Source organism: Trachemys scripta, chromosome 7 (genome assembly GCF_013100865.1).
Source record: "Trachemys scripta elegans isolate TJP31775 chromosome 7, CAS_Tse_1.0, whole genome shotgun sequence".
Taxonomy (NCBI): Eukaryota; Metazoa; Chordata; order Testudines; family Emydidae; genus Trachemys; species Trachemys scripta.
The window spans coordinates 117,597,172-117,728,044 of NC_048304.1; the positions used below are offsets into that span (position 1 = coordinate 117,597,172).

A 130,873-nucleotide genomic window follows, 5' to 3' on the forward strand; every position below is an offset into this window, starting at 1 on the left:
CCGTCACCTCTCCATCCATTCCAACACACAAATCTCGTTCCTCAGCTCACATTTCCTTCCTCCACTGATATGACTGGAGAAAATCCAAGGAGTTTACAATCTAAAGAGGCAAAAAAGTAGGAGAGGGATGGGACATGTGAAGTCAGGTCACCCACTGTTGGTTCAATATTTTTGGCTCTCCCCCCCAGTCCATGTAATTATCACTGCATGGACAGAAAGGGAATGGGAAAACAGGCCTTGGAGAAGTGTGATCTGAAGCAGGAGAAAATGGAGGCAAAGAACAGGACCAGAAACCATATGGGAATAGCTTTCAACTAGAGCTGTGCAGAGAAGGTAATGCCATGTTGTGGAAGATTTTGATATGTTGATGTCTGGTTCCATTCCAATTTGGAATGAAACGCCAACATTTCAGAATTCTCCATGAAAGGGAACAGAGCCTCAACCCACCTGGCAGGCTACCCCAGGGCCACAGACCCAGAAAACCATGGGGTCTTGTCTCCAATGCAGTCCACTTGGAGGGCTGCCCCACAGCTCCGGACGCAGGAAGCCCAGGAAGTCTCAGAGCTTGAGAGCTACAGCTTCCAGGGGAGCTTTTATATTAATTTTGATAGATTACATGGGCCCAAAGAGTCAAAGGCATTAACATGATCCTGAAACTGTTGAATAAACAGTTTTAAAGAAGGTTCAGGGCTTAGCATACAAAGACCTCAGACTGTTTAGTACCATGGCAAATCTGTTAAACATCTTTAGTGTTTTATTAAAGGCAGAGAAAAAAGGGGAAAGGGTTAAAGCATTTGAAACGTAAAGCTTTCATTTTAACATCATCCCTTGGTCCCTTTCCCCGGAGAGGTTTTTAGATGGAATTCTCCCCTTACCACCTCTTGGATGCTATTATCGATGGTAATAGCTGCTCTTTTGCAAAAAAAAGAAGTTGGTTGAGATGGGCCGGTGGTGTCAGTGTTTCTGTGATTGTTAAAGTACGATTCCCTTTCCTAGGGGACAAAACAAAACAATTACACACAAAAGGTGAAAGCAAAGAACAGCAAAGACAGAAACTGCATTTTCTAGCTCTGGTGTTGACTCTCACTGGCAACCTCACTGCTGAAAAACCAAAAGGCACAGCACTCAGTCTTAGCCACTTTGAGACTTGCCAAACTTGTACCAGAGTCAGGCTGTTTAGGGAGGGTGGGTAATGCTTTTAACTGCCTCTTTCTGGTCACAGCAATGTTGTAAAATATACAGTCTTGGCAAACTGAGCCAGACTCTTATTAAACAGAAGACAAAAGGAGGATAGGATAGAGAAGAAAATAGGCGGGGAAAGAAAAAGGACACACAAAGTAGGTGAGGACAAAAAGTGTCAGATCTCAGCTGATTGTGAGAATTTAGCTGGAGCTGGTGGAGGTGGCAGTGATCTTCAATCTGTCACTTTTTTGCATCTCTTTCCCTCAGCATTTGTTGTTATAGGTTATTGTGACATTTTATTAACTTTCACTCACTTTTCACAGTTGAGCTCACAATTAGGGTACATTTGTAGGCCCAATTATCACAGACACCCAGGCTTTGTGGCAGCCTGCCAGGTGAGCGGAAGAGACACTTAGGAGGATAATTAACATCACGGTGCAGGGTGCCGGGCTGGTCTCACAAACTGTTATTATACTCTTATTCCAAACCATCATCACTGTACACTGCCAATCTAATTACCTCCTCCTCTCAAGATTTTCTCTTCCTGCAGAAGTTGACTAAGATGACTGGTTTAGCTTTGGTGCCATCTGATTTGCTTGACCCATGGGTATAAGTCCAGCTATGGTTAGGAGACTCTTTTTTCCCCCTTGATGCTCTCTACTCCTGGTGACAGACAGTGGTCAGCTGTCCATGGTTTTATTTCTAGATCTGCAATCTTTGATACTGGTGACCATGTCCTGCCCGACTATGGTGCAGCGGAAGAGACTCCTTATTCAGTGGTTCTACTCTTTCCTACTTGATGTGTTCGAAAGAGTAGCAGTGGTGTATTTCTCATGCTCACCAAGCTCTCTCTTGGGTGTTGCTGTGCAATTTTCCATTCTGTTGCCCCTTTTATTTTATTGTCTACCCACCAACAACATGCCTTGTCTTGTACAATTTTTTTAAAAATCCCATTAGGCACCTATTGACATTTTTAGTTGCCTAAATACATTTAAATATCTGGCTCAGGGTCACTTAAGACCTCGATTGGGTAATGAACCCTGTATGAATACAGGGTCCTAGATAATCCTCTCACCCCACATTCCTTCCTAGCATTTGGGATCACCAAAAGGAACTCATTTAAGAGATCCAAACTTCAGACTTGCAGGCCAATGATATAGTGTTTATGATGGAGGATACCAGAAACTGGAACTTTATTCATTTTTCACACCAGGCAATTTCTTGAAATTCAGGACCGGGCACAATGCCCATCAGTTCACTTTCCCCAAAAATTATTTGAAGCAGCAGCAGATCACGATTGGTTGGGGATACTGCTTCTGAGTTTCATTAAGTCTCCGTGGTTACTGAGGATAGTCTAGCAGATGCCAATTATCATCAGTTTGTTACTAATTCCAGTGGTGGTTGTTTTCAAGGGGGCATGTCTTAAATACAAAATTTTTCTGAGAGGGATCCAGTAATTAAGGAAAATGTAAAACTAAAGTGATGTCCTGTGAGAAACCACCCCCACAGAAAAGGAAAGCAAGAGCATTTCAAGAAAAAGAACACAACAAAAGTGGAGATTTATAAATGGTTTCAGAAAATTCTGAACATTAAAAGCATAAGAAAGGCCAATTAAAATATTAATAGCTCTCCTGTCAAGCAATGTTAAAGCCATATCTTCCAGCACCGTGGATTTCTCCAATAGCATGAAAAAGTGCTTCTACTACTAGTATAGATATTTCCTCTCATTGTGTTTAATCAATGAACTCTTTTAATAAGCTGAAGTTGTTTAAAATGAGGGCAATTTCTATTTGTCTCAAAATTAACTGCAGGAGATAGTGTGATTCTTGCTATTATGGCTAATTCAATAAAGCATAGCAACTGCTGAAGTAGTTTCTATATAACAGATTTAACCCAAAATTGATCAATTTTGTAATGGGATCATTTTCCATGAATATAATACTTGACGTTTATCTTCAGAGCCCATTACGTGCTTTAACTAATTCATTTTCATGAAATTCCTCTATGATCCCTATTTTGCAGATGGGGAAGTTGACACACTAAGAGGTGAAGTGACCTGCCAAAGGCCACCATGGATGGGAAAGAGGATCAGAGCTGGGATTAGAACACAGGAGTCCCTGGCTCAGGTTGCTAAATCACTCAAAGTATAAAGACTGACATACAAGTGAAAGATGTAATACGATAATTATCAGACACTTTGGCCAGGTCCTCAGCTGGTGTAAACTGGCATAGCTCCATTGACTTCAGTGCAGCAGGGCTCAAATACTACAGTGATGAGTGGCAGAGATACCTTTATGCTAGTTGAGAATCTGGCTCACTATTTTAAAAATATGATACTATGATATATACTATATATACTATGATAAGCATTTTGATGAGGGGGGAGGGCTTGGCAGGGAGCGGCAGGGGTTGCATCAAAGTTGAACCCTTAAGATGTTCTCATTTCAAACAAGTATTAAGCACTCTCTTTTTGGTTTGCAGAACACGATGTAAATATTTACTACTTGAAACACCGAATATGTATCATATGAGCTACACATACTTGCAACATAACTTTCAAAGCTACATAAAATCACTTTGAAAATGTTTTCTTTTATTAAATCAAATATTAAATCCAGGTGATTTCTTGTCTCTTAAGAACTATAGTTCCACATCTGTTTTCATGTATGTGGTTATTTGGAACTCATTTTGCACTAAAATCCATAGTCATGGTTTCTTTTTCCCTCTAAAGAGAACGATCCTATATTGTTTTCTTTGCGCCTTACTATACAATAATATAACATGAAAGTAAAAGGTTTTACCAACATTTGCTTTATAAAGGTGTGCAATTTACATTTTTATGTTTAGAGCAGTTACTGTCATGCAATTTTTGAAGTATAAGTTTCCTGAAATCAGTATACATTAAACTTCATATTTTAATTGGAAAAACATCTTCAAAAGAGTGAAGAGGTATATAATGAAAATGCAGTTCTCAATCATTTTTGTGACACTGCGAAAGTATGATTTACATCCAGGTTAAGTTAGATTTTAACACTAGAAAACTTTCAAAAGACTCAGTGGCAGCTCATTTACAAATATACTATTTATAATGAATGCATTGATACAGAATGACACTTATAAAAAAGCAAGGCAATCTTTTATATTATAGACATAACAATCAACATTACAATAATTCAGATTAAAAGTACATTTTTTGTAGACCGTTTACACTTTTGTTTAGCTTTTGACCACAAATTCATGTGGGCAGGTATTTTTCCACAGCAAAAATCCTGTGCGGACCTGTTTAAGACCTAAACATCAGAATAATAAACATAGTCTTCTGATCGCTAGAATAAAAACAAAAACCGTTAGATACTGTTTGTAGACACTATCATTTGTTTGTAATTGTCCTAACTGTGCCTTTTAAGTTTGTGTGTTGTGCAAATTACTGCCAACAGTACGTCTAATTAAAAGCAAGTTCTGGCATGCCGATTAAAGATACAATTGAGGTGCAATATTGACTATACAAAAATACTCTGCTGCATTCAGATTCCTTAATAATACAAAAGACATGTCCCTCCCTTGATATGTTATGATTTTGTATTGATCCTTAAGAGAGAAACAAGGAAAGGAAGAAACGTCTGATAAAAGGTTTTCCATTAAAAACGGTATTCTGCACACTTTCAGGATTACAGATGGTGCTTGAAGTTTTTGCTTTTTAGGCTCTGCAATTACTAACCAGCTGGACAACGTTTCTAAGTCCTGTTTTTTAAAACCATTTAAGTGAACAAACTTTATTGTTCTTTCAAGAAGCTTGAGCACATGATTTCTTACACAACGTTAAAACTGCACAAAAAAACCTAAAACCAAAAGAGGCACTGAAGCATTAAATATTCTACAAGACTAAGTTGTTTTAAAATAAAGTAAGATGGATTTAAGAGTTTCCAATAGCATCGGGCAAGTTAAAGGAGGTCAGGTGCGCAACCATATGACCAAACTGCACGGGGTGTATTCAGCTAGATGTTTTTGTTTAGGAAATTAAATGTGAGGTGGCCAGAGAGGGAACATTATTATTTTTATAGTGTTTATGAAAACCCAGCATTTTCAAAGCCAAGAGTTAGCAGCCAAATTTCTATTTAGTCAATTTAAACACAATATAATTTGTTTCAAAACTAAAAGTCATATTGCCAGTTATTCTTCCTTTACATTTAATCAGTGTTTTAAGAAAGACAACCCTTATGATCAGTTTTATACTTATCAGAGTACCATAATACTATACTCTGTAGCATGGTATTTTGCTTGTGTTAATCAAGGCATAGTTCATGATAGTGTCCTATAAATACAAGTGCTGATACTTGCATAGGCAGGCAACAGAGGTCATGATTTGATTTGCACCCAGATTTCTAAAGATTGTCACACTTTTTATAATCTCTTCTTATTTATTTCAGAGATAGCACTACCCAGAACAGTATCGCAAGGGACAAACGTTTTAACAGAAATCTGGCTCACCCCCCTTTGACCATCCTAGTCTTAAAAAGTACCCACAGAACTTTTTTACTCCATCTTGCTCATGCTTCAATACCATATATTTGTCTGGACTGAGTTATTTCTTCTCATTTTTAATTTAATCCGCATGATCCAAAATTCTTAAACATATATACAAATGAACACAAATCCCACTGAATGGCATTGGGCATTAGAGACAACCTAAAAACTGTACTTAGTTAACAGATGCAAAATGCAACATCCTGGAAAATTAAAAAAAGTTGTCAGGTTATAGAATTGTTATGAATGATCAAGGTGTTAGATAAATAGCTGAGGGACTAATAACATTTATACATTAAAGCTTATTCCAAGCAGTGATACTCACCCATTTAACACCAAAATTAAATAACTCATTTCATAAGGAAACGTCTTTGAATTCTTTGCACCAGAACTTAATATCTCACGTTGTTTTACTCACACTCCCTCTAGACACTGCAAGAAGGATTCACTTCAAAAAGTACAAAATTAAATTCCCAAACAAGACTCAGGAGTATTTGGCATTGAAGTTACTATTTTAGCACAAGGATACATTGAAAAATATCCTGTTGTGAACACAGCTATGTTTTAATTCATTACTTTACTCTTACAAGTGTAATGGAGACTTTTTTTTTTTTTTTTTTAAAGAGTGTAAAAAGTATTTTTGGTAAACCAACTTCTCATCCAACCAAGTTTTTGGAAGAGGGGGTCAGCTCCAATTGTACAGTCATTAACCATGTACCTCAACAAGATGAATAAACCAGATTAAAATATTTACATACTAAACAATCTTAATTCCGTAAATGCAGCCCAACAGCACCTATACCTGACTGTCTAACAGTGGCAATGGAAACGTTTCAGGAGGAGGCAGCCTGCTATTAGATGCCCTATTTGAAACTTTTAAGAAGCATCTAAAATGACTCCTCTTGGGCTAGTTTCCTACTGTAATACACACCTAAAATCTTGCTCTATTGTAACAGATTGAGACATGAGTTGTCTTATAAGTTAAAGGGCAAATTCTCTCATCAAAAATGGGATTGGGGTGCAAATGGGGAACACAACTGATATGCTTTGAGACACAGGGGCAGCCACCTTTGTTTTAAGGAATCGTATTAATCAAAAACTGTTTTCCCAAGTGAACTGAGGGAGCAAGAAGTAGGTTTCAGCAGTAAATTCAGAAGTTAGATTACAGTCTTCAAAGCTACACATTTCAGCATTCATATTTTAACACTTTACTGATGAAAAAGATTATCTCCAGGCAGAGCTGTAATAACTAGTTTCTTTTATAAACTAAAATCTAAACTGAAAAGCTACAGTAGATGTAAAAAATAAGGGAAGGGAACGGACATTACTTGGTAAAATCCAGTGACATCTACAATAGTTTTACAGCACGTTTGAGCCCTCTACGGTTTTATATCTCCACCTGCCTTCCATTTAAAAGTTGTTCCTTGTTAATGAAAAAACATCAGACAAAACAGAATGCAAGTTACTGTTAATGCTGGAAAAACTAGACCAAAGGCAGTACATAAAATTAAGCTTGTCTAAAAGCCAAAAATTATACTCCCCCAAACTTCTGCATGTGAAATAGATTTTTTCTGACATCAATTGATTTAATTTTGTTAAAAGATACAGTCATCTCTAAAGCACAATAATCCAGCAGCAATTCCATTATAATGAGTATAAATTGGACAGTTTAGCCAACATCTGAAATGTAACTGCCTTTAGAGTTTCCATCTTCTTAAAGAAAAGGTCATCTTAAACTGGCAATGCAAGTGGAGTGACAGTATCTCTTTCACTGCAGCATCTTTAGCTTTCTAAGCAGCCACGCAAATTCAAATAAAATCGCATGTGAACCACTTACAGTATTTCTACTGAGCTATCAACATCTGTGCACAAATGAAAAGGTGCCTCTTTTTACCAGAACGTTCTTTAATACTGAAATTGACAGGATGAGATTAAAAAAAATAGATGTGGCACTGAACTGAATATTTTGAAGCAAGTGCCCCAGCTGTGGGGAAAAGTGCATTTAGTTCAGCAGCAAAACAGCACAGTGTGAAGCAATTGTGCTTGGACAGAGAAGTTCCATAATGGAAGGAGGTACAAGGCAAGTCAAGATATAAAACCATAGTACGTTGTTAACCAACCTTAAAACTTACATATATTGCAGTGTTTAAAAGTAAGACATTCATTTATTGTACAAGGACTATGAGGAATCCTTAAAATTGCCTGTTGTCGTTTATGACCCAACACTATAACAAAAAAAAGATAATATATATATTATTTCCTTGCCATTCAACTATACTGTTAGACCTTATGAATCTGTAACTTCACAAAACAAAAACTGCTCTTCACTGAGACTATTCAATATTTTTACCAATCTGAAAAGGTTACTTGTGCTAGAAAAGACCAACAACAAAAGGCTCAGTTCAGATATGTTATGCCCACAACTGATAACTCAGGGAAGCAAGACTTACAAGAATTCAAGCTTTTTTGACTGCATCTTTTCCACCTACCAGTTGTTTTGATGAGTAAGTATTTTTAGTATACAAACCAGCTGATAAAAATTCTTCAACAGAAGCATATAAATTCTAGATTGATTAAAACAGAGCAAATCAAAACAAAACAAAATCCAGTGATTTACTCTGACTGTAAACAATATAAAAACACCGCTTGTTTCAAATCTCAAAATAAATTAAAGAAAATCCCACCAACTTCAGGATGTGTGACCCTACCAGGTTTTGACACACAGGAGAGAGAGGAAAACAGAAAAGAAAAGTTCACCATAAAAGATTGCGCATTTTTTGCTAACTGAAAGTAGATCTAAGTAAAAACTACTCTTGTCCCTTAAATTTAACAACTTTTGAATTCGCTGGCAATTGCTTTAAGTGAACTGGCATTTCCAGATTACTCAGACAAACATCCACCAAATTCAGCAAAGAAAACTTACACAAGCATTTTTACAGAATAAAAAAAATCTAAATGGCTATGATTCCTCTATTAGCAGAAACACATAATGCAGTCTTAAATTTGCCTTTTTATATTATTTATATATTTTTATATATAATATAATATATGTATATATTATATTATATTATATATAATGACAACATTAATGCAGTTTGTATTTTGTACAGTGTATGGGACAATCCAATTTACATCAGACCATGGCACGATATGGTCCCTGCATTTTTAGGAACTGAATGATGAACGAGGGTCCCCCAGCAACGATCTGAGGTGGAAGGTGGCTGAGAGGGCAGTTCTCAATACTCATTATTGACAGTTTGCTGCAGAGCGCCAGCTCAAAGGGAAGGCTGTGCAGATTGGGGTTGTCATTCAAATACAGTTCTTCCAGATTCTCCAGTGTACCTGGTTAAAATAAAACATTCATAAATATAAAAGTAAATATCCCTTTTGTTTCACATGGCTTATAACATGTGAGTAGAAGCTTTCAAACTCACAAGGGAAATTCAATTGGAAATTCTCTACCAGGGAAACAACCCATGTCCACTTCTATTTTTAAGCATACCAACCCCCTTGCCCACAGGTGTCTAAGTAAGAGTCATTCAGCTCAATTCTCTGTAGTGATGGTCACTGCAAGGTTTCCACTCAAAGTGTGATTGCTACATAAATCAACCAATATGATGTGTAGACAGCAGAGTAACATTCTCTTTCTTGCCAATGCTTACCTATCTTGAACGCCAAACAGCCAAACTAGATAACTGTATATCCCTATATATAGATTGTATTCCCTACAGATCATGTATCAAAGGGGTAGCTGTGTTAGTCTGGATCTATAAAAGCAGCAAAGAGTCCTGTGGCACCTTACAGACTAACAGACGTATAGGAGCATGAGCTTTCATGGGTGAATACCCACTTCTTCGGATGCAGAAGTGGGTATTCACCCACGAAAGTGCATGCTCCTATACCTCTGTTAGTCTATAAGGTGCCACAGGACTCTCTGCTGCTCCTACAGATCAGGTATACCATAAGCACTGCTCCTGTTCTGAGGGCCCGCTCCACTTTCAATTAATGAAAATGGTTAAAAAAAAAGTTCATTATGGCAGGATAGTATTGCACTATTGGTTTGTCAAAGCTTCCAAGTCATGTTGAATTGGGGACATTGGCGGGAGCATTAACTGAGCAAAGACAGGTTTACACAGAGTAATTCTTTAAGGGAGCAAGTGACGTGTGGAAAATGATGTACTTGGACACATACCGCAAAATACTGATAAGAGTTTCAATGCTAATTGGAAGTAGGTATTGTTAGAATTCTTTTACTATTATTTGTATTACTGTAGTTATGATTAGCAGAATTTTTTCTATCATGTAACAGTTCACAGTCGCAGAGTCAGTAATGAGAATATGTAAATCTCTACTGAATACTCCTGTTGCCTTACAACACTCACCTCTTGGTGAAACATCAACGACCTAGAGGAGAAGCAGAGAGGGTAACAGGAGTATTAGAGGGTTAAAGAGCGTGTTGAGGAAGGAAAGGTTTCAGGACCACTGGTGGACTGGGAGAGTATGCGAAAGGTTCAGAGTACAAGCGAGGAACCACATGTAGAATCGGAGGAAGATTGGGGAGCCAGGGTGAGAGACTGCAAAGCAGAAAGGGCAGAGTTGGGCAGAACTTGAGCACTATCTGATGATTCTACATGAGGCAATCAAATTTGAAAACTTTAATAACCAGTCTCTACACTTCACTAGAGTGCTTTAAACATAGTAATTTATTTTAACTCTATAGATTAGAGCATAAGGCACCTGAGCGCGACTAATTTATGATCTAGAATGCATAGGGCCAGATTTAGCTGAGATTTGGCCCTTCTGACTCCAACACATGTGCAAGATTTGCACTGGCTGTGATGGTGTTTCACTGGAGGTGCTGAGACAGCTGAAGCATCTCTGTTTCCCTCTTCTCTAGCTGTGTGGCACTGTATTTCTCACTTGTTTTCATGGTGTTTAGGTCTGTTTTTTTATTCTCTTTCCTCTCCTTTCCCTGTATTTCCTTCTCCCCTTCTCTTGTCTCAGCAAGGCAAGCAGCAGTGTGATGATATGCAAATAGCAAGATTTGTAGAAGGAAAGTGCCTCTCCTAGATTCCCTCTGCAGCCCCTTCCCTCACACAAAATTTTACTTCTGCAGCATGGCCAGAAAGAAAAGTCATAGGATTAGTCTGATTCCTTTCCTACTGAGTCTTTACAAGGAAATGGTTGGAAAGGAAAGTTGACTAACACTGACTGGCATTGCACAATCCTATAAATTTCTCTTTAGTACAGTCAGTGAAGAGTTTGATAGAGAAGGAAACTACTTAATCCAAGTCAGTTTCCCTCTACAAGTTCTTCACACACAAGGTAATTAATCAGAAAAAGCTAAGGTATTTCTCTCACGAAAACAGAGAAAGCATGTAATATTGTAGTGCTGGCAGAAATTTCAAGCAGGGTTGCATACCTCCTCACAATAAAAGTTTCTCCTTGAATTTTGTGGCCTGTTTCTGAATACAATAAATTCCTATCATTTTGTGTCTCCCAGAGGTATTTGGAGGTTATTGTTTAACCATACCGTATATTTATATTTATCAGAAATAGCACCTTACCAATTTCTTCAGGAAGGTGTGTGAGAAGATTCTCTCCTAGCCCAAGATGTGTTAGATTGATGAGGTGACCAATTCCTCTTGGAAGGGTGGTCAACTGATTATTAGTCAAGACCAATTTCTGGTGGAGAAATGAATTCTTAAAATTACTAACAGTGCCTTCAAACAGTTGAGTAACATCAGAAAATGTAGCTATTGAATTGACAGATTGTATTTCTAGCATAAGGAGGGAAATCTCTAGTTCTCTATGGCATTCAAATTCTCTCTTAAATATTATTAAACTTAATAAACAACATGCACTTTTAACCAAGGATATAAAAGGCACTTCACAAGCTTTACTGAAACCTCAGGACAATTCTGCAAAGTCTATTATTTTATTCATTTTATACATGGTCAAATTGGGGCAGAGAAGAGAAGTTACTAACTGTAACTGGAGGTTCTTTGAGATGTGTGGTCCCTATCTGTATTCCACACATAGGCACACATGTACCTGAGTCTGGAAGTTTTTCCAAGCAGTGTCTGTTGATCTGCACACACACAATATCTCCACTCGTGCTCCTGACCTAGGGTATGAAGGGTCAATGCCACTCTATTTCCTCTTGTTACTGCAATGTAATCAAGTCCAAAGCAGAGGAGATGGAGGGCGGGTAGTGGAATACAGATAGGGACCACACATCTTGAAGAACCTCCAGTTACAGTAAGTAACCTCGTCTTTTTCCTGTGCAGCTCCCCATGTGTATTCCACACATGAGTGACTTGCAAGCAGTGATCAACGTGGAAGTGGGTGCAAGGAGGCTGGCAGCAGAGCTGTTTGTAAGATGGTCCTTCCTACTGCCACATCCATGGTTGTCTCGAGTTGGGGAATAGTGTGCCGTAAATGTGCGGCCAGATTGCCAAGTCACAGCTTTGTAAATGTCCCACAATGGGATGCCAGATAAGAATGCCATGGAGGCTGATTGCAGTCATGTGGAGCGAGCTGTAACACTCCCGAGAGGGGGAAGTTTTGCTATCTTATAGCATTTTAGCATGCATCCCCACTTAGAAATTCTCTGTGAGGATATGGCTTGCCCCTTAATATTTCTACTACGGTGACAAAGTCAATTTTCTAGTGGGCTTGGTTCTTTGCAGGTAGAACGCCAGGGCACGTCTGATATCAAGGGAGTATAGTTTCTTGTCCTCAGGAGATGAGGTTTTGGAAAAATATAGGTAAGTGAATTGATTGGCTGATATGGAATTGGGACACAATTTTGGGGAGGAATTTGGGGTGTAGCCAGAGGGAGACCACCTTCTTGTGGAATATTGTGTAGGGAGGGTCTGCCATCATGGCCCCTAGCTTACTGATCCTTCTGGCCAAAGTGATGGCTACCAAGAATGCCACTTCCATGCAGAGGTGGGTCATGGCACAGGCTGCCATAGGTTCGAAGAGCAGCCCTGTGAGAGCTGACCTTAACCTCATCCTGTCATGATCAAACCTGGGGTGTGGGTTTGATGACTGGTGAGAAGGTTCTGATCAAGCCTTTCATAAACCGCACTGTCGTCGGGTGCGTGAAGATATAGCATCCCTCTACTGGGGGAAGGAAAACGCTAATCGCTGCTAGGTGTGCACGCAGTGAGCTAAGGGCTAAACCTGATGTTTGCAGGGCGAGGAGATAGTTGAGGATAACCTGAATGCCCAAGCAGAGAAGTGGCGCCATTTAACCCAGTAGCACATTCTGGTTGATTCTTTCCTGCTTCGGTTAAGGATCTCCTGGACCGAGGCAGAGCATGAGTGTTCCATGTCTGATGCCCATCCAAACACTGGGCCGTGAAGTGGCGTGAGCGTGGATTGGGGGTGCCTGAGCCTGTTCTGCTAATGAGCAGATCCTGATGGGTGGGTGTATGGACGGCTTTAGGAGATCCGTGAACCAGAACTGTTTGGGTCAACAGAGTGCTAGAAGGATGACGGTGGCTGCGTCTCAGTGAATCTTCTGAAGAACTTGCGGTATGAGGAGAATAGGGGGAAAAATTTATTGGAGGTCGCCCCTGGGAGCAGCAGAATGTCACTCAGAGTCGCTGCTGATGGGCCCCTCTGGAACTGTACATGAGATGCTTTCTGTTAATCTGGGATGCAAAGAGGTCCCATAGGGGATTACCCAACTGTGCAAAGATGATGGTCAAAACTGTGTGGTGTATTTCCCATTCATGGTCTACATGGGGGGAAGGGATGGCTCAATGGTTTGCTCAAAGGGATAGCTAAACTCAAGGTTGTGAGTTCAATCCTTGAGGGGGCCATTTAGGGATCTGGGGCAAAAATCTGTCTGGGGATTGGTCCTGCTTTGAGCAGGGGGTTGGAGTAGATGACCTCCTGAGGTCCCTTCCAACCCTGATATTCAATGATTCTGCTTAGTCTGTCCGTTACAGAGTTCTGAGCGCCTGGGAGATATACGGCCTGTAAGGAAACCTGATTTCTGATATACCAGATCCACAGTCTGACGGCCTCCAGGCAGAGGAGACAAGATCTCACTCCTCACTGTTTGTTAATTAGATAGATAAGATATTGTCCAACAGGATTTGCACGTGGAGGAAGCATGTGAGGGGAAAGAAGGCCTTGCAGGCTCTGCAGACTGCTCTCAGTTCCAGCAAGTCTCAAGGCAGCCTGGCTTCCCATGGCGACCATATACCCTGGGCTGCATGGTAGGCCAGGTGAGCACCCCATCCTGTAAGGGAGGCATCCATCACAATGGTGGCCCTCAGTATGGGAGGATTGCAGGGGGTCTCCACCATGGTCTGAGTCGGGTTGGACCACCAAGCAAGAGAGGCGAGAACTCCTGAGGGAACAATAGCTCTGGAGTTGATGTGGTCCTTGGTCAGCAGGTAGGTTGAGTGGAGCTGGGCAAAAGGTGTCACATAGTTGCATGCAGCCATTTGGCCCAGGAAGTAGAGGCACCAACACAGCATAGTGTGGGATTTGGGGGTGATGTGCATGATTAGGCCGCTCATCGTGTAAAATCTGTCCACTGGAAGGAAAGCTCCTGCCGAGACAGAGTCCAGCCTTGCTCCTATTAAATGTATTGTCTGTGTAGGTAACAAAATGGACCTGTCTTCATTTATTCAGACACCTAGGGAGGCAAGGAGACATTGAAGGCAATCGATTGTGAAGACAACTTCTTGTCAGGAATGTCCCACCAGAAGCTAACTGTGCAAGTATGGGAATACCAAAGTTCCTTGGTGTTGCATCTAGGCTGCTAGTACTGTGAACACGTTCACAAAGACCCCATAAGCTATCACAAGAGGCCAAACTGGTATTGTTGCTGTGTAATCCTGAATCGTAAGAATTTCCTATGTAATAGGTGAATGTCCACATGGAAATATGCATCCTTCATGTCAACAGGTGTGAACTACACCCCCTCCTGGAGGAAGGTGATCATTGATGCCAGTGTAATCATTGTGCATTTCAGCTTCCTGATGAAAATATTGAGCTGTTGAAGGTCCAGGATGGACCTCCACCCTCCACCTTTCTTGGGGATGAGAAAATATGGAGAGCAGAACCCTCTTCCTCGCTATTGAGGTGGGATGATCGGTATTACTCGCCAGTGGAGTAGGAAGTCTGGCTCTTGTTGATGAATCAATGGGTGGGAGGGGTCCCCCAGGGGTGGCCAGGTGGGAGGTTTGTGAGGAGGAAAGGAAAGGAAATCTATGGAGTATCCATGATGGATAATCTCCAGAAATCAACTGTCCATAGTGACCTTGCTCCAAAAGTGGGTGAAGAAGGTAAGGCAGCCTCCAAAGATGATGGGTGGTGAAGTAGGCGTCAACAGTGGTGGTGTGCGAGTCTTGATCTGGATATCCAAAGTAGCCTTTGGCTTGCATTTGGGAGTACATGGACGATGTAGTAGTGGTTGGAGCCAGGAAACAGCCTCTCCGGGATCTCAGTCACTTGCAAGGGGATTCAGGTGGATGATGGTAGTAAGAAAGATAGGAAGAAGGCGGCCAGGGTCTGAAGGGCTGTTTCGAATGTATTCTCGTGGGGACTTGAGCACAGATCCCAGAGATCTCAGGGTGGATCTCGAGTCATTGAGGAACGCAAAGACTCGTCTGCCTTTTCACTGAGAAGATTGGCTTCAGCAAAAGGGAGGTCTTGAATAGTATTTTGGACGTCCCCTGGGAAGCCCGGTGATTGGAGCCCAGAGTTTCTATGCATGACCAGCCCTGTAGCATCCACCGTGACCTGGAAAGCCACCTTTGCCATCAGTCTCCCCTCATCCATCAAGAAATGCAACTGGGCCTGATCTTCCCCAGGGGGTTTGTCTTTGAACTCCGCCAGTGTGGTGTAGGTATTAAAGTTATATTTAGCCAACAATGCCTGGTAATTGGCTATGTGAAACTGAAGGCCTGCGGAGGAGAAGGCCTTGCTGCCCAGGAGATCCAGCCTCTTTGACACTTTCTATGGCAGGGTGGATGTCTGAGGGTGCTGCTGAGCCCCTTCCACAGTCACTTGCACAACTAGTGAATTAGGGGAAGGGTGTGTAAAAAGGAAATCAGACCCTTTGGGAAGCACAAAATAGCATCTCTTTGCTTGCTTCCGGGTGGGGGCGCACAATGCAGGTATGTGCCAAACCGTTCTGGCCAGTTGTAGTATGCCTCGTTTATGAAAAGGGCCACCCTGGATGGCCCCTAGGGCTGTAAGATGTCCAGGAGATGGTGCTGGGGGTCCTGGACCTCCTCCAATGGGATTTACAAGTCAATAGGCACCCTTTAGAGAAGATCTTCATATTGTCAATGGTCACCTGGCAGAGAGGGTGGCAAAAGGGATGAACATGTCATCCAATGACGAGGAAGCTCCGGTCGGAACCGGCATTACTGGCTCAGTGTCTTCCTCCTCGTACACTGACGGAACCAGCTAACGAGAAGGCGACGAGTGGCAGCACTCCTGCAACAGTGCCAATGTCTGCTATAAGGGTGCTCAGTATGGCCAGAAGGAGGGATCTTAGTCATGGTGGGCCCACAGGAAATTATATCAGGCATTCTTTGGGGAGGAGGATAGGACTGCTGCGCTGTGTCGGAGATATCAGTGGGACTATTTCCTCTGGCTCCTCTGAGCCTGAGGACAGTGCTGTTGGAAACAGTGATATTGCTGGTACTGGGAGGCACCTGTATGATAGAAGTAGAGACTGCAGGTAGTGGAGAAAGACCTCATTCAGTGTCAGAAAAGCGTCCATATAGCCTGGAATCCACAGGGTTCCCATCAAGACACCAGAGGGACCTGGTTTCACTGCTGGAGCTGGCCGGTCTCCGTATTGCCAAAGCAGAACCAATGGTACATCTGGACTGGTTCTCGTGGATACAATTGGCCTATCTTTGTCCCTGATACTGTAGTCACTACTGGATCCTTCTTCTTCGCCTTACCCTCCAGCCGAGGGGCCCTCAGTGACAATTCTGTGGGATCTGTACATGACATCTCACCCACCTGGCATGGCTTGGGGAGCAAATATGCTTCTTGTAGGCAGTCCACTGCGAGGAACTGCCGTTATGCCCATGAGAGTGTTTCTTACTGTCACGGGCAGCCCTGTGTTGTTGGGCTTCAGTGCCAGTGGCTCCGCTCCATTGTTCATGTTCAGAGGTGAACTGCTGGACAACTGAGGCTGATGTATAGGGGGATATCCCAGGCCAAGCTCAGATCAGGACCTCATAGCCTCTTCCATCAGATGCTTCCTCAGCCTGAGTTCTTGGGCCTCCCTGGTTCTGGGGTGGGAAGGACTTACAGATGCTGCACTTCACCAAGATAAGCACCTCACCCAGACAAGAGAGACACCACTGATCCTTGTTGATGATGGAAAAGGAGCAAGGGCAGGAAACTCAGTTCTTGAAGTCCAGGACCCTGGACATAGTCCCTGAGATAAAGAGAGTTTCCCTTCGACTAGAGGGGGGAGAAGATTGGGTAATTTTCTTATGCTATCCTGTATATACAACTAAGATTTCTAAACTACAGGGTAACTATTTATAACAAACATATACACACACACTCTTTTAGAGACTAAGAAGAGTGAAGCAGGACAGGATTTCAACTCAGGCCACGTGGCATCAACCTGCACCACCCCTTAAACCCTTGGTCAGGAGCACGAGGGGAGATACTGCGCACATGTGGGACCCACACTGTGGGTCAATGGATGCTGCTTGGAAAAACTGCTGGACTCAGGGGCATGGCACACGTGTATACCCACCTGTGGAACACAAATAAGGACCAACACTTGAAGAAGAATCAAATTATTTTCTCAAGGTCAACCAGGGAATCAATGGCAGAACCCGGAATAAAACTCAAGAATCCTGATTCTTTATACTGTTCGCTAATAGTAAATGCCTTCCGTTAACTTTCCTTAAAGAGGCAGATACCATTAATTTGAGTGGGAAAGATACAAATTAGCCTGTTGAAAGTAAAAGCTTGGTATGTTTATCTCCTCTCATCATTGTTTTACCTGCAGATCCTTAAGGTAAGCGATTTCATTTGGCAAGGATTCCAGTTTGTTCTCCTCTAAATCCAACTCTCTTATTTTCCGTAGGTTTCCAATGCCATGGGGAAGTTTCTTCAGAAGATTATTTGACAAGATAAGAACCTGAAGAAAAAACAGAGAAAATTTTAAGTAATGCAGCAAGCAAGTGCCAACTAAAATAGAATCCCTTTAGACTTCAGAATTAAGTAGCATTCCATAGAATGCAAAATACTGTTTAACAAGTTTTGTAAAACTCCCGTGAAACTGAAGGATAAAGTTAAACTTAACTCAGTAATCAAAACTAACACCACATTACAAAATGGAGCTTAACAGAAGTGAAGTTTAAATTCAGAACAACAGATTTCAGATTAATAGGACTATTTAAAAAATTTATACATTTTTAAAATAAACAAACAGTGGAGAAACAAAGAGCTAAGAGCCCATTTTAACCCAATGACTCAAGAAAAACAGACACACAACTTCCTACTACATAACTTCCCTATCATTTGTATTCTTTCACATGCCCGCCTCAGTGCCATCTGCCTTGCTGTCCCTTATGCTTGACAATCCATCTCTGACCCAATCTGCCAAACTTCCCCACTTCCTCTTACTTTTTATACCACCTTCAAGAAGTTGGTTTTGGGAAGGGACTAATAACAAAATATTTGGCTACTCTACACACATGCATTGGTCTCCTATAATGACCTCCCTCATCAGTCCCCTTTTTTAATTCTTCTGGTGCTTTCAGTTACATTTTAAATTAGGGCTTGCTTACAGGGGGACATGCAGGGAAATTAATCCAAATTAACTGAAGGTGTGAATTTAAAGAGGATTAGTTAAACTGCATTAAATCCCTGTGTGGGCATTCTTATTGAGAATTCAAGTGTCATTAATTCAATTTAGATTAATTCACTTCCAAAGTACATCAAATTAAGCCCACTTTAATTCTGAATAAGTGTATCCACACAGGCATTTTCTCCACTTTAACTAATCCACTTAAAAATTATTTTGATTAACTTTCTTGAGTGTCTCCATGTAGACAAGACCTCAGATTATAAACTCCTCCAAGTAGAAAAAATGTCTTTCCTCTGCTGTAAAGTACCATGCTTATGTTCTTATGCTCATCTATGAAGCCAAGTAATTCATTCAAGAATAGTTTGCAGTAATATATCACCTTTCTCCAGAGCAGCTCAAAGTTGCTTACAAGCAACTCTCAACACCTCAGTGAGGTAGGTAATGGGCAAGATGAGGCACAAATGTGAAGGGCTGCATTTTTAGTGGTGCTGAGTACCCACAAATCCCTGTTAAATCAACAGAGCTGCAGGTGCTTAGATCCTGATAATCCATGCTCTAAAGCAGGGGTGGGCAAACTACAGTCCATGGGCTGCATCCGGCCTGCCAGCTGTTTTAATCCGACCCTTGAGCTCCCACTGGGGAGCAGGGTCTGGGGCTTGCCCCGTTCCGGTACTGCAGCTGGGGAGCAGGGTCGGGGGCCACTCCGCGCAGCTCCCACAAGCAGCGGCATGTGCCCCCTCCAGCTCCTACACATAGGGGCAGCCACGGGGCTCTGCTCCACACAATGTCCCTGCCCCAAATGCCGCCCCTGCAGCTCCCATTGGCCAGGAACACGGCCAATGGGAGCCTCTCGGCCAGGAACCACGGCCAATGGGAGCTGCAGGAGCAGCGCCTGAGGATGGGACAGCACGCAGAGCTGCCTGGCCATGCCTCTGCGTAGGAGCCGGAGGGGGGACATGTTGCTACTTCCAGGAGTTCCTTGAGGTAAGCGCCAGCTGGAGCCTGCACCCCTGAGCCCCCCCCCCCCCCCCCCGCGCCCTAACCCCCTGCCCCAGCCCTGATCCCCCTCCCACCCTCAGAACCCCTCGGTCCCAGTCCAGAGCACCCTCCTACACCCCAAAGCCCTCATCCCCAGCCCCAGCCCCGGCCCAGAGCCCGCACCCCCAGCCAGAGCCCTCACCCCCTCCCACAATTTCATGAGCATTCATGGCCCGCCATACAATTTCTATACCCAGATGTGGCCCTCAGGCCAAAAGGTTTGCTCACCCCTCCTCTAAAGGCTATGTCTACATTGCAGCTGGCAGCGAGCCTCCCAACCCAGGTAGACAGACTGACAGATTCGTGCTAATGGGGCTCCAGCTAGTGCACATTAAAAAGAGCAATGTGGATGCTGCAGCTCCTGTGGAGACTCGGGCAAGTGACCCAATCTCAGACCTGGGGGACTGGGCAGGCTCGAGAGCCCAAGCTGACATCCAAGCCACAACTTCCACACTGCTACTTTTAACGTGCTACCTCAAGACCCGCTGGCACAAGTCTGCCCAACTAGACTGGGAGGCGCGCGCCCTGCTGCAGTGTAGACATACCCTTAGTGACATCACTAAGCTCTGGAGGGGTGTCCGGCTGGCTTTGGATAGTTAAGATCTTCCAGCTAACCCCAATAGGGTCTGGGAATTGATCCTAGCACTATGCTAGAATTGCTAGATATTTCTCCTTTCCAATCCTACCATGTTATTGTTTTGCGATATTAAAACATACACACAAAAGTGAGTAGTTCAACAGTTAATGCAAAATTCTACAACAATGCATCGTTAGGGTTGTATGCAGAATTGTTGGAGCTGTGTCGGTCCTGGATATTAGAGAGACAAGGTGAGGGAGGTAATGTCTTTTATTGGACCAACTTCTGTTGGTGAGAGAGACAAGCTTTCAAGCTTACACAGAACTCTTCAGGTCTGAGAAACTTAACCAGGTTAGGGTTGCACAGTTAAAGTCAGGAAATGCCAAAGTTAAGGTTAGCATGTCAATAATAATGTGGTTTTGTTGCATATCCTGTGTATTTTAAAGCACATACTAAACAATATGAATAGTAACTTATTAAACTACATATCTAAAAGAAAAACCGAACAGAAAATATTACTGTGACACAGGGCCAGAAAGGGTTACACAATTAGCCGGCTAACTGACCCAGATTCAACCTTTAGAGACATATTAAAGGATATGGTAAATGGTAATTAGGGCCATTTCATGTTAAATAGACTAGAGTTTGAAATGCAAACCTGTACGGTTAGAGAATTAGAGGTAATGCTAAGTACTCCTGTTCTAATTGTAAGTGTTTGCTTATATCTTGTTAGGTGTTAGCCATGTAACCAAACAGTTCCTGTGTATTGCTGAATTCTGTTAATTCAGAGATCAAAAGAAAATGTTAACATTTAAATGAACTGTGAATGTACTGATATCACTGTCAATTTCTCTTTGAAGTATGTAGCAAATTACCTGTAAATAAAGGGAGATAGGCATTGCCTTATGTTAATCCAGGTAGCTAATTATCGTTGATGGTTAGGAAATAGGTGGTTTACTTCAAAGATAGGATAATTGCCAACTGTTCACCCAAGTACTGCATGGTGTCAAGAGGCTGCCTGGGAACTGTTTAAAGGGCTCTTGGAACCTGATCCTTTCATCTAAGATGTGCTTAAGCTTCATCAGGGGAAGAAGTTTGAGTCACAAAACTGAGGTCTCCAATCCCATCTGGATCACCCTGATATTGGACATTGGACTAAAACTATGGACTAATTCTGAAAGAACTCTTTGCAACTCTAAAGTTCACCATATCTACTATGAAACTGATCTAAAAACTCTTAGTCTGTATGTATGTATAATGATCTTTTAACGAATACACTCTTCTTTTTTAATAAGCTTTAGATTATTTAATAAGAATTGGCTGTAAGCATGTATTTCGGTAAGATCTGAAATATTCAGTGACCTGGAGGGTAATGTGTCTGATCCTTTGGGATTGGTAGAACTTTTTATATGAACAACAAGATTTTCAGTAATCCTCTTCATATCTGACTTGCCTGTCTGGGAAGAAGTCCAAAGCTGGGTTGCTTTATGGGATCTGTGTTTTTGGCTTCTGGGTAACCAGTAAGGTATTGTGGAAGCTGTTTTGTTGCTGGCTTGGTGAATCTAAGTATTAGAATAACCACCAGTTTTGGGGATTGTCTGCTCCACTCTTTGCAGTTTGCCCTAATTGAGCAATCTCAGCGTGGTACCCCCGTGACCAGTCCACAATTACCTATGTGCAATGTGGCTGAGTTAAAATTGCTGTAAGAACTTTCACTTTTGCATGAACATTGCATAAGCAGTTCTTTCTGTTTAATTCCCTAGTGTTTCTACTTAGTTGTAAAATTACCTAATTTTACAACATAAATATGCCCTTTCCTATTGGCACTCTCTCTAACAACAAAATCTGTTTAATAGGCCAACTTGGTTCTTGGAGTCTATCTATAGAACCTTCTCTTTAATCACTTGGTGGCTGGTTTCGAGGCCCAGTCCAATGCTTTCTAACTGAACTCAGTCCACTTTGTCATTCTTTTGTTGGAATATTTTGGCCCACTTTGTATGCTGGTCCCTCTGGGTGTTCAGCCCAGTTTTAATTCATTTTATTTTCTGCACTGTACATTTTGTGATGTGGGGTTGTCTATAGATTAATAAATGAAATAGGCACACAGGCTTAAGGAACGAAACATTTAAAAAGCTATTAATGAAAGTCAAACTTATGAAACCCTCATATGTTCGGTTAGCACACTTATTATGGGGACATACTTTTTTTTAAGTTCATTTCTGAGGATTTGCTTAGTCAGACGTTCACTGTGTTTCTCTCACCTCAAGGGAAACTAGCCCAGACACATCCTCAGGAATTTTTGTGAGCTGATTAGTGGCTAAATTCAGTTCCACCATGCTGGTCCAAGTCCCAAAGTCCAAGGGGAGCGAGGTTAGCTGATTGTCCTGCAATTTAACAAAGAAAATATGTAGGCTTTGGCATTAAAAACAGCAAGGTAGCTTGGAGATTAAATAAGATGAAACATTTAGATAAATCAAAAATTTGATTGGTTCTCATATAAACCAATAGAAAAAAACTTCGCTAAATGGTTGAATCTTTAAAATGCATTCCCAAAATGTAATGAACACTACCCAATCTAGACATGTGGAGCTGGATTTGTATTACCAATGTGATGGACTGAAATGGAAACAACATATTACAAAGGCAATAACTCATGAAATTTCCAAGGTCTCAATAGTTAATTTTGACTTCTGACGCTTTTCAACATTGCGTACTGTTGGATAGGATGTGAACACTTAAGACATGAATAAAAAAAAAACACAACAAACACCACATCATGTAAAGAACCTAGCAACAATTCTGCAATCCTAAAAATATGGAGGGTGTAAGGCAAACAAAAAAACCCTAATAAAAGGTCAAGTACCATGACAAAACAACTTAAGTGTCAGACATTATTTCAGGATCTGGCCTATGACAGGCAGTTGGAACAGATATCAGCCAGCAGTGCCCACAGGCTCCATGTTTGCTGACATCGGGGTAGTTTTTAAAATAGCAAATACATCCAAATTGCTTATGTAGTAAAAAAAACTGGAATGAAGTCAGACACACTCACTATTTACAGTGCTAGTAATATAATTTGGTCTAGAGTGGACACAGTAAATTCTAAGAAATCAGGCTGTTCAGACTACTGGTACATGTGTGACATTAAAGAGTGATTGGTACCTTTAGAGAATTTTTTTTTCTAATTTAAGGACCCATCTAGATTACAAAAAGGAAGATGTTGCCTCGTTTGTCTGATTTTTCCACATTGCCCTTACACCTGAAAAACTCTTTCCAAATAATGTGCCAGACACTATCCTCTCACCATTCAAATCCTTCCCCGGACTAATTTCTGTTGTGAGGACAACAAAAATTCAGTCATCTAATAATAGATGTATTGGACAACAGTTAAACATAAGTTTTTACAATAAAATAAAAATTTTAACCCCCTTGAAATGACTAAAACATGCACCAGCCACTTTACTTTTATGTTGCGCCCTCTTCATCTGGTTCAGACTGGAAATAAAGCATAAATTTTTAACAGTGTAAGTAATTAACCATTAAAATAATTTACCAAGGGTTGTGGTGGATTCTCCATCAGTGACTATTTTTAAAACAAGATTGGGTGTTTTTCTAAAAGATCTGCTCTATAAATTATTTTGGGGAAATTCTATTGACCTCTGTTAAACATGAGCTCAGACTAGATAATCACAATGGTCCCTTCTGGCCTCGGTATCTATGAATCTATTTTTGTATTTCAGAATACAAGCTTTTCAGGGAAGAGACTATCTTATATAGCTTGAAAGTGCCTTGTACATCGTAGGTGCTGTCACAATTAGTAATTAATAATTATCATTTATTGATAAATACATTTTCTATAATGTAATTATATCAAGACATGGGAGGGGCTATCTGTCGAGTTTCAAAAGAGATTGAAAATCTCTGAATGTGTATTCTGTTACATATTAAACTAAACCCACTGTTACACTATTATCCCTCATGGCTATTTTCTCCACCTGTAATCTGTGATCATATGCTTATATTGTGATCTTTAGGGGATGTAAAGCGTCTCTTTAAAAATATACAATATTTAACACAATGGGACATGAGTTCTTACTGTGGTCTCTGGGCTACCTCAATGCAAAAGTAATAGTAATAACAAGGTCTCGATTTTAGATTTTGCAAAAATAAGCTTTAAAAAGGCAATAGATATTTCTTTCCATGATTCTGTTTTTAATTGAAATAAAATTGTTTTAAAACAAAATATTCCCCTCCGGTGTTTGCAATTCAACCATTCAGATTCCTGGACATGCAAAGTACAAACAGCTTCACTGAATTTCACTGTCCAAATGTGAAGGCAATGTGAAAGAGCTAACAGACTAAATAGTGAAAAATGAAATGGATCAGTAACACAGGTAAAGGATGTGTGTCTGTGATATCTGAGTAAGGTGACAAAGTATCCCTTTCATATGCTACAAGTTTATTCTTTGTATCATTAAATTTGTTACAGTTCACAGAATCTGCTGTGGATGTTACAAACAGTGGAGCGTTGCTGTGGCTCACCTTCATGTTCAGCTTACTTAACACTTTAGCTCTAGAGAAAATTCCAAACGGGATTTTGCTGATGCGGTTGTGTTCCATGTTGAGAGAGTAGATTGTGGAGAACTGTGATGGGCCACCCACTGGATATGACTGGAAGCAGTTCCTGGCCAATGTTAAACTAGTCAGGTTCACAAGACTCGATAAAAGACCCTAGAAAGGGGGAGGGGGGGGGAAGAGAACCTTGAGCTGTGCATTTAAATTTATTTGAACATATATTCTTTCACTGTATTGGGTCTCAATAAAAACTAGCTTCCCCCCAGGGCACCCAACAAGATAAGTAAGAGTTGCAATATATAAACGAGTCTTAACTTCAGAAAAAGCTCTCTCATCCATACATTCTCATCCACAATCACTAGGAGAGAACTGTATTCCTCTCTTCCCACACATACATGGTGCCAGTATATAAAAAGTACCAACATTTAAAATTTAGACTATAAGGTCCTTTAGGCAGGAATCTCAGGTTTGTACCTGTCAATAAAGCACCCAGACACTCTATTGGCACCATAGAAATAAATAATGAGTGCCAAATTAATGCTGAAATTTCATCTTTCGCTCATTACAATGCCAACCTTAATTCAGCCCTATTTGTTTAGGTACTGCAGGGATTAAAGACTCATGCACGATGTTACATACCAGAAATATTAAAGTATCTACAATCACAGACTGAATAGCAGCAAGCTCTCAAAACTTTCAATCAACCTCAAATATCTTTACTTTTCCCGAGTTACAGTTTTAATATTACAATTACAATAAAATTTTTATAGTGTTGTTTCGGGAATGAAAGTTTTTTTTTTTTTTTTTTTTTTAAATTAAGGGCCGCTTCACATTCCTTATATAATAAACCATCAAATTGCAACTTGCTCTGCTTCGTGTCATGGCTCAACAAATTTGCAGGTATTTGAACACAAGAAAAAAAAAGTTTTATCTCAGAAAAATCAGTGCAGCAATTTTTTTTCCTAACTGTAAACAATAAAACGAAGTTGCAGAGATATTAGTCGTATTAAAATCTCATTGTTATTTAGCACAATCTTTTAAGAGGAAATCCTGCCTTTAGTGATTTTATTATTTAGTTGCAATTTTTGGTTCTGCACTTTGCAATAGTACTTTGGGGTTGCCTAACACCTTATTGTTTTAAACTGACCTTGGAATTTGCAGAGGCTGTTTTTTAAGTCTGGGACTATACATAAACATTGATAATAATATGTGTATTAGCTGGTGCATATAATTTTTCTAACAGCTCACAAGTAACTAACAATTAAAATGCTTTGGAGGGGAAGATGCAGAGTTTAGTTACACACAGTCTAAAGAAAACAATGCACTCAATATTTATGGAAGCTGTGGGACTGCTGCCTTTCCCAACTTATCCTTTTAAGATACAATATTTATTAGGCATTGCATCATGAGCTCTAGGCTCATTTTGCATTTCAGCAATTTCTTTGCAAATGAATTTTCTTTTTATTGCAGCCAAGAATGCTTAATTTTAAATGGATTACACTACTACATTAACATCTGAGCTACTTCTTTGTCGCAACATATAACTTATTGTTAGACTAACACATTTAGGTAAGGTCGCACTATTTGGTAAGGGAGTTTTTGATTAGGAGTCAACTTATTTTAGGATAAGCAATCAGTTCTCCAGTCGCTTGCTTTTCTATGTGTAATCACCATTGTAGTTACTTTCATTACATGCCTGGGTGGGGTGATTCGGCTTTGTTCTTAAAAGCAGCTGAGCAACTTTCCCTCAACCGCATTTTTTTAAAGCACAAGCCTACCTCAATATTTAATCATCTTTTGTTTCCAGTCAGTTGTTGCTGAATTTAATAATTCAGACAATTATTAATTATTTATACAATTACTGTACTCGGGTGCTTTCAATGGTCCTCTAATTGATGTTCACATCTTTTTCCTTTTTTCCCCCTGCATACATGTTCTCTCTTTTCTCATTAGGTAGATTTTAATTATATGATATTTGCAATATAATTTTAGATGTAGTTCTTCGGAGAACAGGTTAGGTAGACTGAACAAAATAGTAGCAATGTTTCGATCGCTAACTGAAACAAAGCAGAATAAACTCTGTGCATTTTATCATGAAGCCTAAAACTCTCACAAGTTCTACAGGGTTGAGGAGGGTGGAGTATCCTGTGACTTGGCTGAGGCAGGAGGGAACAGCATAGGACTAGCAAGTGCAATAGCAGAGGCAGGAAGCAAGACAGCTGGCCCCTGCACAGTCATAACTACCACAGGATTCTGCAGATTTTTACCTTTTGTAGCTAGTGGGTGGTGTGCTACCCAACTGAGGGATGCACTGGTGGCGAAATATTGTTGTAAATTGCAAACTCCTACATTACATTATTATGGAAATGTTAACATTAAGCAGCTATCACAAACATAGGGGCTTTTTGTCCACCTGTTTATCAAAACAGAACAGTCCTGTTTCAATTGGAAGTGGACAGAGAGATCCCTCTTAGTTTTCTGTCTCCTTTCCCCCTTAGCATCTGGAACAGGAACCTCACGTCCAGCTAAAATGATGGGCCCCTGGCTTCGTCGTTTGTGTCATAAGAACATTTAGAAAATGGATAAAATGAGTTAGTGTCTTGTTGCCTGACGATTCGTCAATTGAATTACTGTCTAACTGGTTAGATATACATGTCAATGTGGCAGGCTCGTTCCTTAAAGCTTCTCATGTAAAAATCAATCTGCAATATTTTGATGTGCTCACAAAACTAAAAAAATCTATTACGTTTTCCCCCCAAGTGAACACCTTGTGCCCCTCACCTCTGGTAAAGTAGAAATGTTGTTGTTCTCCAAATTCAGTTCATCAAGTTCACTACATTTTGCTAAAGACTTGGGGATTGCCGACAGTCTATTGTACCTTAGGCCAAGACGACTTAGACTGGACAAATTTCCTACAAATGCAAAACAAAGTGTTATTAATATATGTCATTTAGGGTTTAGGGCACAGGACTGAGAGTACGGAATCTTGTTCTATTTCTGATTCTTCCACTGTGTGCGCTTAGTCAAGAAACAACCTCTCTGAGGCTCAAGTTTCCCATCTGTAAAATGGAATTACCACACCCTTCACCAGGACACTGAAAGTATTAGCTGATGTTCACAAAGTACTCTATTTTCAGATCCTTAGATGAAATATGCAATAGAAGCATAATATGCATATGTTTTTCTATAAGTTTCACAACAGAGACACACACTGAGCAATCAACAAGTCAATTTTTTAGATGTTCCTCCATTCTGGTCTTTTCACCAGGAAGTCCAGCTTTTACCCGAAGTTTTCCAGTTTTTCCCAAAATAACTTATCAAAAATTACAGTATTTTTACTATACGCAGTGTTGTAGTCATTTTACTACATTATTATTACAAACTATTACAGTGGTACACAAAACATGATTAAATGGAATGAGATGAAGTTAAGTCAAAGGAAAGGGAGGCTGAACATCAGGGAAAGTATAACCAACAGTGAGATCTGTTAGCTGGGGAATAGTTTCCCCATGGGACATGGTGAAAGTCCCATTGCCTTGAACTTTTGAAACAGACTGGACAAAGTGTATTATAAGGACCCCTCCCTGTATCATTAAGGGGATAGACTGAATGATCTAATAGGTCTTTCCCATCTGTAATCTCTGATTCAGCATAGTTTCTATAGAGACTTTCTGATGAGTGTCTTAATAAGGCAGGAGACACTCAGTGCAGAAGCTCAATATCTGCAGGGCAGATATTTCTAAAGTCCCAAAGAACCAGAGGGCACGTCTGCAATGGATATCTCTGGCATTTTGCCCAAGAGCATGGGAAAGTGTTTAATTTATTGCTGATGAAGACAAAGCAAAAATTAGGGAAATGAAAGGAACAGTGGCTGAGCTGGTGGCACATGTTTATAATTATTACTATTATAACTAAAATTGTTAACTACATGCAAAGTTAGTATGTCCTAACTTCATTTATAACATAAAATATAGGAAACATCTCATTTCATTGTGCCCATATTCACAAAGATCTTCAGGGTGAAACATTCTAGGGATGAGTCAAAACATTCTAACAACACTTCTCAGAAATGAAATAGCATTTAACAATCTAGTCTATAAATGAACAACAGGCAAACATCACACAAAACGTAAAAATCCATCACTTGTTCTTTGCTCTCCGACATGCTTCTTGAATCCTGAGTTATGTCATCAGGCACTATGCAATATGAAGTAGCAGAGTAAAGGATATACATTGCCAACTGTTTAGCAATACAAACGTAGGCTATGTCAATGACAAGATTGTAAACACAAAGTGTACTATGTCTAATCACACCAGCAATTTGGGAAAAAATGGAACCTCAAAGCAGCTGCTGTCAGAGGGTCAGAATTATATACACCTCTATCCCGATATAACGTGACCCGATATAACATGAATTCGGAAATAACACGGTAAAGCAGTGCTCCGGGAGGGTGGGGGGGAGACTGCACACTCCGGCAGATCAAAGCAAGTTCGATATAACGCGGTTTCACTTGTAACGTGGTAAGATTTTTTGGCTCCCGAGGACAGCGTTATATCAGGGTAGAGATGTAGTATTTTCCAGAAAATAAGGTACATTGGAAAATAATTTTTAAATTATCAAAAGTATAAATACCACCTCTCAAACCATCTCCACATCTCATCTTTGTTTCTATCCCTTTCCATTAATCTCTCTCCTCCTAATGAAAGAGGCTTACTAGTGGCTGCAATACATCATACACTAGTACTGAGCCTGCCCTGCACAATATGCCTACTGCATCAGCAGTAAGTGTCAAACCATAAGTGGTTCTTATAGCATTTGCACCAGTCTGCTAAAACTTTTTTCAATCCAAGCAGGTTGATAACAGACCTTAAACATCACATTTTTATTACTATCTTCCCTCCCTCCTCCCTTTCATTTCCATTCCAAAAATTAATTCAGCAGCAGATCGCATGAATGGCTGGAGTTATGGGGCTTGACTTTCAGAGATGTTGAGCATGCAGAGCTCCCATCAACTAAAACTGCAGTTGTGGGTGCTCAGAACCTCTGAAAATAAGGTCCTAATGCTTTGCACACCTATTTTAGCATTTTTACCATGCTCACTGAGACAGTCTCTAAACTCATACTAGAATTGAAGTGGGATTGGGGAGCAACTTGTCCACAAGAGAAATTTCTTCCCAACTCCCCTCAATTAGTGTCTGACTTGTGTTGGGAGTATGAGGGTTTATATCCCTTCTAAAGACAAAAATGGGGGAGTAAGACTGCAGACAGACTAACATCTGACGTGATCACTAACAATAGGCAAACCAAAAACAGCATGTGTCCACTTGATTTGGCATGAGTATGTAAAACGGACAGCAACTATAGAATGATTAGGTTCACATTCAGTTGTATTTTTGTCATTAGAACTATACCTCAACAATTCTTCTAGGCATGACCCTGCCGACGTGCAGGCAGAATGTCTCAAAGGAGAGCAGCATTAGATATTTATGAGCATGTCAGTTTCGCATCAAACTGAAGAGAAGTATTAGATAGGAAAAGCAGCAAGCTAGCAATAAACAAGTAAAGATACCTCCAACTCCTCTCCACGGCAAACGTCTTTTAATGATATTTATACTCCCAATTTTGTGATTCTTTGATACAACTTTTGCTAAGCATGATTTGCAAGCCATGTTAAGCCTCAGCTTATTTTTCTTCTAATGGAAGATGCCGACCCTAACAAAACCCCTGCAAAATTATTTTTCTTAACTTTCTTCATGAAAGATTCAGATTGCCTTGGGGGAAATCAGATTTTAGACATCCACCTTTGTACCAGTTATTTCAGTTCTGTTTTACTAAATGCGAATTTGGTCAATATTAGAGCATTACAGTCTTCTTAGCAGGCTCCACTCCTTTTCAGGAGATGTACCTTTCATGGGGTCCTAGTTTTGCAGCAGCTGAAGCACAGAATTCCCAACCACTTCATTAGGGTGGCTAGAAAACCAGGTACTACATGCTTCACAAAGATAATTTGTACAAAACTGAATTTAAAAACTGCTTGGGAGAACACAGAAAAAATTCCACAAATTATTTCAATTCAATGCATGTTACTATAAACAGAAATCTAAATAGGTTATTATAAAATAAATTCTCTGTTAAGGACATTTTCAGATGCTTAGAGGGGAAAAAAGATTGATTGCTGCTGTCCGCCAATTGCTATGAGGGAAGGACCAAAAAGAACGAAGAAATGCACACATGCAGAAATATTACTGATCTGCAGAAAGACCATTTAAGGGTGGTTTTTCCATTTCTCCCATATTATCAGTTTCTCTTTGAGAGAGGAGAAACCATACCTCTTCTACTCAGAATATTTCAAAATCTGAAGAGACATGGTCTAGCAGACTCAACACAGAACTAGGAACTCCTGAATTTACTTCCAGCTCTACTACTGACTGACTCTAAGGGACTGAGTAAGGTCCCTCTTTACGGCAGCTTCACCATACTCCCCTCTCCCCTACCTTCAGTTATTTTAAGCCCTTTGAGACTCTTCAGTGACGAGTACTACGGAAGTGTAAAGCATTACAACAAAATGGGTAATGATTACTCTGCACTATGTAATTTAATGCATTATAGGTTAGCTTGCGATCCAGCTGGAATTTTTTTTAATGTTATGGAAGCACTCAGACCAGAATAAAATAAAATAAGTTCACCGGAACAAGTGGCTTTCGTATAATTATATTAAAATACAAAGCTTTTTACATTTATAAAACTTGTGCATTAGAAAGTCTTTCCATTATAGTTCTCTCCCCTTTTATGATTTATTTGTTATCAGAGGATTTAAAGCCTTCAGCAGTTTGTAATAGATAATTGCAACAATACATCATAGAGAACATTGAAGTCTATTAAACAAAATTGTTAAGGGGGCACATTACAAATTCTGCAATTTTTATAGACATTTTGCACCAAATGTTGATATCACACTCTAAGTAGTCGTGTTAGAATGTGTACTTGCATTATTATGCATTGTTACCTTGTCCTAGTTCACTCATAGATCATTTTCTACTGAGTGTTTATTGCTATCACATGTATGAAAGGGCAACTGATGCCATCTTTAACATAATAGGGAATTGTGGGCACAGATTAAATCAAACTGCATGGCATTTTTCAGATGTAGTATGAAAAAACTACAAAAAAAATGTAGTATGCTTAATATGACATCTGGACTTAATACAGTGAAAAAAAGGTGAGGTTGCAGCATGGAAGAAAAGGAACACAGGTTCAGTCAATATAAGATGCTACAATTGAATACAAAACCTAAAGCAGACAAGACCTAAGTGTTTCTAAAAAGTTGAGAAATGGTGTTTAGCACCTTCTAGCAGAGGTTGGGTAGTCTTATAGGCAACCGTCAATCCACTTGATCATGGTGAAGTGTAAAGGGTCTAGTCAGGTTTCTGATCAATAAAAAGGTAGCCTAACGCATACGTAGGCTACAGTACTTTGTTTAAAAATGGTTAAGATGTTCCTAGTCAAGGTTAGGCACACTGTGTAGTATAAAAGCTGCCTAAAGCTTACTTACTCTGTAGATATCAGACTTTAGTCTTTGCAGATGTCAATCAGGCACCATCCACAATCACTAAATGTTACTTTAAGGAATACAGCAAAAGGCTATTCTTCCCCATATTTTTAAGCCAATGATATAGACCAAATAATCTTAATTTTGAAATAAGGAAGGAAGAGGCCAAACCCATGAACTGATCACCAGTTTATAACTTTCATTAATGACTGCTACCGTCAAAGTGTGTGCACATGCAGTGGATATCAGCAAGCTGCTCACAAATAATTAAGCACCCCAAAATTGGACTCGCATTTTGTGTTTCATTTTTACAATGTTGGCAGGCATAAAACATTGGGACACACTTCTGGAATGTTTTCTCAACTATGAAAACTAGACTTGATTTGTGGTTCAATCATTCAGGCTTTGAACATAGAATCATAGGACTGGAAGGAACTTGGAGAGGTCATCTAGTCCAGTCCCCTGCACTCATGGCAGGACTAAGTATTAACTAGACCATCCCTGACAGGTTTTTGTCTAACCTGCTCTTAAAAATCTCTAATGATGGAGATTCCTCAACCTCCCTAGGCAATTTATTCCAGTGCTTAACCACCCTGACAGTTAGGAAGTTTTTCCTAATGTCCAACCTAAACCTCCCTTGCTGCAAGGCATCAACATGTATGCAGCCATATCAGACTTGCTTTTCTTCATTGTGTCTTGTTCCTTCAGATCTTTCTTGCTTCATCTGATGCCTCCTCCTTGCATGAATAAAATAATCTATTGTCGGTTTTCTTTATACTGTAAAAAAATACTTTTAAAAATGCTGAGTCACAGCTTAGATTCCTATATCCATAAATACCATCTGATGGTACCTACCACTGACTAAAAAAATAATCCTATCCCAAACCTACCAGGATGAATGAGGGCACATCTACACTACGAAATTAGGTCCATTTAATAGAAGTCTATCTTTACCAACCCATTTTATACAGTTGATCGTGCATGTCACCACTAAGCGCATTAGGTTGGCGGAGTGCGTTCTCAATACCGTGGCTAGCATCGACTCACAGAGTGGTGCACCATGGGTAGCTATCCCACAGTCCCCGCGGCCCACTGGAATCCTGGGTTAAGCTCCCAATACCTGATGGGGCAAAAACATTGCAGGTGGTTTTGGGTACATGTCGTCAGTCTCCCCTCTTCCCTCCCTCCTTGGGAGCAACGGCAAACAATCATTTTGAGCCTTTTTTCCTGGGTTATCCGTGCAGACGCCATAGCACGGCAATCATGGAGGCCGCTCAGCTGTACACTGCTTTTGTGAGCATTACAAACACCTTGTGCATTATCCTGCCGCCAGCACGAGGAAGACTGTGAGGAGGACAAGGACACAGACATTCCTGAAAGCACGGGATGTGGCAATTGAGATATCATGGTGCTATTGGGGCATGTTGCTACAGTGAAATGCCGATTCTGCTCCCGGCAAAGAAGTGCAGACTGGTGGGACCGCATACTGTTGCAGGTATGGGATGATTCTCAATGTCTGCAAACTTTTGCATGCATAAGGCCACTTTCATGCAACTTTGTGAGTTGCTTTTCCCCGCCCTGAAGCGCGGGAATACCAAGTTGAGACCTGCCCTGACAGTTGAGAAGCGAGTGGCAATAGCCCTGTGGAAGCTTGCAACACCTGACTGATATCGGTCAGTCGGGAATCAATTCGGAGTTGGCAAATCTACCGTGGGGACTGCTGTGACCCAAGGACAATCAATACCCTTATGCTAAGAAGGGTAGTGACTCTGCGAAATATGCAGGTCATAGTGGATGGCTTTGCTGCAATGGGGTTCCCTAACTGGGGTGGGGCGATAGATGGAACGCATATCCCTATCTTGGCACTGGACCACCTTGCCAAAGAGTACATAAACCACAAGGGGTACTTCTCAATGGTGTTGCAAGCACTGGTGGATCACAAGGGCCGTTTCACCGACATCAATGTGGGATGGTTAGGAAGGGTACATGATGCTCGCATCTTTCAGAACTCCGGGCTGTTCGGAAAGCTGCAAGAAGGGACTTTCTTCCCAGACCGGAAAATTACCATTAGGGATGGTGAAATGCCAATCGTTATCCTTGGGGACCCAGCCTACCCCTTGCTCCCATGGCTCATGAAGCCATACACAGGCAGCCTGGACAGCAGTAAGGAGCAGTTCAACTATGGCTGAGCAAGTGCAGAATGGTGGTAGAATGTGCCTTTGGGCGCTGGCGCAGTTTGTGGAGTAGATTAGCAAACCTACGAAAGCAATATTCTCATTGTTATTGCTGGTTGCTGTGTGCTCCACAATATTTGTGAGAGTAAGGGGGAAACGTTTATGGTGGGGTGGGATGTTGAGGCAGATCGCCTGGCAGACAATTTTAAACAGCCAGACACCAGAGCAATTGGAAGAGCACACCGAGGTATGCTGTGCATCAGAGAGGCTTTGAAAAACAGTTTCATGACTGACCAGGCTACGGTGTGACAGTTGTGTGCGTTTGTCCTTGACGCAAAACCGTCATCTTTGGTGAATGTACTTCCTTGTAAGCCAATCTTCCTCCCCTCTTCGACCGCAGCTGGCAAAGGAAATAAAGTCCCTATTGTTCTGAATCCATTCATTCTTTATTTATTTAAAAAAACCCTGAGATCACTGGCAATGCTGACTAGTAAAAGGAAGCCCAGGTGTACGAAAGGTTTGATAACAGAGTGGGGGAGGAGAGGAAAGGACAAGACCACATTGCTTATTGTAGCCACACTACAAATCAAAGGTGTTTGAATGACAATCTTCTGTTGCTTCGGCCATCCCCTGGAGTTGAGTGACAGGGTGCCCGGAGCCTCCCCCCACCACGTTCTTGGGCATCTGGGTGAGGAGGATATGGAACTTGGCGAGGAGGGCAGGTGGTTCAACAATGGCTGCAGTGGGGGTCTGTAGTCTAGTTGCCTTTCCTGCAGCTCCACCAGACACCTCATCATGTCCGTTTGATCCCCCATTAGCCTCAGCATCTCCTCCTGCATATTACGATCACGGTCACTGTATGTTTTTCTGGCCTCTGCCACTGAATGCCTCCATGCATTCAGCTGTGCCCTATCAGTGCGGGAGGATTGCATGAGCTCTGAAAACATGTCATTGCGAGTGCATTTTTTTCGCCTTCTAATCTGCGATAACCTCAGGGACGGAGTTGATGCAGGGAGCACAGAAACATTTGTAGCTGCAGGGGAAAAAAAGGGAGAGGTCACTTTACAGAAGATACATTTCTGCGAACAAAAGGGAAACTCTTTCACAGTTAATCAAGCAATTCATAGACAGCACATATGTTTTAGGTACAAGGTCGCATTTTGCCTTTAATATTGAGCGCCTGCCGGTATGGTGACACATCACACATGGCTGGGCAACAGAATTCAGTGTGCACGCAGCCATGGTAAGCAAAAGGGTACGTGGGGTTAGCTTCTTCCGGTTCATAACGTGTGGGAATGGTTTCAAACTGCAGCGCCCTCCTTTCCCATAGCAACCAAAGCTGGTTGTGTTTGCCATTTAAAAGGAGGGGCTGTGTTTAAAAGAAGGGGCTGCAGTTGCCATTTAAAAGGAGGGATTGCGGTTTTGGGGTGCAGCACACCCCCACCCCCCAGCATGGCTATTCTCTGGGATGATCCCTTTTAGCCAAGCGCAAACAGCTCAGCATGCCCAGGGTCTAATGTGTCGGGGATCACCAAACAGAGAGGATTACTGTTCCCTTACAAAACTTGCCCTATTTCAACCAGGTGACCATGAATGATATCACTCTCCTGAGGCTGACACAGAAAGATAAAGACCGAATGTTGCATGAATGTGACCAAAACCCAGGACCATTCATTGTCATGCTTTGGGCTGCAATGATTCCAGACCACTTGCTACTGGCTAGGCGTGATAAAGTGTCCTACCGTGGAGGACGAAATAAGGCAGCCCTCCCCAGAAACCTTCTGCAAAGGCTTTCGGAGTACCTCCAGGAGAGCTTCATGGAGATGTCCCTGGAGGATTCCCGCTCCATCCCCAAATACAAACAGACTTTTCCATTAGCTGTACTGGCCCTGAATGCATCCCAATTGTTCAGGGCAAATCAAACATTAAACACAATTGCTTTTAACCCCTGAAGTGTCGTTACAAATGTGAACTCACCAGAGGTGTCTTCTCTGCCATCAGGGTCTGGGAACAATAGGCCTTGGGAGGGTATTGGCTCAGGGTGAGGAAAAGGTCCTGGCTGCTGGGGAGAACGGATTCTCCGCTTGCCTGCTGCGCATTCTCCTCCTCCTCTTCCTCATCCATAAAATCCTCATCCGTGTTGCGTGAGACTGCCACCTTGCAGGTGTCCACAGAGAATGTTGGGGAACTGGTAGGGTTCCCCCCTAGAATGGCATGCAGCTGATCATAGAAGTGACATGTCTGGAGCTTTGACCAGGAGCAACTGTTTGCCGCCTTCATCTTTTGGTAGGCTTGCCTGAGTGCCTTAATTTTCACGTGGCACTGCTGTGCATCCCTGGTGTAGCCTCTCTCCACCAGACCCTGTGCGATTTTGGCATATATATTAGCATTTCTTCTGCTGGATCTGAGTTCTGCCTGCACAGATTCTTCTCCCATACAGCAATCGGATCCAGGGTCTCCCATTCACTCCATGCTGGAGCTCGTTTGTGATTCTGCTGAACTCGCCACGCTGACCAAACAGGAAATGAAATTCAGAAGTTCCCAGTGCTTTTCCTGTGTACCTGGCTAGTGCATCAGAGTTGAAACTCACATTGGAGCACTCTGGGATAGCTCCCAGAGGCCAATACCATCGAATTGCACAACGCTGCGTCTACATTACCCCAAATTCGACCCAGGAAGGTCGATTTTAGCACTACTCCCCTCGTCAGGGAGGAGTATAGCAGTCGATTTTAAGGGCCCTTTAGGCCGGCGGAACAGGGTTGGTTGTGCAGAGCATTCATTATAAATGACTAACGCGGCTAAATTTGACTTAATCTCGTAGTGCAGACCAGGCCTGAGTGACCAACATGAATAATATGGGAAATAAAGAATGTTAAAAACATATACACACAAAGCAAATGAAATCCAGAGTTAGTATACCACAGTTAAGACACCAGAAGTCAATCTGATATATACAAAAGATCAGTATGCAAGTATTCACTCTATTTAATTTGTTTGCATTGGGAGATTCCTTTTAGATAAAATATGGAAAGTTTAATTTTTCCATTTCAAAGTTGTGGGTGATGGATCCAATAACAAAATGCTTTAGAATATACATGATGGTGTTCTGCAGCAAATTGTAAAACACAAGCCAGGACTTCTTCCTCTTAGCATTTCAAATGAATTAATAATTATTAAAATTTAGTAAAACCTATTTCATACCCCACAGTGAAGTAATTCAATTTTGTTTCTCTGTATTTTTACTTGGTATTCACTCATCCCTCTTATTTAATCAAGGTGCAACAGGGAGTGTTAGAGGTAAAATCTGAGGTTAAAACTTTAACAGCCTGAAGTAACTTCCAGCAGAATTTCAACTATCTCCCATGCTGATGCCTCTTCCTGAAATATTTGGTTTCATGTGAGTTGCCATTTTAGCACTGGGCTCAAATACAATGGAGTAGGGCATGGAGTCTAATTTCAGAACCTCTCTCTTTTTATTCCTGGACCAGCGTTCAGAAATCACACCAGTATCAGAAAATGGAAAATGTGTTCAGCAATGTCTCTTTTGATGCTATTAATTAAAGAATCATTTTGGAGCTACTACTACTACGCTTACAACTCACTATCCTTTTCCTATTAAAATGGCTGTTGCTCTAAATATTCAGAAATATAAGACATATCTGACCATGATCAAACTAAACACATTTTAGAAGAACGTGTACAAAACTGTAGAATGATGACAGTAGGTGAGAAAGCTTGTAGATATAGAAAAATAATTTAAAATGATTTCTTACCTGAATTCTAATGTTACCTGTTGAATTTCTCCCTCAGATAACTTTTTTACCTTTTTTAAAAATAAGAAAACTATTAAATTTACATTTAGGGGATGAAACTATTTAAGTTTGCTGAAGAGAAATTATAATTGTAATGTGGTATTTAGTGAACAATTTAAAAAAAAATCTTTTAATCCGATGGCCAATTAATTTAAACATTTTACTTCTCTCTGTCTCAAATGCCTACTAAATTGTTCTTTACCTCATTTTATGTCTCTTTTGGATGCTTCCCCCAAGTTAACATTAGCTGTACTGCAAGTTGGCATAAGGCATTTAATAACTAAAAGTAGATAAACTGTATATGTCCCAAATATTTCTTCAGCACAAAACATTGGCTCATATTAAAAAAAAAAATCACATTGTATCATAACTATTTTAATTTTGACGCTAGACTCTCTCTCTCTTTTTTGCTTTATGGTACTTGGAAAATGCTAGGCTATTACACAAAGCACATTTTTCTTACAGGAAGTGATCTACATGTAAAGTAATTTACTATTTTCAATCAACAGAAAATACTGATATGACTGCATTAAGCCAATATCTGTAGAACAAGACATTAAGTCATTTCCTGATAACTAATATCTAAATTGCCATTTGTTATAGTACAAAAGTGCACTTAGAAGAAAGCGTTACTTGAAACAAAACTATACACTTATACACAGTGACTAAATTGGCTTTGCTGCCCTTTTAATCTTGGATGTTGCATAGTTCCTTCCCTACCATGCCTCTCACTCTCCATTACAATTATGCCCTTTCGCTAGCAACTCCTCAACATTCCAGTACAGTCCTATTAATCTGTGAGGAAACATTCCTTTAAAGTTTTCTGTTTTTATTAGAAATCTTACAGCACACCCAGAAAGCTGTCTGAGGTAAGACAAGGCTCAGCTAACTAATCAAGCAGTAAATGCTTCTTACCCAAGAAACACCCAGCAAGGAAACACAAAACTTGACAAACCTTCCCTCTTATAAACAAAATCGGATTTCATTAAAAGAGGTTTTGGGGGGGGGGGGGGGGGGGAGAGAAGAGAGACAGGCCTAGCAAACTGGAAAGGCAAAATTAATTGTTACAAGAACAGATTGATTCTAAATTAGTTATTTGTGATTAACAGATGTCTTCGGTTAGGTTTTTTGCACTGACTAAATCAGTGAAATTTCAACTGTGCTTAGACATCAAACATGCTGGAACCTGGCAATGTGTAGATGTTGCAAGAAACACTCATCACACCCAACCACAGGTAAGTGTCACAGTGGGGGGGGGGGGGAAGGGGGGATAACTAAGAAAAAGAGGAGAGATCAAAAAGTTGGAAAGAAAATTCTCCAGCCTAGGGAAAAAAAAAAAAAAAAACATCTGAAACAAAGCAAGCCAGACTTTGGATTCCATAGACGATACACCGCATCTCCATCTCCGTGCTAAAACTCTCTCACTGAACTATTCTAACCACAAAACAAGCTATAATCTAAAAATCAAGCCACAACTTGCTTTAATGTTGTACCAAAACCGTCATGACTAAGAAATAAAGCCACTGTTGCTGAACTGGCTAAGACTGCCTCTTTTGTACTATGCATAAATGTAGGTCGATCATTATCAATCAATGGAGTTTCGTTCCCCCCACCACTACCCCCAGGACTTATGGACTTATTCTGAACTTTATTTTATATAGCAACAAATAATGCATTCTGAAAGACAGATTCATCCTCGATCAGTAATACTTTTTTTGGTGCAAAAATATAATCAGACTAAAATCAACGACAGTTAGCACAGTGCAATGTTATCTTCCACCAGTCAGCATCTGACTTGGCAGATTGTAGAGCTGCAAAGCATTGATGTTCTGTAGAGATAAGCACCATGCAGATACAGCTATATGTTTAGAGAAAGAACATAAGTAACTTTAAAAGGCTACAAAAATGTCTTTAAAAGCGAAAAGTATGCCATTGCAAAACAAACGATCAAGAAAATGTACAGAAAAACCATCTTTGGCAGATGAGGAGTTGATTCACTGACAGCAACATACTAAAGATTACTACAGTATCACTTTTTCAGTAAATCGCATGCCTACAAGAGGCCCAAGCTATTTCAACTGCATTGCCGGTAATTTCCCACTTCTATTAACTTATAAACTGATTATCTAGAAGTTGTGTGATTCTTTCATATCCTCTTAAGACAATCTTCTGTAAGCATGGTCTTTCCACATAGTCTATTCTAAAGTAAGTTCTACACACTGCTTTGAGAAATTTAATGATTGCCTTTCAACAGATCTCTCAATATAGTGTATCAATATTTTGCACAGAAATTAACACTAATGGCCTAGAACAGCTACCTGGCAAGGGAAGGTGTTCACCTATAACACATAGGTATTAGCCCATTTAATTGGAGACATTTCTTTCCATAGTTCTCTAGGTGGTAAGCTGCTAATAACCCTTACAAATAGTTTCCGTCAGGCTGCTAAGGCAGAAAAAAATTTATCTTAAATATAACTCCACTCAGCAACCTAACATACTCTTTATATTTACGAAATCAAAGGCTAAAAAAGAATGAATACATTATTTTATTTTAATTCTTTCTAAAGAATGAACCACATACTTAAGGCTAGAGAATCACAAATACATTAGAAGTACTAAATGACAAGTTTCTATTAGGGTGATGTGAAGAAAGGAACTTTAAGATATCCAAGCTCGTTTTCTGGAATTTATGTCAGTTAAAATTTCTAAGATCTGTGTAGAAATCTTTGAGACATATTTGATGTCAATTAGAAGAGCATTTATTGGTAGAAAGTGCAAAAATAATACAACAAGATAAAGGTAGTCTATTGGGCACACATACATAAAAATGTTAAATCAAACAGCAACAACTGTTTACTGGCCACATACTTAAGGAACAGAGGTGTAGCTACAAAGAAGAGCAACGGAAAGGGGGGGGGGGGGAACTTTTTCCTGAAACATTCATATATTTTTTAAAAAGAAATGGACAGAGCCCTCTCCCACAAAAAAGTCCACCAAACAGGAAAATTATAAATATAATAGTTTTGAGAAACACCAGAAAACCTTGTTAGTAAAAAGAGAATTTCTGTAGTAGTGCAGAAATAATACTTATGCTTACAGAACATGTCTCATTATCTTGAAGTGTTTTACATAGGCAAATATTTTTTTTTCCTTTTACAAAGGAGGAAAGTTAGACACAGAGCACTTATGTGACTTTCCCAAGGTCACATCCAGTCAGTAGCAGAAGCAGGAACAGAATCCAGGTTTCCTGACTCCTATGTGTTTCCACTACAAAAGAGCAGGTTTATGGGAAAAATGCTAAAAATTCAAAGAAACCGTAAATTAGAGAGCATATTAAGTGCTTATCTACACAAGAAAGTTGAACCAGTTTAACTTAAGGTGTGATTTTAAAGCAATTTAGTTAAACTACTTCAAAAGGCTTTATGTACACTTATTTTGGTTTATCTTAAATCAATTAAAAATCAATTTAATAAACTGAAATAAACTCTTATTCTGAAACAAGTGTTTATACAGGGATTTGCACTGTTTTAAAAAACAATTTACGTTAAACGAGTGCACCTTTCTCATGTAGACAAGGCCTAGGTCAGCTCAATCATCCTCTGTTAATGCAGAATAGTTTCATATAGTACATTTTCTAGTGCTCTGTCTAGCCCTAGCTTCACATGTCCTAGGATATGAGGTTTCCACCCTCTCGCTTGGGAGATTATGCCTATAATTCTCATTGTCAGGAATTTTTCCTAATATTCATCCTAATTTTCCTGTCTGAGGCTCTGATCCTGAAAAGCATTAACTTTAAGTACCAATTTAAATGGGATTACTGATGTGTTTAAATTTAAATACCTGCCTATGTGTTTGGTGGATTGAGGCCTTAATTTAATCTGATGCTCTTACCTTAGCTGAGACTGCAAGTCCATATACTCAGTTTAATGGCATTTCTCTGTTTGTAACTCTTTAACTTTTAAACTTTTAACTTAAACTTAAACCTTAAACTTTTAACTAACTTTTTAACTGTTTGTAACTTTTTAATACTGCATCTGATCAATTCCAAAATCAATTACCAGAACCCTACTGATTTTGGGAAAATTCGGAAAACTAAAAAAGGAAAAATGGAGACACATGGCGCCCTGGCCATCTGTTTAATACTGCCACAGCCTCAAGCATCTCTGCAATGGCCTACAGATCAAACAATTGGTGGACAGCACCCATGAATGCCTTCCAGCATAACAATACTCTTATCTTAGCTCAGACCAGATACCCAACAGAGTTTAACACAGTGATTCTCAAACTTTTTTTTTTTTTTTTTTACTAGTGACCCCTTTCACATAGCAAGCCTCTGAGTGCGACCCAACACCCCCATCAATTAAAAATGCTTTTTTATATATTTAACACTATAAATGCTGGCGGCAAAGCAGGGTTTGGGGTGGAGGCTGGCACCTTGTGACTCCCTATGTAAGAACCTTGTGACCCCCTGAGGGGTCCCAACCCCCAGTTTGAGAACCCCTGGTTTAACATGTTGACAGCCTAAGACTGTCTACACTGCACTTTTGTTGTTAAAACTTTTGTCTTGGTGTTTATAATCTTCAGATATTTGTAAACGTGTGTACTCTCTTAGTTTCTTTAGTTAACCAAGCTACTTGTATTGGCAATTTTTAATCTTTGACATAAATCAATCCTTGCAGCCTGAAACATTTTTTTTGTTTTTCTCCAAATTTCCTCCTGTTCTAAATCACTTTGGCAGCACTTTTTTTCTACTCTAGCCCTTAACAATTTTGAAGGCTCAAAGCTTGACCTTTCCAAAATCCTAATTACCTCCCTCATGTAAATTGACAATTTACAAAATCTGATTGACATGAGCAAAGGGCTCTATACCTGCAGACTAAAGTTAAGACAATTTTGTTTTGGTAGTGACATTGCCAATCTTGATAAAAAAAAGAGTTAAAGTTAGAGCTATGCTTACAAATTGTGCATTCGGATGCAAATTCCAGCTGGAAAAATGTCTCCTAGTTTTTAAATATAAAATTAACTGGACATGATGAAATTCAGCAACAGTGTAAGCTCAATTCAGGTAGAGCTCTCTGGGTAAAAAGGCCCAATATCTTCATGGTCAACAATTTGCTACTAAAAATAGTTGGTGTCTTTCTAAATGGTTCTTCACTCTTCTGCCCCTCATCCCCCCATTTATTTCCCCATTTTTTATATATATATATATATATAAAATACTGAAATGCTCTATTCATTATTAGATGTTGCCCAAGTGGTTCAGTTTTGTCTTTTATTTGCCCACTCAACAAGGCTGAAAACTTACAACCATGATGGGCTGTGTTTTTTTAAACAATATGTTTTATTCCACCATTTGTTCAACAGAGATTTAATTAAATAAGTAAAGCCCTCACCTGTGCAGTCCTATATGAGCTTCTGAAGCCAACTAGGGAAGAACCAGTTTATTTCAGTACTCTTACTCCCAATCCCAACATCAAAACCTGTATTTTACCGACTGAGATAGTACGTTTGGGAATTTGGAAGTGGATTTTCAAATTATATTATTAAAAAGTAGAAAATACAAAGAATAAATTAGTACTTGAAATTGATTCTGTAAGTCTTCTCTATTTTTCCTCTACTCAAAGCAAATACTGAAATACAACTCAGAACGTTATCCTTAAACTAATAATTTTTAGCACTTATGTAGCACCATTCATCTATAAATAGATTTTTCACTATGTGGTGGATAAGCAAACAGTATTCCTATTTTATAAATGGGAAATCTAAGACAGAGGTTAAGTGACTTGCCCCCAAGTCACAGAAAACAGTGGTGTCAGAGCCAGGTTTAGAACCCAGGAATTTCTTGTTCTCAGCCTAATGTTTAGACCACTCTTCTCAGGGTTTGTTCCCACTTACAATGCTATAGTAACACAGCTGTAGTGTAGACACTACTTACACCAATGGGAGAACCTCAAGAGGTGCTAGCTAGATCAGTGGAAGAATTCTTTTGTTGACCTAGCGATGTCCAGAAGGGGACTTAGGTTGGCATAAGTCCATCACTCGTGGGTTTTTTCACATCCCTGAGCAACATAGCTGGGTACCTAATTTTCAAGTGTAGACCACCCCTTATAGTAGTTAGAATGAACAGTGTTTGGGTTTGAGAGAGATTACATTTTTAGAAAGTGTATATCCCTTTGAGATCTTGATAGTGAAAATGCCCACAACAAAATTCCTATCCCTTCTATAGTTACAGTCTACGTTTTATTCTTAGATTTTCTATTCTTAGTGTTCAGTGACTTGAACATTTGGAAAGCAGTGATTTCTCTCCCCAACCCCACCTTCACATACCTATGGTTTCTGGTAGGTCCAAAAGCTCATTGTGCTGCAAGTCAAGGTTGGTGATTTGTGTGCAATTTCCAATCTCCTTTGGAAGATGTTCAAGCTGATTGTGCGCTACATCCAGAGTTATGAGGTTACACAACTCACCTGTGAACACACCAAAAAACACTTTTTTAAAAATGTCTAGTTTAAAAAATAAAACTACAACATGGAAGTAAAAATAAATGGTCAGATATACACAGCTACGGTTTTAAAACAAAGTATTGTGTGTACCTTAAAATTATGGCTGCAAAATATTTCTGACGTACCAGGATCACAATCTAGTACAGTCAGATTCAAAACCGCATTGGCATCCTTCGAAAGCATAAAGTATAGATTCCAGCTATCTGAATGAGTCTCAGCGTATTAAAGAAGACCGCGCCAGCTATCCTTGTTTTTGATTTGGTACTGTGAGAAGTATAAGAGCTTGGTTATTCTCATTATTCATCCCTTTCAGCTTAATTGAAGCGAGGAACATCATGGAGGTAAGCAGTTTAATGAATTTTTCAAAATTCAGTACACAGTAAGTTACATATAGAGAAACCACTTCCTAGAATTACTTTCAGGCTGCAAAGAACAAATAGCTTGTGAAACATCAAAACAGAACCAATTATTTTGCTGACAAGCTGGAAAACCAAGAAAACTACTGCTGATTGAGACTTAAAAATGGCACGTTTGTTAAGTTAAACAGGAAACCTATTCCTACAGAATAATGTATTTTAAATACTCAATAATAGCTAAAAATGTAAGGAAGGTTGAAATAAAATTTTATTTGTTAAGTCTTAAAGAAAAAGGGCCTGGATTCTCTTCTGATTTATATCTGTTTTACACCAGCAAAACTTCACACCTGATTTACCCTGATGTATGGGAGGTAAGAATCGAGCACAAATCTCTGCAAGGAGAAAGTTTAATTGACTTCAGTGTCAGCAACAAAAAGATCCAAAATATTTTTAATGCTTTTTTTTGTATGTTTTGATTTCAATGGAGCTGAAATTAACACTGCAGATTTTAATAGCTTCAACTTCTATTCACTGGATAAGTGACAATTTTTGGAACAGTAGTGAATAGATACTGCAGAAATAAAGCCTATTTTAGTAACGTACCCTCTAGTGCTGTTTTATTCACCTCTATCCTTCTAGGGCCTCCTTGCGGACCTTGAGGACTAGCTTGGGGTAAACTCTGATGCCATGAATTATGCTACACAGACTAGAAGGCCATGGATTACATTGTAAGAATGAATGGTAAATTTCATTACAAATTCTAAATACTTATGAATTTTGTTTACCTAACCTCTTCAGATGATAGTATGGTACTTTTTTGAGGTAAAAAAAAAATTCACACCCATTTACCAAAAGGCTTGCAAAGTTAAACGCATGTTGTCTATTCAGTTTTATTATTCTGATTTTCTCAGCTTGTATCACTCTTATGGGCTGCAAAGATCTACACAGCTCAGAGGTACATAGTACAAATAGTATTTTGTCACCAAATCCCACACTATACTGTCTATGTTCATTGCACTTCCCTAAAATACTCTCACATCAAGTGTGAAAGTATTGCTTATGGTCCGGGGTGGCCAACATGTGGCTCCGGAGCCACATGCGGCTCTTCAGAAGTTAATATGCGGATCCTTGTACAGGCACCGACTCCGGGCTGGAGCTACAGGCACCAACTTTCCAATGTGCTGGAGGTGCTCACTGCTCAACCCCTGCCCCTCACTCCACCTCTTCCCACCCCCTCCCCTGAGCCTGCAATGCTCTTGCTCCTCCCCCTCCCCCCCCCCCAGTGCCTCCTGCACGCCATGAAACAACAGATCGGGAGGTGTGGGGATGGAGGGAGGGGGAGGCAAAGATCGTCGGAGCCGTCAGTGGGCAGGAAGTGCTGGGAACAGGAGTCGGCGGGAAAAGCTTATGGGGAGCTGCTGACATATTACTGTGGCTCTTTGGCAATGTATATTGGTAAATTCTGGCTCCTTCTCAGTCTCAGGTTGGCCACCCCTGGCTTATGGTGCTCCTACATGACTGAATATGCATTCAATTTATACATGTAGTATAAGCAATGAGCATTGCAATGGAAACAATCAAGAGAGGAGTGAACCCAGCAATACATGAGCAATGAGCAGCAATCCCACAATACACAGAAGAGAATGAAAGAGCAAGAGGGTAGGCAACAATAATGTCCTACAGTGCCCCAACATTTTGGGAGTCTGTGTCCCTACTAGACTATTGGGACATACAGTTCTTCTTTTTATGACAAAATATAAAGGGGAGGAAGGGAACACTAACCCGTTTTTATACCATATTGCATGTGTTATTAAAGGTAATCTGAGAATTTTGGCAGCATTTTAGGGCACTAGTTCTTAATTTATGATCAGCAAAGCTTAGGTTTGGAACAAGATTCAAGTTCTGTGGCTATAACTGTACTGTTCTGTCTCAATGACAAAGTCAAGTTCATGCTATGGCACAATTCCATTTCATCATATTTAATTCTCATCCTCCATGGCCAGTTGTGGGAGGGAAGGGTCGGGTATATCTGCTGAAGTTGGAGGAACACTGACTTGGGGAGCAACATTCTCTCCACTCCATTCCTTGTACCTACAGAGAATTGTGGCAACAGACACACACATGGTTGCAACAACACATACAGACAGTTCATTTTGTTTGGACATGGCTGCCTTTGATGCTAGGAATATTTGAATCTTGAGTCTTGGGAGAAAACTAAACTAAACCACTGTTAGCCCTTCGGTTTCACATAGCATATCGAGCATGTGGTGAGAAGCTGTCAAACCATGTGATGGTCCAAAATAAAGTGCAACATGATTTTATAGCCTTTTTGGGGGGGAAGGGGTTGCTGAGATGTGAAATTTTTTAATCTTTGTTACATTCTTACTCTTGTCAGTCCATATTGATATACAACTCAGCAGAAAGAGCCTGATGAAGCATCAAAACTAAGGCCTGGTCTACACTGAGAATAGCGTAGCTGAAGTCGACGTATCTTAGATCGACTTAGAATCATTTATTTCGCATCCTTGCGGCGCGGGATCGACAGCCGCCACTCCCCTGTTGACTCTGCTTCCGCCTCTCGCCGTGGTGGAGTTCTGGAGTCGACGGCAGAGCGATCAGGGATCGATTTATCGCGTCTACACTAGACACGATAATCGATCCCTGATAGATCAATCGCTACCTGCCAATCTGTACATATATCAGTATGTACATATGTATTATATACATACACATCTACAGATTAATATTAAATTAGAGGGAGCGGTCATGTCAATATCAAACAGGCTTTGGTATCTCCTGCCAAAATTCACTGGGGAAAATAACCTTGGGCTGTATACACAATTTGCAATATTGCTCCTTTTCCACTGTATTAAATCTTGTGACTGTCCATTCTCTCTCTCCCCATATTTAAGCAGATTGAAATTCTGAAATCCTTTACTACATGATAAATCCTGGACCAGATGACATAGCAACAGAATAAAGAGCTCTTGTTGGACAGTACAAAGAAGAGGACAGTGCTAGTATTAGTGATATCTTTTCATTTTAGCATCAATTAATGTCTTGAAAGCAATACAACTTAATACACTACTTATTAAGTTTATATTTTTTAAAAATGAATCTACATTCACTAGCGCCAGCGACAGATTACAAATATTTTCCATAGCTGTGGTATTTATTAATCCCTCACTAGGTTCACTGACTGTAGAATAAAGCAAAATCATCTAGTCTACCCAGAAAGCTATACGAGATACATTAAAGATAAAAAATGTCCTGACCCTAGAAAGTATTACAAAGTAATTGTATAACTTCAGCACAACATACTACCCCCCCGCCCCCCAACTACTGGATTTGAGTGCATCATTATAGTGGATAGAATGAGCCTTTTACCATTTATTTCTGACCGCCCTAAGGAACAGATAAAAAGTACAAGCTAATGGTTTTGATTAATAAATGTAATTTATGTGGAAAACATACTGAGTAGAAAGAATTTAGCCTTTTAAGTTGAATGGTCACAGTTATAATTGTTTTATCATTTTTCTGCACAATGGTTATAGCATTTGTATAAATGGATTTCATGCATATTTTAAGAGAACTTGAATAATATTTTCTTTGAGTTTAATTTAGGATCTTCCTAACTTACAACATGAATTAATTACAGCACTCAACAAGGAGGAAGGAGGATACACTAAAACCCCAAAATTGTTTCCCCACCTGAAACCTGAGGTAAAAGGAGCTTGTAGGAGTGCGTTGTGTAACAAAAGAAAATCAATTACTTTCAAGTGAAGGTTGAAAAATTCAGGGAAGTTAGGAAATTCTCGGTTAATGTCATCAAACCAATTTCCCAAGGAACATCACACCTTGGTTGCAGTCAGGATTTCTGGAATGGGGTTCCTGTACAGACTTAATACAAACTAAATAAATTCCTCTGTATTGTCAGATCCCCTGAAAGGGGGAAATGAAATGGAAGATAGTACTGGGCAGCCTTTGAACTGAAGTGTCATTGAGTAATGGGACACAGTATTGAGATGGAGCTGGGAGGATGATTGACTACACCAGTGCAGCTGCTACACCCACTGTCTACACTGGTGGAGACTGAACAGGTGCACGCAGAAATTGCGTGTAAGCTAAACACAAAGTGGTGTAAAAACCATAGGATGGTCCCAACATCTTGGTGAATTTTGTGTATGAACAGAAGAGGTATTCCAGGTCTAGAGTAAGCAGTCCCTATGATTCCCAGAACTGCAATCCAAAAATATTTCCCTTGCAGCATAGACCAGACCAGCTTCAGCCTAGCATAAAGATTGCATTCACAGAGAAAACAATATTTGGTCCCCTTAAGGCGAGAAGCCAGGTAACAGCAATTTCAATTGTGTTGAAAATTTACTATTGATCTGTGTACTGAACCAAATAGTAGACATTTTATAAAATGCACCATTTTATCTCTGTAAAGATTAATATCAACATTTTTATGCAAGACCGTTCTATACCAGCAACATGGAAAAATGTAATAAAAATGAGATCAAAGGAATGCACAAGGTTAGACTAAGTAACAGACTTGCAAACTGAAATACTTTCTTGACTTCACCATCCCAAGACTTTTCCTCTGGTTCTTCATACTTCTCATGCACACAATCTGACTATCACTTTTGCATTTTTCGATTCCAATATTCATCACAGTGACCTCAATGGAATGGAGATTTGCTAGATATGGAGACTAAGCTGGAGTCCCACCTTGGAGGCAGATTTCCACAGTTGTCGTTAGAAAGTTTACAGAGCTCAGCATTAGCTATTGGCAGGAATATTTTTTCAGTTGGTCTCTTTCCCAAGGGGGAGGGAACTAATGATTCAACAGCTAGGTGAAAAGAAAAAAAAAAAAAGCTCTCCTTGGTGTCATCCTCCACGGCAATTTTACTGACCTTCATTTCTTTGGTTTCTGAGGCTAGAGCAGAATATAACTAAAAGCAAGATTTCAAGATTTTCACTGAACCAGGGTAAACCCAGCTGCACCATGGATCTTTAATTGCAATGTTGACCTACCCCCGTATCCTACAAAAAAATGGAAATACAACCCTAGTGAGGGATACAGAAAGGAATATAAATTATAGCAAGTAAAATGTAAGATGGAAATTTGAAGTTAAGAGTAAATTTGAAGAGCAAGTATCCAAAAGCCTCCTAATTTTATGTCCTTCATAAAAATAAACAAAGCAATCTTTAAGCCTATGTAGTAGACAACTGCTGAGTCTGCTGGAGTATAGGAAGCAATTAAGAAAGGACAGTTACCTGTTCCGTAACTGGCGTTCTTCGAGATGTGTTGCTCCTGTCTATTCCACAGTAGGTGTGCGTGCTTGACACGTGCACCGGTGCCGGAAGTTTTTCCCTTAGCAGCATCTGTAGTGAGGGAGCACCGCTGCGACCCCTGGAGTGGAGCTGACAGATCGCGCTAGAAAGGGGGCTGTGTGCTCTCCCCACCCTCAGTTCCTTCTTGCCAGACAACTCCGACAGAGGGGAAGGAGGGTGGGATGTGGAATAGACAGGAGCAACTCATCTCGAAGAACGCCAGTTATGGAACAGGTAACTGTCCTTTCTTCTTCGAGTGATTGCTCATGTGTCTTCCACAAGTTACCTACTGAGCTATACCTCACGGAGGTGGGTAGGAGTTCTAAATGATAAAGGTTAAGGGTTACCCGTGCGGAGCACCGCCCGACCAAACCCGGCGTTGTCCCTTGCTTGGGAGACGATTGCATAGTGCGATGCAAAAGTATGGACAGAGGACCATGTAGCAGCCCTGCAGATGTCCTGAATAGGGACATGAGCCACACAGGCCGGAGACGAGGCCTGGGCTCTCGTCGAATGCGCCTTAACAATAGGAGGCGGGGGAACCCCAGCCAGATCATAACATGTGCGAATGCACGAGGTGATCCAGCGGGAAATCCGCTGGGTGGAAACCGGTTGCTCTCTCATGCGCTTGGCCGTAGCAAAGCAAAGCTGAGGGGATGTCCGGAATGGCCTTGTTTGATCTAAGTAAAAGGCCAGCACCCTACGCACATCTAGCATGTGTAGGCATCGTTCCTCATTGGAGGAATGGGGCTTAGGACACAGGACAGGCAGAAATATGTCCTGGTACATGTGAAATGCCGAGACCACCTTCGGTAGGAAGGCCGGATGCGGGTGAAGCTGGACCTTCCCCTTATGAAAGACAGTGTACAGGGGTTCCGAGGTCAGCACCCTAAGCTCCGAAACCCTGCGGGCTGAGGTGATAGCCACCAAAAACGCCACTTTCTCAGATAGGTGGGACCAGTAACAAGTGGCCAATGGCTCAAAGGGAGGTCCCGTGAGGCGTGACAGTACCAGCTTCAGGTCCGAAGGGGGAACCGTGGGCCTAGCATAAGGGAATGCTCTGTCCAAACCCTTTAAAAACCTGGAAGTCATGTGGTGGGAGAACACTGACTGTCCCACAACCGGAGGGTGGAAGGCCAAAATGGCCGCCAGGTGCACCCTCCATCGAGGAGGGAGCTAGCCCTTGGGTCCTAAGGGACAGGAGGTAGTCCAGGACCAGTTGGAGCAGAGCGGACACGGGGGAGGAACCTCTCTCCCTCGCCCATGAGAACCGATACCACTTAGCCAGGTAGGCCCTCTGTGTGGACGGCTTCCTGCTTTCAAGCAGGAACCGTCTAACAGCCTTGGTACACCTCCCCTCCTCTGCATCTAGCCACGGATCAGCCACGCCGTCTGGTGGAGCGGGGCCAGGTTGGGATGGAGGAGACGACCTCGCTCCTGAGAGAGGAGGTCCGGGTGGAGCTGCAGTCTGCGAGGGGGGGCCGCCAAGAGTTGCAGTAAGGTCCCGTACCAATGTTGACGGGCCCAATCCGGGGCTATCAGGATAATGACTTCACCTTCTGTAGGACCCTGCCTATGAGGGGGAAGGGCGGGAAGGCGTACATCAGGGGCTCCGACCAATTGAGCAGGAAGGCATCCGTCATGGCCCCATCGCCTTCTATCATCCTGGAGCAGAACCTGGGACACAGGCGGTTCTGAGAGGTGGCGAATAGGTCCATCTGGGGAGTGCCCCACTGAAAGAAAATCCATTCTGCCACCTCCCTGTGCAGGGACCACTCTTGCTGACGTGAACACCCTGCTCAGGCGATCTGCGAGCGTGTTGCTCTCGCCGGGTAGGTGGAATGCTCGGAGGAGGATGTTGTGGGCTATACAGAACTCCCACAGGAACTGGGCTTCCTGGCATAAAGCCCTGAAGCGCATGCCCCCTTGCCTGTTGATGTAATACATCGCGGTGGTGTTGTCCGTGAGGATTCTGACCACGTTCCCTTGTAAGTGCTGGCGAAAGGCCAGGCATGCCAGTCGCACAGCCCTGAGTTCCCTGACATTTATGTGCAGGGTCAGTTCCTCGGGTGACCACATACCCTGGTTCCTGATGTCCCTCACATGGGCTCCCCAGCCCAGGTCTGAGGCAACTGACACTAGATCTAGTGAGGGAGAGGGGTCTCGGAAGGGGATACCCCGGAGCATGCTGCTCAGGAGGGACCACCATTGGAGGTCTGCAACCACCGTTGGCGGCACCGTGACCACCTTGTCCAGGCTGTCCCTGGCCTGGGAATAGCGGGAGGTCAACCAGAGTTGGAGGGGCCTCATCCGGAGCCTGGCGTGTCACACCACTGTAGTCCATGCTGCCATGTGGCCGAGGATTTGAAGGCATATCCGAGCCGTGGTTACGGGGAAGGTCGTGACCGAGGCAACGAGGCCTTTGAGCGCCTCGAACCTGTTCCTGGGAAGGGAGGCCGTGGCCACCTGGGAATCCAGCAGTGCTCCTATGAATTCTATGCGCTGGACAGGAATTAACGTGGATTTCTCCTCGTTTACCACTAGGCCCAGAGCGGAGCAGGTGCGGAGCAAGAGGGATATTTGCTGCTGCACCTGGGACCGGGACTTGCCCTTGAGCAGCCAATCGTCCAGGTAGGGAAAGACCTGCAGCCCTCTCCTCCTGAGGTGGGCCGCTACCACTGCCATACATTTGGTGAAGACCCTGGGGTCTGTCGAGAGGCCAAAGGGGAGGACCGTAAACTGGTAGTGGTCCTGACCCACCAGGAAACAGAGGTAGCGCCTGTGACCCTCAAAAATGTGGATGTGGAAGTAGGCATCCTGAAGGTCCAGCGCTGCAAACCAATCCCCCGGGTCTAGAGAAGGACTAATAGAGGCTAGGGACACCATGCGGAATTTGTAGCGAACCAAGAACTGGTTGAGCTTCCGCAGCTCGAGGATGGGCCGAAGCCCGCCCTTTGCCTTCGGGATGAGAAAATACCTGGAATAGAATCCCTTGCCCCAGAATTCCCAAGGTACCCTCTCCACGGCTCCCAGGCAGAGGAGGCGCTGTACCTCCTGACCTAGGAGGAGCGCATGTTCCGGGTCCTCCGCCAACTCCCTGGCCAGAGGGCAACTGGGAAGGGGTGAAACAAGCTGCAACCTGTACCCTGTGTGAGGCCTGGGCTTGTCCTTGGCCGGCGGGACATACAGGTCCAGCATCTGCAGGGTAGTACGGGAGTCTTTCATCCCATGCAGACGCATGTCTGTTTGATCTGCCAACAGGGCCCGACCATCGAACGGCAGGTCCTACGTGATTGACTGGGACTCAGCCGATAGGCCAGAGAGTGAAAGCCAGGACGCCCTTCTCATGGAAATCGCCACGGCCATCGAACGAGCAGCCGTGTCCACCACATCAGAGGCCGCCTGGAGCGCCGCTTTAGCCGACGCCACCCCCTCATCAACAAGAGCCCGGAATTCCTTCCTGTCCTTCTCATGGAGGGAGGGCTCAATCTTGGGAAGGGACCCCCACAGGTTAAAATCATATCTGCTCAAGAGTGCCTGGTGGTTGGCCACTCTGAGCTGAAAGCTCGCAGACGAATAAACCTTTCTCCCAAAGGAATCCAGCCTGTGAGCGTTTTTGTCCTTAGGGGTAGGAGCGGGTTGGCCATGTCTCTCTCGGTGGTTCACCGATTCCACCACTAGAGAGTTCGGAGTTGGGCGGGAGTATAAGTACTCGTGCCCCTTTGTGGGCACAAAGTATCTCCGTTCGGCCTTTTTGGAGATCGGACAGAGAGATGCTGGGGTTTGCCAGAGGCCAGTAGTAATATTGACCACCCCCTGATGGAGCGCGAGGGCCACACGCCCTGGTGTCGAAGAGGTCAGGACATTAAACAATGTGTCTGATGGTTCCTCCATCTCCCCGGCCTGGAGCTGGAGGTTTGATGCCACCCTCCTGAGTAGCTTCTGGTGGGCCTTGAAATCCTCCTGAGAGACCGGAGGTGGTGGCGCCACGGAGTCATCTAGAGCCGAGGAGGTCGGTGCCGCAGTGTCGTCTGCACCCGGCTGTACCGAAATCTCGACGTCCTGACCCGGGACCCGAGTCGGTGCCGCAGGGTCGGTGCCCACTGCCTCATCGTGGTGCCGAGGCGGTGACGTTGGCTGGGCCTGGGACACTCCCGCCACGGAGCGGGGTACCGGAGGTACCAGTGCCTGGGGCCACGGTGACCACTGGCACCACTGTCCCTGCCAGGGAATGGCCTGGCCCTGGGACGCGAGGTGGCCCAGAAGGGCCGGCTGGTCTTGCGGCACTGAGCGGCTCGACGAGGGGCGGCTTCATGCCAAAGTCCGGGATGAGCGGACGGTGCCGTACGAACTGCTGGAGCAGTCCTGTACATGTCATCTCTGGCCACTGGAGGGGGACAGGTAGGAGTCAGGAGTGCTGTCCCCGTAGTGCCTCCGGCGCCCAAGACTATGACACCTCGGTGCCCGGGACTCCCGTGATGAGCTCCAAGCGTGGCGCCTTCCAAGGCAGGTGCCGGAGCGGGAACGGCAGTGCCGACAACGACAAGACCTGTCCCTGCGGTCAAGGCTCGAAGAGGAGCGGCGCCGTCTCTTAGTGCCTCCTCTACAGTCTGTCGGAGTGGAGGTGGAAAGCTCACTCGCGGCGTGGAGGCGCGCCGAGGTCCATGGCTCAGCCCTTCAACTCGGGACGGTACCTCGACCTCGGAGACGTCTAGGGAGTGTCGATGGGCACTGAGCAATGGCTTCCCATGGGATTGGGGTCCCGACTGAAGCGGCGCTCCCGGTACCAGAAGCGTCATGATGTCACACGCGGCCTGAGGCGCGTGTGGACAGCACTGGACTACTCCGCTCCACCCAAGTCGGAGGTCTCGGTCCCGATGGGGATCGTGGGCTGCCCAGTGCGGGTCTAGCCTCACCCTGTTCTTTCTCCTAGCGCTGCTGAGTCTTCCCTTGCTTCTTGGAAGGGGAGCGGTGCTGGCTCATTGACGGGGCCTCACTGCGCACCGACGCCGCAGTACCGGGCGCGGAATCAGGACGGCGCGCCTGGGGCGCTTTGATGCACGCCAGGGACGAGGTGCCCAGCGCGGGGTTCGCTCGACGCATCGGTGCCGGGGTCAACGCCGACTCCATTAGGAGAGCTCGGAGTCGGATCTCATGCTCCTTCTTCGTTCGCGACTTGAAGGAGCGGCAGATCTTACATTTCTCACTAATGTGAGCCTCGCCCAGACAGCGAAGACACAGAGTGCGGATTGCTTCTGGGCATAGAATTGCGACAAGAGTCGCACGACTTGAAGCCTGGGCCACGGGGCATGCCCTGAGCCCAGCACTAACAGAGAAAGTTCAACAAGTAACTTCAGGGAAAGCTGTATACCACTAAGGCTAGAAATGCTGCAGCAAAGCTGGAGCACAAGTTCCGACTACCTTCACCGGCGGCAAGAAGGAACTGAGGGTGGGGGGAGCACACAGCCCCCTTTATAGCACGATATGTCGGCCCCACTCCAGGGATCACAGCAGTGCTCCCCCACTATGGATGCTGCTAAGGGAAAAACTTCTGGCACCGGTGCACGTGGCAAGCACGCACACCTACTGTGGAATATACAGGAGCAATCACTCGAAGACAGACAGACAAGGATATTGCAGAGAAACTAAGTTATTTCTTTACATCAGTCCTCAAATACAAGATGTTGGGGAAATATCTATTCAGAATCTACTTTTTCAGGTAATAAAGAAAAAGTACTGCCAGAAACTAAAGAGTTAAGAGGAGATGGTTCTGGAACAAGTTTGAAAGGCAACAGGTCACCAGGACCAGGTGGTATACACCCAGTACTTCTGAATGGACTACAGGGTAGCAAAACTAAGTTTTTAAAAGGTATTAGATGATCCTGGGAAGTACAGAGCAGCAAAACATTAATACAGCAATAGTTAAAGTAACTGAAATGGCCATTACAATAGAACTATTAAACTGCTTACATACAGTAGAGCCTCAGAGTTACAAACACCTTGGGAATGGAGGTTGTTCCTAACGCTGAACAAAACGTTATGGTTGTTCTTTCAAAAGTTTACAACTGAACACTGACTTAACAGCTTTGTACCTTTACTATGCAAAAGAAAAATGCTGCTTTTCCTTTTTTTTTTGTTTTTGTTTTTTAGTAGTCTACCTTTAACACAGTACTATACTGTATTTGCCTTTGGGGCGGGGGGAGATCTGCTGGTGCTGCCCGATTGCATACTTTTGGTTCCAAATGAGGTGTCTGGTTGACTGGTCAGTTCATAACTCTGGTGTTTGTAATTCTGAGGTTTTACTGTACATGTGATACGACAGTGACAAATCAGCATTGTTTCTGTTAAAGAAAATCTTGTCTCTAATCTACTACAATTCTTTGAGTATGTCAAACCGATTGACGTGATTTATTTGTATGCAGTGTGTGTAGCTGTAGCCACGTCGTGATTTATTTAAGACTTTTAAAAAGCCTTCGACAAATACCCTAACAAGACTCCAAGGAAGGGTCACAAGAACTGGTTTGGGGAACATTCTTTTGCGGTAAGAAATTGTGCATTTGCATTTAGGATGGGATTGTGGGGAGGATTTGGGAGAGGGAGAGAGTTGTAGACAGGTGATAATTTTTCACTGGAGAAATTCTCTCACCCTACAGGGAGCATAACAAAAGAACTGCTTCAGAGTATGGGGAGAACGTCACTACCAGAACACAAATGAACCACCACCATTATCAGGGAAGGAGAGAGATGAGGGTGGAGTAAAAAACGAGAGAAGTAGTTAGTGATGAGTACACAAGTGAAAATGTAAATACTGCATTTTTGATGTGGTACTCTAGGCAGGCCAGCAAGGACCTGTCTCATTCTGTCTCTGAGGCACCTAGCATACTTTTGTGTTCTGTGTAAATACGAATTCAACTATATTTACAAAGACCTTTTGCCTCTGAACATGTGATTTGAAAATATTCCAGGAATGATATTTCTTTGGTACTATGAACATTTTATGGTATTGTAAAAGTAAAAAGTGGAGGGAGGTGGGGAAGGGAACAATGGTAACAAACGAAAGAGATGATCAAATTATGAGACATAGCACCTGACTCTGAAAGTGCTCCTGGTTTTGACAATTCATAGCACTGTAAATAGCTAGATACTTGATTTGAGGGTTCAATCAGGTAGTTAGACATTATGTGCTATGAAGTACACCCACAAAAATCACAATTTGCACTGAAACCTATATATAATTAAAACACAGTGCTTTTAGAGAACACAAAGCAGGAAAACCCATTTTAGCATCCTTTGGTACACATTCCAATAAATCCAATAAAACTGTCAAGTTTTGCTGTTACTTTATAGAGAGGACTTCGAAGTGGGATGGCAGTCAAATGCAGCTCAGTAAAACTGGCACATACCAATTCAACATTTCTGCACACTCGGTTTGAATCAGTTTGGCTTACTTTACTTACAAAATCTTCACTTCTATGGGTACAGAGCCTATAAAGCTCTGGAAGAGCAAGAGAGTTTCTGTTCTGCCTTGTACACAGTGAACTAAATAATCACTTAGGTACTGAGGGAAGAACCTTTGTTACTGGTGATAATTTAAAAGGGGAATGGGAAAGAGTTTGATTTTCAGATTGAGTTTGCAGACCTAGCAATTGGAACAAAATCGATTTCTAATGTGGGCACATTTGAAGTACATTTTGATAAATATGCAATCTTAATGTTTTTACACAGTTTATTTTCTGACTAAGTATTCGGATGTTGTAATATGACTACTGTTTAGTATTTTTCTACAAAGAGGTCAGAGTTCACGTTGTCCTGTCTTATTTTCCCTTTTCTAAATTTATATTATTCTTAAAACAAATCTCACCAATTCAGCTAAAATCTTTGCTCTCTAAGTTTAATTCTAAGTAGTACCCCTCTTTCAGAAGGCTTAGATTTCAAGATAATGCACACTGGCAGATCAACACAATTTTAAGAAGGCTTTCAATAACACAATCCTATCACCCATGCAGTTTTGCACACAACACTTTTTTCAAAGCTATATTTACTTTTAATTAGGTGTTTTGTTTTATTAGAAACCTCTTTTACAGACCAACAGTCTCCTGAAGTCTTCTTCATCATGAAGCCATCACAGTTAAGTACTTCAAGGACATCCTCTACTTGACTGAAGAGAAGGCTATGACAATCCCTAGGGCCCCATGACAGTAGACAATGAAATGTCAGTTTCATGACATAATTCTACCCAGCCACCTTTGGTTTTTTAATATCGCCTCTCACTGTAGCATAGTAGCAATATTCCCGCTTTTTATGCAGGAGATTAGGATTCTATTCCCTGTCCAGGCCAACACTCCGAAAAACACACTCATTACCACAGGGACGGAAATCACCACCTTCAACACAGGATTCTACCAATTTAGCTAAATAAATAACTACACCTCTACCCCGATATAACGCGACCCGATATAACATGAATTCGGATATAACAAGGTAAAGTAGCGCTCCGGAGGGGGGCGGGGCTGCGCACTCCGGTGGATCTAAGCAAGTTCGGTATAACGCGGTTTCACCTATAACGCAGTAAGATTTTTTGGCTCCCGAGGACAGCGTTATATCGGGGTAGAGGTGTACTTTAGCTGACAGCTGCAATAGGGTCTTATCCTCCATGGATCAGCCACTAGCACAACATACTTAACCAGCATGTTATGTAAATCTGCTTGCTAATACTTTTACCGCCAGATAGGAGAGTCTTGAACCTTAGAACAATGTAATACTTAAAATGAGAAGAAACTGAATCTGACTTGCTCCATGTGATACTGTTTCATAAAAAGATAATGGCTCATTCTGCCTCCTGCTCGGGAACATAAATCTTGGACTATTTACAAACTGATGTTATACTGCATTTATTATACATGTACTAGACCTCTATATGTGAAAGGAAAAACTTAAAAGAATGTAAAGGGACTTATGTAAAATTTGGCCAAAAATATAGATTTTGAAAAAAATAAGTTCATTTGTAAAAGCTTAAAACCAGTAAGAAATGCTTCAATGACATTTCTGAAAACTATCCAGCGGAAACGAACAAATACATTTTCTGCAATTCAAAGATATGCACACTACAGCTCTGTGCTAGACTAGCTCAGTGAAATTGACTAGAAACTGATTACAAAAGTGAAACTGATTAGTCTTCTCATTGTTTAGGCTGAGAGAAACTGAACATAAGTGAAAATAAGACTTTTTTTCAGTGCCAGGTTCTCAAATTTAGGTGCATACGTCTAATTTATACACACAATCCTATTATTTATTGACTGTAACCTGTTATATATGCATTCTCAGACAGCTGATTTGCATACATCAGGTGAGCAAAAATTTGTGAGAGCCTAACTCTAAAAGCTGAAAATAATTTTTCAACTCTAATTCTTCAAGTTATAAGTAAACTACGTAAATATCTTTAGCTTAAATGTTTAAATGCTGTTAAGCCCGAAAGTGTTCTTTTAAAAAGAAACTTAAAATGGTAAATTCTTTGTGGGCAGGAACTGTCTTTTTTTATACAGCGCTTAGCACAATGGGATCCAGGTCCATAACTGAGTTTTCTAAGCGCTAGAAGAATACAAATAATCAAGATACAAACAACATCTGGATGTGTGGACAAAAAACATGGTGCTCGGGCCAGCATTTGTCCTGTTTGGTAAAATACCAAATACATTCTCAACAAAAATAGTAAATAATAATTATGTAAAAAGTCAGAAGAGGGAGGGGAGGTGCCAGGGGCAAGCCTCCCGGGCCAGGAGCTCGGGGGCCAGGCAGGACGGTCCCGCGGGCCGGATGTGGCCCGCAGGCCGTATTTTGCCCACCTCTGGGATAGAGGATGTTTCAGAAGCACCAGCACAGAGCCAGAGACTGAAATCAGCAGCTGACAGTTCTGAAATACTTGTGCAATGTCCAAATTATCCTGAGGAAGCGGTCTACACCAGATATTAATGGTCAGCTGACCAGCAGTTTGTGGTTTGGAAGTTCACAGTGGGTGCTGCTGTTATGAAGATGTGCAATTCAATACGTTGCAGGAGCGAGTGTGGGGCTAACTTGACAGAGATCATTGAGGGATTTAAACAACTGTATTTCCAGAATTGTACAGAAACCTATGGACCAGTTCTATGGCCCTAATCCAATCAGCCAAGGAGTTTATTAACAGAGAAGAGTTCTAAGTGCCTAAATCACTTCTGAAAATGAAACTTACTCCTGTCAGTGTTGCAAGGCCTAACACCTTTAAAAATCTGGGCCTAAAAAACTGGGACTAAATTAGAAGAAAGATAAAACTTATTTTAAATCTCTTGTGAATGTTTCATGTTTTTAAAATTGCATTTAGTACTTATATTTTTAGAACTGGAGATACACACAAATAAAATAATGTGATAAACTCACATGCCCACACACTTCAATCGTGTGTGTAAGTACTATAAGGTATCGCTTAAAATGGTTTTCTAAATACAGATGCTTTCCTGAATCAAGGCCTGTTAAAAAGTGGTTCAGGAATTCCTGACTATCACTACATCAATCACTGCTTGAAATGACTAAACTACATTAACTGATACCCCATTTACTTTAAAGTTTGAAAGATAAGACGGTATAATAGATTTAGAATAGTTATTTATGAGTTATATACTTTTTTATTCGTTCAAAAAATATGTATACATTAGCAATGATGCATGCAATACCTGGTCACAGCACTAAAAGATTCCATTCATAAATAAATTCGTTAACCATTTATAAGCAGCTGATGTTTCATACATGGTTGACCAATTGTTATAGATTGTTACAGTGTCCAACATGTTTCTTATAACTATAGTTTATAACGATCCATAATGCATTTTACTGACGTGCTTGTAACCATCTATAACACTTCATATTTATGCCTGTATTGTGCTTATAACATCTATCAATAATTTATTACCCTTTATAAATGGAACCTAAATATCAAATGTGACCCAACATTTTTTAATTAACAGATATACGCACAATATATTGATTATACCCCAGCATAATCTAACATCATGGTAATGTGGCTGAGATCCAAAGAAACTAATCTAAGATTCTTCTTGATGATGATAATAAAAGGAGGGCAGTATCTATAAAAAAAATTCATAAAGCAGTGATCTGTGTGTACCTACCTGCATCACAAAGTGAACTAAAACAAGATTTACCATAAACTTTAAATCACAGTGTAAATGCTTACCAATTTCAGCAGGTAGTTGCTTGATTTTGTTCTCTCGTATGCTAAGCATGGTGAGTTTTGACAAGCTTTTGATATCCTTTTCCACAGTAGTTATACGATTAAAGCGTAGATAAAGAGTGGCAAGAGAATTTAGCCTGTACACCACTGACGGAATTTCTCTAAGTTTGTTATGCCGTAGATCAAGCATGCGCAATTTCTTCAAGTTATCAAGAGAGTCAGGCAAACTGGTAAGCGAGTTCTCACTTAAAGCCAGTGTCATCAGATTCACAAGACAGCCCACCTCTGCAGGTAGAGACTGCAATTTGTTACTGTATAAATAAAGTTCCGTTAACTGTGTCAACTCTTTGATAGATGATGGAAGCATGTGTATAGACCTCTTGGACAAGTCCAAGCGCATTGAATTCTCTTCTCGGCATTTATTTAGCTCTTTGATCACCTCAGCATTGCTGGATTTTTTGCGAGCAGCTGGGGCTGGATTAGGTCGTTTTATTGTGTTGTCTACTGAAAAAGCTACCCCAGGCTGTGCACTACTGGAGTCCTTCTTTCCATCTTTGGCATCTTTCCCTTTGGTCTTAGGCTCCTTTTCTTTGCTTTCTTTCCCAAATCCTCCAGAGGCCTTAGACTCCTTCTCCCGTTCCTTTGCCAATGGGACTTTTGGATCCTTCTCTTTACAGTCCTTTTCTTTTCCTAGATTACTACTCATGGTGATTCAATGTTTAGCAAGCACCACATGAAATCCACTTTTTTCGGTTAACAAAAAAACAATTAATTCACTGCTGAAAGTACAAGGATCCTTAAAACACAAATATGTTGGCTTGAGGGACCAACTTCAGTTGAGTGATACCCATTTGCTACATATTGATTCTGAAGACACTTGTTCCTAATCCTGGTATCGAAAGGTTCAACTTTAAGAGATCAGATGGTCAAATGCTCCTTATTAGAATTTCTGCAACACAAGAGAAAAAAATAAAACAATGTTAATGTAAATATAACTTTCTTTTAGGTTAAATATTGAGTATTTTGATAGCAAGCATGTGGATACTTACTCAGGTCTATAACTTCCCCATATATTTCATATGAAGAACCCAATCCTAACATTCAAATCCCAAGAACGCTGCTTAGGAATGATTGGTATGATTGGTATGTTGGACAATAGCTAATGTAATGCTGATTTTTTAAAAAAGGCTCTAGAGAAAATTGGTTGAAACTATAGTAAAGAACAGAATTATCAGACACACAGATAAACACAATATGTTGGGGAGGAGACAACAGCTTTTGTAAAGGGAAATCATGCCTCACCAATATATTAGAATCAACAACCATCTCTTAAAGTCAACAAGCATGTGGACATGGGTGATCCAATAGATATAATGTACTTGGACTTGAGGAAAACCTTTGACAAAGTCCCTCATCAAAGGCTCTTAAGCAAAACAAGCAGTCAGGGTATCAGAAAGAAGGCCCTCTCATGGATCAATAACTGGTTAAAAAATGGGGTGGAAAAAAGGTAGGAATAAATGGTTAGTTTTCACAGTGTAGAGAGGTAAACAGTGGGGTCCCTCAAGGATCAGTATTGGGACCAGTGCTATTCAACATATTAATAAATGATCTGGAAAAAGTGGTAAACAGGTGACAAAGTTTGCAGATGATACACAATTACTCAAGATAGCTAATGCCAAAACGGACTGCAAAGAGTTACAAAGACATTTCACAAAACTGGATGACTGGTCAACAAAATGGCAGATGAAATTCAATGTTGATAAATGCAAAGTAATGCACATTGGAAAATATAATGCCAACTATACATACAAAATGATGGTCTAAATTAGCTGTTCCCACACAAGGAAGCTCTTGAAGGATCAGGGATAGGTCTCTGAAAACATCTGCTCAATGCACAACGGCAATCAAAAAAGTTAACAGAATGTTAGGAACCATTAGGAAAGGGATAGGAAATATCATAATGCCACTCTATAAATCCATGGTATGCCTGCACCTTGAAAACTGCGTGCACTTCTGGTTGACCCATCTCAAAAAAGATAGATTAGAAATGGAAAAAATACAGAGAAGGGCAACAAATATGATTAGGTGTATGACCAGCTTCCATATGAGGACAGATTAAAAAGACTAGGACTGTTCAGCTTAGAAAAGAGATGACTAAGGCGAGATATGATAGAGGTCTATAAAATCATGAATGGTGTGGAGAAAGCGAATAAGGAAGTGTTATTTACCCATTTACATAACACAACCACCAAGGGCCACCCAATTAAATTGACAGACAGCAGGTTTAAAACAAACATAAGGAAATACTTCTTCACACAATACAGTCAACCTGTGGAACTCATTGCCAGGGATGTTGTGCAGGCCAAAAAGCATTACTGGGGCTCAAAAAAGTATTAGATAAGTTCACAGAAGATAGCCATTGATGGACCTATCAGCCAAGATGGTCAAGGACACAACCCCATGCTCTGGGTGTTCCTAAACCTCTGACGGGCAGAAGCTGGGACTGGATGACAGGGGATGGATGACTCAATAACTGCCCTGTTCTGTTCATTCCCTATGAAGCATCTAGCATCAGCCCCTGTCAGAAGACAGGATACTGGGCTAGACGAATTGTTGGGATTTGACCCAGTATGGCCATTCTTATGTAATACTACTTTACTGAGGAAGAACTATTAAAAATAAGATGAAAAAGAGTAAGCTTCCATTTTTAAATGTATTATTGCCTTCATTAAAGCGTATGAGTCACCTGCTCCTGTTGCTAGAAGCTAATGCACAACTTTAGTATATTCCGTTGATTGGCATGTGTGGCACATCTCCCTCTGTACCTGATCCACTGAGGATAAGGATCCATGTTACAACTTTAATTTGAAGAGCCTTGTTCTTTTGTTCAAGCTATAGAGACCCTTGTTTTCAACTATGGAGGCCCCGAGTCCAAGCTCTGGTGTTAGCCAAGCTGAAGTCATCAAGTTAACGTTTCGTATCAAGAAATCTTTTCTAACCTATTCTGAATCACAATCTTCTCTATTTCTGCAATACATTAAACAAAACCTTGTCACCTATCAACAGGTTTGTGGATTTCAAGATGCAAACAAGCAGTTGAAATTAGATATGAAGTTCCATTTCAAACAATCTTACCAAAATAAATAAACAAATACATAAATCAACCAAAAAAGTTTTGAAGGGATATAAACCCTGATCTTGCAAGACAAGCAAACCTGCAATTAAGGTGGCAAGGAAGAAATCTCTCCTACAGGCAGTTTATTCCATTACAGCTCGTTTCAGGATATTTTGCATCTTCCTCTAAAGCATCTGGTATTGGCTACAAGATTTGAATTACCTCTGGTCTGAATCCTGTCCAGCAATTTCTATGTTCCTAAATAAATAGAATTATTAATAGTTCTAATTTGATTAAATCCTGTGACAATTATCAATCCCATGAACCATCTGGTCATTTCAAAACTCACCACCAACACATTTTGAAGCTGCCTCTCAAATACATGTCTGTAAAAGACAATAAAAAGTCAATTTTATCCTTTGATGCTAACCTGCCCTTTTGCCTACAAAGGCAACATTCCTTAGGAACATAAGAACTGCCATACTGGGTCAGACCCAAGGTCCATCTAGCCCAATATCCTGTCTTTCGACAGTGACTAATGCCAGGTGCCCCAGAGGGAATGAACAGAACAGGTAATCATCAAGTGATCCATCCAGTTGCCCATTCCCAGCTTCGGGCAAACAGAGGCTAGAGACACCATCCCTGCCCATCCTGGCTAATAGCCATTGATGGACCTATCCTCCATGAATTATATAGGTTTTTTTTTAACCCTGTTATAGTCTTGACCTTCACAACATCCTCTGGCAAGGAGTTCCACAGGTTGTGCGTTGTGTGAAAAACTGTGCGTAGTGTGTGTTCTGCAGTATTTGTTGATGAGGAGTTACTTAGCATTCTACAAAAGGGTCTTGTTTGCCTCAACCACAAAAGCTATTTTCATTCTTATCAACACCACGTTAGGAACTGCATTCCCTTTCTGCCACTTATCTTCTGTACTAGTTCATATGGCCCACAGTTACAGTCATAGCAAAATTAAATTTTATACCCTTAAGTAAATCATCAGTAAGAACTGAAGACACTGAAATCTTACAGCTAAACGCAAACTTCTATTAATGTTTAAAATACTCATTCACTTACTTATGATGAATAGGCATACTTGCACGCTCACACAGTTTGTTTCCAGGAAGCCTCTGATATGAAAGTATGATCAGTCACTATCCACCATTTTCAGTCACATCGAAGAGTATCAAAGATGAAAAACAAATCTAAAATGATATATTTGAGGGTGGAAGTTGGAGGAGAGAAGGCTACCATAGTTTTCCCCTTATAATCTGCAGATAATGCTTCCTAATGGCAGAGATGGGAACAGAAGCTTCAACTTCCAGTCCTCTGCTCTGACCTGTTACTTCTATAGCATCATGCTGTCAAGTAATCTCTGTGCCTTAGTTTATAATGCTTTTGAGAACTTGCCTGAAACGTGCTAATACTACTACTTTGTACACTGTAAATTGGATTAAATTTATAGTAGCCTACATGATACCACATTAGTCCCACTTTAATGTACTCAATTGATCCTGTTTTCTTTTGAACCCTTTTGGGGTTTTTGTTTTGTTTTGCCTTTTTTAAAAAAAGAAAGAAAGAATCCAGTTTGAACACTCTTATAATAGAAAGCGTCTCTGATGTGGATTCCTCTGAACATGGGCCAAATGGGGACAATTAACATCAGACACGTTTTCAATTATTAAGACTCCTATGTGACTTTTAAAGTATCCAATAACTTATATGGAGATATACCTATCTCCTAGAACTGGAAGGGACCTTGGAAGGTCATTGAGTCCAGTCCCCTGCCTTCACTAGCAGGATCAAGTACTGATTTTGCCCCAGTTCCCTAAATGGCCCCCTCAAGGATTGAACTCTCAACCCTGGGTTTAGCAGGCCAATGCTCAAACCACTGAGCTATCCCTCCTCCAACTTGCATTTTGTTCTAGCATAGCAACCCCCCTGTGTTACATTTGAAACCATTTTTCAGCACTGTATAATTTGTATGCTTTTATGTGGATAGTACAGGAAAGATATTGGCAGAATCCTCAATATACACAAATCCAGGTGGAGCTCAGTTGCCTCACTATCAGCTAACTAAAGAGTAAAGTCTCAAATGGTAGTTAGCTTGTTTTCAGTACAACTAGAATAGAATACAAACGTTTTGAGGCATAAGTCACAATACTGTCAAATACTATTTGAAAGTTTTGATAAATATGGAAAACGATATCAATTTTTTGTTAATACTGCAGGTCACTCAGGATCCAGGTCCCATTGTGCAAGATGCAGTAAAAGCCACACAGTCCCTGCTCCCCAAAATAGCTTTCAATCTAGTCAAATTTAAGACATGGCAAGTGTGTTTTGCCTAATACGTTATAGGCAGCGCAAAAGAGGTGGCTCTCAAAGGTATCTGAAAGAGGAGATAGTTCAGGGAGACATTCCGTATGTAAGGGATGGCCTGACCTGAAGGGTCCAAATTATTTTTTTTTACATACATTTCAATCACCTATGAGCAATTATTCACAAGTGTAACATAAAATCAGCTTTTGTACTTGCTCAGTAACAGCTTAAGGTTTTCATTACAAATATAAAACTATAATGAGCACATACACACTTTCACCATTACAAAGGCTCCCCACTCCCATTTTTATCCTTTTAACCTCTTTCACGTCAGACACTTTAAAAAAAAAAAAAAAAAAACTATTCCTTTCTATGGTCAGAACAAGACAAAGGGTTACTACCAGAGAATTCAATCTTTCATAGCTTTCTTCAAAGCTGATGCTGTCTGCAGGCAGTCAGCTCTGCAACCAAGTGACATGCCAAAATTTAAGACTAACGGCCAGACTCGCAGCACAAAACATACATTCAAAACAGTAAATCAAAAGCAAGGAATGGGAAAAAACTAAATGTTAAATATACTGCACACATTTATCTGAAGGATTTTATTTTATTTTGTTTTATTTAAGTTTGAGAATTAAGGTTGTACTGGAAATATACTGCGTCTTTTCAGACCCCGTCTCTTCAAATTAAATGTTTCTCCTACTCCGAGAAAGATTTGCAACTAGCACTTTCTATCTAGACAAACTAAAAATTAACAGAGAGGAAGCAGTTAGTGAGAAGTTCTTTGGACAAAACATGTCTCTGAAACCAGACTAGAGAACACAGAAATACTGTTAAGTCTGGAAACAAGGTTCTGTAGAAGATAAGAATAAGGAATTGAAGCTGACTACACAGCCACTTTTGCCAAGTCTGATTACACTCGCATCTTGCAATGTAACGGGGCCTTGAATCCTGATGAGTCCTCTGGGGTCTAGTACTATAATTGTAGGTGGAGCTGGTAGCATCCCCTATTGTTAAGGTTGCTTGACACTTCCCCTTATCAGACCCAATGTTTAGTTGGTTATAACTAGGGTCCTACCAAATTCATTGTCCATTTTGGTCAATTTCACAGACATAGGATTTAAAAAATCATCAATTTCACGGTTTCAGATATTTATATCAGAAATTTCAGGGTGTTATAACCATGGGGGTCCCGGCCTCAAAGGGGGTTGCGGGAGGGATCACAAGGCTATTGTAGAGGGGTTGCAGTATTGCCACCCTTACTTCTGCACTGCTGCAGACGGAGGTGCTCCCTTCAGAGCTAGACAGGCAGAGAGCAGTGGGCAGCATGGTATGGGGAGGTCATCACTTTTGGGGGGAGGTCATCACTTTTGGGGGGAGGTGCAGGGCCGGCCTTCTAGGTGGGTGATCACCCAGGGCCCTACAGTCAGGGGTGCTGTGGTCCCTCCGCCACACACACACAGCCAGCCCAAGTCCCCTTTAACACCCCAAGCTCTGGGCCCAAAACCAGACAGGGGCAGGACTGGAGGCAAGGGTGCCAGAACTACCAGCTCCAGAACAGGAGAGGCCAGGGGGCTACATCCTCCAATTTTTAACATGGGTGTTGTTTGGGGGGCAGGGATCACCATTCCCCCACCCCGAAACTGCAAGCCTCGGGCAGGCACAGAGCAGTGCCGGCAGAGACTGCACTTCATGGCAGGGGAGCTGATAACAGTGATATCAATGCTCACGTGACTCCAGTGATATGGTAGTCCCAAACTGACCAAGGGAAGGGGGGTGACTCACTTGAGAGTCCAACAGATTCTTTGTTCCGGTGAGGCTGGGCTCACCGGAACATGCCCTGTCCCATACATGCCCTGATGAGGTGTGAACTGCCCTTCTGCTCTTGGAGAGTTTTTGCCTGGGCTTGTTTTAAGCCATAAGGACACATTTTCAGCCTCATATCTATATACATGAAATTATAACCTAGAACATTATTATAACAACAATGCTCAGTGCATCATGAGGCTTCCGAAGACACCTGACATGACAAACTTTGCATTGGATACCACACCATCATTTTACAAGGATGAACATGGAGCATGTACGGGGTTCCCCCGAGGCACAGTGTGTCACAATGTGATCATAATTAAAAATTGAATCATAATGCACCCCACCAGGGAGCCAAATTAAGGTTAACAGCCTAATTTAATTCTGGATTTTCTTAACTTTTGAATGCTTAAGTTTGCTACCTTAACAATATTCTTTAAAATAGTTTGTGTGTGTAGTAATACAAATAGCTGACAACCTATATTTAAGGTTGCAACAAAATTTGCATTTAGCGGGATTTTAGTCCTACTATCTCACAATTTAAGGACTGAATTTATCCATGAAAATTAATACAGTAACTTGGTTTTTTTTTGGTAAGTTGGTCCCAATCTTCCAAACACTTCTGCAAGTGAAGTGCTTTACATTCATGAGTAGTTCTACAGAATCTTGACTTCAATGGAGCATCATTCAAGTCAAACAGAATACTCATGCATAAATTTAGGCATTTATCTAAGTGCTTGTAGAATGGGGGACAGAATTACTAATTTTACAGAGGCAACAAATGTGTTCATGTCTCATTCACATTTTTCAGATCCCTCTAGCTAAAGAACCAGAGTCACCACCAATTCTAAGCTGCACACAAACATTCATATAACATTTCAAGGAGAGGATTTTTTTCAACTTTTAAAACTTGAGCTATTTTTAGCAAAACAAAGTTGAACAGAACTGGCCAGTTCTGCCAGCTACTTCTAGTTTTCAATGCTGTTCAGACTGTGTTCCTGATATATTGAGAAAAAGTAGGTTAGGTAATATCTTTCATTGGACCAACTTCTGCTGGTGAATGAGACAAGCTTTCAATCTTACACAGGAGTTCTTCTTCAGGTACTGATATACTGACAGAGAATATTTTTTAAAACTATTAGGTGATGAAGGGCTTAAGGGGAAACAAGAGGTTACTCTGGCATGGTTGGGGATACCAAGCAAAAGAAGTTTCAAGATAATTAAACAAAAATCTCTCTCATAGTATGTTCTGGATATTACTAAAGAAAAACAGATTTTGAGAGATACTGAATATTGTTTTATATGACCAAAATACATTTCCCAGAATTATTTTTAATCCAGTTTAACTATGGAAGTCCAGAAGGACACACAATTAAACTCTTCTAAACCAAGTCATCTTTCTTTAGTTGTCTAAAAAAGGAACACCACCATTTAGTTCCTGTATAAAATTTTTCATCTACAGATCTCAATACACTTTACAAATGGAGGTCAGTTTCATTATCCCCATTTAACAGATGTGGAAACTACCTATCATACAGATTATTTGCTGAAAACTTTAAAGATTTATGGGTAATTGGGTGACAAAAAGGAGAATAAACCTGAAGAAGTTCTGTTGAATCAAGAGAGCAAAACACTATATAAAAATCTTGGGGAAATTGTATGAAATGGTGGTTATATTTCTATTGTTGAATACAATCCTGAAATGTTTATGTAAAATAACTGCTTTACAGAAAGACAAACTTTTTTCCTGGGTCTCATGCATGGAAACTAGGAATAGTTACTATTGCAATTCCAAGAACAACATGAAATTAATCATCTGCAGCTCAGAAATATGAGTCCTACTGCTTCCTGGTCAGCAATCAAATGAAACATGGTCCTTGACACAAAGGAAATCCAGCTAACTGGTAACCTGGAAGAGTTGGGGACTCCCCTTAGACTTAGCATCTAAAAGTAGGAAGACATTACAAAGTTTAACAACACAATGGGTTAACAAAAAATTACACTTGCAATATTAGTTATCCTAATATTAGTATTAAGATGTTTTACTTGATGTTGTTTTTAAGTAATATGGAGACAGGCTAGCATCATTTCCTGGTAGAGACAAAGAACCAAGAAATAGTAAAAAAATAATATTAACTACAGAAAAAAAAACTAACGCATCTTTTACAGTTGCTTGGACTTACCAATAGCAGTCCTAACAAAGAAGGATTGCTAACAGCCATCTCTTTAAGAATGGTCATTTTCAGTTCCACTTATACGTTCAGAGTTAATGGCTCATGTCAGTGTGTATTTGAGTAGGGAAAGTAGATATCTTAAAATAAATCAATCTCGGATCCAGCATATTCCAAAAATTAAATGCACTGCCACTAAATTATAATGCACTGAGATGTAAAATATGACTAATTTTAATACACCAAGAAGTTTACCTATATAAAGGAGGACTGCTATTGCATCACATGTAATTCTGAAAGGATGACCATTTTCCCCACTCAAACACAGCTCACAAAAAGAAACATTTCACTTACTCTTTTATGAATATTACGTGTACCAAAGGAGTCAGGCATAGCATTACCAGAAAACAGATCGTAACTACAGTCAGAATTGGTGAGCAACAATTCAAATCCATAACAAAAGGAGAAAAACACTTTGAGGATCCAACTCTGACCTAGGAAACTCAGTTTAGTCAGATTTAAGGAGGGGTTTTCTTTCTGAGGGGGTTGGAGTGAAGTTCAAAATGCTATTTTAGTAATTTTAGCACCCCCACACAAACAAGCAGACAACCAAAATCCTTAAAAATATACCTTCCTGAAAGTACTGAAATTTTACTGAGGAACAGTATGGGATGTATCAGAAAAATATTCCATTATACCATAACTTAGCACATATGGGAAAGCAAAGAATAGGTTTTTTTTAAATTAGCTGAACCAACTGCAAAGGATTTCCCTCTTCTGCACCCCCAACCACACTACTTTCATTTGAAAACCCAAATAACCCAAGCCAACCAGCCTGCTGCAAAAGAAGCAAATTCTCTCCCACAATTTACAGGCTTCAGACATCTGACCTACAGCTTTTTCATCTACAAAAGGGGTATACAGACTTCTGCTACTGCAACCACCTCCAGAGCAGTTGGGATGAACTGCTCAGTCAGTCACCAGATGGCTGCATTACTGCTACAAAAACAAAGCCTGACTTTAGAAAGCATATAGACACCATGACAATAATTGACCATCATATGTATGACTGGCCTGCATCAACTGTTTTCATAAGTGTGGGCATCAGGCAGAATACCAGCAAAATGAAAAGACGGTATTGTAGCACCCCCATACAAGAGTAAAGGACATAGGCGCTGACTTTTATTTTTCCCTGGGGGTGCTCCACCCTGAGGCCCCACCCCAACTCAGCCTCTTCCTGACCCCACTCCACCCCCTCCTGATGCTCCACCTTTTCCTGCCTCCACTTCACCCACTCCTGAGGCTCCGCCCTCTCTCTGCCTCTTCCCCACTACGCTCCAACCCCTCCCTTAAGACTCCTGCCCACCAGCCGCTTGCTGCTCTCTGCCCTCCCCAAGTGCCTCGCCCAGCTGCCAAACAGCTGTGGCTGGTGAGCACCCAGTATTTTCTTCTCTGGGTGCTTGAGCCCCGTAGCACCCACAGAGTCAGCGCCTATGGGAAAGGATCTCACACTGAGTGTGGCAACAACAAACTAATTTAATTATTTTCAGTCCCTGGAAAGGTCTTCTCTCACGTGCTTGGTAGGACGCAGCCGCTTAACTGACATCATCTACAGCAACAACCAGGTTTCACTCCTAGGCAGTCAACAATCAACTCTATCCTTACTCTCCAGCTTCTGCCTGACTTGCATTGATAATTTAGCCACCTGCTTTACATGGCATTTATCGATATCAAAGTGGCTTTTGATTCAGTTGACAGGTCAGCACTTTGGCTCCCACTGAAAGGTACTGGCGTCCCAGCTGTTCTGCTAAATCTTGTGCATTATCTTCACACTTGTACCTGTGTGAGAAGGCACACTGCTTCATGGCTTTCACCACATTTCTCCACAACCTCGTGCATGCAACAGGGATGAATTCTCACTTTGGTACTACTCGGTTGAGCTATCAACTGGACATTAAGACTTGCCGCTCCACTCACCAGAATCAAGGTTGGTCAAGAATTATTCACCAGTCAAGACTACTATGGGGTTGAACGTCTCAAGGCAGAATCTCAGAGCTGGGCCTAGTGCAGGTAGGGTCGAACACTGTGGAGAGCACTGATGAGTTCATCTACCACGGTCACTCTGGCTGCAGGACGGTCCTCAGTAGACTATGCACATTTGATATGTATAAAAGCTAAATAAAAAAATGTTAATTGGCTTGGAGTTAGCAAATTTAGTGCTCATGAAAGGTGCCAGACAGTTATCCTGGGACAGCATTTCACAGTTCAGGAGTGGTGTAAACAAGCATCCCAGCTGGCACTCAGTTTGTGTGGTATAGTTCACTGAGACCACTAAACTCATTTCACTCAAGCCAATGAACAGTGAGATGGTAACTTTCTGACTATAACAACCTGGTCTGAATTCAGTATGTAAACCTATGAGCTCCATGGTGCACACAAGCAGCAGCTTATGTCAGCACACATCCAGCTCTGTGGGCTCATGGCATGGGACAATGGGTTGGCTGAATGGATTGGCTAGGAAAACCAGTTCAACCAAATTTCTCTGCAGGGTACTCGAAGTGGGGAGTGGAAAATTCTCAGCAGCAGAACAAAGGAATCAAGTGTTGCTGGTGGGACATATTAATTTGAGAAACTCACTAACTCAGAAACAGGAAGCTTTAGGTAGGACAGAAGAAGTGACAGGCATGCTTTCATGGGAAGGGAGAGGGTATGGTTGAAGTGCAGGAGTGGCCACGGTCAGAGAAAGCTGGCTGACCTAGAAAGGCTCCTGGATTCTGAGGAGAAATCCTGAGTTATTGGAGAAGGATCCCAGACACACCAAACCCAAGAATTCTCTAGAGCCGTGAGGAAACAGAGGCAGGGAAAAATCTGTATAGGTGTGTATTATTTTGTCTCAATATGTGTATTTCCCACACTGCTAGGTAAAGATTAAGTCGTGTTTTAGAATCCTGTGCAACGTGTGTCTGTTAGCATTCACAGTTATGGCTCTGAAAAGTTAAATTGTAAACTCAGAGTACCCACATGGCTGGAGATGTGGGGAAAGGATGTGTTTAAACTGTGGGGAAGCCTGATGGGTCAGCTCTAGTTCCAGGGGATAGGCAGATGGAAAGTGGGGTCCTAGCTCTCAGGAGGAGGTGCTATACAGAGGAGCTGTACCCAGAGTATGCCTAGAGATGCCAAGCCAGGGACAGTGCTTGGACTCTGTTCACACTCCTGAGACAAAGCCCAAGAGGCCCAACGGGCTGGGAGTGTCCAATCAGAGGAGGAGCTCTACTGTGTGTGCACACGTGCATGTGTGTGGGTATCAGAAAGTATATTACAATGCCTCAAATTTCAAAACACTTCAACCCACTACAGGATCCTTTATATATCAATTGCATATTAAAAGCCTAACAAGCAACGTCCAATACTGCCAAAATGAAGAAAGTGTTATAATGAAAACAATACTAGTAGAAAGGCACCAGTGTATTAACATATACTATACATTCACATCTTCTTCTAAATACTTGTTTCCATATTTTCACTTCTGTCCTGTCCCTGGTTGGTATCAGGGAAGTGTTGAGAGCCCAAGCGGGTCAGTCTCCTTGACTCCCTGCTGTATGGCAATGCCTAAGGCCCTACCAAATGCCCGGCCGTGAAAAACACGTCATGGACCATGAAATCTGTACTTTTGTGTACTTTTACCCTATATTCAGACTGAGGGTCTAGGTCTAAAGGGGGTTGCAAGGTTATTATATGGCTAACATATAATATTCCAGTCTTAAAATACCATTTTGTATTGGTTTGCAAAAAATACCAGAACTCTGCGTGTATTTAGCATCTAACTCCTGAAAGCAGGTGATATTAACACACAGACTGGTAGCTTCTGCACATGTGGTTCCTCAACATGTACGTTTTGAGTGTGCTCACTGTTGCCATGGTAATTTGTAGTGCCACCAGGCAGTGTAATCTTGCATAAATTATGAAATCTTCACAAATTGTCATGTGAAGTGAGTTTGGAGCCCCGCTGGGCAGAGCCTGCATAAAAATATACACGGCCCCAATGGTGGTATTGACAGTCTCAGCAGAGACCAAGAACTAGGAATTATGTCTGTTCAGGCTGCAGTTGAGGCACATTTAGGAGCATGGAGAACAAAACAGTATACTGTCACTGCGTGTACTGTACCTGTTTTGTGAATACAAGACTTAAGCTTTCAAAGCCGTATGTCACCTTTCGCCATTGCAAAAGGTACAAACTCACATCTTTCAAGAAGACATCTATTAATTTCTCTGTCAAAGAAGGCTACATTGCTGTAGCGAAGCTTTCTTCCTTCCCTCTGTGGGGGGAAAAAAACAAACAAACTTCACTACCACCACGTGATCATTCCCCTTATTCGGCATTGGTGAGGCCTCATCTGGAGTACTGTGTCCAGTTTTGGGCCCCCCACTACAAGAAGGATGTGGAAAAACTGGAAAGAGTCCAACGGAGGGCAACAAAAATGATTAGGGGGCTGGAGCATGTGATTTATGAGGAGAGGCTGAGGGAACTGGGATTATTTAGTCTGCAGAAGAGGAGAATGAGGGGGGATTTGATAGCTGCTTTCAACTACCTGAAAGGGGGTTTCAAAAAGGATGGATCTAGACTGTTCTCAGTGGTGGCAGATGACAGAACAAGAAATAATGGTCTTAAGTTGCAGTGGGGGAGGTTTAGATTGGATATTAGGAAAACCTTTTTCACTAGGAGGGTGGTGAAGCACCGGAATGGGTTACCTAGGGAGGTGATGGAATCTCCTTCCTTAGAGGTTTTTAAGGTCAGGCTTGACGAAGCCCTGGCTGGGATGATTTAGTTTGGGATTGGTCCTGCTTTGAGCAGGGGGTTGGACTAGATGACCTCCTGAGGTCCCTTCCAACCCTGATAGTCTATGATTCTATGATCACTAGAAGTTGCCCTATTACCAGATTCTGCAATAATTACTCTAAAAAAGGCACTTACTATTTTGCTACTATTGAATATGAATTTCTCAAGAGGGAGCTATTCACATGTATTTCATTAATCTCCTTAGAGGAAGGATGTGGAAACAGAGGGAACTTTGTTTAGCATGGAAGAGAACCCATGCTAAAGCAAGCAGCAGATCCTTTCCTTTTGCTCATTCATTTCCCTTCAGCAACATAGCAATATACCAGAGGGTGAGGAAAGAGGAGAAAGCGAAGAGGTGATAACTGTGTAATATATTCTCTATTATACACTTAATTTATTTGAAATCTACCTTGCTACCTTCACAACATAGGGGGGGCCGGACTGGGCCGCGCCTCCTCGCGCCCCCCTCTCCCCCGCTGCCACCATCGCCCCAGCTTACCTGCTGCCTCCCTGTTTCAGGCTTCCCGTGAACATTTGATTCGCGGGAAGCAGGGGAGGGGGAAAGAGCACGGGGGCGGAGCGTTCTGGGGACGGGGCGGTTTAAGGAGTATTCAACCAGACACATGCATATTATAGGCAGAAGTAGCAATGTCCTTAAAGTTGTCCAACATTTTTCATTATAAGACCCTCTTTTCAGTTGCTTCTAACTTTGCCATACTTAAACTGTATGGGCTGAAATTTTCCAAGTTTGGTGTTTGCCTAAGACTGAATTGGGGTGTGTGGGGGGGTGATTTCAGCTAAAATGATTCAACCATTTCCGATAATGAGACTTGAGAAAAATACATTTTGTCCATGTTAAAAAAATTCTTACAACTGTTTCATTGAGATGCTCTAGTACCCTTCCAGCTTTGAAGCAGGCACGTGAAATCTGGCTGGGGATAGGGGAAGGGTCTTCTGGTGTCAAGGATGTGCACCTTTTCCCATCCATCTGAAAATTCACCAAAATCAGGCAAAGTTATAAAACTCAGAGACTTGTTGCAAGTCTGGCAACTAAAATCTCTGAAAATTTCATCTGCACTGAGCATGAGCCATCCCCTCACAGCTTCTACAGGGCAACCACACTGCACATGGGCCATCCCCCATACAGCAACTGAGTATGCTCCATCCTGCACCTGCAGGGGCTGAGCAAAACTCTCTCTCCAATTGCTCCTCCAATTTGCTGGGGGCTGCAGCTGATTGGGCATCAGTGGGGCCCTACCAAATTCACAGTCCATTTTGGTAAATTTCACAGTCATAGTATTTTAAAAATATTGAATTTCATAGTTTCAGACATTTAAATCTTACATTTCATGGTGTTGTAAAAAGGCATGAATACATATTTAAAAAGAAACATATAAAGCCCTTAAGTCAGCATTTCTCAAACTGAGGGTCCTGACCCAAAAGGCGGTTGGCAAGGCTATTGTAGGCAGTATTGCCACCCTTACTTCTGCGCTGCCTTCAGAGCTGGACAGTTGGAGAGCGGCGGCTGCTGACTGGGCGCACAGCTCTAAAGGCAGTGCCACCAGCAGCAGTGCAGAAGTAAAGGTGGCAATACCATACATGCCACCTTTACTTCTGCGTTGCTGCTGGCAGCAGCATTGCCTTCAGAGCTGGGCACCTGACCAGCAGCTGCCATTGTCCAGCCGCCCAGCTCTGAAGTTAGTGCAGAAATAAGGGTGGCAATACTGCGACCCCCCCCATATAATAACCTTGCAACCCCCTTTAGACCTAGACCCTCAGTCTGAATATAGGGTAAAAGTACACAAAAGTACAGATTTCATGGTCCATGACGTGTTTTTCACGGCCGGGCATTTGGTAGGGCCTTAGGCATTGCCATACAGCAGGGAGTCAAGGAGACTGACCCGCTTGGGCTCTCAACACTTCCCTGATACCAACCAGGAAGTGCATGGAAAAGGAGAAAACAGCTTGACTGGAATGCAGAAGGTTGAGCAACAAGGGGCAAGGAAGAGAGGCAGGGCAGAAGGGCAAGGGAAAAGAGCATGGTCTGGTAACCATGACAGAACATTCTCATATGGAACTTGGACTTGAACCCAGGATTCCTAAGTCTCAGCATTCTTTCACTGTGAAGCTACTAACTGTGAAACCCACTGGCAAAGCATGCGACTCCAACCCCCTGTAGTGGTAGGTCTACATAAAAGATAACTGCCTTCGACTGCTGTTATTTACTTCACTAGTTCAAGTGATACAGAAATGTTCTGTGAGTCTAACCTAAATCTGCTGATGAACCCACATGGGAGGGTTAACATGGTTCCACTTGATGGAATTTTTTCAATTATTAAACATTTCAAAACCTTAGGAAATTACATCCAAACAACAAAATTAAAAAAATAAGGTTGCAAAGTCAAGCACTAAAAGTTAGGAATGCCAGTGAAACCTTGATTGGGCCCCTTAATTCCAAATGTGGGTGCGCATGTGCATCATGCACCAGAGCTGCAAGTTTTTCAGCAGGAGTGTCCGTTGACCCGGCCGCCTTACATTGCCACGTGCTCCATGTGAGGTTATAAGAGGCCATGCAGGGTGATGTGTCCTCAGTCTCCCACTTACCACAGCATAGAGTGTTCACAGCAGAAGGGAAGGTGGGCAGGTATTGGAATACAAATAGGGACCACACATCTCGAAGAACCTGCAATTACAGGTAAGTAACCGCCTCCCCTTCTTCGAGTGGTGGTCCCTATATGTATTCTAAAGGTGGGTGAATACAGAGCAGCGATCAGCTCAGAGGTGGATGCGAGAACGCAATGGGTAAAGCCTGTTGCAGGATGACATGGCCTACAGTGGTGTCTGCAGCTGCCCACAGGTCAATGGCGTAATGCGCTGTGAAGGTGTGGACAGAGCGCCATATTGCCACATAGAGGATCTCATGCCAGGGGATGTCTGCCAGGGAGGCAGAGGTGACCGTGTGCGCTCATGTGGAGTGTGCCGTGATCCTGCCGGGCAATGTCACATTGGAGCGCGCATAGCATTCTGTAATGCACTTAGAGATCCAACTTGATATGCAGTGCGAGGAAAGGGCCTGCCCTCTCGACCGTTCCACGACGGCTACAAAGAAGTGTGATGAGGCGCGAAAGGCGCAAGTCCTGTCCAAGTACAAGGCCAGTGTCCTGCGACTATCCAGGGAGTGGAGTGTCCTATCCATGGGAGTGACATGGGGTTTAGGATGGAAGACAGGAAGACGGATGGACTGGTTCAGATGAAACTCTGAGACAACCTTCCGGAGGAAGTTGGGGTGACGGCGCAGGGAGACCTTGTCTCTATGGAAAACTGTATACAGGAGGTCAAGTCATCATAGCCACCAGTTCCCGGACCCGCCAGGCAGAGGTGATGGCCACCAGAAAGAGGAACTTCCTGGATAAGTGGGCTAGGGAGCATGTGGCAGGTGGACACGGATCAAGTTGAGCACAGGGCCCAAGTTCTTGATCTCCAGGACGTAGTCTAAGACAACCGGCATAGAGATAGCGTGGAGGGGAAGGTGTCAGCGTTTTGACCAGGAGGAAGAAGGAGGGTGTCACCCTTGGAGTCCTGTCCCCTCGCCCCTCCAAAGCAGTAAAACTTGCAGTTTGTATGGGTTGCAGCGCAGGGTCTTCATGAGGGCCAAGAGGGTAGCGAAGCTGTCTGCGGAGAGGAAGGCTTGCGTTATGATTGAGCCTAGGTGCACTCTGATGAAGTGGATTGTCTGTGTTGGGAGGAGCACAGACTTCTCCAGGTTGACAAAGATGCCCAACAAGGCAAGAAGACACTGGAGGGCCATGACTGCTGACACCACCTCAGCAAGGGATGGAGCAATCAACAGCCAGTCATCCAGGTAGGAGAATACAAAGTACTTCCCTTGGTGGAGGTGGGTCATTATGACCCCGCAAAGACTTTGGTGAAAACCATGGCAATGCTGAATGGAAGGACCCATAATGGATAGCAGTTGTCGCCCACACAGAAGTGAAGAAACTCGCGGTGGGCCAGGTGGACATTGATATGGAAATATGTGTCTTTCATGTTGAGGACTGCAAACCAAGCCCCCTGGGGGAGGAGGGAATGATGGAAATGAGCATCACCATCTAGAACTTGGTCTTTCTGATGAAAGTATTGAGTAAGCAGAGATCAAGGATAGAGTGGAGGCCCCCGTCCTTCTTCGGGATGAGAAAAGTACGGGGAATAGAAGGCACTGATAATGAAGGGGACAGGCATGTGTTTGATAGCACCCTTTAAGGAGGGCGTCTGCCTCAACATTGAAGGAGGATGTTATGGGCGGAGCTCCCCAGAGAGAGCCCAGGAGAATGCCCTGGTGAGGTGGGAAGGTGAGAAATTCTAAGGTGCCACAAGTACTCCTGTTCTTTTTGAGGATACAGACTAACACGGCTGCTACCCTGAAACCTGTTGTGTAGCCGTATCACACGATCTCCAAAACTCATCGATCTGTGATGATCTTGACCCAATGGTGGGCGAATACAGGAAGACGGCCCCCAAAGATGGCACAGGGGGCCACAGGCAGTGATGTGGGGGTTTCGCAGTTCTTGACCATCACATCAAAACTGGGCCTTCTGCTGGTGGCAAGGCATGGCGGCGGCGACAGTAGCCGAGGGCTCTAGGAGTGGGGGCACCAGTGGGCCCGCTCTTGGTACTTAGTGTAGGTAGGTTGGCCAGCATGGGAGCTTCTAGAACTGTGGCTTAGATCAGGTGTTCTCACAACAAATGTTTTGGTGGCCTCAGAGTGCGGCCACCAACTCTTGCTGGTGACAGCATTGACACTTTTTCCTAAAATTATTTATTTTTCCTAAAGTTAATGAAGTAATATGCACATATATACATCCAAATAATTGTAATTTATTTATGTAAGGCTTTGGGGTTTTTTTTGCAGACTCAATAATAAAAATAATGCACAGTTATCTATTCTTTACTGGACCTAAGAACAGAAACACAAATAAGGTGCTTTGCATGTTCTTGTCTTTTTTATTATTGTTTCTTTTGCTTTTTTGGTAAAAGTGGTTGTCTGTACAACGGTTCTGAAGTAAATTTAAAAATGCTTTGACATCATAGAAGGCCAAATAATAATGAAAAACATATCTGGGTGGCTTGGGTCTGGGGAGGGAAGGTATAGCTGCGGCCGACCCGGAGCTCCTTTGGCTGGGGGGGGAGGGGTGTGTCGGGGTTTCGGCCAGCCCAGGGCTCCTCCAGTTGAGTTGGGGCTTCTGTGGGCAGGGGACTTGTGACTCCAGCCATGGGGCGGGGCAGGGGATCACAGGGCTCTGGCTGCAGGGGTTATGGGTGGAAAAGGTGGAGTCAGGGGCTAGCCTCCCTAAAGGGGGACTTCCACCCACTGCCCATACACCCACCACTCGCCTCCTCACCCCCACCCCCGCCACTCACCTCCTGCATCCTCTCTCAGTCCCCCACCCACCACTTGCCTCCTCACTCCCCTGCCACAGACACCCCCCCTGCCAGCTGCAGGTCAGGTGGTCAGTAATATATCCCTACTGCTATATTCTTATTATTAAAGCATGGAATTACTATCCATAGAGATCCTATGGTACAGTTTGATTCATTTAAGATTTTTACTTAATTTGATTCTATGCTTTCTTTCACATATAGTGCCACTGCCCCCACCAGCACAACCTGTTCTGTCCTTCTGATATATTTTGTATCCTGGTATTACTGTGTCCCATTGATTATCCTCATTCCACCAAGTTTCTGTGATATCTATTGTATCAATATCCCCATTTAACTGATTTTGTTATATTTAATATGTAGCATGCTGAGTATGCTAACTTTAGGAACAGGCATTTCCTCTTGCATACCCATTAGCTATGACAACCCCTGGGGGAGCCAGAAGCCACTGAAATTATAAACAGGTCTGCATGGAATATTCCACCCGGTGCGTAAAGTTTTCCACATGTATCATTGGGAGCCTTGTACCATTATCAACTTTGTGAGAACAGCACTTACAGTTTCAATTTGCAGGAAAAACTTTACTATAAGATGAGAATCCATTTTCAATTTCAGCAACTTCCCTGTCTCTAGAACCACCCTCCCTCAAGAACCCCCTGCTCCTGGCCCCCAAAACCACTCCTAGCTCTTTTCCTGCCCCTAATAAAGCCTGCCGAGATCATTCTCCCATACAGACCTGCAGAAGCCCTCTCTCAAGCTCTTTACAAAGAGCATGTGCACCTTCCGTTCACTCTTCACTATGCAGGTGAGTTAGCTATACACACTGTACCCTTTCTTAGCTGCACATCTTATGAGCTCAGCATGCAAACCCTGAGTTAAAAATGTAATGCTTATGAACAAAATCGTTTCATAAGGTCACATCTCTGAAATCAAAACCAAATTCACCAGAATACTCAAGACACTCTTGATGATTATTAGCATGTGTCTAGGCCGTAGACCTCATTACAAATGGAGTGTTTTTTAATAAATACAAAATTGGGAAGGCTTTTCCACCCATTCCCTCCTGCTTTCCAAGAGATGAACTCTGTTTTCTTAAACTTTAAACTAAACTAAGCCTAACAAATAAATAAATTATTTTTTGATAAAACCCAACCCAAGCCTGGAAAATTTCAGCCAGATTGAGTTTCCATAAAATATATCTATATCTATATCTATAGATATAGATAATACAGGTGTTTACAATGGAAACCATCAACCCCAAATATGATGGCCTCTACAGCTTCTGATATAATTTCATACTGACCTTCTGCTCATCTTCAGAACTTGCTTTCAAAAATTTCTCAGGTCCTTTGCATGTGAGAAATAGGACTCTCTTTTTAGGAACAAGAAGCAGGAACTAGCTCTTCATTCTGGATTCTTTATCTCCTGAACAAATTCCATAATACTTAACAGAAGACCTTGCCTTTAGTATGGACAATCCAGCTTTATGAAGGATCTTCCTAAACTTGTTTACTGCCATCTCTTGGATCACCTTTCTTTAGGGTCACTGCAGGCAATTCCTCTAATGACTTCAACTCTAAAATCCTGGTCCCAAAGCATCTGCATTTAAGTTCTCATACAACTTGCACCTACGCTTCTTTTGTATTCTTATTTCTCCTTTGTTTTATATTATTAGGTTGTTTAATGCTTGTTTTAATTTTATAATTAAATTGTATAATGTACAGTTTAAATAAAAAGTTAATTAAAAACGAAGCATCAGTAATAGGAACCCAATTCCCAATCTAGCTGATTCTCTTCATTACATCTAAGGCTATATTAGATACACGCATTCTATCAGGAGAATCCTTTTTCTTCCAGAAATTGCATGTGTAACTACATATGGCAAAAATATGGTATATCAATTTATGGCATAGAGTTGAGCTTTTACTTGCTTAGCTAATAATTCTTAATAGCCAGCCATGCCAACAGGTCCATGAAAAAACTGTACTAGTGGTGTCAGTTATAAAATTGTTAGTGGAGACAGAACATTTTTATAGGATCCAGTAATGCTGCTGCAGTTGACTTTTTGGGGGGAAGGAAACAAGATAGTACAGGTTAATTTCTTGGCAATGAAATGCTGGTTTAGAAATATGCATGCAGCACTACCTACTAGGGGCCAACACAACAGCACTATCCCCACCAAATCTGGAACAGAGGAAAGCAGCAGAAAATCCACACCAGAAACCTAAACAACATCGGAAGGAAGAGTCAGATTGGCAGTGCCTTCCTAAAAGCCTCTCTGTGGAATGACACAAGAATACAGCCAAGTGGAGGGTGGCAGGGGACAGCCAGCCTATATGGCATCATTTCCTAGCAAACTAAGAATTTTCATCATGAAAGTTAATGTTGACCGCAAAGAGAAGTCATCACCACAAAGAGGCAGTCAGTCCCTGTGAAGATTTCTTCACAGACCTGGACATTCACACAGCTGAGGACAAGAGTTCCTACCTTCTCTCACAGGAACATTAATTGGGGACTCAGTTTTGTGCTTCCATGAACGTTCCCAAAATAGGGCATAATTTGATTCTAGACATTTAGAATATGGAGTATGTTGCTCGTCAAATACTAAGAGCTCATTGCAGGACTGGGACCTAAGACAGGTGAGATACTTGGCCCCATCTACTAAGGTGTTCCTTTGTGTGGAAATGAACAGAAAACGTTGTTGTGTAGAGCCATTTTAGCACTCGGGATTGGATAAGAAATCTAGTACATCACACAAAAAATGTTTAAACATAATGCATCTTTTTTTTTTTTTTTTTTTTTTGAAGTTTAGCAACACAGTCAAACTACTCTGAAGTCAAAAATTACTTTAGATTAACGAAGTAGTGAACACTGTTGTTTTCTGAACTATGAGCCTGATAAGATTAGTTTGTGTATGCTTACAATTTTGAAAAATGCTGTCACAATAAATTGAGTAACTTCACAGGAACAAGATGCCTTCCTTCATAAGAAAAAATATGGTCCTTTCTAAGCAGATTCTTCAAAGTCTGCTAGGATGAGACTTTTTTTTTTTTTTTAACCATAAAACAAATGTCTTCAATGACATTTCTACTGTTAACAGAGAAGAAAAACATGATTTCTTCTTGCCATGAACCAGTTGGACACTAAAAACTCTTTAAAACGTTTTAATCATTTTTGTACTGTTTAAAAAAAGTGCAACAGGAGCAACTCGTGTATCTTAAAGTTTCCTGTAACCTAACAAAGAAAAAAAAATCAGAAGTGAACAAAACTACATAAAACAGTTTGGATCAAACGATTCAAGCGCCAGGGCAGCTCATCACTACATGAGAGTTCATACTATTGGTATCGCTGACATACAAAAACCAAAAGGAAAATTCTACTGCATACTGATTTTTAATGAATTCACTTATTTTTACCTCTTTTTGTCCTTCATGTTAGACGAAAGCAAGTGTGTTGTTTATAAATGTTCTAAGTAATTCAGCAAGAAGTCATCATCCTTTCATGTTTATATAATCTATTTGTGAACATTTAAACTGCTCACATAATGTCCACACTAAAAGTACAGTGAAGCCTTAAACAGTTCTGATTCAGACAGGTCAAAGCAAGTCCAATCCAAAACAGTACGTAACATGAGTACAAACCATTGACATCACTTGTGTGTGGATTTATAAGCCTGACATAGAGTCCTAACAATTAATTCTTAGTATGATAACTTTTGCTATAGTAGATAAGGCCTTAGATGTCTACAGGTGGTAGCACTTCCAGAATAAGACACTAGAATTGGAGCCAATATTTAATTCTACAAGAATACTCTGCTGTGCAGGGAATAGCTAAGGAGAAGAATAACTGGAGAAGAAAAAAAAAAGAGCTCTGAGACCAGAAGAGGAGGAGAAAACACAGGAGATAAAACTGAACCTCAAACAAAAGTAAGAAAATGTTCTAGAGACAGATGTTCACATTTTATTTGTTAAGCACAAAACACTTCCTATCAAATTGGTCCTCGTCTACATCACTCAAATTCCTAGCCAAAAAATGCTAATATAATTCTCAAATGAGTAGTGCTTAATGTTCTGCACTGAGCATCCTTGTAATTGGTTATTGTTTAGTATTTAAAAGCATTGAATGCTGTAAACTTACGGTTACTGGAAGAGAGGAAAATTTGAAGATGTGCAAAATGAGATCAACTTACAGAGTGGTATATTCTGTGGGGACCAAGTTCAGCCCTGGTATAAAAAGGACAATTTCCACTGAAATTAACTGGGGTCCTACTTATGCCAGGGCTGAATTTGGTTTTATGACAGTTGGGGATGATGTAGACTGAAATGTGTGTGGGAGAAATGAGGGCCTTTATCATATACTCCTTTGTGAGTTGCTTTTCCTGTACTCCCCCTTTTAGCTCCATGCATGTAATTTACATTTGTTTTGCATACCAAATCCGTGCAAGTTAAAACAGGTATAATTGTAAACTAGCGTATGACCAATTTACACAACCATTTGCCCTATCACTAAATTAAGCCCAGAGGACAACAGTGGTTGAAGACATTTACTCCAGGCTGCATTTAGCTAAGCCTCACATGTTTTCGAATTTGTGTTTCCCTATCTTGATAACATTTTAGATTTGTAAAATTTAAAGTTAGTTTTTGAACCAGGAGCTCTCAAATTTCTTCTTTGAAAGGGATCACCACCTCTCAGAAATGCACTTCCCTCTCCCATTCACAATCATGTAACATCCTTGCGGCAATTTCATCAATTGCCTACATGGAACAAGTAATAGCAGGAAGGTATTTAATGAGTTTTTAGATGTCTTAACTAAATACAAGCACCATACAACAAGCCAGCTCTCTACAAACCACTAAGCAAGTACTGTTTGTGAATCTGTTTTAAACAATTATTTTTCACTTTTTATGTTGATCTACTTCTTACATTACTTTAAGTTTGGGCAAAAAAAATCAGCCAGTCAGTTTCTTTCAAGTGCTCAAACATTGCACCATTCTGCTAGTATGCGTGGCAAATACTGCAGGGGAAGTTTATCTAAAAACTTTGTTTGACCTGCCTACAAAGTGTGGTTGACATAAGCCACTTTTGCACTGACCTAGCTGTGCACGTGTCTACACTTAAATTTGTCTCCCACCGATGTAAGTGCCCCATCACAGGGACACAGTAAAACCACCTCCCCAACCAGCATTGAGCCATGGTCAATGTATAGACATGGGATGGAAACAGTTGCAGGCTGGGAAGTTGACCCCCTGCTCCCAATCACACCTGCATGACTCGTTTCTGCCCCATCATGCATTACCAAAACTTCCCAAAAGACAGTGTGCTGTATGGTGGCAGGTTGCACACTGGGATACCTACCTACAGTGCACTGCACTATGAATCAACACAAGCACTCCTGGTGAGTACGCACAGCGCTGAAGCAAAAAGCCAAGTACACATGCACTGTACTAACTGTGGCAGCTTTATGCCGACATAACTTGTGTTGACCAAAGTTTGTAGTGTAGACACTCCCTTAGAGGATTTGGAGGGGAGGCTGGGGGGGGGTTAAATCATGGAAATATTTCTATTTGTCTTTTGTTTGGTTAAAGTTGTTTTAAAAAAACCTATGTTTTGGGCCAAATTTAACCCAAGAACTTTTTAAGAATTACAGATCTAATTGGAATGTAGTAATTCAACTGGAATTTGTAACTATGAAAATTGTATCTTTATAGATATAAGTCAGGTGTCCTTCCTCAAAGAAAAATATTGCTCCAAGTACATAACTCAGTGTTTCACTGGCTATACATCCTCCCAGAACATTTTACTCACTGCTCCACCTGGTTTCCTTTCATTGGAATACTGTTTACCACTTAAATTACATAGGATACTGTGCAACATTCGGAACCATATAAACACACAAATTATGTAACCACTGGATTTCAAAAATTTTGCCTGACTGCAAATGCTCAGGGATAAATATTAGCGATAACATTTGGAAAAACCACGTTAAATGTTTTAAGAGCATACACTACTTTATTTTTAGTTTAGGAAAATGCTACATGTCATGTTTGCTTCCTGAGTTCTATATAATGGTGGAATCTCTTACTGGAATGTCTGAAAAATATTTTACATTCCTTTAAAAGTTAATTGTTTATTGCTCCACAACTCTCTGCAAGCATGGTCTGATGCAATACACAAAGATATCCCACATTCTAAATTCAGAACTTCTGTTCCCGCAAAAGATTGCCAAACTCAATCTCTTGAATTTAACTTGATATCACAACAGTGCTACATATTATGCGTTTAATGGTAGTTTACATGCAGTAAGTGCTACTTTTTTTAAAGTGTTATTGAACTCGATAATTATAAGTTCCAAAAACAGTGCAAGTTTTTAAGACATCTTGCAATCAAATGGAAAAATTCTCTAACACCTGAGGCCAAACAGAAGGCTGCAGCTACAAAAATTAATGTTTTTTTAAAAGGATCGCTACTCTTCCATTATGAAGACAGAGCTAATCAGAAATTTTTTTTTTTGAGTTTGCCACTTTCCTTTTTTTTTTAAAAGGCTTTCTAATGTAAAATTATAGAATTCTCTATCCTCCTATTCTAGATCATCAGTACAAGTGTTTATTGCGTCTTATTTTTAAACAAATCCCCAAAACACAAGAACTCTGTGCAGGTGTGAGAACAGAATAGTATTGAGCAGATTTTTGCTATGTGAATTTAAGAGACAAGACTTTTATTCCAAGTTTCTAAGCTTGTGGAATAGATATTCTCTAAGGGTTTGCCTAGTCAAAGTGAACAAAACATAGGACTGCAACACAGCAGTCCCACATTCTATTCCTATCTCTGCCATTAGTTTTCCATTTTCTGAGCATGGGCAAGCATCAAAAGGGAAAGAGGCACAGAGTAATGGTGTGACTTGCCCCAAGGTCATCTAGCAGATCAGTGACAAAACCAGAAACAGACTCCCAGTCCCGTGCCCTAGCTACTGGACCATGTTATACATGTACATATATACAGCCCTTAGGTTTCTGAAACTCTGTGGGAAGCAAAGACTTGAGCATTAAATGAAACGACACATAAATACCATAAAATTAAGCAAACCTTATTAAGGTTACCATACCTTTGCTGACATTTTCAAAAGTGAATGTGGGTGAGTGGGAGAAACAGAAGAGATCCATAGGCAAATTAAACAGAAATGAGACTGAAATCATCAGTTCTAAAATCAAGCTTAAAAGACGACTTTCTATCCCCACTTTCAGAAATCTGACAATCTGGAGGACCCTCATTCTGAGCTGGATGCTTAAAGATATTGTCATGATGTAATACTTTGGCTGGGAGAGAGTGAAAAAGTAAGAGGGAAACCTGCATTTCAGTTTCATTTTCTCCCATACATCAGTATAGCAGAAAAAGATGACTATAGAACATAGAAAAGGAGAGGAAAGCACTGATTAATTAGGCGCATACTTTTGTCTACACTTGAAATTCAGCAATCAATAGCCAGTTACCAGTAGGGCTGCACTAGTGCAAATTCCAAGGGCAATCAAGGAAAACCACAGTTTTTACCCATTGAGTTTTCTCCACTTGAACCAGGAGTAAACTCAACCATTGCAAATTCAGTGTTCCTTATATATGCTCCAGATATGTAATGGTGTATATACATCTGCTGCTGGCCACTGTTTACTGAATCTGGGGGAGGCTAATCCTAAATACAGACAAGACATCAATGGAACAGATTTACTATTAACTAAACTGTTTGGCCACTGTGAATTTAGTGCAGCACTAATATAAACTTTTAAAATGAAACTTCATTTCACTATTCCCTAGAGTGACACTTGGCATTATTAACACTTTCATGAGAGGATTTCAAAAAGGCTTCACAAATGCTCACTAAACCTCACTAAATGAGGCAGATACAGTAGGTAGGGGACACTCCACTCACCATTGCTACACAACCTGTACAGGGAGAAATACAGTAGCTGTCTAGCACACTTATCAGAGAAGAAAGTAGAACAACAAGTGAAGAATACTGTATGCAAATGAAGCTACACAGGGATTTTTTGGTACACAGATTTTAATGGCCTAAATTGGAATTTAACTATTAAAGACACAATGATGAATATGCTATTAAGGATATTGTCTCAAGATCGTCAATGACCAAAAACAGCCAGAACTTTGAGTCCCCATTACCAATACTTCAGCACTATCTGCATTTTCCATTTAAGACTTCCTTCTACATACTGAACCAGTCCATCCTTGCTTCGTTTAGGAGATTTAACAAGCCCATAGCACAAGGTGTCTGACTTCAGGCAACAGATCTTAGATGTTTCAAGAGATGAGAAATTACCCCAGTGAGTCAGAGACTTTGAAATGTATGTGTTTTTTTAAAAAATGCTATTAAGACCACAAAAAAATTGATAAAGAACCAGCAAATCTGTGATGCTGATGTGGGTTGAAAAATACCATCTGTTGCAATTAAAGTTTCTTCCTCCCCAATTTTGCAAAGAGCTCTCAATTTGTTAATTATGATTTTTCTATATTGTATCAAATGCTAATGGATTTGTTTGAGTATAATGTACATATTTCGCCAAGAACTACTGAATGGTAATCAGAAATATCAAAAGGAAGCTGAAAACAATTCAAAATACAGTCTTTTGCAAGTCTAGTTTAACTTAAGCTATTTAAAAAGACTACATTTAATCACTGAATGATATTTACATGAATACCGGTACACTACACAAACATTTCCAGCACCAGATAGCCAAGAGTGGACCTTTCAGTAAATTAAGCAGCTTGATTCATAAGAAGAAGCTGTATCACCTCATTGGACCATTGTCTGTTCTCCGGAAAACAATCAGGTTTTTCCTGCCTTGAGATAAAACACTCATTCCTGAATGTCAACATTTAAATTTGGCTATTTTATACTACTAACTTCATATTAGGCCACAGGTGTAATGCAGATGCAAGACCTACAGCAGTCAAAAGCAGCCAGGTCTTTAACATTTAAGGGGTTTGAGGATACTGTCTGTGGAGGGGATGGGCTTATGCACCCAAATCCCCTGGACATTCAGATTATTGTCCAATGGTTGCTAGTTAGAGATTTGTACACTGAAGAGCAGTTAAATAATGTATTGCCTTTAAAAAAAATAAACTTGTTTAAACAATTTCGTTAATACACACACACACACACACACACAATAGCTTATATATACACACAGTGCATAATTTAAAGAAAAATCTTAATAAAACAGACAGCCAAGGCAAAACTGTGTCAAACCTGGCACTTTCCCTTGTAACTTGCAGTCTCTCATTAAAAATATTCCCCTAATATCAAAAGGAAAAATCCTCAAAACAATACCATTTGAAAAGGCAAACTAGAGATGGGGAGGAAAGCTAAATCTGGGTTGGAATATACATAGTTGTGAGACTGCATGTTATATATTATATCTAAATGCCTTAACATGAACATTGTTTGCAGCATTGTCTGTGTTTTAACATGAATAGTGAGAGAAAGAATGATTTGAATTTCGGTTTGCTTTCATGACCTACATATCATACACACAGGACTCCGCCTCTTTGGCTCATTATCCCTTGATCATCATTTCTAAATATGGGGAAGGTCATGGTTTTGTGACTGCAAAAAATGAATAAGATACACAAGAGCAAAAAGAATCCAATTAATTTTCTATTAAAAATGTTAAATCGGTGTCATCAATAGTTTCAAAGACACTGTTCAACATGGAAAAAAAAAAAAATCACACCTGCCTGAAAACTTTATTTTTACCTTTGCTGCAAGACCCAAGATATACATGAAGATTATAGAAGTATTTATTTTTTCAAGGGTGAGGATTCCTAATATTTGACAGCCCTGCAATCTCAGACCTGGTCTACACTACGGGGTTAGGTCGAATTTAGCCACATTAGGTCGATTTAAAAATGAATGTGTCCACACAACCAACCCCGTTCTGTCGACTTAAAGGGCTCTTAAAATAGACTTCTGTATTCCTCCCCGGCGAGGGGAGTAGTGCTAAAAGCAACTTTGCTGGGTCAAATTTGGAGTAGTGCGGACGCAAATCTACGGTATTGGCCTCCGGGAGCTATCCCAGAAGTGCTCCATTGTGACCGCTCTGGAAAGCACTTTGAACTCCAATGCACTAGCCAGGTACACAGGAAAGGCCCCGGGAACTTTTGAATTTCATTTCCTGTTTGGTCAGCGTGACCGTGCAGTCCCCCCAGAATCGTAGAGCGTAGACTGTTTCTACGCTCCCCCTATCATCTCCGTCCCTGAGGTTATCGCAGATTAGAAGGCGAAAAAACCACACTGGCGATGACATGTTTTCCCAGCTCATGCAGTCCTCCCGCACTGATAGGGCAGTTTAATGCATGGAGGTATTCAGTGGCAGAGGCCAGGAAAGAATTAAGTGAACGCGAAGAGTGGAGGCAGGACACGAAGCTGAGGTTAATGGGGGAGCAAATGGACATGATGAAGCGTCTGATGGAGCTGCAAGCAAGCCAACAAGAGCACAGACCCCCCCCCACCGCATCCACTGTATAACCGCCTCCCCCCTCCCCATGTTCCATAGCCTCCTCACCCAGATGCCCAAGAACGCGGGTGATGGGAGACTCTGGGCACCCAGCCACTCCACTCCAGAGGATGGCCCAAGCAACATAAGGCTGCCATTCAAACAGTTTGAGTTTTAGCGTGGCTACAATAAGCAATATGGCCTTGTCTTTCCCTCCTCCCCCACCCCACCCAGGCTACCTTGCCCACAGTGTACCGTTCCGTAAGTCGATGCTAGCCACAACAGTGAGGACGCACTCCGCCGACTTAATGCACTTAGTGTGGACATATGCAGTCGACTGTATAAAATTGATTTCTAAAAATCGCCTTCTATAAAATCGACCTAATTTCGTAGTGTAGACATACCCTCAGTTACTATGTGAAAGAGACACACTGAAACAATGGAGACAAAATATAAGACTGTAAAGTTACAAAAACTTGATGGGAGACTAAGCAGATTTAGCTCCTGAAATAATTTTTAAACTCATTTTCTTAAACTGTCTAGATTACAAGTGAACATTTATCTTCAAAAGCATAATAAACTACTTCATAAAGAATCAATTCTGTACAAATTCTTGAGAGAATCAGGTAGACTGGAGTGAAAGACAATTTTTAGTAAAAGTACTAGAAGTCACATCTTTCAGCACAGAAGTCATGGTTGTGAAAAACACAGCCGTACTCATTACACAAACCAACATGACGCCTGTGCCATCCAAAGAAAAAAAGTGTTGTATGTAAATTGTGTATGTAGACTATTAATTCTGACTTTGAGATCATTGCTGCCCTCCATTATTTTTATTATTTCACGGGGCCAATAATTGCTCTAATGTTCAATAGATATATGCAAGCAAAAGTGATTTTTTTTTTTAAATCATGGATATTTGAGGCCTATGAACATTGACAGATCACATCTTACGGTGCAAAACAGAGGGGTAAAAACTGCAAAATACATTTTTCCTAAAGTTTGAAAACTAGAAATTTTCTGTGATATCTCCCCAACTCAGGATAGTCCCAGGAAATTTTCTGATTTATGGCATCCTATGTATTTAACATGCTTATGTTTATATGCAGAAATTAAGAAATAATGCCACTTAAAGCTTTCAGAGAGAGAGAGAGAGAGCAGTTTTATATCTGCTGCTTTGCTATGCTTTTACTTGCTTGAAAAGGGAACCTGTCTAGTGGTCAGAACACACAATTAGAAGTCAGGTGTTCTACGTGATAATCCAGCTCCGCTACTTACTCATTGTGACCTCAGGCCCAGTCACATTGAGGCAGATTTTCAAAGGTACAGATAGGAATTTGACATTCACCTCCCATTGACACACAGTCAAATGGAGCCAAACACCTAACTTCTATTTTTTGTTTTGAAAATCTCCCCTGTAGTCTACCTGACCCAGCTTTTCCATCAGTAACACAAGAGGAAATAGTGCCTAACTGACAAAAGTGTTGGAAGGCTAACATCTATCAATTCTCTAAAGTGCTTTGAGATCTTTGGATGACAGGAGCTATAAATGCAAATTGTAGTATTTGTTATATTACATCAGTTCAAAAATTTCACAAATTATTTTTTAAAGCTGCTTTTGAAGCAGCACACTCAACCAAGAGCGGTGCTATATGTTGGGAGGGGCAAATGCTGAATGGGAGAAATAGGTTCTTTGCTTTCATCCTTTTCCTTCTCAATTTTACATAATTTGATGTCTGAGAAAAATGTTTTGTTTTCCACTACCACAGGAGGGCAGCAGTATGTAAAGCTGCTACTGATCTGTATGAAAAGAGTAGAGGAAACTGTGGGGGCTGAAACAAAGAGGAAAGTTAGAGATCCAGAGAGGAACAGAAAGTCAGTCATACCAGTGAAGCTAACTGCTTGTTAAAGGAGGAGCGTGCATCCCATCTGTCTGTTGCAGAAAGGTTGGAACAGTTTCAATAACATTTCAGAATACATATGCAACTGAATATATGGTCCAATCATGTAATCCTTCCTCTTAAAAATAGACCCACTGATTTCAATGGGATTACACACACAAATCAGGATTGCAGGATTTGAACCCACATCCTTGTTACACATTAACTGTCACGGTCCTCTGAGAATGAAGATCTTCCTGTTGCCAGTACTGCAATTTGTTGATATATATAAATTCTGCATTTCCACTCAACAGCTAATTGGTTCAATAAATAAAATCCTGCTTTAGAACACCACCACCACAGATAAGTTTGTAACTGAAGTCTAATCAATGATTGTTTGTGTATAATTGAAGTCTTCTAGAATGATGAGGTTTGCATAAAGCCATTTTAGAATAATTATTCTGTAAGTCTTATATGAGAGAAATACCAGTCAACCAACATTTTTCTGCACACACACAGCCCTAACCAGGAAAAAAAAGTGAGTGTGGTCGCTAAATGACTGCACAAGACAAGGAAAATAAAATTATGGGCAAAGCAATGAAAAAAATCCAGTTTGATCTACTCAGGGCAGCACTAATTAAAGTTTTACTTCCCCCACCAGACCTGCCACTTCCAAGTAGAAACCACACAACACATTACATGTCACCAAGCAAGCTACTAATCAGTTTTCCCAGTACACCAGCCAGCAAATACATAACCAGCAGTAAAACACAAATATAACAGGCTACAATCTGCCCTAATTTGCACCTTGTACAATACACTTGTACCATGCACTTCAAAGGAATTACACAAGGTGCAAGTCAGCACAAAATTTGCCCCTCTTCAGTACAAGTTCCTACTGTTGTAATTCAAAAAATTTGCTGACACAAATCTCTCTTCTCTTATGACTAAGCAGAAGTTTAGATTAACAAAACCCTGATAAACTCAAGATAAAAATAATCATACAAAATTAAATTCAATACAGTTGGAACACTCTGCCAGTAGTATAAAATTCTGTTTGGCTTGAAAGTAACTTCTTAGTTATTTTTCAATTTTGATATATGTTGTATATTACTAAGCTCAGTAAATACACACACAAACTGATAAAAAAATATTTCCACTGATGGTAATTGAAGTTTACTTATAGGCAAAGTACGAAAAATGCAGCTTGAGAACTAGAGTTTGATTTAATAATATTTATTTAGTATAATTTGACATGTGATGTTAACAATTTGTGTTTTAAGTTATAAAGCTTTAACTTTTTGAATCTCAACATCTTGTCATTAAATAATTGTCTGCATAATCTCCTGCAACTGTGAAAATTTAAAATAGATAAGAATTTTTTTTAATTATTAACCAAACATTATCCACTGAAATTATTTAAAAAAATCAAATTCTGCCAATCCTGTATGTTACACACAGACAGCTACTAAATTTTAGACTATATTATAAAAAAATTGTTACAGGCTTAACAGCAGTTCAAGCCATTTTTTGTGTGTATCATTTGGTTTCACCCTTCCCCATAAATAAATAAATTGTGGGAAGCAGCTACTTTTATATATTTTCTACAAGATGTTTTGTTTTTTAATACCTTTGATTACATATTCATCTATCAACAATATACAGATGTAAACAAATACTCTGCTATCAGAGGCGATACCAGACTCTGTCGGTTTTCAAGGCAAATACCTCATATTCTTCTCTGATCAGCATTTTATACAACACACATACTACTACATACAGAGCTCCTCTGGTAGCCCTTCACTTCCTTGTTTAGAAGGTAATTTTTTGCACTGTTTATTTTTATGAAGATCTATTTTAGGCTGCTATGGGCTTTTGTTTACATATTAAACCACCTGATGCCTCCAGCTTTTACAGGAGCCATATAGTTTGCTAGTGATGTCATGTTCTCTCTCATACATTCAGTGAGCTCCCTGTAACAAAAGGCTTCTAAAAAGAACTTAACATTTATGGAAATATAAAGGGAAAGGCCTCTGCCTACTCATTCTTTAGGATTAAATAAACATTCTTAATGCCTGGTTCTACTTTTCAGATGCAGCTGATTGAAGCCATAGGAAAAATACTAAGCAATTGTCTTGGCAGCACAAAATCCACAAAGTTACAACTTCACAGATACTAGAATTCATACAATAAAAATTGTAAGTGTCAAGCAACTATTATTTTTATCTTGGCCAATCAAGCAAGTTTTCCTTTTGATTACAGGCTTGTTAAAGGGAAAGGAAGTAGATATCAATATTTTACTTGACTGCATATAACACAGGAGAAAGAAACAGATCTGTTGCTTGGTTAAGGATTTGAATTAATCTTGCATATTCTACATGCTACACTATCTACATTTGCTTTGTACAGGGAGAATCAGAAAATATTCTATTAATTTAGACTTACTGTGTTGTCATACAAAGCTTTAAATTACACTGACACTGAATTGGTTTCTCTTGTTAAAAAAATAGACTATCCTGTGCAAGCTCTTTTTTCCCCAGGAAGTTAAAATAATCAAAAACATTTGGAGATAATATAAATGTTTCTACTTCCATACTGGTATTAGTAAACACTGTTAATTTCATGAGTTATAGCACAAAGCAATATAATTTAGAGACTATAAAGAGGTAGTGAAAATCTTAAATACAAGAGACTGGTAGCCCAGATAACACTGTTCTAGTAGGCATTTACTGGCAATACGAGCAGAGAAGCCATAGTCTGACTAAAACATGGAGACTGAACTCCCCTTTTATCAAGATTAGGGTGATTTGGGAGTGTGGAGGAGAGAAGTTTGCAACATCATGATCCACTGCAAACACAGCTTGAGGATAAACAGTGGGCTTCAGTCTCCCTGGCTGCCAATCAGGTAGTTTTCCAAAGGCACAAAATTCATGTTAAAAACATCTTAATCTATGTCAACTGTAGGGGGGGGTGGTTCTTCTAAGAATTCAAGCTTTCATTTAAAGAGACGGTTCAATTTCTAGCAGTGACAATTAACATTCCGTTTAGATTTTGAGTAGTCTATATCTAATGATTTGAAAATCCCACGGCAGAACTGGTAACCAGTTGTGCTATGTTCTTCAAGATACCACAGCAAGCTTACGTGTTACAATCTAGAAATAATTAAAAGCCAAATGCACATGAAAATTCAGAAGTATCAGCTAAAGTTTCTCAGTCTCTTGGTTGCAAGATTATTTTTATTCCTTCACTGAATACAGTACTCTTTAATCTTATACTTCATGGAAATGATTGTTGTCACCATAGTTACCTCATCTAAACTCCTGGTATTCACACTGCAAGTTTTCACTATCATGAATACTGTTAAAAATGAAATGTTCAAGTAATATATATTACACTTTTTTGGTAGCACTTTGTAGGACACTATTAAGAGGTTCATGACTGCAGGAGAGCTGAGAGAAATTTTATGGTTTTGCAATATTTGTCACTTGCAAGTTGAGGCCCTCCCAGATTTTCATAATTAGACATCTTTAATTCCAACAGCAGGACCAATCCTTATTTCATGAAATTTCTTAGCTATCTCCTTGTCATATTATTCAAGGAGCTTTTAAAATTGAAACATGACAATTTACTTACATTAGACATTTAAAAATAGGAAAAGCTCATCGGATCAAACTTGCTATCATTTTTGAGTGTTGTTTACATCAGTTTACAAAGACAGTGTAAAAGAGTAAACCCTAAAATTATAGTTGATAAAGCAAAACAATATAGATAACTACTTGCTATGTCATTCTGTCTCCCCATATATATATTGTTGCCATATCACAAGATAAGGCAGTATCTAAGGAAAATGAATTTTTAATTAACTGCATTTTGTCCCTACATGGCTAGCAATCACGAGAGCACCCAAAACTTCAGTGGTGCAATAAGATTGCCATTGACAGACAAACTAAATATTCAGCCAGACTACTGTAAGAACCTAACCAGAGATCAAACCAGGCGGTGCTTGAACTGCAAGGAGACCATACCTCTTTGGGATTTGCCATGATGATGACGATGACAACTAAATTCAAACTTTGGCAAAAATTGGTATTTTATGGTAGTAAAACAACACAGAACATCTGCTCACCAATACAGTCAGGTTAATGGCACGCTTAACAGCTTTGAAAAGGAACCGCATAACAGACAAAGCATCTGTCCCTTTCAGTTCTCACAAATTGTGCCTGGGTTCAGTCATATCAGTGTGTAGATACTGTCAACAAAAATTAAGAATGCCTTTAGTAATGTTAATCATAAGTCATGTAGACTTTATTAACGTGCTACCTAAACAACAAGGGAGCCCGATTCTGCATTCTTTGCACACCCAACATTCCCAGTGAAATCTACAGGAGTTTGGAGTACGCAAGGAATGCAGGGGCATGTTCCAAGTAAATAACAGTTCTGCAACCTCAGATATAAAATAGCTTTGGAAATAGTTGGTGAAAAGAATCACTTATGCTTAAAAAAAAGTTGTTTCATCTCCAAGTGCCTATATCAACATGTGGGCAGAAAGGGTGGGAGACTGGAACATGGACAAATGAAAATTGTACCTCATCACAAACAGGCTTCACCACTTAATGACGTGCTTCAGAACCCCCTTAAAAAACACTGCAAGCCATGAACAAGATCTATGTTCAAATAAAGAGTATTTTAAAACACCAACAGGCTAGGCAGTAAGAGAGTGAACCAAGATGTGCTGCAATATTTAGGGAGCCATTATAATGTAAATGTGTAAGGTATTAAAAAGTCTATATAAGGTGCACAGCTTCTGTGGTCTATAGAATACCAAAAGAACGAACAATCAGAATCCATACATAATGATAAGCCTCTGAGTATTGGGGTTCACAGGTCCATTGAACCAGACCATGTCTGTGTAATCATTATGATTCCATACTGTCTTATGGATCACATCATATACCCTGCCCACACTTTGGATGTGTGCCACTTTAAGAAGCAGACATAGGCACACAAAGGACTGGTGTGAGAAAGGTAAAAGTAAACTACATCCAATTTGCTCTGAATATCACATTTACCATGATGAACATTTAGGCTCCCATATAGCTTGTGACACAAATAATATCCCTTTTAGCAGGATGATTGCAACTTGCAGCCAAGTGTCACGTTTTAAATATAAACTCTTTTCAAAATATATTGAGATGATTTTCATATGATGAAGTGTACTCTTCAGCACAAGAATGTTCACAACAAAAGGAGTATGTATTTCATGCAACTAAAAATTCAATATATATTTAGAAAACAAAGATGCACTTTAACATCACCAGCACACAGACTACAAGCTATTCTTTGGCACACATGGGAAGGGAACTCAGAAGGAAAAGTTAAAACTGTTCAAGCTTTTCCTATTTCTTACTTTTCAAAGGACTGTGATGTGTCTAAATAATTAACAGTAAACCAACAAAATGCTAAAAGAACTAAGGATACAGGCACGCCAAAATCATTAAAAGAGCTCTTCGAGCATCCACAGTGGGACCAATTTACACTACTTCAGGGTATTCTAGCATGTTTTAGCTCTAAGCAGCATGTATCACTTTACGAGATCATGTACTGTAATATTTTCCTTACAATATACCACAGATTCTTCTTACTCTGTACTGATCCTTACAGGGCTGAAATTAACTCTCTGATGTGAAGTCTGAGGCTTTTAAAAAGAATTACAAACACAGCACAATCTATTTATTTTTAAAGAGAAACACATTACCTAGAGGTTAACGATGGTACAACTCCTTTGTAATCAGAGCCATCTCTTTATAAAGAAATACTATGCTGAACAGAGTTTGATTCCAGAATATGCCCCTATTTAAAGACAGGTTTAGTACTATGTTACCTAAATAACATTGGACCTCGGTAGTGCAGGCACAGTGAGCATAAAAATTAAAATGTTAGTACCTCAAATATTACTTTATCACTACATGCTACAAGTTGTATCTCAATACATTTTGAAACATACCAAACTGTATTTCAGACACAAAGAAAATATGCAGTATTGTCAGACAGGGCAATTGTAATGTAAACAAGGCTTATTTTAGTCTTTACAAGCTTGATGGGGAGGCTGCTAAATCTTCCATAGCATCAGTTCCTTTCCTCCCCCACCAAAAAAACTCCATAAAGAAATGCAGTCATCTCCTCCAAGATAAAGCACAATGCAATGTGTAATCAAAATTAAATATATGGCTATAAAAAAGAGAAAGGGAAAAATACAAGGATTTGTTCAATCCAAAAAGCATCCACAACCAACCACCCCAGGAAACAACTACACATAATAAACTTAGATAATTTCAGAAAACCTGCTGATCCATCGTCAGGACTTGTTAACAGTACTTCCCAACACTGGGTTAAATTAACATTTGGGCTAGTGCAACATATCAACATTTACCTAACACCCCCCGCCAAGGATGTAGCCAGAAGCCTCACACTGCTGCCACACTACCAAGGTAACCTGTTCCAGACACAGCAAGCATCAAGCTCCTCTGAAAGACACTAAAAGCCAACACCTAACTGAGGATAGGAAAAGAGAAAGCCATCAGAATCTGATGGGAGACGGAGATAATTGAGGGAACCATCCCAGCTGTAGCTAGGTGGAGAGAAGAGGAAAGAGACAATCCCCAGCACAAACAATGAGGAGTCCTTGTGGCACCTTAGAGACTAACAAATTTATTTGGGCATAAGCTTTCGTGGGCTAGAACCCATCAGATGCATGAAATGGAAAATACAGGAGCAGGTATAAATACATGAAAGGATGGGAGTTGCCTTACCAAGTGTGAGGTGAGTCTAACGAGAGAATTCACTTAACAGCAGGATACCAAGGGAGGACCAAGCGCAATTAGCGTGGAGGGCAATTCTTCATCATTCCTCAGAAGTTTGGAAAAGCCAATAGCAAGGGAGAATTCTCGGTATTTAATTATCATTCAAATTTAAATGATAAAGGCTGATATTTTAGCCACATCTGAAATGTTCAAATACTCTCACAGTGAGAATTTTATTCCCTTATTGTAAAATGCAATCTTTCCAAAAGATACTATTCTTGGACCCTGAGCAAATCTTCCCCACCAATCTTTAGATATCTATTAGACAAGGCTGATACCAATGTAAAATTTGATCTCTGTCTAGTTTTACATTCTTAATCCAGTTAAGATATGGACATGTACATACCTAACGTTCTTTACTAAACAGCCATAGACATGGTGTACATATATTTCACACACACGCGCTAGTGAACAGTTCCTTCATCATGACAATACTGAAAAAAGGACCATCATACATTCTTTCAGCAGAAATGTTCATTTCATAGAAAGCCATGATCATGTAACAACAAATCCAAGGATTTCCTAATGGGAGCACACACAATGAAAATGTTAAAGAAAACCACATGCAGAAAGCTACAAAAAATATTCATTGGTCAGATGGAAGCCTTTCAATAATCTAGTATTCTTAAAGTAGAGTACTTCCTTTAGTGTGATTTAATTGTCAAGATAACAAAGGAATGCCCCTCCCCATATCCCTTGCCTTACAATATGTCATGTTGGGAAGATACAACTATACCAGGATCAGCAGCTAGTCACAACCAGTACTATTTACCAACCCTACCTCTGCTGTTATGTGATGTAGAGGATTCTACTTTATATTTCTATAAAAAGTAGAATAGGGAATATTATGTTGCTCTGATTCTGACAAACCATGGAAAAAGCATTCCCTTTTCAAATGAGGAATCCAAGATACATCAACGATGTTTTTTGTTCAAAATCATCTTGCTTTATTATCAGATTATACGTAGGTGATTGTTGCCTGATCATTTCACTTGTTACATCTACAGAAATCCAGCCCCTCAGCAAAACAAGTATATATATAAAATGTTTAACATGAACTGAAAGGATCCAGCTGCAACCTCCTAAATCTTTCATTTTACTTGCTCAGAGCTCAAGATTAACCAAACAGGAAATCAAAATATTCAAGCTCAAATCTTTTTAACAAGAATTGACAATATTAGGGGTTTTTTTTTAAAAAATTGGAATGTATCTACAATACAGTATTAAACTTTCAAGATGCAGAAATCCTTTTAAGAAATCAGCGTGGGGTTATATTGAGATCATTATGCAAGCTATGCTTAAAATATGGCTGTACATGTTGTATTACTTAATATGACCACCACCTTCTTCAGGCCCTTAATTTTATAAATAGATGCATCCAATAATACCTAAAGATAGATAGATAGATCTATAGTTCCATGAAAAGTGTGTGATTTTTTCCTATTAGAAGCTACATACACACACACACACACATATATATATATATATATATATACACACACACACACACACACACACACACAAAGTAATTTGTCAAAAAATCATTGGCTAATTTTTGTTTCAGCAATTTTTGGTTCCAAAATGCTGAGACTGTGTCACTACTGCAGCAATTACAATACATGCAATTAAAACTCAATCATTAATATTCTGCCGTGAAAAGGTCTTTGTGCACACGCATGCATAATTACATAAAATGCATGCTTTCACAGTCCATATCAATTTCAAAGACATTAACTAAAAATTACAATTAGCATAATCTTTTACTACTTTTTAATTTAATATATGACTTTTAAAATTTCCATATCTACTCTTATAAATCCCTGTGCAGTCTGAAGGCAATATTTCTCCATTAAACTTCAGTCATGCTGAACTGCTACGTAGCTGCTACATACAAACACAACTGTAGTCAAGTATATGTAACAATCCAATACAATTATGATTACTATAGCTCTCTAGTGACTTAAAGATATATTTGTGTAATTTACATAGACAATGAACACACTTTTTACAACCGCATGTGTATTAGAAGCTGTCACTAAATGTTCTTCAGAACACAACTATAGTTCAGATACAAAAATTATTTGATTGCAGAATACATACTTTTAAAGAGAAGCTTTTTGTATGGCTCCAACAGAATTGCCACAAAATAAATGCAGTGAAACAGGAAAATGTCACACCTATATGAAAAGATGGGGGGAGAGGTATAGCTAGTAAAGCCACATAGTAGATGTAATGATTACCCTGAATGTCAGGTAAACATTACTCTGTATGTTAGTTACTACTAAACACATACATAAAGCATCTTTAATTTCTCTTCAGCCTGCTCACAATATTTTGGTCGGAGGGAAGATAGGGTTGAAAAACTGTGCTTCCTTATTTTTTTAATATCACCATTTCACTATATGAAGAAGACAATGTATCATAAAGTAGTATCCCAAGCTGCAGGGAGGCAGGACACCACTGATTAAGTGCTAACTATACACTAAAGAAATTCATACTCGGGCACACAATATGCAGTAATTTGAGTTCATCCCACCTGCTCATAAACCTAGAGGCTATACAGCTGATCCGTACCATAGCTGGCAAACAAATGCCAGGCAAAGGTTTATTAACATTGTTCCCTGCAAACCAGGGGGCAACACACAATATATTTTTAAATGATGACTGCTATGGTTTGTCTCCTGCAAGTGTTTGAACCTGCCCATAACCAGTTTCTGGAAAGGGTTTCCCCTAATAATTATAAAGCTGACAACACCCCTCACTTTGTTTATAGCGGGGGTGGGGAGGGAGCACATAGAAGATATATTTTTAAAGCATGACACCATGGCATTTTATTTCAAAACCAATAGCCACCATATCCAGGCCCACCCTTCTCCCAGTAAGCTTGTTTTACCTGCTCATAAAGGGGCCTTAGTGCCTTTGTGTTTGGGGCTTCCTGCTTCTGCTCTCTACCATCTCGGCTGTTCCTGCTTCTTCTGTCTTGCTGCCTTTTAGGCCCAGCCCCTGCCTGCTGTCAGCAACGGCAGCCTCAGCCCAGGCTGGAGCCCAGACTCCTCCACCTACAGGCTCTCCCTGGCAGCAGCAAGTGATGTGAGAGTGTCTGTAGCTAGTGCTACAGAACATACTCAACAACCTTTTCACCACCACAGTCCCTTCTCTCTCCACCCTGCCCTCTGCCTTAAGCCACTGCCACTGGCTTCGCCTCCACATGCAGCCTCAGCTGTCTCCCACACACCCCCACTAGCTCACCCCTATCCCACCCCTATTCCCCCAACCCGACTCCCTCCACCCCCTATTCCCCCATCTCCCACTGCTCATGTTTGAGCCCCTCCATTCCCCGATCCCCTCCATTCACTAGCCTCCTAACCCCCTCAATTCCCTCCACCCACCAGCCCCTAGTCCCTAACCCCCAGCCCCAACTCCTTGTACTCCCCAGCCCCCTATTTACAAACCCATCCACCCCAGCCCCCATTCCCTAACCCCCAACTCCCTCCACCCCAGCTCCCTATTCCGACCCCCACCCCCAACTGCCTCCACCCCCTATTCCCCATCCCCCAGCCTCAACTCCCTCTACCCCCTAACTCCTCTACCCCAGCCCCCTATTCCCAAACCCCAACTCCCTCTTCCCAACCCCCCCAGCCCCAAATCCCTCTACCTCCCAGCCCCCTATGCCCTAACCCCAACTCCCTCTTCCTTAACCCCCACCCCAACTGCCTCCACCCCCAACCCCTATTCCCGAATCCCTCCACCCCCAACCCTATTCCCTACCCTAACCCCCCAACTCCCTCCACTCCCAAGCCCTTATTCCCTAACCCCCCAGCCCCAACCCCTCCACCCCGGCCCCCTATTCCCGAACCCTCAACTCCCTCCACCCCCAGCCCCCTATTCCCTAACCCCCACCCCCCAACTGCCTCCAAACCTAGCCCCCTATTCCCCACCCCCTGCTGCAGCCCCACCGAGCTCATCCCCACACCCCTAGCCCCCCTCTCACACCCAAGCTTGCTTCGCCGTGCCAACCGCCCAGCCCCCCGCCTCTCCACACAACCCTCCCTCGGTGACCCCTGCCCCCCGCGACTGCCCAGCCCCACTCACCGTGAGGGATCCGCCATCCTCCTCAGCCACTCTCAGGCCCGGCCCCGCCGCCCCCCCTGCCGGCCGCCGTCACCGCGCACCGACCCGTCACGGGACTCCCCACCCACCGGCCTCCCGCACACCATAGAGAGCGGCAGGTAGAGCGCCGCGTGACGCCACCATCTTGGATTAGGGCGGAAGTGCCCTTGTTGCCATGGGCAACGGCTGGGCACTGATAGTGGGGTTTTTTTTAGAAAGGGGGTTAAAATAAAGGAAACTGGTAAATGCTACAAGGCAGCGAGTAAAAAATAATGGACAAAAAAAGACAAAAAATAAAGAGCCATGTTCCCACTCCCCCACCATGAGGGGGTCCCACTACGGACACTCACGTGCCCTAGCCTGGCCTAACGAGGGGCCTCAGGATGTAACACCCCATCCCCTTCCCAACACCATCAGAAGCCCCACAGGCCAACACCCACCACTCTCTGCCATGAGCAGCCCCTTCTTTTACTAGTGTTCCGACAGTACTCGGTCTATCACCTTAGCAAGCTCGGGACAATCTAGTGCAGCCTCCCTGACCCTGCTCTGGGCGTTAGCGGGGGTCTCTAATACACGGATTCAGAGCTTTCTCCCCCTCCCTAAGCATGCAGGAGGCAGGTGTTAGTCCCACAAAACCATCCCTCCATGCAAGCACTCCCTCGTTAAATAGACGTTAATGAACGCCAACTCTTGCCACTCTATCCCACGGCTCACAGTGTTGGCTTTGTCTGGAAGCCCCAGCTGCTGGAATCAGGAGACTGAGTGCAAATCTCAGCTTTCATTTAAAAAAAATAGCAAGTGGTTGCATAGAAAAGCTGGAAAACGTGACTCATGTGCCCCCTCAAGGCTCAGAAACTGGAAAGCCCTTAAAAAGAACCCAATTTTTTTAATAACATAAGAACAGCCATACTGGGTCAGACCAATAGTCCATCTAGCCCAGTATCCTGTCTTCCGCCAGTGATCAGTGCCAGCTGCCTCAGATGGAATGAACAGAACAGGGCAATTATCGAGTGATCCATCCCATTGTCCAGTCCGAGCTTCTAGCAGTCAGAGGTTTAGGGACACCCAGAGCATGGTATTGCATCCCTAAGTCATAGTGGCTAATAGCCATTGATGGACCTATCCCCCATGAACTTATCTAATTCTTTTTTTGAACCCAGTTATACTTTTGGCCTTCCCAACATCCTCTGCAGCAGTGGATTAATGCACAGGTCCATGGAGCCTCCGGCTCTGGCTGCGGGCCCCAGACTCCAGCCATGAGGCTTCAGGCTCGGACCCTGGGATCCCGACCGCAGGCTTTGGGATCCGGCCACATAGCAGCAAGCTCTGGCCCTGAGCTTAAATCTCCCCCTCCTCCCCCCGCCACCGCCCCTGGCCCCCGCTGCCTCCTCTGGCCCCAGGCTTTGGCTGTGCAGTGGTGGGCTCTGTTCCTACAGGGGCCTAGGCTCCAGCCGCAGGCTCATCATCCTTCTCCCATCGCCCCTTGTCCCCGCTGCCATCTCCAGCCACCAGCCATGCAGCGGTGGGCTCTGGCCCCGGGCCCACTACCCCTGAGCCCCATTGCCTTCTCCAGCTCCGACCCCCAGCCATGCGGCAGTGGGTGCTGGCCGTGGGTTCAACCCTCCCCCCCATTGCCCCTGGCCCCCACTGCCGCCCCCATCCCCTCCCCCTTCTCCCTTCCCCCCGGCCCCCACTGCCTCCTCCAGCACCAGGCTTAAGCCGCATGCTCCGTCCCCCACTGCAGGACTTTGGGCTTGGGCCCCATGATCTGGCCATGGGGCTTCATGCTCTCTGGCTCCCGCCCCGAGCTCTGGCCCCCGGCCATGCAGCGGTGGGTGCTGGCCCTGGGCTCACACCCCCAATCAACCCTGGCCCCCACGGCCGCCCCATCTCCTCCCGCTCCTCCCCATGGCCTCTGGCCCCTATCCATTCCCCGCATCACCCCTGGCTCCTGCTGCCTCCCTGCCCACCTCCCCCTCCAGGGCTTAATTTGTCCCCGGGGTTGCTGGGGCTGAGTAAGTCTGCTGTGAAAAGTGATATTTGTATGTTTGTTAATGTCACTTTTCACAACAGACTTAGTAGCTAGCTGGGAGGCTGTGAAGAGTGATATTAACCTACAAGTATCACTTTTCACAGCAGCTGACTTACCAGGTAGCAAGTCTTTAAAAAACAAAACAACAACAACCAAAAAAGCAAAAGAAATAACAACAAAAAAGACAAGAACGTGCAAAGCACCTTAATTGTGTTTCTATTCTGTTTAGGTACAGTGAAGAATAGAGACAACTGTACATTTTTATTACTGAGTCTGCAAAAAGAAAAACCCTACATAAATAAATGACAATGATTTGGACATGGATATGTGTATATTTATTTTTCCTAAAGTTAATTAAGTATTTTAGGGACAAGTGTCAGAGCGGCCACCAGCAAGAGTCACAGCCGCTGGTGAGGGTCTCTCCCTGCATAATGGTCAGGTTTAAGAAAATTGTGGGAGATGCAAGAACCACTTGTTGACCTCTGAACGACTGATTCTTGTAATACCAGTGTTGTCCAGATTAGCAGTGAACATCTTTGGGTTATGGTATGGATAATATCTAGCCATATTAATTGTCTATGTGGAAACATTGAGCAGTTAATTTAGGTATAATGAACTGGGATATGATTTGCTTCATTATTGCAGTGTGTAAACAGTGAATGGAGTCTTTGTATTAATGCGTTCTGATATATTCATATTTTTAATAGGGGCCCAAATGTTCTTTTTGTCCAGGGCCCCAATAAATTTTAATCTGTCTCTGATCCGTGGACAATGAGTTCCACAGGTAAAATATCTCATGATTTTTAAGCCAATCTCATGATTTCTTTGGGGCCTGACTCTTGATTTTTGAACTAGCACAGTTTTAAACAGTCTGACTCAAATCCCCTCCTTCTTCAGTTGCTGAGACTTCAGTCTCTTAGTTACAATGTCACAATTTCTAGACCTGTTCAGAAAATTGCTGTCAAAATAATGTTAATGTTGCCTCTCAAAGCAGTAACAGGTCTATGTGAAACAATTTCCTGTTTGGAGCAGAAATTGGTGACATTGCAGTAAGCAAATACATCCTTCTATTTGTTTATTTTCAAGATATACACAGGTCCGGTTTTTTGAAACAGGAGTGGTAACAAATTCCATTCAGGAACAGACACCACTACTCTGTCCCAAAGAAGCAGCTTTCTTCCTCTGCCTCGCTCCACAGACCCATAAAAACTCATAGCCAAAATCGACTGCAGTTGAACACACAGGCTTTCTGCAACAACTGATAGTTCAACATATAGTTTAAAACCCATATGATTTCAACACATGGCCCTTGCTCTAGCCCCACCTCTAAGACTACAAAGTCTGAAAGCCATGCATCTGGGTATCAATCTTCCTTTTGCTTAGCTGCTTTCCAACACAAAAACAATGTAACTAAGGTTTCCCTGCATGATTAGGAGAATCCATAATTAGTCTCTAAATTCAATAATCCATCAATGACGGCCGATGACAATCTATTACCCTTTTATGAAAAATGGGAACATTTCTCCCATTTTCTCCCCAGCTGTAATAATGTATCTACTACTCCAGTCCCCATCCTGTCCTTCAGGGTACACATGACCTGAAATAATAATGTAATTAACAAAACAAAACCTTTCAGTCATTATACGCATCATAATAATATTAAAAGACTCAAATCAAATTTTCCCCATTGCAGGTCATGGTTAACTACCGTTCTGACATCGCAGGGACAGAGTGGAAAAATTTAAAATATTTTGCTACAGAATGGAAACTGTCCCTGGCTGGCATTCATTATGACCTTACAGCAAGGTACTTTGCATTATGTTTACATCAGCTCTTACAAGCTATGCAGGGTCAGGCTACCACTGAAAGGAACATGTGGGTACTGCAGGAAGTGATTTTGGCTGTGCAGCAGGATGACAATCTTCCTTCTGAGTCAATAATGAATGCATATTCTGCAGCCTGGTGATGAGCCCTCTCGGCTGCTGGAGCTATCTTCTTTCATATGGCATGGAAAAGCAAGTCCCAGTGCTCATTATTACACAACCCGTGACATGTTTGCCAAGAGCAGGGCTTTAGCCTCAGTGTAGGGCATGATGTTAAACTGCATCCTCCACTGCCTTGTGGATACTTCCTGGTTGAAGAAAGGCTAAGGGGTCTCACCCCAACAGAAAAGGCACTCACGCTAAAGTGAAAGGCAGATGGCTGCTCTGACTAGGTTGCTCTCTGGCAGAAGCTACAACTTTTGTGTCACTGAACGTCCAGCCTCACTCTGGCCTTTGGATTCTGGCTCGGTGGTCATGGGCGGCGGATAGCATAGGCAGGGGAAGGCTGTGCCTCCTCAAACAGTCCCACGCTCCGCCCCAAGGCCCCCTCCTGCTTGTCGCTAGTTGGCCCCAGCCCAGGCAGGCTGCTCCTCTTCTGGGAAGCCTGCTGAGGCTGGGGCTAGGGCGGCTGGGATTTGGGTGGCTGGGGGGGCCGCGTGCTGCCCACCCAGTGCTCCAGGGCTGGGAAGGGGGGCACGCACCGCCCACTCGGTGCTCTGGGGCTGGTGGAGCCACACGCCACCCACTGGGCGCTCTGGGGCTGGAGGTGCTTGGGTGGCCTGGGGCTGGGCAGGGCTGGCGGCCATGGGGGGCGCTCTAGGCTTCCCTGAGGGAAGGGGGGCAGGGCCTCAGGTGGAAGGGGTGGGCCAGGCCAGGAGCTAGCCTCCCCGATACTGTGGTTCACCCACCACCATGTCATTGGTCTAAAGGGGGGATGACAAGTCTTTGGCAGCCTCCAGTCCTCCATAAATTTGCCTAGGCATATGCGCTGAAGGTCTTGGCAAGATGGTCACAGGAATCTGAGAGAGAGGCATGGGGGTCCTGGGGCAGCTTCCAAGAATCCCATGCAGCCCTGTTTCTGGATGGCCTGCTTGCCTCATGTGAGAGTGAGCCTAGAAAAGGTGGGTCAAACAAGTCCTGCCTCATGGTTTACATCCTGGCTCAACTGTATTTATAAACAGAATTGCTTGCTGGAATATTCGAACTTTAACCCCTGCATACGACTTTGACCTGAATTCGGATTGGAAGAAAATGGCAATGTTGAGTAACAAACCTGCATCTTTCAAAACTAATAGTGCAGCTCTTTTGGAAACTCGCTTCTCAGATACAGGCTTCATAAGGGAGAAGGACTACACCATTTACTGGCCTGGGAAACCTGAGGGAGTAAGGAGAGAGTATGGTGTAGATTTTGCTATCAGAAAAGAACGTATGTCATCGTGTGATGTTCCAATTGCAGTGTCCTTACATATCATGACACTTCGAGTTAGTTTAGAGAAGGGATTCATCAACCTCGTCAGTGTCTATGCTCCAACTCTGCAGGCTAGTGATGAGGAGAAGGATAGTTTTTACCAACAGCTAGAAGAATTGATCAGCAGGATTCCAGGGAAGGAACCCATCTTAGGACTTGGAGACTTCAATGCAAGAGTTGGGTCCAGTGCGGACATCTGGCCTGGGATTCTGGGTAGGCCTGGCATTGGATGTAGGAATGACAATGGTCAGAGAGTTCTCGAGCTCTGTGCCAATCAAGGCTTATCAGTGACCACCTTCTTTGCTGGTAACATCAGAAGAACATCATCGTGGAGACACTTGAGGTTCAAGCACTGGCACCAGCTGGACTTGGTACTGACGAAATGTACATATTTAAAAGATATCTTACATACACGATCCTGCCAAAGCACAGACTGTGATACAGTCCACTCTCTTGTCTGCTGCAAAATGAAATTTCAAGCTAAGAAGATCCACCATAATAAAACTGTCATACAACCTCGTATTGACTTGTGCCGAATCAATTATCCTCTCAAGAAACAGCTTTTTAATGATGAAGTAGCAAAAACATCCAGAATGAATGAAACTGCTTCAGATGCAGGGACGTCCTGAAGACAAGTATGTACAGTGTGGCAATCAAGAGTTTTGGAAAGAATACCAAGAAAAATGTTGAATGGTTCATAGACCATTTGGAGATACTGCTGCCACGCAGTGAGAGGAAAAGCTCTGCCTTGATCACCTACAAATCTACTCCTACTACTGATTCACTCAACAACCTAAGAGAATCTCATAAGGTTGTTCAAATAACTTCCAGGAGGTGTGCTCAAGAATTTTGGCTGGGTCTCTGCAACAGCATCCAATGGGCAGCTGATGCAGGTGCCCTCATACAACCTACTGTCATTAGAAAGGCCATTGGGCCAATAAAGAACAAGACATCTCCATTGAAAGATGTGGATGACAATTTTATAACTTGTAAAGGGAAGCAAATGGAGAGGTGGATTGAGCACTATGGAATGATATACTCAAGAGAGTCTGTAGTAGACCAGCATGTGTTAGATGAATTGCCTGGGTTTGAAGTTATACTTTGCTGGATGCCAAACCTACACTAGAGGAACCTGAACAAAGCATCAAAAAGATTCTTCAGGACAACAACAAAGCTTCAGACTCTGGTTATCTACCTGCTGAAAGCTACAAATGTGCAAAGATTTGCTGCAAAGATTGCACGAGGTATTGCTACTCTGTTGGAAGGAAGAAACTGTTCTGCAAGCTTTTAAAGATGTTCCTTTCATCCAACTTTATAAAAACCAAGGAGACAGAAGTGTTTTTAATAAATACAGAGGTATATCTCTTCTTAACATCGTGGGGAAAATCTTAAGCTGTATTCTTTTACCTAGACTTCAAACTTTAGCTGAGAGAATCAATCCTGAGAGCCAGTGTGGCTTCCACTCGGGAAAGTCCACCATAGACATGGTCTTCTCTGTAAGACAACTGCAGGAAATATGCAGAGATACGTGTATTCCATTGCACCTGGCTTTTATAGATTTAACAAAAGTCTTTGACAGGCCTAGTCAGTCAGGGCTTTATATTGTTCTGAAGAAGCTTGGTTGTCCACCTATATTGCTAAACCTTGTGAAATCCTTACATAATGGCATGAAGGCAATTGTAATGTATGAAAACTGAGAGTCTGACTCATTTAATATCAACAATGAAGTGAATTAGGGTTGCGTACTGGCTTCTACATTTTAAAATATTTACTTCTCATTACTGCTTCAACATACGTTCCATGATGTTCAAGAGGATGTCTATCTTAGCACTAGACATGATGGAGGTTTGTTTAACATTACGAGGTTCAGAGCTAAGATGAAGGTGATTGAGATCATCATAAAAGACCTATTGTATGCAGCCTTTGTGGCTCATAGTGTTGATGTCCTACAACATCTTATTACCAAATTTTCTGATTCACACAAAATCTTTGGGCTAGAAATAAACTTGAAGAAGACTTATCATGCACCAAGGTTCTTGAGAACCAGTTCCACATATCACCGTAGATCAGTGGTGAGCAACCTGTGGCCCGTCAGGACAAGCTGCTGGTGGGCCACCAGATCATTTGTTGACATTTCCATGGCCACTTCCTGCAGCTCCCATTGGCCGAGAACGGCGAACCGCAGCCACTGGAAGCTGATGGCGGCCGTTCACATGTAAACAAATGGTCTGGCGGCCCACCAGTGGCTTGACCTGACAGGCCACAGGTTGCCCACGACTGCCTTAGATGGTATTCATCTAGATGTTGTTGACCAATTTTGTTACGTTGGCTCTACTGTTACCAGCAATGTAGATCTTGATGCTGAGTTTACTAGTAGCAAAGCAGCCAGGAACTATGGTCTTTTGCAAGACAGAGCCGGGAACAATAACAAATTCTCAACTAAAGTGAAAATCCATATTTATGAGATGTGCTTTATCCACTCTTCTAAATGGCTGAGAAACATGGATGATGACTTACACCAAACATACCAAACGACTAAACAGTTTTCGTATCATTGGCTTGCAGGAGCTCAAAGAGTGTGCTGTACTCTGAAGCTCAGAAAGAGAGGCATACCGCTGCACAGATTTCAGGAAGTTTGTGAAGATGATTTAGTATCCTTTTGAATTCTGAGGATGATTGGGAAAGTGCAGAATGCCACCCTGGTTGACAGAATCAATCTGTAGATGGAGTGAGGCATTGCCAGGCAGACTGGATCAAGCTTTGTGATGATTGGAGTCAGAGGAGGAAAGAATCTGCTGCTCAGATTCAGAGCACTGCTAGTGCATGGGTGTGCCCTACCTTTTTGATGGGACTGTCGCTTGCACGTCGGACTCAGCAGCCATCAAAGAACTCATCGGCATATACACCATGCTCTGTAAAGACCAACAGTGCCATTGACAGCCACATTATAACATGGGCAGTTACAACGAGATTCCCCCTTCAAGTTCAACTGAATTCTTTACTTCTAGACCAACTGCTATGTTAAACTGTACTCTGTGCTGGCTCTTAAATTGTCCAAAGTGGGGAAAGATCCCAGAATGTCATTTTAACCTATAAACATGTTATGTAAAACTGTTGTTAAAAAGCACAGAATGGGGGTCAAAGAAATGGTGTAAACCATGGACCTGGTATGCATTTACTTACCTTTACGCCCAAGGTACCTCATCCAAAGCCCACTGGAGTCTTTTAATTTACTTCTGGGCTTTCATCAGGCCCATGACAGCCCTATTGAATTCAGTGGGACTACTCAAGTGTGTAAAATTAAGTCCCTGCAGAAATTTTTGCAGGAACAAAGCCATGAACTACTCATGTGTGTAAAGTTAAGCACATGTGTTAGTGTATCCTGAATCAGGCCACAAATTTGTTTTGACAAAGTAATTGCTAATTAGGATTTTTCAGGGCTCCTGTTAAGGTATCACAGATATAGCAGTAAACCAAATAAAAGTAGTGCTCATACAGCAACTACTGGAAATTTGGTTTCAAGGGGCAATTTTAATGGAATGAGATTGCCACCCCGTTTGAACATTTCTGCTCAGTGGAGAATTGGGCAACTTAGTGTGTCAGAAAGGATGGCAGGGGGCTTTGAGCAGCAGTATTATTTCTATGTCCCCTTTATTCTTACAACCATCTTCTCTTGAGTGCGAAGGATTTACCATCATGCTCTTTGCCCTTCTTTTTCCTGCTCTTGGAAAACAGTCCATTGGACAAAAGGAGGAGCGAATCAGATGACAACATTGCTATAGCTGTGTCCTGAGCCACCTAAGGCTTCTGCTGTCCTCCCTTTCTGTGTGAGTTTCCTCCCTGATACTAATCTTTAACCTCTTTCCTCTCTCCCATTTTTACCTTCTGTCTAACAACCATCTGCCTTAACCAGCCAGAACAAATCTAACCTTGCAACACTTTGCAACTAGTTTGGCAAGATACAAGCAATTCTTGCTTGCCAGGAGTGGCTAATTGGGTCACATGTTGTGCCGTACGGTCTTCCAGGAATAGATCCTCAGCTGATGTAAACTGAAGTCAATGGAGCTGTGACAATCTACCTATCCAGTGTCTAAATGGCAAGCATCAGCCACAGAAGCTACATTTTCCTCACTTTTGCCATTCTTTTCTTTCTCCCTGTTGGTGTGCATTTGTCTTCTCTCTTAATGGGGTAAAACAAGGGTAGGCAATCTATGGCACGCGTGCCAAAGACGGCACGCAAGCTGATTTTCAGTGGCACTCACACTGCCCGGGTCCTGGCCACCGGTCTGCGGGGCTCTGCATTTTAATTTAATTTTCAATGAAGCTTCTTAAACATTTTAAAAACCTTACTTACTTTACATACAATAGTTTAGTTATATAGTATAGATTTATAGAAAGAGACCTTATAAAAATGTTAAAATGTATTACTGGCATGCGAAACCTTAAATTAGAGTGAATAAATGAAGACTCGGCACACCACTTCTGAAAGGTTGCCGACCCCTGGGGTAAAATATAAAGTTTTAAGAACAAGGTCTACAAATAACTTTTCCTATCCCTCCCCCCACAAAACAAAAACAACCCCGCCTCCAAGAATACAGTATTTTTTAAATTTTCTTCCCACTCCCAAGCACCCTTCTGCCCCATCTCCTCCAACCTATCCCTGCCATGTCTCGCCCCTCTCCCCAAACACCTTGTGCCAGTTCCATTCTCCTTGCCTACCCAGCCCTAGTCTCCACTCCTTGGGCTTCTCATCCCAATTCCAATCTCCTCTTCTAGGCTCCCCCATCCTATCCCCATCTCCCTCCACTCCCAGTATCTTTGTTCAGCCAGCTCCAGTTCCCCCCACCACCACACACACACAGTTCACCACCTCATTGTCCCGTCTCCTTGCCCAGCCAGTACTTTTTTTTATCCTCCCAACTCCTTCTCCAATCTGTCTCTCCTCTCCCCACCAGCCTCCAATTATATCCCCTGCCTGTTTCCCCATCACCACTGGCTCCCAGTCCTAGCTTCCTTCTTCAGGCGCCTCAGCAATCTCAGTCTCTCCTCCCACACTCTCCCTTTGGCTTTTTGTCCCAGTGTTTTTGTCCAGCCTGTCCCAGTACTCCCACCCTACACTGCAGCTCCTTTTCTGATCCACCTCCTCTCCTTCCCCTCCCCCATTTCCTCCTTGCTGTTCCCAATCCTAGTTTTCTTGTCTAGCCTCACTCCCTAGCTCCTTGTCCCATCTCAGTGTCTTCCCCCTTTTCCCACACCGACCCCCAGTCCCAGTCTCCTGGCACAACCAGTCCCAGGCTCCACTCCTCCCCCAGCTCCCAGTTTCCACACCCAAAGAGTCCCAGTCTCCCCTCAATTGCTATTCCCAGTTTCTTTCTCCGGTCTCAGTCTCAGACTCCTTCTTGTCCCAATGTAACCTTCCCCCGCCCCTCCGCAGTCTGGCTCTTGTCCCCTGGCTCATCTTGTCCTCCCCCATGCTGCCTGCAGGGTGCCAGCAAGGGTGGTTATTGAAACCACAGGAAAGATAGATCCTTGCTTTCAGTTCCAGGGCCTGGCCCCACCCTGGTGCAGAGCAGTAGGTACAAGGAAAGTTCAGCTTCACCTTTGTAGCCCTGACCGTGCTCAATAATGCCATTGGGAAGGCACATGCAGAGTTTGGTCAGCACTAAGTGGTGTGAAGAGTGGAGTGTGCTCAATTTCGATGGAATCTTCAGAGACTGAGATTGCAGAGCCATTAGCCATTATTTTTGAAAACTCATGGCGATCGGGGGAGGTCCCAGATGACTGGAAAAAGGCTAATGTAGTGCCCATCTTTAAAAAAGGGAAGAAGGAGGATCCGGGGAACTACAGGCCAGTCAGCCTCACCTCAGTCCCTGGAAAAATCATGGAGCAGGTCCTCAAGGAATCAATTATGAAACATTTAGAGGAGAGGAAAGTGATCAGGAACAGTCAGCATGGATTCACGAAGGGGAAGTCGTGCCTGACTAACCTAATTGCCTTCTATGATGAGATAACTGGCTCTGTGGATGAGGGGAAAGCAGTGGATGTGTTATTTCTTGACTTTAGCAAAGCTTTTGATACGGTTTCCCACAGTATTCTAGCCACCAAGTTAAAGAAGTATGGGCTGGATGAATGGACTGTAAGGTGGATAGAAAGCTGGCTAGATCGTCGGGCTCAACGGGTAGTGATCAATGGCTCCATGTCTAGTTGGCAGCCGGTTTCAAGTGGAGTGCCCCAAGGGTCGGTCCTGGGGCCGGTTTTGTTTAATATCTTTATTAATGATCTGGAGGATGGTGTGGACTGCACTCTCAGCAAGTTTGCAGATGACACTAAACTAGGAGGCGTGGTAGATACACTAGAGGGTAGGGATCGGATACAGAGGGACCTAGACAAATTAGAGGATTGGGCAGAAAAAAACCTGATGAGGTTCAACAAGGACAAGTGCAGAGTCCTGCACTTAGGACGGAAGAATCCCATGCACTGCTACAGACTAGGGACCGAATGGCTAGGTAGCAGTTCTGCTGAAAAGGACCTAGGGGTCACAGTGGACGAGAAGCTGGATATGAGTCAACAGTGTGCTCTTGTTGCCAAGAAGGCTAATGGCATTTTGGGCTGTATAAGTAGGGGCATTGCCAGCAGATCGAGGAACGTGATCGTTCCCCTTTATTCGACATTGGTGAGGCCTCATCTGGAATACTGTGTCCAGTTTTGGGCCCCACACTACAAGAAGGATGTGGAAAAATTGGAAAGAGTCCAGCGGAGGGCAACAAAAATGATTAGGGGTCTGGAGCACATGACTTATGAGGAGAGGCTGAGAGAACTGGGATTGTTTAGTCTCCAGAAGAGAAGAATGAGGGGGGATTTGATAGCAGCCTTCAACTACCTGAAGGGGGGTTCCAAAGAGGATGGAGCTCGGCTGTTCTCAGTGGTGGCAGATGACAGAACAAGGAGCAATGGTCTCAAGTTGCAGTGGGGGAGGTCCAGGTTGGATATCAGGAAAAACTATTTCACTAGGAGGGTGGTGAAACACTGGAATGCGTTACCTAGGGAGGTGGTGGAGTCTCCTTCCTTGGAGGTTTTTAAGGCCCGGCTTGACAAAGCCCTGGCTGGGATGATTTAGCTGGGAATTGGTCCTGCTTTGAGCAGGGGGTTGGACTAGATGACCTCTTGAGGTCCCTTCCAACTCTGATATTCTATGATTCTATGATTCTATGACTGTAGTGGCTAAACTCTAAAAAGTCTTCACCAAGCATGTGCAAACAGAGATTTTTCAAAGACATAACTTGTAGAATTTGACTAGATTTCACTAGAACAGCAAAAAGCACATTCCTGACAAAAACACCACCCCCTGCTAACTTTCAAGCTCCCAATCCACGATATAGAGGTGCTAGAACTTCTTCAAAAAAAAAAAAAAAAAAAAAAAAGATCATCAGCATTTTTTAACATAGGCAAATATATATATATATATATATATATATATATATATTTCCCTCACCTGATTCTCAAAAATGGCCAAATTCTTTCCAAACAAATTCAGCCTGAAACAGACACCTGATACGAAAAATTTCAGCCCCAGTGGTTAAAGTTTGGCAAAGTGAGAAGCGACTGAAAACAGGACCTTATAATGGAAAGTGTCAGGCAACCTTAAAAATAGGCATCGCTACGAGTCCTGCTTGTAATATATAATAATTCATTTCCTAAACAGTTAATAGAAATATTTCAATATCTTCTCACATGTGTGAAAGGTGCTAGTGTCGCTCGGTGTTGGCTACCATTTTACTCATGCTTCCAATCAGTCTAGTCTGATGATGTGTGGTCTGAGACACAAGCAGGGCTGATCAGTATTTGAATGTAGGAGGAGACCTTACCACCTTGAAATCACTGCTTTTTTTTAAATTATTTTTTATTAAGGTAAAATGTTTAATATTACAAAGGTGCTAAAGTTACTATTACATTAACCAAAATAAAATTCTAATCAAAAATAGTTGAACGTCCCTTACAATTTTCAGGATGACATTTCTAAATGGTCTGGGCCACTGAGCTGAACTTCTGGGAGAATGGAATCCAAGTGCTGTTTGCATCTGCTGATCATTTTCTCAGGAAGGTGAAAGGGGAATGCAGGCACAAAAAGTAATGCCTATTGAAAGGGGCATATACGGAAAGGGCATGACCAGGAAAATGCACCTACCATGGAATTTCCAGGATACTGCAGCTGGGTGAAGGATCTACTGGGTGAAAATATTTTGTACCACAAACTGTAATTTCAAGTGCCTGCTACAAGGAAGAGCCCCACATCAGCTGCCCTCCATGGAGTCCTGGCATTTATTATTATTATTTATATTATGGTAGCACATAGGAGCCCTGACTGACAATCAGGGCCCCATTATGCCAGGCAACGTAGAGCTCAAGAAACCCAAAAAATCAGCCCCTGCACCAAAGAGCTCACTATCTACCTGTCAGCCAGGCTGCAATGGGATGAGGCATACTGGAAGGATGAGATAGCCATAAAACTAATAGAGTTTAGCAGACACCTCAGTGCCCCCCTTGCAACTTCCAGACTGAAGTGGTGAATCATGGCAGAGGCAGGTTTAGAGGCATTTTACACAGAGCAGCCATCAGAAAACAGAATCTCACTTTGGGGCGGGTTTGCTCAGCAGTGCGCACACTTAGGCCACTATCAGGCACAAAGGGCAAGGAACAGGAGGGGAGAAAAAGCAGGTAGCTCGAAGGCTCTGTTGACATCTCAGAGTCTGGCCATACCTCCAGAACTGGATTTACAGGCCTCCTTGATTTTCCTCAGGCACAAATGTTTCAGAGACACAAGTGCTTCAGGTAACAGCTGTGGACGCTGTTATGAATCCAACTAGAAATATAAAACAAAAAACTATGTCAGTAAATAACCATATTCAAAAGAATCGAAGCTATGGTGCAGCCACGGTAGGCCTCAAATATGTTAAAAAGCAACAACACAGGCACAGTGAACAAAAATAATCTTCTGTTCTCCCTCTCCCAACACTTCGCTGGTGGCACTGAAAATACCTCAGCTACAGCTCTCTGCAGCTGGCCACTGTGATATTGATGTAGAGCAGCAAACTGAGAGTCACTAGCTTCAGCATTTCCCTCTTAAGTCTATAGTGATGTTCCCCCCACTGCATCCTCTTCAGGGCAAACTGAGGCACTGGTTGACTTAAGGTGTATGTGGGAGGATGGGGAATGGGGATAAGTGCTTCCTCAGACATGACCCATTAGCCCAGGATCCTGTCTTCCAAGCATGGCCACAGCCAGTTGCTTCAGAAGGAATGAACAGAACAGGTCAATTACTAAGTGATCCATCCTATCGTCCAGTCCCAACTTCTGGCAGTCAGAGGTTTAGGGACACCCAGAGCATGGGGTTGCATCCCTGACCATCTTGGCTAATAGCCATAGATGGACCTACCCTCCATGAACTTATCACATTATTTTTTGAATCCAGTTATGGTTTTGCTTTCACAACATCCCCTGGCAAGGAATTCCACAGGTTGACTGTCCATTGTGTGAAGAAGTACTTCCTTTGTTTTAAACCTGCTGCCTATTAACTTCATTGGGTGGTTCTTGTGTTATGTGAAGGGGTAAATAGCACTTCCTTTTTCACTTTCTCCACATTTTATAGACTTCTATCATATTCCCCTTAGTTGGCTCTTTTCCAAGCTGAACAGTCTCAGTCTTTTTAATCTCTCCTCATATGGAAGCAGTTCCATACCCCTAATCATTTTTATTACTTATTACTTTACTTTTTTGCTCTTTTCTGTATTTTTTCCAATTCTTTTTTGAAATGGGGTAACCGGAACAATACATAGCATTTAAGGTATTGGCTACCATGGATTCATATTGTGACAATGATATTTCCTGTCTCATTATCTATTCTTTTCCTAATGGTTCTTACCATTGTTAGCTTTTTTGACTGCTGTTGCCCATTGAGTGGATTTTTTTCAGAGAACTATCCACGACTCCAAGATACCTTTATTGAGTAGTAACAGCTAATTTAGACTCCATCATTTTATATGTATAGCTGGGATTATGTTTTCCATTGTGCATTACTTTGCATTCATCAACATTGAATTTCATTTTCTATTTTGTTGCTCCATCACCCAGTTTTGTGAGATTCTTTTGTAACTCTTTGCAGTCTGCGTTGGACTTAACTATCTTGAGTAATTTAGTATTGTCCGCAAACTTTGCCACCTCATTATTTATCCCTGTTGCCAGATCATTTATGAATATGTTGAATAGGACTGGTCCCAGTACAGATCCTTGGGGGACCTCACTATTTACCTCTCGCTCCTGCGAAAAATGGCCATTGATTCCTACCCTTTGCTTCCTGTCTTTTAACCAGTTACTGATCCATGGGAGGACCTTCCTTCTTATCCCATGACTGTTTACTTTGCTTAAGAATTTTTGGTGAAAGAGCAATTCAAAGGCTTTCAGAAAGTCCAAATACACTATATCCACTGGATCACCCTTGTCCACATGTTGGTTGACATCTTCAAAGCATTCTAATAGATTGGTGATGCACAATTTCCCTACACAAGCCCTGTTGACTTTTCCCCAACAAATCATGTTCATCTACATGTCTGATAATTCTGTTCTTTACTATATTTTCAACCAATTTGCTAGTACTGAAATTAGGCTTACTGTAATTGCCAGGATCGCCTCGGGACTCTTAAAAAAAACCGGCATTATATTAGCTATCCTCCAGTCCTCAATACAGAGGTTGATTTAGCAATAGGTTACATACCAGAGGATACGTATGATCTGTAATTTCATATTTGAGTTCCTTCAGAACTCTTGGTTGAATACTATCTGGTCCTGGTAACATATTACTCTTTAATTTAGTGATTTGTTCCAAAACCTCCTCTACTGACACCTCAATCTGGGACAGTTCCTCAGATTTGTCACCTAAAATGAAAGGTTCAAGTATGTGAATCTCCCTCACATTCTCTGCAGTGAAGACTGAGGCAAATAATTCATTTAGCTTCTCCGCAATGGCCTTGTCTTCCTTGAGTGTTCTTTTAGCACGTTGATTGTCCAGTGGTCCCACTGATTCTTTGGCAGTCTTCCTGCTTCTGATGTCCTTAAAAAAATGCTGTTACTTTTTGTGTCTTTTGCTAGCTGCTCTTCGAATTCTGTTTTGGCCTGTCTAATTATACTTTTACACTTGACTTACCAGAGTTTATATTCCTTTATGAGTCTATTTTCCTCAATAACATATAAACCTGTCTAAAGTATGTTCAGCAAAAGATGTATTGTCGGTAAGGCAAAGTAATCGCTTGCTCATTTACATTATTTGTAAGGTTGACTTGGAAATATAAACTGTTTGAACTTGTTGACTCTCAATTTGCATGATAGAAGTTTAACTTGCTTGATAGCCTATTGGATTTGCAATTTTCCTTTCCTCTAAATCAAAAGTGGACTGAGAGTGTATTATGGAGCCAAAAAAACTTAGGAGGACACAGATGCTGATTTGATCTTTTTCATGACTTTAGAGTTCTAGGTGCCTGAAACAAGACTAGATAATTATGCTTGATGCAGGATTAGAAACGGAGAATTTGCTTCAAGCTGTTCAAAGCTAGACCCGATCTTTCAGTTTAGTTGCATCTTGAAACCAGATTAATTGTATGACTAGGAGTGCCAATTACTGTACATATTATTGCCCTATACATCTAATTTGTTTAGACCAATGCATGAAATGCTCAGTACAGTTAGTGCATTATTTACAAAAGAAAGATGTTATTCCCTGAAAGGGAGACTGCACCATAAGATATAATCTAATCACTACTCTTGTTACAAAGAAGAGTAAATCACTCTAAAAACACCTTTATATTTTAGACATATCTATTATAACATATAGAAAATAATTAATTAAAAGAACAAGCTGCCATCTTGAATCTGGATGACACTGGAAAATGATGCGTGAGACACAGGAAATTCTGCTCACCATCTGAATGCACGGGAGAGAAACAGGCAAATTTCTGGGCTAAATGTTCCCAAGTGCCAGACTGTACGTGTCTGCAAGGTGCAGCGAAGGCAAGGAATGCAGGGAAACAGAGAAGGGCTATCACCTGTCAGAAGAAAAAGTGTAGGAGCAAAAGTATTGAAAATCAGAAGTTGTGGGAGCCAGAATGTGTGATGTACGTGCTGGGGTGGGTGTGAAAGGAATGGTGCAGCTGCTGGCATCAGTCCACTTTCACTATACAAATTAGGTATTGATGTCCATTTCTATTGTCTTAAGAGCATCTTGTTTGTTCAATGTGCCTCCGTCTCTCTCAGATGCAAAACACAGTATCGCACATATGTCAAAGATTATGTAATTCCTCTGCTAAATTCTACGGCAAGTCATGCTTAATGATGGTTGGGTTCCCAAAGGAAGTGGACTGGACTGCAATTACTGGTATGTGCCAAGTTGCATTATGTCAACACTCTTGCTTTACGGTAATCAAGCTCTTTCATTTCTACACTACAATGCAATGTGCCACAACCAAACAACAGGTCAACTATGTTTCAAACCCCGTGCTTACTACATTTCACACATTACTGCCACCCTCTCCAACACTGCGTGTGCATTTTCTAGTTTGCTTTTTTCATGCACAAGGAGTATTCGTCAACTGTTACTACGGTGCCCATTTGGCTCATCCCTAATGTCTGACAGGGCTAAAACTAAGGACTCATTACCGAATTCTTCTGATGTGGCTCAGATTTGCTTCTGCTAGGTGGTGTTTTTTGTCTTTGAAGATTTATTAGCCCCACGCAAACTGCTATAGCATGACACATGGCAGTGCTGGCATAAAAGTAGCATGTTTCTCTTCATAAACCAGGTTAATAAAGGACTAAATTCTGCCCCCTGCCATTTACAGGAGTAAGTGGGGGTGGCCCTCATACTCCCACAAAGCAGGACATTGTACTGACCTTACTGATCCTCCAATCTTCAAGCAGACACAGGAGGGGTTCAGAGCAACTTCTCTGCAGTCAGAATGGAGCAAGTTAAAATTACTCAAGGCCACAGATGGAAATAGTGTCAGTGCCAGGACTAGAAATCATCACTTTCGGAAGCTCCACCATCTGAACTGTGGTATACATACAGACAGGAACTAAGCGTGTTTGGCAGTGTCAACATTTCAGGGTAGCTGCACCTCCATGGTCCACTCCAGGAATGCCCAGTCAGGACTCAGGTCTTTAGCCATCACCTGTCTCAGCAGGGACCATTCTTCCACTCCTTTCTGACTGAGGGTTTTAAGGCTTCACAGCTCCCAGCCTTACACTGCGATATCCCCCTGTGATAGGATGTGCTCCCAACCAGTCCTGAGAGAATTGAATTAGGCCAGGTGAGCCCAATCAGCCAATTAAGCTGTAGGCAGGGGAGATTTAGGCTGTGTGGAGGGCATTAATAAGAAGGAAGCTCACTTGTGAGAGAACATAAAGTCTGGAGGTTGGCAACAGTATAGGGGAGGCTACAGGGAGGAAGCTACCAGTCTGGCTCCCTGAGTTAAGGAAAAAGTAAGGAAGTGGGGGAAATTACCCCCCGAGAAAGAGTTTACCAAGCAGGACTAAGAGAGAGGGGTCTGATTATGAAGACTAGAGCAAGAGTCGGTAACCTACGGCACGCATGCCAAAGGTGGCACATGAGCCGATTTTTAGCCGGGGTCCCGGCCACCGGCCCCGCTTAGCCAGCTGCCGGTGTAGGTTTCTGGCCGCCAGCCCCTTGCCAGCCGGGTAAAGAAACAGATCTTAAAATGGTTTTTAAAAAAAACTTAGTTTGATAGCATCCTGTCTGGCAAGAAATCACTTATCAATGGTTGTGGTTGTGAAACCCTCCTTTCTGTATTGTTTTATCTTTATGCCCCCCACTTTTCTATTGTTAATCTGTCAGGTTCCCTACTTGTTTCTGTCTGCGGTATAATTAATTTTGCTAGGTGTAAGTTACTTAGGGGAGTGGGACATAATTGGTTAGAGAATTATGTTACAATATGCTAAGATTGGTTAGCTAAATTTCAGTAAAATGATTGGTTAAGGTATAGCTGAGAATTTTACTATATAAATTGGGGTCAAGCAAGAAGTAAGGGCGGGAATTGGGATCATTCTTGCTAAGGGGGGAATGGGAACAGGGACACAGGCAAGGCTCTGTGGCGTCAGAGCTGGGAAGGGAGACACGGGGTAAATGCTCTGCAGCGTCAGAGCTGGGAACGGAATACTGGGAAACAGACTCTATTGGCATATAGAGATAAGCCCGACTGGTGTGAAGGGCTTTGAATATGCTTGCTTAGAAACTAATCCCAATAAACATTGTGTTGTTTGCACTTCGGACTTCTGAGTCTTCTGCTTTCTGTGTACATGACAAGAACCAGGGGAGAGGGTGAAGGGAAAGCCTTCTAACAACCCAGAGTCAATTTAAATACAGCTTTTTATGCAAAAGCCCTTTCTTTGTCTGTTGGTCTCTGGAAAACCCAGTTTGAACCAGACCATTCATACACTTGACATAATATGGTCCCCAGAGATATCACATGAGGTTGCTATATCTGTCACAGGAAGAATGGGAGAATCTAACGGGAAAAACACTTGCACGTATAACCCCCAAACAGACCTCACTTAAGTTTCTTTTCAGAGAGAACATGACAATAGTAATTTACCCTCAAAATAGACTTTGGGGAGCAGAGGTACTTGGGAGGGGAATAATAAAAAAGGGATGTTTAGGCTGGGAAAGTGGCCTGAAAAGTGAGATCTAGCAACCTGTGCAATAGAAGGGACGTGTTCAAACTCCCATCGCCAGGAAATGTTAAAACCAGACTAGACTGAGCACTAGACAAAATCCCATAGGAATGATCCTGCACCATCAGGGACCGGATAATTTGATAGGTCTCTTCCACCTCTCCAGCTTCTTTGGAGGTATATTTCAAAGGATAATACAACTTTCTTGTTTGACTGCATTGGGAGTTTTATGATCTGTATGTTACACTGTTAATTTAATTTCTAGTACATTTTTAGGTATTGACATTACTCTGTTATGTCAATGATTGACTTATGTCTATGAAAGTTGTACTTCTGTATAGGGTCCATTGACTCATCTCTTCATTTTTACCCAGTAAGTAAAGGATGAGTCTCAGACTTTTCCCAACCAATTAAAGAAATATTCCAAGAGACACTCTAAGCAGCTGGGGGAGAGGTGGAATAATAAACAATAAAGTGATGGTGCATTTATGGGCAATTCTAGCACTCTTTTCTAGCTCTGTAAGGCTCCAGGCCAAAGCTTAAGTGATTTTAACCACACAAATGATGCACTAATCTCATAGAAACTCCTTTTTGGAGCATCTGCCGTGACAGCACCGAATGGAATTTCTATATAACAATAAGGCAGGCAGTGAGATCTCAGCATTTGCTGGACAATAGTGACTGAGACAGAATAGAAAGTGCAGCCAGTCAGACAGCTACTTCTGTGTCCCCTGTGCCATATGTTTTCAGACGTTCACACTGAACAAAGCCGGAAGGAAGAGTTTCTCTCGCTGTGGCACGGATCAGCTCATTCAGCAACAAAAGACAAGCCCTTCTACCAAGCACGGGGTTTTCCTCCAGGCTTTTATTCTGGCCTCAATGTGCACAGGTTGCAACCATCAAAAAAATCTCAAATATAATGATCAAATCAATCAGAAATAAACCCATGCCCTACCACCTCATTCACAGAGGCAGCCGCCGCACTCCGTGTCTGACCACCTTCCAGTTTTTATAGCACCTTGTATTCTTTCTGAGAGTCAAACTGGACTTTCTGCCCCCAAAGTTACCTTGTGGTCTCACCCTGTACACCTGTATGAGTAAATCTCTTGCTTTGTTCCTGGGTGAGGATGGTCTGTACCCGAGAGTGCCTGTGCAAGTTTCAAAGAAATAAAGGACAAATAAATGTATGAAAAACACAGGACCAAAGCTTACTTGTAGGGATGACACACACAATGTTTTATAAATGGCACAGAGTCATGCATCGTCACATGGTAATCATCAGTGCTTATATAAAAAACAAAGATAGAGAGTTGGGAAACAGACATATTTTAATCTGACCAGACTGTATTAGTGGCTCCTTACTGAATATGGGATGGACACTATCAATCAAGCAAAAGATATCCCTTAAAACCCAAGATAGATGGTCACCCGGAGCATTGCCAATACACGTGATATTGGCTGTTTTTAAATTTTCTTAAAACTCCAGGTTATGTGATCAAGCAAGAATCTCAGCTTTCATTTTAAAATACAGTGAAGTTTCTAGCCCTTCTGGTTGCAGGAAAAAGCTGGAAAGCATGAACTCTAATGGTTCAGAAAACAGAAGAGAAACAGAAAAAACTCAACAACTATTACATGATTTTGGGGGCCTGGCCCATGATTTTTGAACACTTGGAACTGGCAACATTGCTACTCCTGAGCCCATCCTTCACCCATGGGACACATGACCTATCCTTGGCAAAGATAGATATTTTCCATTCAAGACTTAAAATAAACGTTCGTTTTGTATTTGCAGTATTGTGGGGCTTTCAGCAAATGGCTGCAATGTTATGAAACTCACTGGATTCCAGCAATGCATGTCTATATGCTGTCTGCTGTTCTCAGACTCTCTCTGGGAAGAGGAGGAAAACAAGGTTATCATTTATATCGCTGTTGCTGGTTTTGTGGTTGTGAGGCTTTCTGCGAAGTACAAGAATAATTCATTTGTGACATAACGAGTTTGAGGATGGCATCCAGAATATATTATCCTCATGCTTGAATACTTTAAGGAACAATACTAGGTTTTATGTTAAGGTCTGTCTCATGTCCTTTGAGAAACATGTGGTTAGAGCACAGGACTTGGCGTCAGGATACTGGAGTTCTGTTCCTGCATCTGCCACAAACCTGGGGTCAGATCCTGGCCTCCATTCCAGCTACAGGACTTTGTGCCAATTTAACCAGCCAGCTGGGAACTACACTTTCATGAGGGTAATCCCAAGGTGGAATAGAGACAGCATAGTGGCTCTGCTTATCCTATTCCCAGCACAAGGGGCATTCGCAGGGAACAGAAGATATGGGCAAAGTATCTCTGCTCTCCAGCTATTTCTGGCAGCTCGATTGGCCACTTGTGCAACTGAGCGTAAGTCAGAGCAGCCTTCAGACAACCCCAGAAGCAGGGATCATAAAGCCACTTTTTCTTAGCAGAACCAAAGAATCACGTCCTTGATGTATAATTTGACAAGTCACAACTTCTGTCATTTAATCCCTGCTTTCAGAACGAGCAGGAGTAGGTCCTCCAAGCCTCATTTTCCTCGTCTCTGAAACGTGGTAAATAATACTTGCCGAGCTCAAGACTAAATCTCCTAACATTTGTTAAGCACTTTGAAATCTTCAGACAGAAGGTGCAAACTAGCAATATATTAGTTCATACCTGTACCTCTTGCTCACTTTCTAGCCTTCCAATTCCTAATGGTTTAATATAATCTTCCTCCAAGTGTCACAAGGTGTTTTAAAATTAATTCTACTGGCAACTTCTGGAACCAATCACCAGTAACCACCCATACATCACCACAACTCTAAGGCTCAGCATTTTTAGAAGAGTGCCAAGTTGGCATTTGGCTAGCTGAGAAAATGGATTTAGCACATTGCCAGATCCCAGATCTCAATCAGTAAAATACTCTCAAGTAACAAATCAAGGTGACCATTGTTTCATATCATCGAGGAAAAATACTGACAAGAAAAACATTTTGGAAAGTAACTCCCTACATGACTGAGACGAGGTTTAGTTGCTGTAAATGCCAATACTTACATAATGCTAGACTACAAACAGCCATCTGCGATGAACAAGCAGCTAGAAAGACCTAGCCCAGGAATTCAAGTTAATGCTGCCTTGTATTTAATTAAACTTCCTGTCACTTTAAGGCTCTTTTTCACTGGCACAGGAATATGCACTGCTCCAGCGCTGCAGAATTTTCATTCACAATTGGCATCTTGCAAAACCTGAGCTGTACTTTACAATTTAATATTTACATAGTATAAGAATCTGATTATAAAGATTTTCTAGTTCATTTCTAACAGCTGGGCCATTTACCAACTTAAAAAATTAGTGCCAGTTAGACTTTCAGATTGCAAATTCATAAATTACACAAATCGTGTTAAATTTCCTCTTCTAAAATAGTCCCCAAACAAGGTAAATAAGGCCCTAATCCTGTTTTCCTCAAAATCATGGGAAAACTCCCACAGACTTCAAAGGATGAAGAGGCAGGCCCTGAAGTGAATGTGACAATTTTATAGCTTCATCAATATCAAGATTATGACTTGGGGATTTTGAAATTGGAAGAAGTGGATTACAATAGAAGATGGATCCACTTTTCCTTTCCCCTGGAACAAGGCAGAAAGCATTACAGTACCTTTGGCCAGCTCCACAACAAGCAGAAAGTAAAAGGCTTGTTCTTGCCCTCTGCAAGTTGCAATACTGGCATCAAATGTGACAAACAGACAAAAACGTCAAGTAAAGTGAAAGCTGTCTTAACTGACTACCTGAGGGACCATCTGATTCCTAGTATAGGTTGCCTTAAAGGAAAAAGAAAATTGTCCTTAATCAATGCTTGCAGGTGCTTTAAATAGCTATTGAAGAGATGGTGTTGCTTACTGGAAGTGGGATTCTTAGTACATGTTTCACTGTAATCCCACAAATGCATTAGAAATAGCAGCGAAGGATCATCCAATGTGCCAACAGCACAGCATCCAAGTCAGCAGAGGGAAACATGACCAAGTGAAATCAAAACCAGAAAGACAACTTATTATGGAAAAAATTATTTCCTCATTCTCTTTTGATCACTGAACAGTGCCGTGGTTTATAATTTCCACAAATCTTTGTCCATAGCTAATATACATCACTATGAAAAATGTTACCAGAATCTGCTGTTTCTTACTACATCTATAGGGGTCACGAATACTAGCTGCAGGTTGACAAATGTTAACTGTTCCTACATGTGAGCTTTTCCCTCTACAAATTACTGAAGTAAAGGACAGGGTGTACAGGCCATATAAACAATATCATTAGCAAAATCTAAAAATACAGTTCAGCTTGGAATTGAATTAGTACTTGATTACCATCCACATGCAGAGCCAGGAAGCTGAAACTGCATCTACTGACTTTTGTGTTAGCACATTTACTTCCAACTGCTCTTCAACGAAAGTTGCTACTAAATGATAAAGAATCTTCCAAAACACAGACAGGCCCTGCATGTATTTGAGTGATGAGAGGAATGCTGGCAAATCTGGTTTTGCTGGATTTGTGCTTTTAGCATTTAGAAATACCCCAGCCTTTGATTACATTTTAAATTAAATTTTACATTAAACAGTGGCGCCACTCATACTATAAGTTCTAGGACATCAGATTAAAACTTTGATCAGAATTTGAAATCCTGGAAAAACCACTAATGGGCAATATCTTGTTGATATTTTCAAACAAGTGTAGAGTGAACTTGATGTCAGTGAAAGGTAGGGTGACCAGACATCCCGATAAAATCGGGACTGTCTCGATATTTAGGCGTTTGTCCCGCATCCCGACCAATGTTTGGTCAGGACGCAATTTGTCCCGATATTTCGTAGCACTCCGCTTTTTTTTTTTTCTCCGCCAGCGACCCCTCCCCCACCCCTGCCATGTGTCCCGATATTTTCTTCCTCTCATCTGGTCACCCTAGTGAAAGCGGCTGGTTTGATGGCCCTGGAGAAGGAAATCCTGCGCTTGCAAGGTACTGAATACCCTCACCTCATGTTGATGTCAGTCGGAGTTGCAGCTCAGCACTTCTCAGGATTGGACAGTGGTAATATAGACTTCTCCACATTGCCCTACCAAAGACCATCAGTGCTGACAGGGAGAAACCAACTGTGGGCTGTCAAGTTCAAGTTCCCTGGCTCATTCAGTTTTCTCAGGCTGGCAACGAGGGGACAACTCGGGATAAGTATGGTGGGCAACTTCTGTACTGCAGAGCCCTGTCCCTTAGGAACTGGGCAGAGGCTCACCACCTCCTTTCATGTAGATGTCATTAAGCAAGCTGCCAAGTGATAACTTCTTAGAGCCTCCAACCTAGGCTGGGCTTCAACTAGAGATCTAAAGGCAAAGGTCTTTCTATCCCCTTAAGTGTTTTTCCAGAACATTCTAGAACCATGTCAAATAGGAAAGGTTGCCATCTGGCCAGTTTTTAACCTGTTTGGGCAGATTTTGTGGTGCCTGGATGGTTCCTGATGAAAAGATTTAATATGCTAGGTTTGGTTTTCACTTGGGACCAGCATTCCTCGTAAAAAGCAAACACACGCAGCTGTGCATCAAAATCTTTAACTGCCATATGCATCGCATGGCAGGGGGCAGGGCCAATACCTGGTCCCACGCTACATGCTGGGCCTTCAGCCTGCCGAAACTACAACAGACCCCAGGGTTAGGGGGGGCGGATGGACGGCTCCGGGGTGGGATCCCTCAAGGTGGATGGGTGGTTTTTCTGTTCTCAAAAGAGAAAAAGCCTTGCAGAGTCCGGAGTAGCTGGAAGCCAGGTAGGGAGACTGAAAACCAACGCAGGTCAGGTTGCACAGCTATGGGCGTGCTCCCTCCGAACCAGGCTGCTAAACACTCCCCAGTGAGGGCCACATGCCAGTAGCCTGGGGGCAAGGCTTCATTCGCAATAAAGCTGGGCAGACTGAGGCGGTATTAATTATGGAGGTGTGGCGTGCTGGGCTTGCCTCTCACCTCCACCAGCAACCCCACAGACTGTGCCCCCGGCATACACCAGGCCCAGGGCAGCACCAGGCTTCCCCCCACGTGCTGTAGAACCACCAACGCACCACAAGTCCCAG

At 41.8% G+C, this 130,873-nt stretch overlaps 1 protein-coding gene across 3 annotated transcripts; it reads right to left on the reverse strand.

Annotated features, from left to right (window-relative positions):
• Window positions 1–6,308: 6,308 nt before the first annotated feature.
• Window positions 6,309–104,772, reverse strand: SHOC2 (SHOC2 leucine rich repeat scaffold protein). Of its 3 annotated transcripts, none has more exons than XM_034776141.1 (9): window positions 104,689–104,772; window positions 61,674–62,619; window positions 44,586–44,723; window positions 27,504–27,634; window positions 24,690–24,878; window positions 22,409–22,531; window positions 17,723–17,860; window positions 11,274–11,391; window positions 6,309–9,048 (listed from the first exon to the last, which is right to left on the reverse strand). In XM_034776141.1, exons 2-9 carry the CDS (start codon window positions 62,374–62,376, stop codon window positions 8,840–8,842), a joined length of 1,749 nt encoding a protein of 582 aa, XP_034632032.1. In that variant the 5' UTR covers window positions 62,377–62,619; window positions 104,689–104,772; the 3' UTR covers window positions 6,309–8,839. The 3 variants fall into 3 exon arrangements, with proteins under 3 accessions (XP_034632032.1, XP_034632033.1, XP_034632034.1); XM_034776142.1 differs by lacking the exon at window positions 104,689–104,772 and adding an exon at window positions 103,490–103,764; XM_034776143.1 differs by lacking the exon at window positions 104,689–104,772 and adding an exon at window positions 102,697–102,773.
• Between the last annotated feature and the right edge of the window lie 26,101 nt (window positions 104,773–130,873).

Excerpts from the sequence above, each read along its gene's own strand:
- SHOC2 (XM_034776141.1), bottom strand. The coding sequence starts at position 62,376 with ATGAGTAGTAATCTAGGAAAAGAAAAGGACTGTAAAGAGAAGGATCCA. Across the intron at positions 17,861-22,408 it reads CTGGGCTAGTTTCCCTTGAG|GTTCTTATCTTGTCAAATAA; the intron begins GTGAGAGAAACA and ends TTTTTTCTTCAG. Across the intron at positions 11,392-17,722 it reads CTTACCTTAAGGATCTGCAG|AAATTGGTCTTGACTAATAA; the intron begins GTAAAACAATGA and ends TTTCTCCACCAG.